The 144,179-nt window shown below is 37.4% G+C and overlaps 7 protein-coding genes, 1 long non-coding RNA gene, 3 other non-coding genes and 1 pseudogene across 12 annotated transcripts; 8 read left to right on the forward strand and 4 right to left on the reverse strand.

Annotated features, from left to right (window-relative positions):
• The first annotated feature begins 12,004 nt into the window (after positions 1-12,004).
• Positions 12,005-12,078, forward strand: TRNAT-AGU (transfer RNA threonine (anticodon AGU)). The gene has a single exon. It is a non-coding gene; the product is annotated as a tRNA-Thr (tRNA).
• Positions 12,079-12,191: 113 nt separating this feature from the next.
• On the forward strand, positions 12,192-12,265 carry TRNAT-AGU (transfer RNA threonine (anticodon AGU)). Its single transcript has one exon. It is a non-coding gene; the product is annotated as a tRNA-Thr (tRNA).
• Positions 12,266-14,756: 2,491 nt separating this feature from the next.
• On the forward strand, positions 14,757-29,907 carry LOC148843266 (uncharacterized). 2 transcript variants are annotated; one of them, XM_088956912.1, is made up of 4 exons: positions 14,757-15,010; positions 17,101-17,280; positions 25,656-26,429; positions 28,554-29,907. In XM_088956912.1, exons 2-4 carry the CDS (start codon positions 17,149-17,151, stop codon positions 29,532-29,534), a joined length of 1,887 nt encoding a protein of 628 aa, XP_088813038.1. In that variant the 5' UTR covers positions 14,757-15,010; positions 17,101-17,148; the 3' UTR covers positions 29,535-29,907. The 2 variants fall into 2 exon arrangements, with proteins under 2 accessions (XP_088813038.1, XP_088813039.1); XM_088956913.1 differs by lacking the exon at positions 17,101-17,280 and having other exon boundaries at positions 14,774-15,010.
• Positions 29,908-30,375: 468 nt separating this feature from the next.
• Positions 30,376-32,640, reverse strand: LOC148843267 (uncharacterized). The gene is made up of 2 exons (XR_016103692.1): positions 31,673-32,640; positions 30,376-31,262 (listed from the first exon to the last, which is right to left on the reverse strand). It is a non-coding gene; the product is annotated as an uncharacterized LOC148843267 (long non-coding RNA).
• Positions 32,641-37,829: 5,189 nt separating this feature from the next.
• On the reverse strand, positions 37,830-39,372 carry LOC148843268 (RTF2 RING-finger protein). The gene has a single exon (XM_088959342.1). It carries the CDS (start codon positions 39,141-39,143, stop codon positions 37,995-37,997), a length of 1,149 nt encoding a protein of 382 aa, XP_088815468.1. The 5' UTR covers positions 39,144-39,372; the 3' UTR covers positions 37,830-37,994.
• A 5,377-nt stretch (positions 39,373-44,749) lies between these two features.
• LOC148843269 (receptor protein kinase-like protein ZAR1) lies at positions 44,750-45,788 on the forward strand (annotated as a pseudogene).
• Positions 45,789-47,212: 1,424 nt separating this feature from the next.
• CLPB4 (casein lytic proteinase B4) lies at positions 47,213-58,731 on the forward strand. Its single transcript, XM_088956694.1, has 10 exons — positions 47,213-47,735; positions 47,902-48,120; positions 48,196-48,433; positions 49,214-49,409; positions 53,736-53,790; positions 53,951-54,101; positions 54,923-55,231; positions 56,240-56,505; positions 56,597-57,526; positions 58,118-58,731. The coding sequence occupies exons 1-10, from the start codon at positions 47,433-47,435 to the stop codon at positions 58,427-58,429; spliced, it is 2,979 nt and encodes a 992-aa protein (XP_088812820.1). The 5' UTR covers positions 47,213-47,432; the 3' UTR covers positions 58,430-58,731.
• Positions 58,732-63,357: 4,626 nt separating this feature from the next.
• LOC148843271 (small ribosomal subunit protein eS12-like) lies at positions 63,358-67,229 on the forward strand. Its single transcript, XM_088956696.1, has 5 exons — positions 63,358-63,409; positions 64,418-64,460; positions 65,373-65,655; positions 66,778-66,843; positions 66,952-67,229. Exons 2-5 carry the CDS (start codon positions 64,453-64,455, stop codon positions 67,009-67,011), a joined length of 417 nt encoding a protein of 138 aa, XP_088812822.1. The 5' UTR covers positions 63,358-63,409; positions 64,418-64,452; the 3' UTR covers positions 67,012-67,229.
• Positions 67,230-77,351: 10,122 nt separating this feature from the next.
• LOC148843272 (uncharacterized) lies at positions 77,352-80,969 on the forward strand. The gene is made up of 3 exons (XM_088956697.1): positions 77,352-78,375; positions 78,867-79,850; positions 80,672-80,969. Exons 1-2 carry the CDS (start codon positions 77,798-77,800, stop codon positions 79,804-79,806), a joined length of 1,518 nt encoding a protein of 505 aa, XP_088812823.1. The 5' UTR covers positions 77,352-77,797; the 3' UTR covers positions 79,807-79,850; positions 80,672-80,969.
• Positions 80,970-83,818: 2,849 nt separating this feature from the next.
• On the reverse strand, positions 83,819-83,890 carry TRNAM-CAU (transfer RNA methionine (anticodon CAU)). The gene has a single exon. It is a non-coding gene; the product is annotated as a tRNA-Met (tRNA).
• Positions 83,891-100,534: 16,644 nt separating this feature from the next.
• On the reverse strand, positions 100,535-107,005 carry LOC148843274 (stromal cell-derived factor 2-like protein). Its single transcript, XM_088956698.1, has 7 exons — positions 106,752-107,005; positions 106,537-106,665; positions 106,295-106,435; positions 106,062-106,202; positions 101,333-101,382; positions 101,105-101,237; positions 100,535-100,994 (listed from the first exon to the last, which is right to left on the reverse strand). Exons 2-7 carry the CDS (start codon positions 106,636-106,638, stop codon positions 100,911-100,913), a joined length of 651 nt encoding a protein of 216 aa, XP_088812824.1. The 5' UTR covers positions 106,639-106,665; positions 106,752-107,005; the 3' UTR covers positions 100,535-100,910.
• A 19,585-nt stretch (positions 107,006-126,590) lies between these two features.
• On the forward strand, positions 126,591-136,145 carry LOC148843275 (NADP-dependent glyceraldehyde-3-phosphate dehydrogenase). The gene is made up of 9 exons (XM_088956891.1): positions 126,591-127,085; positions 127,874-128,067; positions 128,162-128,290; positions 133,808-133,927; positions 134,135-134,271; positions 134,378-134,533; positions 134,648-135,026; positions 135,506-135,622; positions 135,721-136,145. Exons 1-9 carry the CDS (start codon positions 126,941-126,943, stop codon positions 135,832-135,834), a joined length of 1,491 nt encoding a protein of 496 aa, XP_088813017.1. The 5' UTR covers positions 126,591-126,940; the 3' UTR covers positions 135,835-136,145.
• Positions 136,146-144,179: the final 8,034 nt, after the last annotated feature.

Genomic DNA, 144,179 nt, shown 5'->3' on the forward strand with positions numbered 1-144,179 from the left:
TCCGTGGGAGTTGGCGGCCAGCAGACTACATAGGCGCCCTTACCGATCGAGCCTTCCAAGGCTCTTGTGTGAGTTGGCGACCTAAAGTTAGTAGTGCTGCCCCCGAAGGTCGAGCTCCTAGTAGCTTCTTGTAGGAGTGGGTGATCGGCATTATGAGGCTGATGCAGCACAATCATAGCTCGACACCTCACAGGCAAAGCCTACGGGCCACATTACTGCTTAAGACCCGGTCGCCTCTCCGGCACGGGCAAAGTCAAAAAAGAGTAGACTATGAGTCACTCCCAAAGCCTATGGGCCACATTACTGCTTAAGACCCGATCACCTCTCTGGCACGGGTAAAGAAAAAAAAAAGTAGACTACGAGTCACTCCCAAAGCCTACAGGCCGCATTACTGCTTAAGACCCGGTCGCCTCTCCGGCACGGGCAAAGTAAAAAAAGAGTAGACTACGAGTCACTCCCAAAGCCTATGGGCCACATTACTGCTTAAGACCCGATCACCTCTTCGACACGGGTAAAGGAAAAAAAAGTAGACTACGAGTCACTCCCAAAGCCTACGAGCCGCATTACTGCTTAAGACCCGGTCGCCTCTCCGGCACGGGTAAAGTCAAAAAAGAGTAGAATACGAGTCACTCCCAAAGCCTACGTACCACATTACTGCTTAAGACCCAGTCGCCTCTCCGGCACAGGCAAAAGACAAAGTAGAGTAGACTACGAGTCACTCTCAAAGCTTACGAGCCACACTATTGCTAAATATCCAGTCGCTTCCTCAACAGGAGCAAAATCAGCAAAAGTGAACTATAAGTTGCCCCAGATCCTAAGGGCTACACTACTGAACTGGCGGAGATCCCCTCACCTTACTGGCAGCTCACCACATACAAGCAACTCCCGAAGCCTAAGGAATTGGATTAGCACATACCAGCTCATCGACTTACGGGCCAAAAGAAATCTACTTCCTTCGCTGAGTTACACTCAGCTCGGGAGTGGGGGGCAATTGATGAAGGCAGATTTGGCCTTCCAGTGAAATTGTGACACGTGGCACCTCGTGACAACTAGGCAAACACCTAGGCAACAACTCACGAAGTTGGTGACCCAATCGAACACTAGTCTGACTGGCATGGCGTGACCTGCACGCGACATGCGCACGGCCTGGCGTGACCTGCGTGCGGCTTGCACGACCTGTGGGCGGCCTGGCACGGCCTGCGCGGCCTGGCGCGGCCTATGCGACCTAGCCGACCTAGATTAGCCTAGCACATGATTTGACATAGCCGCCCATAAGACGCCCACTGATGAACCACAACGGCTTACCCCACGAGCTCGGTAGCTCACCAAAGAGCCAGGCAACTCGACAGAGCTCACCACAAGCAGCTCGGCATAGCTACCCAGGGCAGCTCGCCACTTGTAGGGTAGCTCCGTACAGGAGTAGTTTGGCATATCGCAGGAAAATCTCCTACCTGGCAACCTGGCCTAGACACCAACCCACCGACTAACACAGGCGCCAACCTGACAACTTGGCCCAGACACTGACCCATTGACTGACGCAGGCGCCGCCCTGACAACTTGGCCCAAGCGCCGACCTGGCCGCCTGACACAAGTGCCAGCCTGACGACCTCAAGGAGTTCACCACCGTACCCCGATTCTGACGGGATGTGACGAGTCTTACCGTTTGGAGGCTTTTCACCCACCTAACCCGCGAGGACTTCGGTATATAAAGACCTCACCCCCCAAAGGGAAGAGGATGGAAAAAATGGAGCTAATCCCTGCTCTCTAACTCTCTCATTTCTCCAATATCATCTTCAAAGCACTCTACAATCAGAGTGCTAACTTAAGCGTCGGAGAGCCCCCACCGGGAAAATACCTCTGGGTCCTCTGATTCAATTCTCGCAGGTCCCTCAGCTCCCACCGCCTACAAAGAGGAGGAAAAGATGGAGTTTTCGCAAGTCCCTCAACTCCTACTTTCTACAAAGGAAAGAAGACCACCTCATGCAGAGGGTAGTCAGGTTGCGCTGCACCAGGGAGCTCCACCATTGTCACAGGTCGCCTAGTAGGGAGCTCACCACCAGGTAGCTGTCCACCAGGGAGTTCGCCACCAGGCAATTTGCCACCAGGTAGCTCTCCACCAGGGAGTTCTCCACCAGGCAGTTCGCCACTAGGGAGTTCGCCACCAGGAAGTTTGCCACCAGGCAGTTCACCACCAGGGAGCTCGCCACCAGGGAGTTCGCTACCAGGCAGTTTGTCACCAAGGAGTTCGCCACCAGGCAGTTCGCCACTAGGGAGCTCGCCACCAGGCAGTTCGCCACTAGGGAGCTCGCCACCAGGGAGCTTGCCACTAGGGAGTTCGCCACCAGGCAGTTCGTCACCAGGCAGTTCGCCACCAGGGAGTTCGCCACCAAGGAGCTCGCCACCAGGCAGTTCGCCACCAGGTAGCTCTCCACCAGGGAGTTCTCCACCAGGCAGTTTGCCACTAGGGAGTTCGCCACCAGGCAATTTGCCACTAGGCAGTTTGCCACCAGGCAGTTCACCACCAGGGAGCTCGCCACCAGGGAGTTCGCTGCCAGGCAGTTCGTCACCAGGGAGTTCACCACCAGGCAGTTTGCCACTAGGGAGCTCGCCACCAGGGAGCTTGCCACTAGGGAGTTCGCCACCAGGCAGTTTGTCACCAGGCAGTTCGCCACCAGGGAGTTCGCCACCAGGGAGCTCGCCACCAGGCAGTTTTCCACCAGGCAGTTCACCACCAGGGAGCTCGCCACCAGGGAGCTTGCCACTAGGGAGTTCGCCACCAGGCAGTTCGTCACCAAGCAGTTCGCCACTAGGGAGTTCGCCACCAGGGAGCTCGCCACCAGGCAGTTCGCTACCAGGTAGTTCGCCACCAAGCAGTTTGTCACCAAGTAGCTCATCACCAAGGCACGTCACCACCGGGTCAAATAACAAGGTACTTAACCAAAAAAATTTATACATCACAAAAAATTGGTGCGTGACCAGAAACGGTTACATCAGTACTGCTTGCTTCTTTGGACCAACACCCTAACTAAGGCAATAAACTAAACTTTTGTGGGGTGTTAGTAAACGAGATCAAATCAGTCCCCACAAGATTGCCCCCCACAATGTCCCATAGCACATCCAGCCATGTATTGAAAACATCTTTTGATGATAATACCAGAAATGATGATGTCATCATCGGGAAATGTTTCCAATACATGGCAGGGATGTGTTATGGGAGGCAATCTTGTGGGGGGGCTGATTTAAATTCTTAGACTCAGTTTGGAAAGAGTACAAATACAAATATGTACAATATAAATATATAAAAAATAACACAATATGTAAGGTTTTGCACGCTCCATATTTGTATTTGTACTTAAGCTCAGTTTGGAAGCAGTGCAAATGTAAATATGTACAGCATAAATACATACAAAATAATACAAAATATAAGGTTTTGCACTCTATATATTTGCATTTGTACACCTTCCAAATTCAGCCTTAGTAAACATATTCTTCTAATTTGCATTTTACACAGTTGACATGCCTCTACGGTTTGGCCCACATGATTGATTGATTAGGGTTTTCATTCTTTAACCTGTGGGTTTTAGGTTTTGATTGATCTGCTCCATGGGGTTATGCTAACCCCTGAATTCTAATTCATTTTCATTTTCATCTTCATTGTTTTTTTTTTTCCTTCACCAGTGTAAAAAGTGACACATTAGTACCTATAAACTAAATTCCAACTTAAATAAATGGGTTTTAGAATTTTAAAATATGTTATCAAAAGTACAATTGATTGAAAGGCCGTGGGTTGGATTGGCTTTGGAAATTGTGTGTTGCTGAGTTGGTCAGGTTGGTTTGGGTGGAAACATTGTTGGGTCAGGTTAGGGGGGAGACAAACCTACACAAAATTCGACCTGTTGGCATCCTTAGGCTCAGTTTATTTACGGTTGCAATTTCATTTGTAGTAGTGTAAATGCAGATTACAGATAGGTTATAGGGGGATTAAGGAGTGGGGACAGTAGGGTCATGTGAGGTTCATTGAACTTACAACAGTGCATGCGCTTACAGAGGTTTGATCCTGTCTTCCATAGTAGAGGGATGCCGAGTAACCATCTCAGCTACTATCAAGGTCCATTGTCCTTCTGACTTGATTTTGTTTTATTGTTTTGCATTGTCAAGAGTTCAAATACAAGGTTTAGAAATACAAAATATAAAAGATGTACTGTACATTTTTGTATTTGTACTCTTTGCAAACTGAACCTAAGAATTAAAATGACATGGTCCTCACCTTACATATAAGAGAATGAAAGTGGGGGGAGGGTTATTTATTTGGTAGTGTGGTAAGAAACAAGATAATGTAGTCCCCACTTTATATGAGACAGACTTAGGGTAGGAGAGAGGTGGTGCAAAATTTGCATCAATTTTCAGGTGTAAAATCTGCACTTCAAATTAATGCAAATGAGACAAAAGGTACAAATCTTTTTATCAATTGCACTATAAAGCATAGATACAAATATATAGATGTAAAATTGAATTAGGTGCAAATTTTATATTCAATTCAGATTTTCATCACAAATAAACACAGTAAAAAAAATTGCACTTACAACCTGAACCCAATCTAAGGCCATGTTTGGGAGTGCTTATGTTAAAAAATAAGTGCTTATTTTAATAAGCACTTATTTGCATTTGGCACCTAACCTTTTCAAGTGCTTATTTTAAAGCACTTTTACAAAAGCAATTATTTCGTATTGGGCATTTGGTAGCCTTTTTCCAATAAACACTTAAGCAATTTTTACTATTTTGTTCTTTATTTTCTTTCAAATTTTATGAAAGCAATTTTATAAAAGTAATTTTATGAAAGCTTTTTTTTTATAAAAGTACTTTTATGAAATTACTTTTATGAAAGCACTTTTACGGAAATACTCTTATAAAAGCAATTTTAAAAAAATGTTTTATAAAAGCACTTTTACAGAAGTACTTCTATAAAATTCAACTAGGGATAGTTTTATAAATGGTATTTTAAAATTCAACTAGTGATAATTTTGAAAGAAAACATTGAATAAGTGCTTATACTGAAAAAAACTGAAAATTTAGGCTTAAAATGTAAACCCTTATTTTTAAAATAAGCATTTTTTTCAGGCTTATTTCAACTCCAATAAGTGCTTAATTGTGTGGTCCTGGCCCAAGTAAGAACTTATTTTTAAGAACTCCCAAACATGGCCTAAGTAACCTCGATCCGCCTTTACCTAATTGTTGCATCTCGCGAGAAATACTCCTATTTTTTAATGAATGTTGTATTTACAATTTTTCAACGGCATACCCAATGGGTTGGATTTGGCATGGGTCAGCTTCCTTAAATGGAGGCATTTGGATCAAACCCATGGAATTGTAAGTTCTCTGTGGTAACATCACTGGACCTTACGCACATCCTTCTCTTCCCATCCTTGAGTGGCCAGACTCAGGCTTATCTTTTGCCAACAAGTCTAATAAAATTTAATACAAAATAATAATAACAACAACATGATCAAAACGGACCCGAACCCAACTAGATACATGGTTTTTAAACCACTGTTGACCCAAATCAGTCCACCATCTCATCATCCCCAAGTGATGCATTCAGTCATACAAGATTGGCAACATAGAACACTTTATAACTTGTCAAAGACAGACAAAAATGTGTAGATGGAGAAAATTGTTATAACTTTAAAGTTATTTTAAAGGTTTAGGGCATTCCCACGAGCAAGTCTCTCTAATGGAGACTGATAGGAGTGTTTCAAACCTTTTACATTTCTTTTCTCTTTTTTTTTTTTTTTATGCTTTCTATCTCTAATCTCTAACCCTTTCCTTCCTCTCCCCTTTTGTCTCCCGCCTCCACCCTCTACCCCTCTCCATCGGTTAGCTTCAATAGTCCTTTGTCGGTAATTGTCAACTTCCACCATCTCTCTCTATTCTATTCATCTTCGTCTTCTTAGAAATTCTATTTTGAGAGTTTAAGACATTCACATCAAAATAAAAACAAAGTGAAGCATAGGCTATTCACAAAGTTTTAAGGTTTTACATCTTATATGGGCTATTCACAAGAACGTCATTTTGGTAGAAGAAGATGAAGAAAACAAGGTGAGAGAGAAAGAGAGAGCCGGTGGTGGAAGTTGACGGTTACCAACGAGAACTACTGAAGTTGACCGGCGTAGAGGGTGGAGGCGGGAAAGGAAGGAGAGGAATCGGGCACGAGAGACGAAAAGCCAAAAAAAGAAAAAAAAAAGAAAACAAATGTAAAAGTTTGAAACACTCTCGTCTTGCTCACTTGCACATAGGAATGGCCTGAATGTGTTGGACTGACTGTTTTGTTATAATTGGCCCCACAGCTTGAACGCTAATCCGAACTCCACACAGACATGGTCACAGCAGTAAACAATTTCACTATGCACTATCATCTTACAGCAGAACAAAGACAATGCATTCACTCCTACCATTTGAATATCAATGTGGAATTTTTTTTGGAGCCACTGATTTTTAAGCACTAATTGAAAAAATATTTTAGGCCGGTACAACACCAATAAACATTTATATACATTTGGGAAATAAGCCCAAATGAGCTTTTTTTAAGAAATAAGCTCGTTTTGACTGTCGTTAAAATTTTGACCTTTTTTAAGTGCTTATTGTGTTTTTAATTTGTTTTGGCCTGCCACATAATTTTCAAAAATCTTATAGTATTTTTGTTTGAAAGAAGTAGTTTTTCACCAAAGATTCATAAGCACTTATTTATCCAATAAATACTCCCAAACGACCACTTAGTAAGCTTTGGGTGCAGGGTGCTAGCATGCTAGCAGAGTAGGGCAAAGGTCTCAAACTCAGAGTTCAACCCAAGCTGAATGGCATGAGGCAATTAAGCACAATATCAAGCAACTACTGGTTTTTTGTGGTGCCTTACAAATAATAAATATTTTGACTCATCCTATGAGCACATGTAGTGGCTGCATAATACTTATAGGGATGAATCACTAGGCTTAAATGTTTTGATGTAGTACTTTTCTGGCTTATACTATAATGAAGTGTTTTGAACCTTGATGACAAAAAAAATGAAAAAGAAAATAATCCCAAAACGATGAGCTATTGACACATTTAGAAGTAGGTTTGACTAAGTCAAAATAGAGCTAAACAAATGGAGGGTGTTTAGCAATACTATTGGTTTTATTTTTCAAAAAAACAAAAAAAAAAAAAGCTGCCACACCATAAAAATCAAAATATTTTTGCGATAGTTATTTTTGTTTTAAAAAGCAAAATCATACATGATGGAAAACACTGATAGCTCAGGTAGCCTAGCCCAAAAGGGGGTAAACTAGATTCTATAAGTTTTTCTTCAAAATCAAATTTTTTTTGAAAAACCCTTATGACCAATTGGACTTCTAGGTACCAACTGAAAGTGATTGCAAGCAAATTATTCAAATGCAAGAGAATGTTGATCAATAATGAGCAACTGCATTGAAGAGATTCAAAACTCTTTGAAATGAACAATGAAATATAGTAGCCTTTGCAAGCTTTTCTCCAAGTACAAAACTTCTTTTAAGCTCGGAATATATTCCCTTAACAATGCTCTCTTGTTAATACTCTTTAAAAACTTTTTCTTCTTTAATACACTTTCACTTCCATGAGATTTTCATCTCAAACTCACATATTTATATCAAGAAACATGCTTAAAGAGAGCATATGATTGCCATAGATCTATTAGGAAGGGATTAATCCTTTTATAGGAAATGTTTAAAACTTGTTTCCAACAAGATTGAAGGCTTACTTGAAAAGGAAAGAGCTGTTAAGCCTTTAAACTGTCAAAAACTTCTTTATTTTTCATAAGGTAGTCAATTGGATCAAACTAGTAGTCAACTATTACACGCAAGAGTAAATCTTTTCTCTCTTGTCATGGATAGTCACGTACCCCTACTCCAGTAATCAACTACTAGTTAGGACCAATGTGACACTAGGCTCGACTATCACAAGTAGTTGATTGCTATTTCATGGGTAGTCAAATATTCAATGACACCAATCTTGGCTGTCATGGGTAATTGACTACCACCTTATAGGAAGTTGACTATAGATCATGATCAACTTTGAAAAACTTAAGTTGGTGATACTTAATGCCTAGAATTTGACTCCTTAAGCTTCCACACTAAGAAATTACACATTTTAGCTTAGACAAAGTCTGGGGAAAGCTAGCCACCTAAAACTAATTTAACGATTAGCCTTTAAGGTTTTTAGAAATGTCGAGGTTTTAGTCTCAGTTAAGCCCAATGTTTTGCATCTTGCATATGATTACATTGAGTCCTAAATAAATAAATAAAACACATGAAAACCACTGGAGCATGATGCTTTTCTTTCTTCTTCTTCCTTTTGGTGTTGTCATTACAACTTCTTCTTCTTGTTTTCTTGGCTTGGGGAGATTTCAGTCCATCAATTTATTTATTTACTCATTTGTGCATTTAAACATTACTACTTTTATTAAATCTCTTGAGTTTAGTTGAGGATACAATAGTTGTAGCAGCACATTTAACTTTTCATATTATTAATACTTTCAATGAATTTGTTATTATCAAAACAAATAAGTTCAACAATCTCCCCTTTTGTTATGCTGGCAAACCATTTATTGAAAAATGGTAACAATTGAAAGCTCATATAAAGAGAGTACAAATTTAAGTTCCCCTTGTCATTAGGATACATGATACATATAAATAAATAGATATAATAAAGAGGGAGTAATAATTCATTAAACATGTTTATAGAATATTATTTTATCATCCCCCTTGTTTCAAGTAAATGATGCAACATCAATTTTCCAATTCTCCCTTGCTTTATGGAGGTGATAATCTTCTTTTGATTAGAAGGTATTTTCCCCTTATTTAAGTTGGAATAAGTCAAAGTTGCTCATCTATTTAAGTAAGCATTGCTTACTAGAACTTGATCTTTTTCCAACACATTCCATCAACATTTTATCATCTCACTTGCATACTAGATGACAAATTTAACAAACATATGCAGTAGATATTTCTAGGAAAAAACTCAAACCATCAACCAATTGATTAAATATTTTTCATATCAATCATATATTCCTCCCCCTTTTGGCATCAACAAAAAAGAAAAAGGAAGCAAGGAAGCAAGCACATGTAGGATTAGCAGAAACATTTAATTTTATAGATCTAAGCATTGGATAAAAAATTATTAAATAGTAAATAAAGTGCATAAATCATCAAAACACATTGATGAGGGCGGATTTGGCCTTCCAATGACATTGTGACCCATGGCATCTTGGAACAACTGGATGACATATGGACACCACCTAAGCGATGACTTAGACTCCCAAATCGTGGTTTCTCTTCGCCCCGACTTGGCAACCTGCCTTCATCGCCAACTTGGAGACCTCAACCACAACTCAGGTCGGCTAGAAACACCTCATCCAGGGCCGACTTGTAGCACCTCATCACTGGTTGAAGTGACCCTCAATGCAAGGAGTGACCTCCCTCAAGGGCATGCCGGCCTGACTGAGGTTACCTCTGGGGATCTCAGACCGGTTAAGTGACCTCCCAAAAATCTTGAATGCAGTGCGTGAAGCCCACACCAAACAATGCCTATATAAATGCATCAACCCCAATGACACAGGGAGGATGGGCGATTAAGTACATTCGAGCTCTCATACTTTCTGATTTTTAGCTTGCAATCTACTACAAGAGTACTAACTTAAGCATCGGAATGACCTCACCGAGTTAGCCACCCTGTGTCCTCTAACACTGTTTCCTTGCAGGTCTCTTCGAAGAGCTACCCAACTCGGCACCCGAGCATCCTCTTAATTCAATCCAGTCAGTTCGATATCCAAACTTTCATCCAGCAAAAAATACTCCAACTCGACCTCTGAGTCATCGGACTCGAGGAAGTAGTCAGAACAACAAGGTGCTGCCAAAAAGCACTTCATCACACATGATTATAAAGAGTTTGGATTTACATAGGTAGAAGTGTAGAACTAAGGAAACATTGATATCCATGAATAAGCTTTCTTAGCCTATAAATTGAGGAGCAAGGTTTAACTGAACGCTTTAGCTATTCAGAGGGCTGTGGAACCAATGATAGGGTTCCACGTGAGTATTTAAATACATGGGGCTCACATTCTTTTACAATAGGCCCATGAATTTTTTACTAGCGTGGAACCTCATCATTGGTTCCACAGCTCGTTGAACAGCTAAAGCATTCAACTAATTCGGATTCTAAATTGAGTATCCAATACAATAGGCACACGTATAAATTAAGGAAACATGGTATTCTAGAAAACTTTTTATAAGTTGATCACTAGAATACTATACCTACCAACTCAATTAATCATACATGGAACATTTTATTGAGCAACAAATTCCGTACCACTTATCTCAAGCTTCTCAGCATTGTCTCGGTTTACATTTACCCGTTCCACGATGGATATAGTTCTTCGTTGGTAGGAAAGTAAGAGTCGTCTTTGTCATCTCCCCATACATAACATTCATTTTCTTTTCTGAGAAGAAATTCTTCTTTGTCAACAACTTCTTCAGGAGGATTGGGATGACCGGAGGAGGATTCTCTGATTAAACAAAGTTCAACTAAGCATACATCAGCTACAATTACACACTTAATTTTTTCTATTGTTAGTATTCTTAATGAGTTTGTTATCATAAACACACATAGTATAAACAAACATCCCCTTAATTATTGATTTCCAATTTTGATAACCCAATTGCCCAATTTGCTCTAATCTGAATTTGACAACATTAGTGAGTTGGAGGTGAAGGATAGGAGTACAATTTGGGATGGCCCAAAAAGAACATTACATTGCTTTGAGCTTAGGCCTTTGTGCTGGGCCATTCAAGATTTGACAAAAGTCCAACCCAAGCCACCCAAGTTGCACTACTAAGTGAATGAGTCTAACAATGCCAAGCAGCTTGCAAGCTTTTGTTGGTTCCCCAAATTTTGGACGGTGATCAATGAGGACCAGTTTTAGTACTATTGGCATTTAGTGGAGCAACATGTCCCATGACCATACAAGTTGGGTGTCAATATTATGTCACATACATGAATCCATTTTTGTCCCAAAACTCCTCATATTCAACATCCTTCTTGAAAATCCAGATTTTATTATCAGCTTTTCATCATTTGCAAAGAGGAAACCTGTACCCATGGAGGGATCATTCAGTTACAGTTCTAGAGGTCATTTGTCTGAAACCAATATTCGCAAGTTCAGCTTTTGGGCTGTTTTAAGAGCCAGAAATGAGTGTGTTAGAACAATTTTCCAAAAATACCATTATGGGTATCCACACCCACAACTTATCTGGCCCTGATTAGTAGGATCTTAGGTCTATAAGTTCTGGATCTGAGCATATCAATAGAGATTAATTAAGACCAAGGTCTAACCTTGGACTTAGGGGTGCAAATTGGGCAGGTTGGGTTTGGTTTATAGTCAATCCTGTCTCGACCCTCAAATTTGGGTTTAAGGCCCAAGTCCAAACTGATTTTTCCAACCCAAACCCAGCCCGCACTGTAATTTGATGCACTTGGATTGGGCTCAGGCCCAGGTTGGTCTCAGATTGGTCAATGAACCCACTCTTATGCATATATATATATATATATAGTTGGGTCGGACTCTGACTACCTAAGAGCTAAACCAGGGCCTGGCCCAAAAAATAAAAAAACCCAACATTTTGGACCCAGCCCAGCCCGTATAAAATTTCGGGCTTGGCCAATTTGGGCTCGGGTTGGGCCCGCCCAAGCTGCACCCCTATTTTGACTCAGAAAGTTGACCGTGTCGATGTTTGAATTGGTTAACATTAATAAATGGGCGTAAAAGTGAAATATTTTCAAACAAAAAAAATTATTTTTTTAGCGAAACGGCACCCCTAATGTTACCTTCTTTAATTATAAATAAAGTCTGTGATGGTCGAACTGGAAACTAACATTCAATTTTGGCTCTTATTTCTAGATTGAATTAATAAAATTACCTAAAATATTAAATAACAAAGCTCTCATAGCTCAGTTGGTTAGAGCACCCGTTTAGTAAGCGGGAGGTCTTGAGTTCGAATCTCAATGAGAGCAGAATATTATTTTTCTTAAATTTTCACAGTTTTTCGCTTCACGTGCCTGCTTGAACTGGAATTCCGGATATGTAAGAGGAAACAGTGGTAGGCCCCACCAATTTAAATAACAAAGCTCTCATAGCTCAGTTGGTTAGAGCACCCGTTTAGTAAGCGGGAGGTCTTGAGTTCGAATCTCAATGAGAGCAAAATATTATTTTTCTTAAATTTTCACAGTTTTTCGCTTCACGTGCCTGCATGAACCGGAATTCCGGATATGTCAGAGGAAACAGTGGTGGGCCCCACCAATTATTCTGGCCGAGTCCTCGATTATCCGGTTCCGGGCCCACCGCTACCTCCCTTATCATCTCTGCAAGAAAAGAAACACCAGAAAGAATCTTGCCTGGTCCAGGTCGTACTGGTGACAAACTGACATCGGCCCCAGTCTCACTGTATACACAGCGCATTTTAGGGACAAACTCAGGTGGAACACGGGGAACAGCGTCACCTACGAGGACCACAAAACCAGTAAAAAAAAAGAGTGACGAGCTGACGACAAATCTCCAGTCAGTCCCTCCTTCTCATTTTCCTATTTTTCCAAGTTTATAATAAAGATAAATTGATCACCCAAATAAATTCAGAGAGAATCTTTGTTGGAGACCGAAATTATCCGGTCCAACGATTTCGAAATAAAATCTCAAAGTAAATTACAGATTACCACTCTGACTTTGGCCTCCTTCAACCCTTAACTCTTATTTGTAACAAAATCAAACCTTTAAATTCTAACACTTTGCTACTTCCATTATCATTCTATTCGTTAAATTAAAAAATAATAATAATCATATAGTCATGTGATCGGTCGACATTTTTAAATTCTCAAGTATCTATTTTTTTTCTTTTTTTTTAATTTGTGGGACTATTTTGCCCTTTCTCTTATACTCGTTTCTTTTTTTTTTTTCTTTTTTCATTCAAAGTGGGTGAAAAGAGATAATGTGCTTTACTATGCCTATTTTCAAGATGTGGGATCTCCCGCCCACCAGAACTCTGCCCATGTTATTCATAGCACATTGTCTCACTGAATTGGGAATATTTCCCCTTGCATAATACTATGTAAAAGGATGGCATATTCTTCATGTGTGGCTGAAGTATTATGTGGGCAAACATGGGCAAGAGATTCGGACTCTATTTTCAAAGGGTGTTTATGGGTTGGTTCGGTTTAGTTGACCAATTGAAATGATTTGGTTGGATTGGAGAATTGGTTACTTGAAACTAGTTGACCATTAATAAGAATTAGTCAACTGAAGTTGTATTGGTGGTTTGGGTCAACTTTTGGTTGAATCAATCAATTTAAAAGATTTAAATTTAAAAAATAGACTTAAATTTAAAATTATAATGATATTATTAGAAAAAATTAAATTTATAATATAAAAATATTTTAAACTAGAAAATATAGAAATTTCTCACTTCCTTTATTGAAAAATTAAATTTTAAATATAAAATACTAATAAATATCTATGATCGAATTAAATTTAAAATATAAAATACTAATAAAAACTGGCCAACTTAGGTTTAATTGTGTTGGTTTGATCGATTTCATTAGTTTGAAGAAAAAGCTTATTATTTTCACCATTTTAAAATAACATCTTCTCACTGTCTAGACCTGTTCATGGACCAGGTCGGGCTTTGTCTCTACATTAATAGAAAATGTTCAGGCCCGAGCCTGACCCGACCATTGGGCCTAGGTCTTGAGTCTGAGCCCAGCTTGACTATAAAACCTGAAGCCCGAGCCCAACTAAAAATTTAGAAAAAAAAAGATTTTTCATTTTTAATTAAATTAAAAGTTATTTTATTTATACTAAAAGACCTCAAAACCTACAAAAATAATGAAAATTCTCATTATTACTTGAAAGAAGAGAAAAAATATATTATATATGCTTGTTTATTATATAAAATATATGTTATTAATATAATACATTATCAAGTCGAGCTCGGACCAGACGTAACCCGAAAAAAATCGGGCCTGATATTTTAAGTCTAAGCCCGAACCCGCGGGCCTGAAATCTTGTCCAAGCCCGGCTTCAATCAGGCCGGGCCCATCGTACTACCCGGCCAATGAATAGGTCTATTGCTCTCTTACCCATTAAATCTTGAAAGGGCGTTTTGGAAAATAAATTTCTTCCGTCAATCCAATTAACGAATAGAGACAAAATGTTAAAATCAATTTGGGGGGTCATTATTCAACATGAAAGATGAGGGGCTAAGCGTCATTCTGCTAGTAGTATAGGCCGGTAATCTGTAAGTTTTATCTAAATAATATTTATTTATTTATTTATCCATATCTGGTGAGAAGGACATGGCCAACGGAATCAGATCTCTCGTCTCCAGGTTGGTCCATCATCCAACGGTTGTGACATAATGATTTATTCGACGGTGGAGATTGATTACTTTTTTTTCTCCACGTGGCTAAACCAGTAGAGAATACCTAGGGCTAGGAGAAGAGGAGGACGGATCCAGCCATCCAGGAGACGAGTGACGACCCGACATAATAAAAATATCTGGGAGAGTGGAAAAATACAAAAAATAAGAATGGTATCCAATCGGGCATTCGACTTTGATTTCTTCTTTTGTCTTGTTTTGCCACGTGGCAACTTTTCTAGCTTGCTGCAGCCCTAGATGGGAGGCTATAACCTCGTCTTCTTCACCCTCGCCAGATTTATGGGCAATAAAAATCCTCAGACCCGGAATCTCGGCGATCGCTTTCTTCTCATTCTTTTCTCTCAATCTCTATCTTTCAGCGCTCATCTCTTCCTCTCTCTCCGTCTGTTGGTTCATAGCTTGAATCGATAATGAAGTTGTTGCTGTTGTTGTTGATGATGATGGTTAACTTTGCTTCTTACAAAACATCTCCAGCAATGGCATCGTACTGACGACCGGACGTCAGATCTCATATCTGGGTATGCCTCTGTTTGCTTGTCTGAAATGATTTGGAGCTCTTACTAAAACCATTTCATTATCGATTCATTAAATGCTCTCTGTTTTACTTTTTTGGCTTTAGTTTTCTTTTTATTTCTTTGTTGGGTTTGACTTTTTGAGGATGAATGCAATATCTCATCTGGTTTTCAGAGTTTGTGTTGTACTATTCTGTGTTTCCAGCCTTATTGTTTCGGGCATTGGATCATAATCTGCAAGATGACGTTGGACCCGGTTTTTGTTATTAATGGTTTTATTTGTTTTAGTTCTAATTTTAGATTTTTGGGCAAGTAAGCAGAAGTTTGACAAGATCATCCTTAGAACTTAATATGTCAAAAAAAAAAAAAACTTGCATATTTAGATCCTGGCATAATCCAGGTTTACACGAAAGGGATCATTTAGTTACTCTAAATTATATGATTTAGGAAGGAATATCAAGGCGCTAAGAAGTTTAAAATCTCCACTGGGTTTCTCCCTGATTGTGATCCCAGAATGATCGCTACGGGTTACTTTGCAAAAGAATGCAGCTGCAAAGAGTTGCAGCCATGCACGATAAATCAGGGAACTGTGCTAAAATTTGAAGTTTACCTATAAAAAAAAAAGATAAATCAGGGAACTGTGGCTAGAGAAAAAAGCCTTTTAAGGAAGCGCAAGGAGATTGCAGCAAGATGCTAATGGCTGCAATCACCGGGAATAGGTATCATGCTGGCTTGGGGACTGCAAATAATTAAATATTAGATATGTTTGTTAATGTAGTAACTGTGTGTTTTGAGCTGTTGGCAGCAAGCACTGAAGTAAGCAATTGCAAGTTACCATAATCATGAACCCCCACTGGCAAATGTACCCAATGGATGTGCTAAGAAGATAAAATTCATTGTCAATTGAAAAGTTGCAATGATTCTTCTATTCATAACTGAAGTGCAGGAAAAAAAAGTAAGTGATGATGGAGGTGGACAAGATGCCAATGTTATCAAGGAAAGAACATGTTCTCCAACATAAGGTTATGGGGCCTGAATAGCTTGGGTCTTCTCCGTGTGTTTTTTGTAAAGTGGGCTCATAAATGGTACAAAAAGAATATTACTTATAAGAAGAGAAGAGGAAGAAAAATTAAAGAAACCAGTGATAATGGAGGCTCTTCATTGTCCTTTGAAGATAGAGAGACCTTTTTTCCCCTCATTTTCCTCAGGGGTTAGAGAAACTACTTGTAAGGATTTTACTTGGGAGTTGAAGAAGTTTCTGCAAGTGCTACCAGGTAAAGGGCTGCAAGGGGTCCTTGGAGATCATTGCATATTCATAACAAAACAAGGATGTTTCTTTTCTTCTTCGCAACATTGCTTATTTTTTAATGGATACCAAGAAACAAACATCATTGCTGATGAGTAGGCTAGATTGGGTTGCAAGATTAAGGATGCATAGCAAGCCATCCTCACCTGTGTATTGTTGAAATAACTGAGCTTTGTTAGGACTTCATAGCAGGCTCTCTTTATATGCAAACCTTGTTGTAGCATTGCCATCTGGAAATTGAACGAGGAAGATCAACAGAAAGCATGGGAGTGAATTTAATGAGGTATGGACTGTAGAGCTTCAGTGCTGAGAATGATGATGATATGGGAAGCCTTTTAATTGGTCTTTCTGTCCTTTTTTCTTTTGGGTTGTGGTGGGGAGAATTTCCTTGTATAGTACAAAATTAGGGTGGAATTACAGCCTAAAATCTATTGATGCATTTTGATAATAAATTAGTGCAATTTAGATAATTGATACTGCACTGTTTTTCTTTTTTCTTTAAAAAAAAATTGTAGCTACACTGCATGAACTTCTCATTTTAATCATTACATATTGAAAATGGCAATTATTTGGACAACCATGGATTTGGACTAAATGCTTACATTATTCTCTGGTGCCAAATAATGTAAAGGCTTGGATGAGAAATCAGTACCAAGTTTTCTTCTCTTCATTTTTTTGTTTAAGTTTTGAAATTCTCCTGTAATTTATTGCATTGATTAGATATGTCCAAACATAAGGTCTGCAGGTATCCATATTCCATAATAACCATGATTTGTGTTGGAGGTTCCAGGAGATATAATGGCTATGAGTTTATCCACTGGTGGTCCAAACAACCTTAATGCCAAGCATGAAAATTGCTAAGGATGCATGCATGTCCAATTCTAGAATTCATCTTCTAAGTATTTCCAAGGAAAGCATGGACCAAATCCGGGCTATAATGATGCGGCATGAAGCATTATTCAAAGAACAGGTTTGGAGTCAATTCCCTTTACATGCACACTGCATGCTTGCTTATAGAAAGAGCTAGAATATTCTATGTTTTTTATTCCTTCTTGTTCCTTTTGTTTTATCTTTCTTTACATTTTTTTTTGGTTGTGTGAGTGGTAAACAATTTTGAATTTTGTCCAATTAAAAGTTGGTGCTGAGTTATTAGGCTCTCATATTGGAGAGAAAATAATTTAGTCATGCTATTGTATTTAGCGTAAAAAGGCTGCAGCAATCCATTTTAAACGTTTTGGTTAATAAATGATTTCAAAGTTTTCTCTTATGATGGTTATCCAATTATAAAATGCAAGAACAAGCAAAGAGAATGAGATGTGTACATGCATATCCCCTGTTTGGCTCTAAAGGTCATATTTATCCCATAAACATACTTATAAATAGTATCAGCTAGTAGCGAAGGCAAGACACTATAGGGGCAACATACTGCACTACAGAATGCAATACCTTGAACATTGACCATCTCAAAGATTAGATTACTCCTAATGACCATCTTTTGTTTGGCTTGTGGAAATACTTGAGCTCTGCAATCTCTGCATGCCTTGAGATTCATACTGGTAGCTCAATATGCTGATCTGAAGGTCACACAAATTGTGGCTGAGTAACTTATCATCCAAAAATGTAGAGGTAGCTTACTCGAAAAATGGATACACACATCTAAAATACACCCCATCAAGAATTCACATGGTTGTCAGCCTTAGGAAAGATTACCTTGGACAAACTTAAGGACGGCAATTTAAGTTGCCAGATGTCATGTGAAAGACAGAGGTGCAGGCACCTTTTCGTCAATTGGCATGTGGTGAAAGATATTGGAACTTTTCTCTATTCATTCTCAAGATGAACTGGAGCTTCTGGTATCCCCTCTTGGTTAATACGGAAACAACCAGAAGTTGCTTTGGGAGCATTTCTGGTTAATAGTCCTAATGAGTCATGCTAGGCATTGAAAGTTGGAACAACCCACCTATTCATCAGAAGTTGCTTTGTAGCAATAATGGATCACCTAATGAATTTATTGTGCTGAGACTTGAGAGAACAGTCTATAAGAGACTTTATAATTTAGCTTTTTTTTTTTACTAACAAAAACTAGACAGGAATTACTGTCCCTGCTAAGAGTAGCTAGAATTTTGGGTATAATAGATTAGAATATAGAAATTGGAGGGAATTGTCAGGCTCAGGTTGTAATTGGGTTGGATGAAGGAGGATAACTCTGTCCTTTGTCTGTATCGTCACTTCTATTAGGAATATGTGGTCTTTGGCATCCGGCATGAATATCTTGTTTAGATGGATACAAAAGTAACTCTATCTAGCAAATTCACTATCCAGGGAAAGAATGCTACAACATTTGCCTTTCTTCGTGGGAGTGGCAGGCTGGTTTCTGCCTAGCTGATTTGTATTTCTTGTATATACTCTTATTGTAAAGTCTCTTTGACCTATGTTGATAAAAAAAAAAAAACTATAGAGTTGCTGTGGGAATGGAAGCAGGGAAAGATCTAGGAAAGAGGAATCAAGATTTTCCATATTCTTCAACCAATGGCAATATCATAACGTTTTGGGTCATAGGAAAAGGGTTATTCATTTATTTTCTAGTTTGTTAGTTTCTTAGGATAAGGATTACTCGTTTTAAGGTTCAATTTATAAATGATATCAAAGAGCTATTAAATTTTGAAAAGTTGAAGATGCAATTATGTCATTTTTCTTTCTTTCTTTCTTTCTGTTTGCATGATTTTGGTGTCAGTAGATAGGTAATTGAGTAATCTAACCAACAAGACCAAGATCTTGTAAAATCTGACATGTTTTGATTTGTGGTCTTTTTACTGGAGGTGTCAACATGATGGGATTTGATTCTTTCCATTTCTTTTGGTCATTGTTGGAATTATTTTTTAGTTGGTTTAGTTGCAGTAAAATTACTAAAGTGTAATTAGAATTATTTTAGGTGTTAAGAGCACTTATATTAGTTACCCCATGGGTTACCTACTAGGTTGCCTTGCGATTAGCCTATAAATAGAATCATCATATTGGAATTGAAGAGATGAATGAATGGAATAGGAGCTTATTTTGAGATTACCTGTGGGCAATGGTCTGATCTTCTTTCTCTCTACTTTCTCTCATTTTCTTCTGGAGGTACATTATTTCTTTTCTATTCTCTATTCAGGTCTGAATATCTTCTTCTTACAATTCAGATCTTTAATTTCCTTCTTCTCACCATGTTCACCCCAATAGGATTTTTCTATTTCCCATCCTATGTATAGGATATTCAAAAATTTTTAATACTTAAAGTAGATTTTCTGAAACCATTCATATTCAAACCCTACTTAAGAAGTGTGTGAACAAACTTTCAAAGAAAAAAAAATCACCAAACAAATTTAAACTCCTTTGATGAAATTCCCATTTTCTGCTTTGGCACATGATAGTGGGCTCATTGGATAGGTAAGTTGTTATGACAGGTATTGCATTATTCTAATCATTTCAAGAAAATGCCTACATGTATAGCCCCTGTACTTTGAGAGTATATACAGAGAAACAATTTCTACATCAATGAAAAATAGCTATCTCCCTTCTAAAAAATTTACACAAACCAAGTTTCATACTCAAATAGGTCTGGTCGTCCACATCTCTAAAAGCTTTCAGCTTTGTGAACAGATGTAGAGAATAAGGCCTGAAGGATTGCTATAGCTCTTCTGTCCACCTTCTCTCTAGTAATTGTTTTTTCTCTAAAATATCCTTAAATTCCTTTCTGACCAGGCGAAGCAGGAAACTGATAATGAATGGTGCTCCCAAGGTTCTCCTTCTCTTGTTTAAGCCTGATGACTTCCCTGGTGGTCTTGGTGCACACTAATTGAAACTTAAAATATTGCAGAAATGTGTCAATAAGATTGAAGAGAATTGACAATGCACAAAAAAGTTATCTGAAGATTCCCAATCATGACTGCACTTGCAGAAAACACATGCCTTAGAGGTAATGCTCAAACCACGTGAGACAATATTGTCCCTTGTTATACATTTATTTGGCATGGCTAAGCACACCATAAAAGGAACCTTCAATGGTACCAGGGGCACAGAAATCTCCTTGGTGGGGAAGGGTTTCCGGTACCGAATTGGTTATATGCCCATAGAATGATCTGACCAAGAATAACCCAGAGTTATTCCACATCTGAACTCTAGTCCTCTCTTTCCAGGTGTAGAGGTCAGACACTGATTTTCTGAAGATCTACCATGTCCTCCACTTCCCTATAATTCCAGTTTATCCCAAAGATGGAAACCAGGCCATTGGTCCAGCCTTCATATTGATCGGCTATATGCATCACTTTTCTTGCTATCATTAAAAAGTGGTGGAAAATTCCATTGATGGCCTTTCATTGCACCATGGAGACCATGCCATTGATCCACCTCTTATTTCATTGATCAGCTATTAATAATAGCTTCTTTTCAAAGCCTTTTCCTTTTAGAACACCAGTTATGTTGCATGGAGACCATGCCATTGATCCACCTCTTCCTTTTAGAGAAGATCTGGGATCAGATCTGTATGTATTTGGAGGAGTACAAGAAAAAAGAGGAAATGGTAGGAAAATATGAGGCTCAAGAAGTTTTAGTAAAAACGGGGGTTCAAAGCAGCAAAAAAGTTGGATGAATTAATCTTGGGAAAGATGTAGAGGGAGGAATTAAAGAGGATTTGGGGACAGATTTGTGCTTTCCTTGAGGAGTATAGGCAAAAAGAGGAATCTTTGGAGGAAAATCAAGGAATTGCGGAAGGGCGGAACATAACAAAAGCAGTCTTAAGTAGATCTGGAACAATAAACAACCGAAGGAAGAAGAAAAGATCAGAGGTGGAAAGGTTGATCTTAGATATAGAAGGAGATTTAGAATTTAGTGGAAGAGGGGAGAGAAGGAAACCCTCCAAGTAGGGGCTTGACTTCAGAAGGGGAAGTCAATTCTCTTATCTCCATGAAAATCATCAGTTGGAATGTGATGGGCGTGGGGAGTGCTAGGAAAAGAAGGCTAATTAAGGACCTCCTTAGAAGAGAAAGGCCGGATATAGTGATGCTATAGGAGACCAAATTAGCTGATATTGATAGAAGATGGGCAAGAAGCATATGGAAATCTAGAGGAATAAGTTGGGTTTCAGCACCTTTTTGGGGGGCTTTGGGAGGCATTGCCACTTTTTGGAGAGAGGATACGGTGGAGGTTTTGGAGGAGCTAATAGGTAATTTTTCAGTGTCGTTAAAATTCAAGATGGTAGAGGATGGATTTACTTGGGCACTAACTAATGTGTATGGACCATGCAACTATAGAGAAAGGAATGATTTTTGGAAAGAACTTTATGGGATTCAAGGGATTTGGGATGGCCCATGGTTCTTGGGGGGGATTTCAATGTAATTCGTTTTACGAATGAATAAAATAACCCCCAACAGGTCATTACAACTAGCATATGGAGATTCAATGATTTCATTAATAATTGTGAGCTGAAGGAACTCCCATTGTTGCAAGCCCTCTATACTTGGTCCAACTTCCAAGAGACATCAACCTGCTCCAAGTTAGATAGGTTCCTTTTCAATGAAAGCTGGGAAAGCAAGTGGGAGGACTTGATAACAAGAGCTCTACCTAGAGTCACATCTGACCATTGCCCCATTGGCCTAGGACAAAAGCTGTTTAGGCAAGGACCCTGTCCCTTTAGGTTTGAAAACATGTGGTTAATTCACCTGGATTTCGTAAAGAAGGTTGAGGAATGGTGGAGAGAAGACCTAAGGGGGATGAAGTGGAAAGGAGTAAGATTTCTTAAAAAACTAAAAAGTTTGAGAGCACATGTGAAGGATTGGAATAGGGAGCATTTTAGAAGAATAGAAGAATTGAAATCCTCTTTGATGACCCAAATAGAGGAATTAGATACGAAGGAATCCCAAAGAATCATAAACTCTCAAGATAGAGATTGGAGATGGAAATTGAAAAGAGAGTTAGATGAAGTCATTTTGAGAGAAGAAATTTCTTGGAGAAAGAAGTCTAGATGCAGGTGGCTTAAGGAAGGAGATGGGAACACTAAATTTTTTCATGAACTAGCCAATGGAAGGAGAAGGAAAAACCTAGTTTCCAAACTGGAAGTGGATGGACTAGTCCTTGATTCCCAAGAGAGGATAGCCAATTGTTTTGTTGGCCATTTCAAATCCATATTAAGGAAGCCCCTAGGTCCTAGTGTGGAGTTGGAAGGTGTGGCCTGGCAGAGGCTTCCAAAAGAGAGTAGAAGCTAGCTAGAAAGGAATTTTGAGGAGGAAGAAATAAGAAAAGTTGTCTTCTCCATGAACAGATCTAAAGCACCAGGGTCGGACGGTTTCACAATGGCTTTCTTTCAAGATTGTTGGGACATAATCAAGGAAGACCTGATTGAGGTCTTCAAGGAATTCGAGGATAATTTATTGATTAGTCGTGGAGTTAATGCTACTTTTTTAGCCTTAATTCCCAAGAAGAAAGAGGCCAAGCATCCAAAGGACTTTTGACCTATTAGTTTGGTGACTAGTGTATACAAGATTGTGGCTAAGGTCTTATCTTTGAGGATTAAAAAAGTGCTTCCTTGTCTTATCAACTAAGCCCAAGGAGCTTTTGTTCAGGGGAGACAAATAGTAGACTGGATCCTAATAGCAAATGAATGTGTGGAGGAGATGAGGAGATCGGGTCGTAAAGGTTATGTTTGTAAACTATATCTTGAAAAGGCTTATGACCTAGTGGATTGGAGATTCTTATTACTCGTGCTAAGGAAGTGTGGGTTTGGGGATAGATGGTGCAAATGGATAAACGGTTTCCTTTCCTCTTGCCATTACTCCATCCTAGTCAATGGGGTAGCTAACGGTTTCTTCCCAGCTAGCAGGGGTCTTAGACAAGGTGACCCCATGTCACCTTTCCTATTCACTTTAGTTGTTGATGCTTTTAGTAGACTTCTCTCAGAAGTGGATAGGGCCGGATCCTTAAGAGGGTGGAGAATAGGTAGAGATAGAGTTTCAGTAACCCATCTTCAATTTGCAAACGACATAATAATCTTTTGTGAAGGTTGTGATTTGATGGAGGTAAGAAATTTGAAGGATTTGATAATTCACTTTAAGAGGGCCTCAAATTTGAAGATAAATTTTGAGAAAAGTTGTGTTGTGGGAATGAATTTGAGTAGAGAGGAGATGGAGTATATAGCAGCCTCGTTAGATTGCACATGGCCTCAATGGCCTCTATCCTACCTAGGACTTCCCTTAGGCACAAATCCAAAGGAAAGTAGGTTCTGGAACCCGGTGGTGGAAAAGTTCAAAAAAAGATTGACAACTTGGAAGAGAAACTATATTTCCCTAGGGGGTAGAGTTACTTTGATTAAAGCAACTCTAGCCAACTTGCCTTTATACTTCCTGTCAGTCTTTAGAATTCCTAAAAGGGAGGCAAAGAGGTTGGAAAAACTGATGAGGGACTTCTTATGGGAACCTGGGGAAGAGAAAAAAGATCACTTCATTAGGTGGGAGGTGGTGAGTAGAAGCAAAAATGAAGGAGGCCTAGGCTTAGGGAATGTGGTGAGTAAGAATGAAGCTCTTTTAGGTAAGTGGCTTTGGAGGTGGCCCTTGGAGAGGGAAATGTTGTGGCATGAAGTAGTGAAGAGTATCCATGGCTGTTCTGAATCAGGTTGGGACGCGGAGGTATCCCGAAGGGTTCGCTCACAACACCTTGGAAGGCTATTTATGGCATTCTCCCAAAGTTCCTCAGATTTGTAAGGTATGATGCCTGTTCTGGAAACTCCATTCTTTTTTGGGAAGATATTTGGGTGAGCACTCAACCCCTAAAAGACTGCTTTCCTTCTCTCTATTCCATCTTCCTCTTTAGAAAGAAACCAATCCCTCCCGGTTTGCCCTTTGGATTTAAACTGGAATTTTGGGTTTCGAAGAGGGTTAAGGGATGAAGAACTTCTTTGTGTTACAGAGCTCTTGTTGCTTCTAGACTCATTGTGCTTGGACCCCCCTAACCTGGATAAAAGGGTTTGGTCTCTAACCTCAGTTGGCTCCTTCACTTGTGCTTCTTTCTTTAAAGCCCTCTGCTCCAACTCCTCCTCTCAGGTGTTCCTTGTTAAAGAGGTCAAGGCCAATTCCTCCTAAAATAGCAGTGTTTTGTTGGGTACTTGGGTAAGATCAATACGGTGGAAAACTTGCAAAAGAAGAAGCCTTACTTGTGTTTGTCCCCAAATTGGTGCTTCTTGTGTAAAGTGAAGGATGAGGACTGTAACCATTTACTGATGTCGTGCTCTTTTGCTGCCAATATTTGGAACTGGGTTGTTGCACTATTTGGGTGCAGGTGGAACCTCCGAAGTAAAGAAGGAAGCTAATATGGAAATGTATCAGAGCCGCTACCTTGTGGACTTTATGGGAGGAGAGAAATGCTAGAATATTTCAAGAAAAGGAAAGAAGTCTTGCTGAAATTAAGGAATGCATAATGACAAGGACAGTCTCGTGGCTAAAATCTTCACACTTGTTGGCAGATTACTCCTTTGATGACTTGAGGAGAAACTGGGCAGCAGTGGCTTGTACAGTCTCCACAAAGAACAAATCGCAAGCTGAATGGGAATCCCCACCGAATGGAGTGGTAAAACTGAATTTTGATGGTAGCTGCCAAGGTAACACGGCCATCTGGAATAGGAGGGATTCTGAGAGACAAAGATAGCAACATGTTGTTTTTATTTTCAGGACCAGTGGGTGTTGGTGATTCTGTAAGGGCAGAGATACTAGCAGCGGTACAAGGTATACAGATGGCCAGTCAACTTGGAGCGAATAATTTGACAGTAGAAGGGGATTCCAAGGTAGTAGTGGGCTGGTTACAAATCCAGAGACAGCTTGTTGGGGCTACCGGGATCTGTTAAGGAAAGTTAAATGGCTGACAAGGAATATCAGTCAGGTTTCAGTGGGTCAGCAGATCAGCAAATGCAATGGCTGATTCTTTGGCCAAGCAAGGGGTGTCAAGGGGAGATCTGTTTTGGGCCACTTTGTAACTGTGTTTTAGGCTTGTGTTTGTTTAGTGTTTATGACCCAGTCCTAGGGGGAGGTAACACCTCGTGCCTCTTCCTAGGCTGAATGTACTACTATTTTTTGAATTAATAAAACCACTCTCATTTATCAAAAAAAAAAAGTCTTTTCCTTTTAGAACACCAGTTATGTTGCATCCATGCCTTGATATTATTATCCACAATGGCTGTTCTAATGATAAGAATGAAGTTTCTAAACAATGTTATTTCTTTTAGTTTATTGTCCAATACTACATAACAATTTGTTATTATGGTGGAATTTTCACCAGATTTCTTATCAGTTGTTCCCTTGTATTTAAAGTAAATTTCTTTTTCAGGTCCAGGCACTGCACCAGCTCTATGAAATCCAGATATCAGCAATGCAAGAATTAAGGAAGAGGATCTATTCCCAGGCACAATCATTGACATTTAGTTCTGAAACTGTCGCAATTAGGGAAGCTCAATTTCATGGTTCAACTGCAGAAGGAAAACCTTCTAGGATATCTTCTGTTTCTGCTCAATCGTATGAAGAAGCATCACATGTTCGGCCCATGCATCCTGTTACAGTGAAAGAATTTATAGGTTCTGGTTCAAAAACATCATTATGGATGAATAATACTGAAAATATATTTTCTAATACTGAGAACAAACCAAGGAGAGTTATTGACCTTGAAAGACCCCCAGAAGAGTATCTGGATGAGTCTGATCTTCAAGTTGAAGTAAATAATTCTGAAATAGTAAATGCTACCACCAGCTTGTCTGAAGGAACGTCAAAAACAGCCCAGGTTTCAGTAGTGGCAAACAACCCATCTGTTCTTCAAGTGAACTCTCCAATTTTGATATCTGGAGATCCAAAACTAGCTCTTGGAATGTTCTCAGAAACAAGATCAGAGAGTCGTCAAGCCTGTAATGAAGCTTTAGAGAGAAAAACTTATGGAGTCAATATTAATGAATGCACAACAGGCTTTCAGCCTCTAGAAAAATCTTCAGAGAACAACATAATTCATGATATTCCATGGAATCACCATACTGGAGTTGGGAATTCTGCTGTCACTGAGGCTGCAAAGCTTTCACATAACCAATATGCTGAAAAACCTTTATCACTGCATCAGGTTATATCTTAATCTCATGGAATATAATTCATGAATGGATTTATTTTGGCATAAATGGATGGAAATTATTTGACATGTTGAATTGATCTTTCTTATTCTTTTATTATGTAATCATAGTTGTTTAAATCTTTTTACAATACAATTCACAATTTGAATCATGAATCTCAAGGTTTTTGATTTGAATGTTATGCCTGAATCCTTTCCCACAAAAATCTTGTGATTATGAATCTTATAATTTGTATAGTTCATACAATTCAAATCAATTCAATCAAGATTTGGTTCTCTACTTTGTCATTTATTTGTTCCTTATAATTTTTTTCAAGAGGATCTTGTTCTAAAGCTCTTTACTAGAAAATGATTATTTAGATTATTTAAGACCTTTTAGATTGCTTATTGAGTTTATTTTCCATTATATGTAGGTTAGGGAGTCATAGTGTGGATTGGTATATCATCTTAGGATTCTAGTGTACAAGACAGGTGGTAAAATCATTTTTTAAGTACATATATGGTAGATATGGCTAAAAAATAGGGTAAAATTACTTTTCTATAAATACTTAAATTTTTAGTATATCTATTCTTAATTTTTTTATTTTGTAAAAACAGAAATAATTTTATGATATGGTATGATTCAACCTTATGATTTTCAGAACATGTTTGCTCTTAATGCTCAGTTTGGAAAGAATACAGATACAAATATGTACAATGCAAATAGATACAAAATACAAGGTTTTTCACTCTACATATTTGTACTCTTTCCAAACTGAGCAGTGGACACTTGTTACGATTCATTTGTCCCGTATTAGTAGTATGGGATGCTAATGTGAGGTATCCCACATCGGTAGTATGGGATGCTGTTGTGGGATATATATGTGCTTGGGTTCCCTCCCTCTAACAGCTAGCTTTTAGGGGTGAGTTCTCCTAAGGCTCATATCAACACTGGCTCATTGTACATGTATTAATTAATATGGATATTCTAGAGACAAGGAACTGCATGGGTTCCATTTCATACAGTTATTCACATTTGAAGTAGCAACCGTGGACTATGTTACCTGGATACGGAAAGGAATACGACTGTATAGATCCCTCATAGGGGGATTGTGATGTTGAAAATCATAATTAGGGGATGAAATGGTTGGAAGAAATGTAGGCCCATTGGATGCGGTTCTTGGCACATGTATACACCTTTAATTTTATATTATTAATAAATATTTTCTTAATACTGATAAAAAATTATAGTATCGAACATGATACAGCACCCTTGTGCAGGTATCCAGTTATCATAGATCATGGATTGTTATGTCCAAATTGGAATTTGCATCAAGTGGATGATCTTGACCATGAACACGCCAAAGTTCCAACTTAATTGAAACAGTAGAAACCAGTTTATATATATATATATATATGTATATATTGATAAGTAAATAGAAAAAAAAAATATTAAAAAAATAAAAGTTACAAATGAGGTGATAAGTCAGCACCCGAGTACCAATCTCTGAATAGTTTATACATTAGATTTAACATTCCTATGTCTTTTGTCCCCCCCCCCCCCCCCTCCCTTCCTAGGAGGATAAGTTTTAGCCTGCAAAGTATCTTTTCACCATCTTGTCCACTTAAATCCATGGACTGAACCCATAAACATTATTATTGGAAGAGTCAAGTTTTTGCTGCTTAAGCAATTTGCACCTTATGGTTCTAACTACCTTTTTTTTTTATAAGTTTTGATTCCAACTACCTTAATAATGGTTATTTCCTTTTTCCAAATATTCTGGATCATGATTCTGTAGACTTTATCAAAATGGTTCATCATCATCATCGTTGTCATCGTCAAAGCCTTGTCCCAGTATGGAGTCGGAAAACTCTATCTCAATGATTATTTAGTGAATTTTATCCAAACTAGAGCTACAAAGTCTCTTTGATGGAGCCTCCAAACGATGGGCTTCAATCCCTATATCTGTGATAGAATTATGGCAAGAGGCAAGACTGATATCTTCCTGCCCTACCATCTCAAAATAGGCATTCCTCTTGTTTAACTTGTATGCTAGAACGCTGTCCTTATTGTAACTTATTAAGCAATCTCTTACTTGAAGCAAGCTGAAAGACATTTCTCTTTGGCACATGTCTCAGAGGTTAACTCCAGATCACAGTTCAGGGTCTGCCGAATGCGAAGAACAATACAAGGGAACATCTGAGCAAGCCAGTGGAAGTAATCCAGATTCAGTCCAGCAATATCAATTTCTAGAAAGTAACAGTGTGATCATAATACCCAATTTAAAATTGCGTGAACAGCACAGAGGTTCAAATGATGAAGGTTCACTTTCAACAGATCCTGTCATTTCCCCTCAAGGATATCATACTCTTAAACCCATGCAGTGTGACTCAATTAAACTTGGCAATTGCATCCAAGGGAACTCTCCTTCAGGATTAAACTCAATTTCAAGAAAACAGAACTCATATTCTTCAGCTTTGAGCTCCCAGACAAATGAAGAGGGTGGGCATGAGAACCCAAACTACTCAGGTCATGGAAGTAGTAGCATAGAGTCCCAAGGTGCAGATTTGTGTAGAGAAATTGATCACAACATTTCCACAATCACGGGAAGCCCTATACATGGTTCTTATTGTGGTGAGCCAGTTCAAGTAAGCCAAGTTACTGCAGAGGGAATTCAATCAGAATTTGAAGAACCTCATCTCATCAAAGATAGTTCTCTTTCTTCTTCTGTTCCAGATACTGAAATCAAGCAGAAGAATCAAAGTGACTGTCCAAATAGAAGCTCTGAAGTTCCAGAAAGCCAGGAGGAACCTGCTGTCGTTAGAGAAAGCAATGAGCACCCCCAGAATGAATCAAATGTGGAAGAAACACGTGAAAGCATTGCAGCAAAGATATTGCTTAGCTTTGCACCCTGCAAATCTTGGGCTGATACCAAGTCTAAGGGTATTAACACCCTAATAGAAGAGTCAAGCAGATCAAGTGAAGATTGTATGAGCAGTGACAAGACACGGAATCTACATGAAAAAAGATGCATTAGCTACAGAAATGGAGGTGTTGTATATGAAACAACGAGATGGACAAAATCACCCCATGGAAGGACCTTGAGAAGACCCCGATAACCACCCAAGAGAGTCTGCTCATCGTGTATAGTTCAGTCTTATTTTTAGTTTAACCTTCATTAGAAGGGTGTAAGGTAACAACCATATAGAGTGAAGAGTAGTCCATTCTCTCTACAATAACCACCATTTGATCATGAAGTCAGCCTTTTGTACAGAGAACTCCTTTTATATTTGAAGTTTAATGGTGAGGAACACGTAGTGGAGGATTATGCTGAGACAACAGAATGTTGTCCAGATCTTGTTTCTACCTCTTCTACGAGGTCAGAAGACTTGGGACCAGATACCAAGCCAATGATGTAAATTCAGAGAATTCGTGATTATAAAAGCTGTTACTGTAGAGTATCTGCTGCAGAAGTTCGTTTCTTGTTGCTAATCCATGGTCTTACCCTAACAACAGTTATCCTGATATTTTTTGAAACCTTACTTGCACTTCCCACTGTTTTCTTGAGTTTTGCTTTGTATAGTTGTATCCTTGGCCACTCAAAGAGGAGCTAATTGATTATGGTTAATATCATCCGATTATAATTAGTTCCATTTTGGCCTATAAATTGATTAGTGGTTAATGCCAAAGACCCGGAAGTATATTAACCTGTATCTCTTGTGCCACTTAACCAATAAACAATTTTAAAATTTAAACAATACGCCATATGTAGTATTTTCATAAAATCAATTAAATATAGCCCTAACTTTTCTTCAGATTTGATAAGTTCGGCATAGAGGTGGAACTCAAAGGTTCGTTATCATCAAAATGATTCTTCAATCTTAATGGGATGAACCCAAAAGGCAATCTTCAAGTACGTCTCTAATCTGCTACTTCAATCTTCAAACAGTCAATATACAAAAAAAGGGGAAGAACCCAAACGACTGCTCTTTAAACTTTCCTTTTTCTCTTCCTACAAATGAAAAGGCTATTTTGGTCTTACATATGGTTCTAACTTCTACTTACAGAACACACCTTACAGCACTCCCTTGCAACCACTCAATGAAACACGGAAACGCCACCCTTTAATTAAGGAGATCCATTTTCTATGGAATCAACATAGGTGGAATATTCCATAGCAACAATATTCCACCTATCCCTTTTGCTTCTCTCTTGATCCCTTTTTTGGTCAAAAAGAGAAATTTCATTAAAACCACAGAAGAAAGAAGCATATAAACCAAATCCAAAACACAGTCACACATACACACCAACAGAAACAACGCATCACCTAAGAAATCTACAGACAAAAACAATCAAAACCAATAAGCTAGCCAACAGTCTTCAAGTAAAGGACGAAACTGCTCAGGCAGATAAGAAAACCAGATTCCTTCCAATGCATGGCCATAGTTTGAGCTGCTCCATTTGTGATCCTTTGCACAAAATTGAACGAACATTTGTGGTGCTTTAATATGTGCATTATATCTTTGAGAATAAACTTATGTTCTTATCTTCTCTATCAAAATTCTGTATCCCTTTACTCAAGGCCAAAATAAGGGATTGATAGTCACTTAGAAAAGCAGTACACCCTCAGACAGTAGAGATGCAAGAATAGCCCCTTCCCTGAAAGCAATTGCTTCATCCAAAACTGGGGGGACAAGGCCACACATGAAGCGTAGTTTGCAGCACCAAAAAGGCCACATGAACTGCTGGTGGAGAGCGAAAAGTCAGATCATTCATTTCATCATTTCCCACCATTGATGTTATTGACAGTCTGAAACAGGTTTCAAATCCTCCTCTCCCAAAATTTCCTGAAAGCAAGATCAATTATATTAGAAGGGTCAGGAGTTCCACAAAAACCAACAGACAATAATAGCATGGTGAATTGTAAGACTCTTGCCATGCTTGTTTAGAGATATGCAATCCATCATGGGTCTCATCCAGTCAACAAAACTATTAGTATTATCCATCCTAATTCCGAAGTTACTTCCAAACCACACAAGTGTAATCACACCCACGACGAATGAGATAACAGACTCCAGCACCTGCAAGCAAGCATTACAAGAAGGGTCCAAGTGTCTTCTAAAGAGATTTTCTTTTGGGCAATACCATAATGGATAACCCTCCACAAGAAAAGCTTTTTTCTTGGGAGCTGTAGGAATGGACCACAATTGCTTCCACTGAAACTTAGACAATAAGACCTGATTATACTCTTCCTTACCTTTTAGAAGAAAGTATGCATCTTCACAGAAACCTGCCTTTGGGATTCGGATTCCAGTAAGGAGAATCCTTCCAATCAAATCTGGCCAAACTAATTTGCAGAATGGAATCAACATAGCAAGGAAGATATAATTAAGGAGATCTATTTTCTATTGTCTACTGCTAGGATCAAAAGTCATCCATGACCTTAACAGCTAGGTATTTGGGCCCAGGTCCCATTATTCTGAACCCACAAACTCGCAGTAACCAAATTCAGTGAAGGAGCTGCTGAACTGTTAGAGAGTTGAGGGTCTCAGCAAGAAAGGAAATTTGGTTTGGAACACCATTCTGGCAGCTGTACTTTGGGCTATTTGGACTGAGAGAAATAACAGAATTTTCCATGGTAAATCTAAAAGTCCAGATGAAATAGTGCAGAAAGCTGTGGGCAAGTTATTGTCTTGGGTGTCAGCGATGGAGGATTTTAAAAATCAGAATTTGTGTTTGTTGTTTTGTTCTCAGTCTTGGATGAGATTGTAACCTGAGGTAGTCCTAGGCAGCCTTTAATGGCCTGGGCTCTATTGTAATGTCTCTTTGAATGAATAAATTACCTTACCTTTTACAAAAAAAAAAAAACTCTCAGTAACCAGGGGTCATCCCACCCTTTAACACATCTCTATTCACCTACCAGTCATCCCACCCTCTAACACATCTCTATTCACCTATTAGCACAGCCCTTTAACACTTCCATCCCCACGAACCAGATTTTCTAACATTATATGAAAGGAAACTACAAGAAGGGAAGTGTTTCACTTTAATTAGCTTGATTCACAAAGAACTGGGCTCAGTGTAGAGCCTCCACACAAGCTTGGTAACGAGAGCAATACTAAAATAATGAGGATCTCTAAAGCCAAGTCTATCTGACCCTTTGTTTTTACTAATTGTTTGCCAATCCACCCAAGCTATTCTTCTCTCATTCTTGCTTGAGCCCCACCAAAATCTTCTCTAGGTGCATTTTAAAAGCCTGCAAATATTCTTGGGCAACAAGAACAGGACATGACATAATTTGGAATGGGTGTGACCACTGCTTCTAATAAAACCTCCTTTCCTGCTTGAGAGATGAGTTCCTTCCAATTGTGTTTTATTCTCAACTATCTCAACAAGATTATTGATCAAAAAACTCTCTCAATGGAAGCATGTTACATGACATACGTATACACGTGTTTGGGATTTTAGAAAGTGGAGTCATATCCCCCTTTTCTACATATGTTTCTGTATTTGAATCTGGGCACCGTAGTTGTGCCAGCAGCAATGATGGCTGGAAGAAGAGAAGTAACACTTAATGCATTGAAATGAGAGTTCAAACAATTGAATGCTTGAAAGTAATCACACCCTGATTTAACAATGACAAATGATGATTGATAGAGTTCTGAGGCAAGTAGTTGTGAGGTATAGTGAAGAATCATTTTGGGGTTAATACAAGAAATCAACCTGAAGGAAATGAAATTAGGGACATTAGGGAAATGGCAAGGCTATTAGAGGTGATATACAACAGGTCGACTCCACATTCAGCCAACAGCATGTCAAATTCATTAAGAAGGAACTCCACGTTCAGCCAAAATCCATGCAACCTTCTGTGACTAGGATTTTTCTTTGAGTTCTTTTTTTTTATCAGAAACAGGAATTTATTTTCATTAAATATTGTTAAATCATTTCATAGGAAGTTGGATCTTATCCAGTAACCCAATCATTTATAAAATCCGTTACAACTCTGCCAAAAAAGATGTTCCCTGTGGACCCCTTGCTTTGATAGGACATCAGCCAACTTGTTTGTCGTTCTCCTCACCCATCTGATAACTAGCTTTGAGTCTCCTTCCACATCCATCTGTTTCATTCTAAGCTATTTGGCTAATTTCAACTCTTGTAAGAGAGATAGGATCTCAGATTTTAACAAGTCCCCATAACCAACCGGTCCTGATTACGTGGCTATCACCACACCTTCACCATTTCTAAAGACACCCCCAGTTCCTGAGGTCCCAGGTTACCCACAGAGCTCCATCAAAATTCAATTTGACATTGTTATATGAGGGGATTTCCATTCCGCCACCACTATGTCTTTCACTATTGTGGACTTTGTCACTGTTCCCCATGGTTTTAGGATATCATCCATTGAAAATGCTTTAAAAGCTTCCAGTGTACTTACCAAATGCACTACTTTCACCTTTATACTTTTTATTGTATCTTCTTTTGTGCTATGCTTTTCCTTGAAAATCCAACCCATTCCTTTCTTCTCATATGGCCCACAACAGAGCTGCTCTTGTTGCCCTCCACATTATTCTTCCTCTCTTTTTTGGTTGTCTCATGAAATCAGGGCTGAATAGGCTGGCCACATCTGGAGGGGGTTCCCACCTGCAATCAAAGAGGGAGCAAAAATGCCTCCAAACACAAATCACAAAAGGACAGGAGAATAGTAAATGGGGGATAGTCTCGCCATTTTCTTTGCAAAGCATACATGAGGTGAAAGGTACTTGTTGGGCCTTCTTCTTTGGAGCACATCACAAGTGTTGATCTTACCATGAGAAACTTCCTAGTAGAAAGCCTTTATTTTAGGTGGAACTAGTGTACTCCAAATCTCTTTCACAGGGTGAATTAACCCCCCAACTCCTTGAGAGGTCAAGGCATTAAAGGAGGCACATGTAAAGTACCCATAGTGGGGCAGTCCAAATACGACTATCAGCTGAATGTGGGTCCAAACATACCGAGTTCAGTAGAGTTAACAACTCAGCCAAAGGGTCACATTCACAACCCCTATTCCTTAAGACCCCTTCTGAAACCAATTCTGCTCTCTCACCATTTCAGGATTTTGGTTTGAATTCAAATTTTTTAACTAGCATGCTTTCAAAAAAAAATTCCATTGGATTTCATGAACAATATATTCTCTAACATCATAAATATCAGAAGACTCTTGCAGGCTCATACCATTTCAACAATGGGACAGCTGTGAATTGTTTCATTTAAATTATCTTTTCTGGTAATAAAGAGAAAAAGCATTAAAATGTTGGGCTTCCTAAATGGGTTATCCTCCAAAACCATAGATAAACGCATGTGGAATGTGGAAATAAAGAGACCACTTTGATCAAAGCCCTGTATTTGCCAACATGAACAACTTCCAGTCTTTTTTTATCAATAACAGAATTTTTTTGATGAGTTATCAATAACAGAATTTCATTAGAAATATTTAATACTTACAAGATAGGGAGAGGTAAATTTTCTTAACTCTACAGACAAAAACTGTTACAATTGAGCCCATAACAACTGGTTCCTCCCCACCCCTTGTTTTGCTGACATCAGCAAGACCATTTGCTCCCCTTTTAGCCCACCAACTGAAACACACTTCCATATCTTGTGTCATCCACTTGAATCTCTTTTTTCCGTTATTGAAAGTCCAGAAACCCTTTTAACCCAACATGATCAGCTTCCATTCCTGCCTCGCCTTTCAGAAATCAAATCATTAAAATCAGTAAAAACTTGACCACCAAATCTTGCATGGGTTCAAAAATTATTCTAAGTTTTTACTTGATTCAAAAATCATAATTTTGAGGGTTCCTAAATCTGTAAACCATTGTCACTCTAAGGATCAATGCTTTAAAACCACAAGGTGCAAGAAAAAAACAATGACCATTTTTTTTATTCAAAAAAATTGAAAAAAAATGCAAAAAAAAGCTCAAAAATAAATTAAGAAAATGTTAAAAATATTATTAATTAACTTTAATTTTAAACTAAATGTTTTAAAAATCCTATAAACTCAATTAAAATATACAAACATAACATATAAAACATATTCAAAGTGAAAATGCAAAAATAAAATAAAAAATAGCATACAGAACATATTCAAGCATCTCTAACTTTTAATTTCTTTATTTCTTTCCCAATTGCATTATTTCAAATAGATAGTCAAGCATCTTTCGTTCCTGATTCTATGAGTTGCCCTTGTACCAAGCCCCTCGAAGCAAGCCCAAACAACTCCATGTTAAGGTCTTAAATTCTTAATCCCTACAAAAAAAATGATTTTATAATTCTATAAATGAATAAACAACATTAGCAAATAGGAATTAAGAATATAAGACCTTAACATTGACTTGTTTGGGTTTGCCTCAAGGGGCTTGGTCGTCTGCCCCTAGCCCGACCACTAGGCTTAAAAAATAGAAAAAAAAGGCACAAATTTTGAAAAGGTGCACACCTGAGCTGAAGCGCAAGGTGCACTAAGCGCACCAGGCACACCAGGCGCACCAGGCACACCAGGCACATGCCATTTGAAAGTGTTGCACCTGGGGCCTAAACGAGGCGCATACCTTAAAATGTGCCTCGCCTAAGCACCTAGGCGTGCGTTTTAAATCACTGCTATGGATCCCATTGTCACTCTGCTTTGCTGTATCTTTTATTGATAAAATATGTTGAACTTGATTGAGAAATAAGAGAATTGGTTCATGTTAAAAGAAAACGCAGTGATGTTTTCTCCGGTGTGTAAGTAGGTTAGGATAGAAGACTTGGCAGGCCTGTTGTCCTCGTGGTCATCTCAGGAACTTATTAGTAGGGACAAGATCCTTTGGAGAATGATCTCTCTGACTTTGTGCTTGTCCGTTTGGCTGGAACATTGAAATATCTTTGAAGGGTTTATAGTATCAATGGAAGTAGATCATCCAGGAAAATGGTTTTGTAGAAAGGGATATACTTCCAATAAAAGCTAAAAAATGATACACCAGTAAAACTAAGTCAATGGATCTCAAGTAACTACTTTTTTTAGGGAAGTTCTCCCTCCTTTGAAAATAAATTATTTACTTATAAAAAATGTAAATAAATAACCAGATTCTTTTGGAGTGGGAATGGCATGTTCCTAGCTCCTTTTTTTGGAGTGACCAGGACGGCACTCCACAGGAACGAGAAACTAGAACATGCTATTCCCACGATGTCATTGTTAAGTAACGAACATGTGTATAGGTTCCCCATGTGTTGAGTGGGGTTACAATCGTAATTTCGTAACTTTTTAGCCATAAGGTAGCCCTAGTCAATCTTAGTGGGGTTCTTCTTCCTACCGCCGACGCATTCTCAAGCCTTTGAAGAGCTTCAACCAGGCTGCAATCGTTCGATCGGTCGCATTTTTCAACCGGTTTTCTTGCAAATTGGAAGACATCATTTCTGTGTGGTCCTTTTTTATTACTTTTATGAGGGCTTGTTAAGTATGGATTTGAAAAACTAATCTTAAGATTAATAGCGTATCCAAAAACCAGAAATTCCATTTCTGTTCTGGAACAGAAATTTCTCAAGAACAGGAATAGGCAGGAACAATGCCAAATGGGGCCTAAGATGCCAACTTATTGCACCCTTGGAAAGAATGATAAATGGAGGAAAAATAAGACCAAAGGAAAATAAGCCCTCATCAATTGTATATTTGACAGCAACCTCCACCTTGACGTTGTTTACGAGATAAGGAAATTTACAACTGCAAATATGATAGTTTTAAGGCATGGGAAAGTTAAATTTAACCTAATTGGACTAACATTAGTTTCAATCATCAAGAGAAAATGAATGCAACCCATGGACAAGGATGTACATTAGCGGATTCCATGTGTCAAGGTTACATTAAGAATTGTCTAACAGGAATAGATGAGCATCAATATAGATTAAGACAGTAGAAGTCACTTGAAGCCTTGCTAAGCTTATGAATAAGGTCAAAGAAAAAGAAGATCAGCTAGGATATTGCACACACTTGTGGAGTAGGGTCAAAGAAACTTGTGGAACAAAGAAAAGGTCTGAGACATCATTCCCTGGGGTGGTTCTCTTCTTATATTTGAACGGTCTCTTTTCTTGTATGGAGTATGGAGTATCCGTTCATACTATCTGCTCTCTGCTGTTTCTTTTCGCATTTTTTTTTCTTTTTTAGATTTTATGTTTGTGTGTTTTGTGGGCGTGATTATGGAATGGAAAGCTTAATTTATTAGAAATTTTTTGTTCAAACTGCTCCCAGCTCAGATAAATTATATGGCAAAGTTCTGTCTAGGATATCAAAAATCAATTCTTGGTTTCATACCTGTCTAGGATAAATTATATGGCAAATTTTTTTCATTCAAGAATTAACAGTAAAAAAGATTCAGTAAATGTTGAATTCCATCCATGAAAACCCATTGAATAAGATACAAATTATCATTCGATCAAATCCAATATTGTATACAAAAGATGTTGTCAACATTGTACCTATTAGACTGCAAATTACAAGAGAGCCAAATAAGATAAAAGAAAAGATCACCACACAAAGAAGGCATCGCATCACCACCCTTTGGAACCTACGATCAGTTTCTTCCTAGCGGGAGAGATCTGCAAGTATAAGTCTCTTTAAAATCTGATTTCCTCGACGAAGTGAAAATAGATGCATACACTTCCTTGGTAGCATTAGGTGGCGCAATATCAGTTGCTTTGAACTTTTTAACTGAACCATTGGTCGCTCCCTTTGCAGTAACACCTGCATTCACAATTTTCCCATTTCCTTCAAGTTTTACTGAAGCCTTCTCCACATTCCTGTCATCAATAGCATGCTTTGTACCGCTCAACCGCGAAGAATCCAGGCAACCTCCTTCCGACCCATTAACACCCAATTCGCCATTCTTCGCCTTCTTCTCTTTCTTCTCTCTCAACTTCGCCTTCTCCTCTTCCATCCTTTCTCTCAATGCTGTCACTTCCTCTGCAGTCCCATTGATCACAATCTTATCCGACTCGGAGAACTTCCGATGGCAAACAAGACAAGTCGACGACTTGACTTCTTTCAAAGCCTTGGCGCTCAATACATGCCCGCAGCTGCGCAGTGCAAAGAACTTATACTTTCCATTAAACTCGAGACCCGTAATTGGGCACTGAAACCTCGTCATGAAGCTGATACCATCGTCATACTTCACTCCCGGAATCGGAGAAAGTTCAATTGGGACCATATCCTTTAGCCCTTTAATATGCCCAAACTCCTTCGGCAATTTCCTCTCTAGCAAAGCCTCGACAAGCGGCTGCTTATTGAAAACATTCCCAAGTCGATCGACGACGCAAGGATGCTTGAGAGGCTCAAACGAAAGAGCGCAAGTCGTCCACCGCGATAACCTGGTCTCGTTGGGGTCGACCTTATCGGGCTTCTTCGAGGCGTACATCTTGAGATAGCAGTCGCGAGATTCTGCACCGGTTGCGCCGCCATCTCCTCCGCCGCCGCGAAGCCTGGTTAGGAGAGTTAGGGTGGAGAAAGGGAGGATTCTGGAATCGAGGAGGGTGGAGGAGTCAAGGAGGGGCTTGCCCGAGAAGGAAAAGAATAGGGAATCCAGGGTTTCCCGGGGCGCGGTTGGAGAGATGAAGGAAAGCTTGAGATGGTGGAAGGTCTGATTAGGGTTTACGGTCAGGGCATGGCATGGGATTTGGAACTCTGGAGATTGAACGAATACCTGGAATTCGCTCTGGGGTTCCATGGTTTTCACTTTTTGAACGATGAGGGGACTTTTCCGAATTCTGGTGTTGGATTGGATTCTGATCCTAGAAAGAACTCCTCCTCCCTATTTATGCGTTTTCCTGGAGTCCGAAGTTCGTCTTGGATCTGAACTAGGAAGTCGGAACCGAGAAAATACGTGTAGATTTGCCACAGGTATCAGGTCGGTAATTTCTTATCGTTTAAGGTCCGTTTGGTTGCTTGGGTTTGGGATACCAATTGACCTGTTCACTTGCCTCTACATTAACAGAAAATGTTCAGGTCCGAACCCGAGCCCGGCCCGACTATAAAGCCCGAAGCCCGGGCCCAAGCCCGAGACCGACTAAAAATTTGGAAAACAAAAAAAAAAGATCTTTTTAATTCAATTAAAAGTTGTTTTATTTATACTAAAAAACCTCAAAACCTAAAAAAATAATGAAAAGTCTCATTATTACTTAAAAAATAGAAGAAAAATATATTATATATATTTTTTATTATATAAAATATATTTTTATTAATATAATACATTATCAAGTCAAGCTTGGGCTTTTTTGAGAAGGCCCGAGCTTGGCCCGAAAAAAAGTCAGGCTTGATATTTTAGGCCTGATCCCGAGCCCGCGGATCTAAAATCTTGTCCAAGCCCAACTTAGATCGGGTTGGCTCATCGGGCCCGAGCTTGGCCCGAAAAAAAGTCAGGCTTGATATTTTAGGCCTGATCCCGAGCCCGCGGATCTAAAATCTTGTCCAAGCCCAACTTAGATCGGGTTGGCTCATCGGGCTATCCGGCCCATGAACAGGTCTAAATACCAACAGATCTGGTCTAGTGTAGTCTGAACCCGATGTGCTCGGACTAAATGAAGAGGAGATATGGAGCAAGGCTTAACCCGTCCCTTACGCCATGTTTGGTTCACTGTTTTGGGCCTCATTCTTTTAATTCTTGCTCATTATGGGCAGGAAAATTGTCTAAAACTCATCATGACTTTTCAACATTTCTCTTAAACTCACCTTAACTTTTCAAAATGTCTAAAACTCACAATGTTAGTGAGTTTTTATTTTTCAAAACTCACTTTCCGTTAGAGCATCACCAATATTCACTAACAGAAGTTGTCCATGTCAGCATAGATACAATTCTCATGACCAAATTGCCCCCGGCTGGCGAATTAGAGAAAAAGGCTCATTTAGGGTTAGATTTGTTCTCTTGAAATTCTCTCTCTCTCTCTCTCTAGTCTCCAGATGCCGCACCGACCATCTCGCTCAGATCTTCAAGACTATGAATACCATTTGTCCTAATACTATGATAACATGAACAAGGGGAATGACAACTTTGTTTCAAACGAATGCTAGAAATAACATCACAATCCCTAGACAAATTATGTAGAAAGATGTAAAATTACCAGATAGGTGGCTAATAGCCAATGCCGAGCCTCCCAGACCCGTGGAATCCACTGAATTAGCTTTGACATTCAGTGAGCAAGACGGATCTATAGAGTTATGGTTTAGAAGAGCCTTAGCTTCATCAAGACCTTCATATACAGAACTATTAGAAGTGGGATCTTCTTATTCTAGAAGGTCGGTGGATCTAACAAAATCACCCCCCCTCCAGGTATAATATATGCCACATATGAAACACCAATAGTTGATGCATCATCATCGGCTTATCACACAACCCATAATCAAGTCTCCTCTATAAAGTCCTATGAACCAACAAAGGCAGACTTTGAAATTAAACTTTTAAGAGTTGAGGAAAAATTCCAAATAGATATAGACCTTATTAGGCTCAACTTTAATTCCCAACCAATAAGAAAGAAATGGTTTTTTGAAATTTTCTCTAAATTTGAGAGAGATCATACTAGAGAACTCTGGTGCATAGACATGATAGAAGCTAAGGAAAATATTCCTTTTTGGAATCGGTTTATACAACAAAATCAATTTAAAAATATAAAACCCCCAGAAGAAGAATTAGAGTTATGTGTAACAAATAAACTTTCAAAAGTATGGAAAACCGCTTCTACAGGTAAAATTGTAGAATCAGTACATCCTCCTTTTGAAGCAATAAAAATAGGGAAAGAAGAGCTTATCGCCTGTCAATAAAAAAATCTTCTATAATAAAAGAAGTCGAAAAGGTGATACCAAAACACTATTCCTAAATAATATAACAAAACAATTATACAAATATATACCTGAATGTCTTAGGCAAACAAACAAATCGAATTGAAGCCCTGTTGAGCTCCTTAGAAGTCTCCAATCAAAGAACAACAATAATTAAAAAGGAAAAGCCTATGGGAATGGTGTGAGAACCTCGAGATATGAGGATCAAATGAGCTATGTTAGACTTGTCCAAAATGAGCTACAAAGACATAGCAAATAAAATGATTTTGTTCCAGAACACCAAATGGGAAAAAGGATAATCTTTAAAAACATCTAATAAAAACCTGAAGGAAGAATAAGAAAAATCTAACACTCATTCTATAGATTTAATAAGCAAAGAATCAGAGATAGAAACAAAATCTGATACACCGTCAATGAAGCTAAATAAACTTTCATATAAAAGTAAAAAAGCCTTATTACCCCAGGCATACCCTAGTAGACTTACTCTTTGAAGAACCTATAAGACCTCATGTAAGTTATGATGGAAATACATTTTATGAGTGAAATTTAGATAGGAAAATTGAGTACCAAATTCATGAAATAATCCATCACATGACAATATATGCCAGTGCTAGCAAGTTGGTTGGAAATGAAGAAAAAATAATTACCACTATAATGACTGAATGCTTTACAAGGAAACTTAAAGGATGGTGGAACAATTACCTTTCCCAAGCCGAAAGAGATTATATTGTAAATTTGGTAAAAAGAGATGAAGATGGAGAAATAGTCTTAAGTCAAGGCCAACCAATTCAAATGCAGTCACCACTTTAGTGTAAAGGATAAGTGAACAACTTATAAATCTTAAGTGTAAAACATTATATGATTTTAGATGGTATAATGATGTATTTCTGTCCAAAGTACATAGGCTAACTAATTCAAGTGAGCCCTATTGGAAAGAACAATTTATTTCAGGCCTTTCCTTATCATTCACTGAAAAAGTCAAGAACCACCTCAGAAGTCTAGGTGGAGGGAGAATCCAATATATCCATTATGCTTGGGTATTTACTCCAGATAGTAAAACACATAGGATTGGACTTATGCAATGACTTATGCCTAAAAAGGTAGATCAAAAGAGAAAAGACTAACTCCAAAAAAGAATTAGGAGGTTTTTGCTACCAGTTTGGGGTAGGTCCTGAACTCACGAGTACTAAACCAACACATACAAGGAGAAAATCCAAATTTCACAAAAGAAAACCTAAGAGGAAAGAAAGAAAATCGAAATCCTCTAATTTAGGGTTAGATTTATTCTACCCCTAACTAGCAAATTAGAGAAAAAGGCTCATTTAGGGTCAGAATTTTTCTCCCAAAACTCTCTCCCTCTCTCTCTCTCTCTCACTCTCTCCCCTCCCTCCGCTCGAGTCTCTAGATGTTGCACCAACCATCTCACTCAGATCTTCCAACCGCTCGGGTCTTTAGATGTTGCACCGGTCATCTCTCTCTCTCTTCGTTCAGGTCTCCAGATGCCGCACTGACCCATCTTGCTCAGATCTTCTAGTCATTCATAGTCTCTCTCTCTCTCTCTCTCTCTCTCTTCACTCAAATCTCCAAGGTAGATGTTGCACCACACTCTCTTGTTTAGATCTATAGTAGATGGGTGCTGCACCGCCCTCTCTTTGCTCAGGTCTTCAAGATGTCACACCCCCCTCCCTCACTTAGATCTATAGTAGGTGGGCGTCACACTGCCCTCTCTTCACTTAGATCTCCTAGACGTCACATCACCCTCTCTTGCTCAGATATATAGTATGTGGGCACCACACCACCATGACCCTCTCTTTCTCTATCGCTTAGATCTACTATTTGAAAGTCATTGCCGCACCACCACTATCCCTCTCTCACTCACTTATATTTCTGGTTTGAAGATTTGGTGGAATGAATACAATGATCAGAAATTTCAGAGATTTCTAGTGTTTTAAAATATGTGCAATATATTGTAAACTTTTGCAACTTGAATTTCGAAGTAAATCTCCATTGAGGGCTTTACGAATTTATGTACAAATGTTTTTGTAAATTTTTATCTAATTGTTTGAAATATTTTTTGAAAAATTATTGCAATATTCCTTGGATGCAATGTCTAATTTTTGTTTGATTTTGCTAAAATTTTTTATAATTTATTATTTTGTCTACAATTTATTATTTTTTCTAATATATATTTTAAAATGAGCATTTCTTTTTTTCTGAAATTTCTACTTTTTTAGTTGATATATATATATATCAATTTTTAAAATTTTATCACTCTATGTGTTTTTGTAATTGATTGTTTTGAAAAATGTATCATTTTCTTGTTTTTTTTTGCATTTTTAGTGTTTTGTTATAATTCCCAATGTTTTTTATAATTTCTATTTTTTTACATTTTTCTATTTTCTACAATTTATAAATTAATTGTATTTTTTAGTTATTTATTTTCAATTTATGTGTTTTTCTATATTTTTTTGTGATTTTTCTACAATTTTTATTTTTTGATTTTTGTTTTTAAATTTCTATAATTTCTATAATTTAAAAATAATTTTTTATTTTGTTTGTAATTTCTATAATTTTTTATATATATTTTTGTAATTTTTGTGTTTTTATGTATTTTATATTTGAAAACTTTTTTTTTTGAACTTTTTCCTTTTTTCATGTCTTTTTAGTTAAAATATTAAAATATATGTATATGTTTTATATTTTTCTATGAAGGGTAAAATGATAATATATTAACACCTGTTAGTTTGTTTAACGTCAAGTTAGTGACATGGTGAGTTTTAGACATTTTGAAAAGTTATGGTGAGTTTAAGAGATGCTGAAAAATCATGGTGAGTTTTAGACAATTTCCCTTCTAGGTAAGAATGAGCAAGAATGAATAGCATTAGAGTGTTTAGTTACAAAATTCTTGCCACGGGCCACATTCTTTTTAGAATGAAAAATCAGCCCATAGCACAAAAATTGAAGTAACTTGCAGCATGAAAAATAATCATACCCCATCTTGCTCCTTTTCATTCTTTGAGGAAAATATGCCTACAAAACTACTTCCATAGATGTTTACTAGTGCACTACCGTAGTACTTTTATGAAAGCAAATTTATAAAAGTACGTTTACATAAATGCACTTTTATGAAAGCACTATTATAAAAGAACTTTTATAAAAGTACTATTGCAAAAACATTTTTATAAAAATACTTTTATAAAAACATTTTTATAAAAGTACTTTTATATAAGTATTTTTACAAAAGCACTTTTATAAAAGTACTTTTATAAAAGCATTTTCTCAAAAGTATTTTTACAAAAGTGTTTGATTTGTGACAACATTTTTTCATTCTGCCTTTTTTTTATCCATTCTTGTTCATTTTAGAATTTCATCTTGGGCAAGAATAATAATTGAATCAAAGCTTCTATAAGTTCTTTTTGGGTTAAATACAAAAACTTCCCCTAAAATTTCTAACAATCATAAAAACCTCCCTTACAGTTTAACTTTAACAAAAACCTCCCTTCTATTTAAAAAAACCGATAAAAACCTCCCATCCGTCGGTGATCAAGACGAAAAACGTTAAACTAACGTTAAACTGATTATAAATTTTTTTTTCAAAATACCAATTTTACCCCTCTAACTACGACGCATGGCACAACACGAGTTCTCTCTCTACGGCGGCGATCCCTTCGTTTCTAGTTCTAGTCGGTTCAATCATTTCTCTAGCGAGATCCCAACATCATTTGGGAGATTGCCAATGACGGTGAGCTTCAATCTCAGGCATAACAACCTCACCGGAGAAATCCCTCAGAGAACTTTTGCAAATCAAGGCCCGTCCGCATTCCTCCACAATCCCTGCTTGTGCGGATTTCCTCTCTGGAAACCTGGCAGCGGGAATCACCAAAAGAACACCTCAGTGAACCAGAATCAGACAGTGGTATTTGATACCAATCCAAAAAATAGGATTGAAAACAAGTTTACCAATCTTAATTGTGGTGTCATATGCCGCCGGAGTCGCAGTAGTCGGTTTACTCATCGTCTATGTATATTGTAAAAGAAAGATTCAAAAAGTTGGTAAAGGAAAGTTGGGCGGTGGAGGTGAAGGAAAAAATGGTCTTCTTGCTCTTGTTGGAATGCATTCCTGAGCAATGACAATTTGGAGCTGGAGTCCGATGAGAAGGCAGGAAGTAATAAAGGAGGAGAAGGTGGTCTGGTTGCGATCAATAAAGGGTTCACGTCCGAACTGAATGAGCTTCTGAGATTGTTGGCTTATGTTTTGGGTAAGAGCAGATTGGGGATTGTATACAAGGTGATGTTGGGTAATGGAGTTTCGGCGGCGGTGAGGAGATTAGGTGAAGGTGGAGGGCATGAGTATAAAGAATTTGCAGCGGAAATACAGGCGATCGGACGGGATAAGCACCCCAATATTGTGAGATTAAGGGCTTATTATTGTACTTCTGATGAAAAGCTTCTCATCTCTGATTTCATCTCTAATGGCAATTTGGCTTCGACTCTTCGCGGTGAGTTCTTCTTCAACTTCTTTTCATATTCAGTTTTTTGAGTTTCAGACTCTCTCGAGTCTGGATCTGCTGCACTTGTCGTACAATTGCGTTTAATTTGTGACAGGTGTTTCATCACACGTGTAATGGGACATGTTTAGTCATTAAATGCAAGTGCAACAGATTCTCACACGTATAATATTATTGTTTGTGAACATACGTCCAAGGTCCTACCATACGAGAATGAACGACGAGCACTTCGTACAAGAGAATATGGCCACTGGATATAGAACGTGGTCAGTATTGAGATGGTTGATCAATCTCCTTGGTGGTGATTGATCTCTTCTGATGACGGGAAGAAATAGGGTATTTACAGATTAAAGAGGTGGGGATTGTTGTTTGTTGTGGCTCACATTTGGGATGGATCTACCTGGTTGAATAGATTGAAGAGATGGGGTCGTTGTGGCCCTACGATCTTTTAATGTTGTCTCATTTATTTGATCGTTTCTTGAGTTTTCGGTTCTGCAGTCCTCAATTTACTCATTCCATGTAGGGCCCCTATCGTCCTCCTGATAACAAATTCACTGGTAACTGCGCAATCGGCTTGTCTTCTTAGATCCCGAAAAAATCCCAACATGCTCAAAGCTCAAGTCCAGACGTGAGCCCCATTGCTTTCGCCACCACCACCTCCACTCCACCCCCACCACTAGCTGATGATTCCCCAATAGCGATTCATCCGCTGCTGTTCAGCAGGGTGAGTGATGTTGCTGTTGTCGTAGCTTAATCACCTGAAACGGAATCTAAGTCGCCGCTGCTGAAATCTCCCCTGGACTGTGCCCGATTGGCCGATTCTACACCCGAACGAACTGTCAAACCACTTATTCAACTCCGAGAATCAGTGTCCGAACATAGCGATCCGACAGAAAGAGTTGTCTTTTATTTCACTGAAGCTCTTTACAGCCCGGTTTCTTTAAAAATTGGGAGAACTGCACCAACGTTTGAGGCTTCGCCGGAGGATTTCACACTCCCAATTTTTGGCCTTCACCTCCACCGCCCAACTTTCCTTTACTAGTGCAACTGCTACTTTTTGAATCTTTTCTTTTATGAGCAAACCGACTATTGCGACTCTGGCGGCATATGACACCAAGTGATGCTGGGATCTCGCCGGAGAAATGATTGAGCCGATTGGAAATAGAAACCAAGGGATCACTACTGCAGAGAGAGAACTCGTGTTGTGTCATGCGTCACAGGTAGAGGGGTAAAATAGATATTTTAAAAGGAATTCATCAGTTTAGTGTTTTTTGTCTTGATCATTGACAGAAGGAAGGTTTTTATCATTTTTTCTGAAAATAGTAGGGAGGTTTTTGCTAAAGTTAAATTATAGAAGAGGTTTTTATGATTGTCATAAACTTCAGGGGGAGGTTTTTGTATTTTACCCTTTTTTGGGTAGAAATTCTCAGCATTCAATCAAAGCTTCAACCCCTTCGAAACAGACCCTTATTGTATTTTCTTTTAATGGATGACGATAGTATCATAGTTCCATTTTCGTCTTTAATAGGCCAGCCGATTGGAAATAGAAACCATTGTCTTGATCATTGACGATAGTATCATAGTTCCATTTTCATAGTAGAAGAACCCTAAAGCCTGCAAACCCACCGGAGAATCCCAAGTTCCGCTCTTCTCAGAGGCCCAATTCGTCGAACGAAATGTCTGCCAGAACGGCCAGGCTTGCAAGGTCCGCCTACGGTGCTGTGAAGTCAGGGAAGAGCCGTTGCTTCTCCTCTCTCCACCACCGTCGGCCCTTACCATCTAACCCCACTGAACTCTCCCGTGCGGTAATCGCCTCGAATGGTATCTCATTTCTCGATTCTTCTTCTGCACCAGCCGGAATTGCAGATGGAGTTGCTGACAAGATATTACTGCCGAAGTCTGTCAACCACATCAATAGAAGTTTCAGCCGCCAATACCAGACTTCCTCCCCCTCGTACACCAGCGGGAGCTCCTCACAGGTTTGTTATTTTTTCTGCAATAATTTTAACGGGTTCTGTAATGGGTATTGGGGTTGTCGATTCAGTGATGTAGGGTTTGTTTTGTAAAGGGTGAAATTTGATCGATTGTTTTTAAATACCTGAGTAGAAATTTGAATGCGGCCGCTGTTTGTTTATTTTCTAATAGATTAATCAGTCGGAATACACTGAGATGGCATGGGAGGGAATTGTTGGGGCTGTCGATGCTGCAAGGATTAGCAAGCAACAAGTAGTGGAATCTGAACATTTAATGAAAGCTCTTCTGGAGCAAAGGGATGGTCTGGCACGGAGGATTTTCACAAAGGCTGGCGTTGACAATACATCAGTTCTACAGGCTACAGATGACTTTATCAACCAACAACCTAAGGTGTCCATCTCTACTTAATTTTAAATGAGAGATTCGGAGAGGATTTCTGATGACTTTAAGGGATTTCATGAGCAGGTTGCAGGTGACACTAGCGGGCCTATACTGGGTTCTCATCTTAAGACTCTGTTGGACAAGGCAAAAATGTATAAGAAAGAATTTGGTGACGATTTCCTGTCCGTGGAGCACTTGGTGCTAGCATTCCTTTCGGACAGAAGGTTTGGACAACAGTTATTCAAGAATCTCCAGCTTGGTGAGAAGGTACTGAAGGATGCTGTTCAAGCTGTTCGTGGAAATCAACGAGTAACTGATCAAAGTATTGACTCTCTTGTTTGAATTTTCTGCTTGAAAAGCTTCTTTTTACACCAACAAGCGTAGTGCATTATCCTCAAATATGCAGTTCTGGTAAAATAGCATCAGATTTGAGAGTTTTTCAAAGATGGAATTCTGGTAGCATCTAGTTGTTTTCATTTACAATGGAGCAATTATCTTACCTGCCTCTTTTCGTGAACGGTGGTGATGTCATCCACTGCTCTACCTGAAGGTGGACTATACAATCCTGATTTTCATGTTTTTCCTTTTTCCTAAAACGGTGTGGGTGTGAAATTGCACTCTGGAGAGTATCTAATATCTTATCTCAAGTTGCTTATACAACTATATATGGCTATTGTATTTAGGTGATGTGAGGTGGAACCATTTTACTGATTGAGTTAAAGATTTCTATTATTTTGGTATTATATGGAAGGCCCCCTTCTAGATTAAAGATGTGAAAAGATAAATGCCCTGTTCCCTGGAGCTTAAAGTCTTAATCCATAAATACTTAAGTCAATTTCCTTGGGGGTATGCCTACATAGATATCTCAATTTTGATGATCTTAAATTCAATGAACTGTTTCCTGTAGTCTTTTGCTCCTAGTTTATCTTCTTTTTCTTTTTGGTCCTAGGGTTGGGCTTTTATTTCTTTTGCAGTTTTCCAATATTGTATTTCTTGGATGTTTTTTAATTGTTTTGTTGTATACATATATTGTAAGGTTCTCTTGGGTTCTGCTTTAGTAGTTTATCAGAGTCACATGCATATTTTTTCTCTCGTTCTGTAGATCCTGAAGGAAAATACGAGGCGTTAGAAAAATATGGGAACGACTTGACCGAACTCGCTAGGCGTGGTAAACTTGATCCAGTTATTGGTCGGGATGACGAGATTCGACGTTGTATCCAGATATTATCTAGGAGGACCAAAAATAATCCTGTCATCATTGGTGAGCCTGGTGTTGGAAAAACTGCAATTGCTGAAGGGTAAGCTTTTTTAGAGTAAAGTTTGTTTTTTCCGTTTCATTTAGTGCCCATAATATCCATTAATATGTACTTCGGAAAATTTTTTGATGTGTTCCATTTTATCTAATGCTAAAAATCTATTCTTACCCAGTTGATTGAAAATTTAAACTTATATCAATCACCAACAAATTGAATAAATTTGTACAACATATTCTTCTAAGGATTTTTTACCATTTCCTCTAAAAAATGGCCATTAATCCATGTTAGTCCCAACTATCACTTCCTGTAAAATTGTATAATGAGATTGATGCTTCTTTTTGTTTGGAAACTTTGTGGAGCTTATGGACATATCAACCACAAGGCCATGTAAAATGATAGCAAGTGGGAAAAGAAAAGATGAAAAGCTTCAGTAGGACAGCCAGTGCAAAATGTTGATTTGTTAGGATTAGTCTTCAGAAGCTATCAATTGGTGAGGGAAAAGCAAAAGCTGAGAAGTTAATAGGAGCTTTAATATTTAAGGTAAAAGGCTTAAACCTCCCTTGAGGTTTCTCCTAAATACTGAAACATTCCCTGTTTTTTTAAATTGGACTTAGACCTCCCTCATTGAGTGATGTCACTAGACAAATACTTCCCCTCCGTTAACACTCCATCCAGATCTGTTTGTACATCACATTATGTGCTAGTTAATTTTTTTTTTCAAAACCCAATTTTGCCCGTCTATATATTCTTTCTTCGTCCCCCTGGAGCATAATTCAGGAGTAATATATCCTCGAGTTCCTCTTGCATCTTCCATGACTTGCATATTTGCTAGCGGTGGTGCTACTTTGTCATGAACAAAATAGTTAGCGGATCCTTCAATTTCAAATTCTAATATTTAGATTTGGAGTGCTAGCGGCTTGAACGCATTGAGTATATAGAAAGAAAGTTGATCATCAGGAACCTTGTCATGGTTCCAAAACCGTGGTTTGATACAGAGATGCTGGTAGATTCATACGTGACATCAAGCAAACCATCTTTACACTCATAGAAGGTGTTGTAAACTTGTAACTGATCCAAACTTAGCCAGATGGACTACAGCACATTCTACCTATGCTAATTGCACAAATCTTGAATCTCAGGCCCATTACTGAACCTGAACCTAAGATTGGCAATGGTGGAACTAGAAGATTTTGAATGATAACATTGGCCACCTGATATCATATTACATTAATTCTTTTGTTTGTTTCTCAGGAAATGGACTGATTGGTGGAGCATGGGGCAAGGAAAGGTCAGAGGTCCCTAAACTTACTTTTGATATAAAAACCTAAAAAAACCAAAATAAATAAATACTTGAATTAGAATTATAGTTGGAGGATATGATGGTAGTAAAGATGTAAAAACAATCAATTATAAAAAAAAAAGATGTAAAAACAATCAAAGAAGATAACATGACACTATTTCATGAAATAAGCCATGATTAAATCAGGAGGTTCTGATTTCTGAACAATGGACTAACAGGCTTGGTTTAAAGCAACAGAGGCCATGTCAAAGTTTATAATTAAAAAATGTGTATTTGATTCTAATCTCTCAAAACATCATGGAAGTGCTAGTTGAGATAGATGATCTTCTTCGTAAGCCTTATCTTTCTTTGTTCTGTCCCATATTTTTCTTTGATTACAATTCGGTGGTTTTCTTTAAAAATTTAAAGAACAAAGAAGGGAAAAAAGGTTATTTTATTGAATCTGTTAAATATGACGATATATCTTGTTGATAGGGGAAGTCTAAGTCCAATCAGAAAGCATAGGGGTGGTATAAGTATTTATCTTAAACCTTAGGGTAGGTTTAAGTCTTTTACCCTAATATTTACTATAAACAACAAATTTTGAATTTATTTTAAATATTCATTTCAAAATTTACTAAGTGTCAGATTGAGAATTGCTACATGTAGTTAAAATTTATTCTATAAAAGATGGCAAAATTTCAGATAAACCATGTTGAATTTTAAGGCCTAAAGCAATGTGAGACATAACTGACTCGTTCTGCCTCAATGGGATCAATACTAAGCATAGAATAACTTCTGAACAATACTTAAAAAGTTAACTACAGAATTATACTGCTGTTTTTGTAGAATTAGCAACATCCAATCATAGAATCACTATAATAGTCACTACTGCAGGTGCCAGATGGCTCTACTGGTAAAGTCAGTGGATTTTGTTCCTACTTCTTCCTACCCAAAGTTTTCCTACCAGAAAAATAAAAAAAAAAAGCTCCTGAACCATGAAAAGTAAGATATGAAGTTGATGGTTTTTTTTGTGAGAAAGTACACACAAAATGTGAAAATCAGAGCATGTACAACAATATACAAAATGTCTACTAGAAACCTTGTCCTTCAAACAAGGAACTTAGGTGGGCATAGGGCCATGCTTACATAACTGAGTCCTCCTACACCATATTTTGCTAAATTGTTTCTGCCGAGTACATTTATCTGGACACCCAAATTTATTTTACCTTAAGAGGACACAAACTCTTATTTGATTGTTGTGGTGGGTTAAATTCCTAAAAACCTTAGCCACACCCACTTCTCCATCTGATGGTGTTAGCAGAATATCCTTCAACAGCCAAGGATGAAGCACAATATATTAGCAATCCAATCCAACCCGTGAGGAGGATCAATACCCTAGCCTTTATAGAATTGATATTAGGACTTCTGAAGATCCATAATATGAATCTGTATTTGTTAAAATCCCTTCTATCCTGGTGGGCCCAGGATTACCAAGGGAGCTCCTATTTGAAGTTCATTACCAGAAAATCCTTTTAATTCCTTTGGAGATCAGTGCCTGAGAACTTGGAGAAGTGCCTTCATTCTAGATCTTGAAAGCAGGAGATGGTGGGATATATTGCCCAGATATGGCAAGGACATGGCGTCAGATATAACATTTACACTAAAAATTAAAGCATCTGACATTATACAGCACCCTCCTGAGGGTGGGTGACTGAAGGAAAATAATGATAGGGTTTCCAAGTGAAGTGGTGAAGGGCCAAATGGTGTTGTGATCCATGACTGCAATAGCTCTTTCGTTTGCTGCAAAATGTGGTTGATGTTCACTTAGCTGCCCGTTTCATGCTTATATGTGGGCACTCAAGGAGCTATTATTCATGTTAAAAAGGCTGGGAGTGAATCACATTATTGAAAGTGACAAATGGAGTCTCATTGAAGGTCTTATCAACAGGAAGCACCAATTGAATTTAATTTTGTGATGGACATTATGGTTTTGATTAATCAGTTACAGATTAACATTAAGCTTTGCTTTGTTAAGTTAGTCGGGAATGCTGCTGCTCATGAAGCAGCTCAAAAAGGTTTTGTTGAATTGGTGAACCCATTGCTTTCCCCAATTTCTTGGCTTCTGGGTTGTATTCAGAAAGATCTTGGGCCTTTTGATATTTGTTAGTTTTAGGTTGGTGTGTTGTGTTGTAGGTTTGGTTTGCTGTAGTGTTTCGTATTGTTTGGTTCTTTAATGAATTTAATTTTACCCAAAAAAAAAACACTACAGAGCATCCTTATACAGGCATTTAGGTATCATGGGATTTGATATACCATAGACCTGAATAATGTTTCCTAAACCATATAGAAGTATAGTACAAATTTGCTTTTTCATCGAAATTGGGGCCACTGCTTGGTGTAATGGTAAAACCTCTTGCTGACAAGTATGAGAATGTGGGTTCAAATCTGAGAGTGGCTTCTTTGTGCAAAAAATTGTCAAAGGTTAGGTTCATATCAGGTCTACCTCTCTCAAGACCCCAGATAGCTGGGATCAACAATGGGTGATTTTTTTTTTTTTAATTTTTTATTGTCTTCATCAAAATGCAGTATGGACCCATATTTAATTCATCAATATAAGAATAAAGTGAGCATGCGAATAAGAACAAAATAAGTCTGCATAAGTAAAAGAACGTACACATCTAATCAATTGATTCTCTAACTGGTATTAGCTTCTTAAAGTAAAAAAAAGACATGCTAGACCATGCAATTGCAAAGGCATTTACAATGACACGCTAAAAGATATGCTAAACCTGAGATAAATTATCATTATATGTTCTTGTGTACCCAAGTTCTTGGCATGACCAACTAAGTAATTTGTATCAATCCAGTTTCCTGAGTTCTGGCTTGATAAAATATGTGTCGAATAGATGTTGTGGACCAATTCCTGAGTTCTGGCTTCCATAAGAATTTGGTTATTTCAAATGGCAATGCTCTTACCTGGAAAATTGCCTTGATAAATATGTGTCGAATAGATGTTGTGGACCTATTTCTGATGCTTCCTTTCTTACCTGACATATATAGTCTTAAACATTTTGTTTGTCTTGCAGATTAGCTCAAAGGATTGTTCGGGGGGATGTTCCTGAACCTCTACTGAATCGGAAGGTTGTGCGCTTTTCACTTTAGTTGTTGGGTCACTTTAAGTACATTTAATTTTTTCTGTTAGTTGTTTTCTCTAAGTGCAATTTTGTTTTCCAGAAAAGGAAATTCTTTTGGTAGATTGATTTATTTTGGTAGTTGTTTGCTCATTTCTTGTGCTCTGCAGTTGATCTCACTTGATATGGGCTCACTTATTGCTGGTGCTAAATTCCGTGGAGACTTTGAAGAAAGGTTAAAAGCAGTTTTGAAGGAAGTCACTGCTTCCAATGGGCAGATCATTTTATTTATTGATGAGATCCACACTGTTGTTGGTGCAGGTTTGTGTTCTGTAACTTTAAAAGTTTTATAAAGCACCTATTAGTCATAGTGGGCGAGCTGTTTTTATAGAATTAGAAAATTTCATTTTTTATAATTGGTATGTTTCTTGAAGATTTCTTATAAATAAATTGTCTTTTTGTAGATATTGGTATGTTTTTCTCAACAAGTTTTCCTGATTTTTTTTCACATTGATTCTTCTGTTTTCAGCTTTAGAATTTTAATAAGAAAGCTTGTGTTGTAATGCTTTAGTATAATGTCTATTCCTACATAAAATGAACAAATGGAAAAAATATCCCAATTGTCTCTGTGCCTGAAACTACTCCAATCTTGAATTGCTTTTATTAATTATTGTTTTATAGACAATGTATTTTTTGAACTTCTAAGAGAATGCAGAGTAATTATTCATTCGATAAATCTCAAATCCTTTTTAATTCATCAAGCTCTTTTCTTGTTGCTCATGTTGTTTCCTGGGTAAAAAGGACTCTTCTGTTTACTAGTAGAAAATTCTGCTTTTGTCAAGAATAATCTGCATTATCTAAGGTGTAACTCCTGGCCTAAAAGTATATGAGATCCAGTAGCAAGGCTAGTGTTCATATTTTTCTTTTTCTTTATTCTTCTTTTGAGCTTGTGATGATAGTCAACAAATGTGTAGAGGCTGAAGAAGCAGCAATTAGAGTATGTTTGAATTAGCATATAATTTGTTCTCCTCTTCATTGTGTTAATTTAGCCGAATGTGAGCTTGTTGTCTTATGTTTTATTTTATTTTTCTCCATTTGTTAGTATTTGTTGATCATGGTGGTTTTCTTTCTGATTGTTATAGGGGCCACAAGTGGGGCGATGGATGCTGGCAATTTATTGAAACCGATGCTTGGTCGAGGTGAGCTCCGATGTATAGGAGCAACAACATTGAATGAGTACCGAAAATACATTGAAAAGGATCCTGCTCTGGAGCGTAGATTCCAGCAGGTGTTCTGCGGTCAGCCATCTGTAGAAGACACAATTTCCATTCTTCGTGGATTACGTGAACGTTACGAGCTACACCACGGTGTCAAAATATCAGATAGTGCCCTTGTTTCAGCAGCAGTTCTTTCGGATCGGTACATTACTGAGCGTTTTTTACCTGACAAAGGTAAATAGTGGTGCTATAAGTATGGTTGGTAATTTTCTGGTTGGAAGAGTGATTCAAAGATGTGTGTCCCTCATCAAATACCAAAAACATGGTCCATGTGTCAAATGCATGGACAATGAAGGTCCAATAGGATCTATCAAAAAAAATTGAAGGTCCAATAGGCATTGGAGAATGGGGATTCCACAAGGATAGAGATGTTTTCTGTTCTGCAGGTCTTAAGCTGGGCAAGAGGTTGACCATGAGAAGCCTAGTGGTGGAAGGATACTTCAAAACTGTGTTAGGTTGGTTAAAGAATGACTGCCAAGGTACTTGACAATATAAACATGCTTTAAGGGAAATCACACAATTAACAAGGTAAATGGTTGTTTCAGTAAATTGGATGCCACAGTCAGCAAACTGCTTGGTTGATTCACTTGCTCGATAAGGGGTCAATAGGGAATATATGTTTTGGGGAATTACCAATGAAAGCTGAATGTGAAAAAAAAAGCCATAGCAAAATATGGAGGGAAGGGTTAAGTAGAATAATGGCCTAAAAATCCGCTTTCAATTTTGTAAATATTCCTTTTCGCAAGAAATAAAATTCAATGTTATCAATAAAAAATGAATTTAATTGTCCAACTTTTGGACAATTGATGTTAAATCGTCTGAATACATTTGGCATAACATTACAATATCATTACCATATATTGGATTTGTTAAAACATGTTCTTTCCTTTAGGCTGTGCTTAGTTTCTGAGAAAATTGTTGAAATTTGGATTATTACTGTATGCATTGGCCTTACACTCTTAATTGGTATTTGTCCACACAATGTGTGGGTCGATTGTTCACCTAAACATAATACAACTATACAAGAAAAAAAATGTCTTTCATGGATAACAGAGTATCTTGCTCGATTGGTATTCTTTATGGAATGGTCAATCTTATGGATTTAATATTTTATGAATTTGACATGATTCTCTACAGCCATTTGTGGTGTAAATCAGAATTCAACTATTTTTTTTCCTGCAGCCATTGATCTCATTGATGAAGCAGCTGCAAAACTTAAAATGGAGATCACTTCGAAGCCCACTGAATTGGATGAAGTAGACAGGTCTGTGCTAAAGTTAGAGATGGAGAAGCTATCCCTGAAAAATGATACTGATAAAGCCTCCAAAGAACGGTTAAGCAAGCTGGAACATGATTTAGACTCCCTCAAACAGAAACAGAAAGAACTCACAGAACAATGGGAACATGAGAAGTCACTTATGACTCGTATACGATCAATTAAAGAGGAGGTAGGGCTTCTCATTAGTTTGATATGGAACTTTTCAGTAATATCTTCATAGAATTTTTCACCTGATGTATCTCTTGTAAATTGTATTGTAGATTGATAGAGTTAACCTTGAGATGGAGGCTGCTGAGAGGGAGTATGATTTGAACCGTGCTGCTGAACTAAAGTATGGAACCTTGATGTCTCTTCAGCGCCAGTTGGAAGAGGCTGAGAAGAACCTCTCTGACTTTCAGAAGTCTGGTAATTCCATGCTTAGGGAAGAGGTCTCTGACCTTGATATTGCTGAAATTGTGAGCAAGTGGACTGGCATCCCATTGTCAAACCTGCAGCAGTCAGAGAGGGACAAGCTAGTCTTGCTAGAAGGGGTTCTTCACAAGAGGGTTGTTGGTCAAGATATTGCTGTCAAATCGGTGGCTGATGCAATCCGACGTTCAAGAGCTGGACTATCAGACCCAAACAGGCCTATAGCAAGCTTCATGTTCATGGGCCCAACTGGGGTTGGTAAGACGGAGCTTGCAAAGGCCCTTGCAGGATACCTTTTCAACACAGAGAATGCACTTGTAAGGATTGACATGAGTGAATACATGGAGAAACATGCAGTTGCACGCTTGGTAGGTGCTCCACCTGGCTATGTTGGTTATGAAGAAGGTGGGCAGCTGACTGAAGTGGTTCGTAGAAGGCCATATTCTGTTGTCCTGTTTGATGAGATTGAGAAGGCACATCAAGATGTTTTTAATATTCTATTACAGCTATTGGATGATGGAAGGATAACTGATTCACAGGGCAGGACAGTTAGTTTTACAAACTGTGTTGTGATAATGACTTCAAACCTTGGATCCCATTATATCCTTGAAACACTTAGAAACACAAAGGATACCAAGGATGCAGTGTATGATATGATGAAAAGGCAGGTTGTAGAGTTGGCAAGACAGACTTTTCGTCCTGAGTTCATGAACCGGATTGATGAGTATATTGTTTTCCAGCCACTGGACTCAAAGGAGATTGGTAGGATTGTGGAGATACAGGTAATTTCTTCAAGCCTGATTGTTTGCTGTTGATATTTTCCCCAAAGTGGTCAATATGATTTCAGAATGCCCAAAGAAAATCCCCACGAGGATTGTTATGCTATTCCTTAAGATGATATACCTACAATTTTGAGGTCTTTGAGCTGTGGTGTAACCCTCTGATCCACATTTAGGAGTCAACTAAGCTTGGCCCCAGTTTGACTGGACATTCAAAGCTGAACCTACTTGGAACCCGGGTCATAATAAACTTGGGCCTATTTTCTCCAAACCAATGACCAGTAAAAGCTTGAGTTTGGCCTTGTTGCCCAATTCATTCCTATGGTCGTCATGAAATTGCATGCCTCTGTTTTTTACTCTTTTAGAGAAATCTCAGCTGATTCTTTTCTCTGAATTCATTGATATAAGGGCTTATTTACATTTTTTTTCCAGCAATTGACTTAGTTTGTAGTATTGATTGTTCTTTCACCAATTCATACAAAATCCTTGATCCGAGAAAATTCACCTGGGAACTTCATTTATTTATTTGCCATTTAATGCTTTTCTAATACTTCCAGAGATATTTTCTCATGTATGTTTTCCCCCTCCTTTCAGCTTAATCGTCTGAAAGACAGGCTTAAACAAAGGAAGATTGATCTCCATTACACACGTGAAGCTGTTGATCTCCTAGGTACCCTCGGCTTTGATCCAAATTATGGAGCAAGGCCAGTTAAGAGGGTAATACAACAGATGGTTGAGAATGAAATTGCAATGGGGGTCTTGCGAGGAAACTTTAAAGAAGACGACTCTGTTGTTGTTGATGCTGATATGTCTCCGTCAGCAAAGGATCTTCCTCCTCATAGCAGATTGGTTATCAAGAAATTGGAAACCAATTCTCCTATGGATGCTATGGTCGTCAATGACTGATGCTGTGTATTCAAATGCTCTGCAAGATTAAAATGAGATGTTTCCATTTCATGTGTCCAAACTGGCTGTGGATACCGGCTACTTCAACTTACTGGGGGTCTTCCTTTATTTTTATTTTCTTTTTCCCTTTATCTGTTTTTCACTTCTCATGATGCTCAATCAGGCTTTAGATGCCAAGTTTTAATGGGTTGTCAACTAAAAGGGAATTATACATGTGACTTCCAGAAAAATGTAGCCTTAAAGATTCAGGAAAAGAAATTCTCTGAAAAAGGAAACCAGTTGTGGAATGGTATTGACAAATACATTCTGTTGTTGGTTTCACCTTGTGCAATTCTAGGTTGTAGCTTGGTTGCGACCAGGTGGTTTTGCCTGTTGCCATATCCAGCACCTTGTACTGTTATCTTTTATGCTCTAATGAATAACACCTAATGCATTTGAAGTGAAATTTCGAAAGGCACGAAAGAAAAATCAGTGCTGAGTATCAGGAAATAAACCATGAAATAGGGGCAAGTTGGAAGTTTAGTAAAGCATGAAATTGGAGATCTTTGCTGATGGAACTACTAGACATTAAGGCGAAAGGCACGAAAGAAAAATCAGTGCTGAGTATCAGGAAATAAACCATGAAATAGGGGCAAGTTGGAAGTTTAGTAAAGCATGAAATTGGAGATCTTTGCTGATGGAACTACTAGACATTAAGGCTATGTTTGGTTTGAAGGAAAAAGTATGGAAAGGAATGGAAAGAGGTAAGGAAACCTATACAAGATTTGTAAAGGTTTCCTTATATTTCCCTTCCTTTCCCTACTTTTTCCTTCAAACCAAACATAGCCTAAAGAGATTAACAAAGGACTTATTGAATTGCATTGCCGATCTATATGCCTTTAATAATGTAACTGTTTAACGAAGGTAAGTGACTATAACATGTATCTCCTAATAATTCAAGTGTTTATCCCTTCTTCCACCTCACTTCTCTCTCTTCTATTTCTTGTTTAGAAGGGCAAAATAGAATTTTTAAAAATTTAAATGAATTGTTTCATTGATAGAGGTACGTTTAAGTCTAGTGGGATCAGCCCAGTTAGTATATTTAAATATATTTGAAAAACTTATGGTTTGTTTAAGTCAATTTATAAAAATTTAAAGTATGCTTGATCCTTTTACCCCATGTTGGGCTTTGCTTAATTATTTTACACCATCCATTCCAATAATAGCCACGTTGGTTAAATGCATACTTGCAGTTCGCAAAGAAGGAATATCGTGCTAATGATAGCAAATCAAGAATGCTACATTGCAGGTGACAAAGTTGCAGAATATTAATGCAAAATCAATATCACAGCTGCAATAAAGACTATGGGGATGTTTGGAAGCGTGGCCGTTTTTCAAAAAAACGGTGCCACATAGGTGATTCCACAAATGCTCACATACATGATTGTTTGGTTCAAGTGTTTTTTGAAAAAATGCTGAAAACAGGCATGCCTCAAATTGAGACCCAATCGTTGTATAAAATGTCAAATTTGGTGTTTCATGCTTCGGTAAACCGTTGCACCCAATAGTTGACTGATTGGTGATTACGTATATCTTATGTGGTGTTTACCTGTCAACACATACATGAAAAACGATGATTAAAATCACCTTACTAAACAATATAGTGTTGCTCACTGCCTGTGTGGCAGAAACACACCCAAACATATCAAGATGTTTTTTTTTTTTTTTTTTTTGTGAAAAATGGGTCTAACAAGCATGGGCATTTTTTTTGAAAATCGGTTCCAAAAAACGCTCACACTTCCAAACACCATCTGTGCTCATGTAATCACTTTGCTGTCCAACCCAACATTGCAAAGTTTTGCTAAGGTGAGGCCTGATGCAATTGTAACATCGCAACATTGCGAATCCCCAACATTGTACCACTTGCGATGCTTAAGCAATCCCACAAGAAAGATCACTCCACGTGACAATGGATGAGCTTCTAGAAGGGGCTGTCATGCATACTCAGAGGAGCGGGAATTCCCAAACTTAGGAAATTTGCATGAACACGTGGTGAGACCCCAAGTCGCTTGACTATTTTAGGTCTATTAGACTAAGGCCCCTTTGACTTGTGAGAATAAGGGTATGGAATTGGAATCAGAATGGGCTATTCCGATTCTAATTATTTGGTTGGATGGAATCAAAATCTCATTCTCATTCCTGTGGAATGTCATTCCCCCATTTGAGAGAATGGCCATTCCCTCCTCCTATGAGAATGAAATCCCATTCCCACTGATTTCAATTTCCATTTTCATTCATATTTGAACCAAACTGATTATGGGAATGGATCATTCTGATTCCAATTTTAATGCAAATTGCAAAGTAAAGGGATCCTAACTACCTTTTTAAAAGTGGGGAAGTTTCTCTCCTTCCTTGTTTCGTCTTAGAACCCGCTATTCTTTTCTATAAATAGGAGAGGCTCGAGGTCCTCCATATGAGATCATCCATTGAGTCCCTGTGAGGACCCCTAGTACATCAGCCATCAACCTCCTACAATCTCCCTCTCTCTCCTTTGTCTTTTCCTTTGCCCTGACCTTCTGTCATTTACCGTCTTTCAGATAGACCCCAACTGTTGCCTTACCTTTAAGATAGATGGGCTTTCTTATTAGGACAAATCGGGTTGCCCATTTTGAGGACTTTTAACTGCATTAGGCTTAGACTGTGCTTGAATTCATTCAAAGTTTTTGACATGTTCAACCCAATTTATACGTTGTAATTAGACCTGGCAAAAAGTTGATCCAACCCGCGAACATGACCCAACCCAACCCCAAAAAATAGGGTTAGGGTATCATATTTAGCTACCCGAATGTAAAAATGACCCGACCCAAAAAAAGGGTTCGATTGGGATGGGTCATGGGTCAACCCACTGATCCAATTGTCAAATCTAATTGGGATTATTTATGCATTGTTAGAAGTTTCTACTCTTTAATTTTTTCTATTTAGTCTTTACTTTTTATTGTTTACCCATTAAATTGTTAAATGTTTAATCTTTTTATTTTATATTTGGAATTTTAAGGTTAATTCTTTTAATTTTGACATTTTTCATGTAATTTTTTTTAATTTTATTTATTTTTAAAATGACCCGAATTGACCCATGAATCAACCTTAACTCGAACATTTAGGATCAACCCTAACCCTAACCCAACCTTAAATCAACCGGAAATACCTTGACCCAACCCGAACCTGACCCACCCAACCCAATTGCCAGGTCTAGTCGTAACCGTAATTCACATGTTAGTAATATCGAAATTAACTCCGTGTCATATGTGGATAGCATCATACGAGTTTCATGACTTAAAAGCCTTTGGCATCATTAAAAGAAAAAAAAAAACAAATGATTGATATATCGATATTTAGGATGAGTTTGTCCGCTTTCCAACTTGCAATAGAAAGGGCAATAATTTCTGATCCCAGGAATATGAACCAAATCCCTCCCCAGTATTGTTATTGTAAGGCATATGAATTTAAGTATTTATGTGTTAAATTAAATAATGTTTTAGATTGTGTAAAGGGTAATTAATAGTTTGCATTTTCTACAATGTTTCAATCAAGCAATTAGACCCCGTTGGGTTCACAGGAATAGAGGTTTGGAATCGGAATCGGAATCAGAATGGACTATTTCGGTTCCGATTGTTTGGTTGGGCGGAATTGGAATCCCATTCCTATTCTTGTTGGAATGGTTCCCTATATTGAAGGAATGGTCATTCTCTCCCCCTCCTTTGAGAATGAAATCTCATTTATGCTGATTTTAATTTCTATTTCCATTCCTTTATGAGCCAAACAAATTATGGGAATTGATCATTCTAATTCTGATTTTGAAAGATTTTGATTCCAATTCCAATTATGAACCAAACAGACCCTGAACTTTTAGTGTTTGTTGATGCTATTTTACCTCTAAATTGACTTGGGAATAGAATATATAAAAACCTTCTTAAATTAGGGGTGATCATGAGCCGGGTTGGACTAGGCTCGAACTAAGCTTTGGACTTGTGATAAGGGCAGTAGCTTGGGCTAAGACCCAGCCTAGACCAGCCTGAGTTCCAAGCCTAAAAACATAGGATTGGGGCCAGGCCTATGTATTTTATGTATAAACACTAAATGAATATAAAATTTATTTTATATATTATAATATAAATTTTAGGTATCATATTATAATATACATATATGCACACACACATATATATATATATAACATCAGTTATGTAAATCCATCCCCATTAAGTCTAAAATTAACAAAAAAAATCATGTGTCACATGGTGGGAGGACACAACAACCAGAAGAATGCATTGCGAAGGGTGGAAGAGAGGGATGAGTGTTAAGGATTGTCCTGTGACAGCGACAATAGGTTTTGGGTGGTTAGCATGTATGACATTGAGAGCCAGCACGTTCCTAGAGAACGCATTCTTTGAGAGCGTCAATTTATCATTCCCAAAGAACGTGTGACAATAGCACCCATTCTTTGGGTACTGTTCTCACGTAGGAATGAATCATTTCTTTTGTACTTTTTGCTAAATACGTTTCTGTTCCACGAAAATGTCAAGAATAATAAAAACGCTCTCACAGAATGTTGCCAAACAAGGCCTAACCAACCTCATTATCTCAATAACCAGTAAACATCAAATGCTTGGTGAGCATTCATCATTTAGTTCCACTTCCGTCATCAGTTCCACTTTGGTTTCAGGCAAGTTGAAGCGGTAACCAGGTTCCCTACTGAATTTCAAAATCTCACGAGTGAGAGCAATTAGTCAATTGTCAGAAATTTTGGGATACTTTAAGATAAGATATAGACAGTAAGGGTAGAATTATAGAATTAGCTAAAGCAGAGGGGCAGTTTAAAAAGTTTGCAATTTTTGTTTGGATTTAGGGTTTTATCAAACAGGTTATAAAAGCGCGTTTTGCGAGGGAATACAGGTCTTCCGAGGGCGGCAACGGGCTTACAGGGTCTGCGACTTCATCACTCAGGTGAGTACTCATCGCAACTCGCAACCATTACTTACATCACGATCGTTCTACATTCGATTTCTCAACGATCTATGATCACTTCTTCATGAACATTAAGCATTTTCTACTTAAACCCAGTTAGTGTTTGAAGACTTTGGGCTTCTGTAATCTGTTTTCTCTCCTTCTATAGTCTAGGTAGCTGTATGTAGCTACTTTTTCTCGGTTATTTCGCTGGTAATTTTGGTTTTAGCATGGTGTATTTTGTTCTATTGTTTTACCTTTTTATGTGTGAATGTGACTTCGTTAGCTGAAATGTAATTGGGTTGGTATTTTATTTTATACAAGCATTTGACGCTGAGTAAAATTTGGGTCCGGTTGGGAAAGAAGGTTGATGAGTGGTACATCAATCCGAATTTTAGGGCCTTTTGTCTTGATTGCATTTTGAGACTACAATTCAGGGTTTAGATTGATTGAGTTGGGTAATTACTGTTAGTTTGTACTTTAATGGTACACTATAGGGTGTTATATGGTGCATTTACTTGAAGGTTAATTGCTGATTGATATTCTCTAAATGCGATCTTCCTTTATTGTTGTTAAAAAGATTGTGCCATGAATATTGGCTGTTAGCCTGCCCTGTAAGAACTCGTTCTTGTTAGGAAACGCCTAATTCATTGTTTGCACAAATCACAGGTGTCTGAATCAGTTATGTGGTCATTATCTGAATCTGGTTCTGGAACTGGGCTCATACTGCGTTATTATTATGTTATAAGTTACTCGTTCTAGCTTTACCCTATTATCTGATTTAATATCGGCTTGCTCTTTTGAAGTATAATTTTCAACTTCTAAATTGTTGAATGATGGAAGTTTCTTGCCAATTGTGCCAATATAAAAGAAAGGCGTTTCCTTCATTATGATTCGCTAGTGGTTATGATGTCTTTTTCCAATACATGACATATTGATATATTTTTCTTGGTTTTCTCAAGTTATTCCTCTAATCTGATTTTTTGCACCTCATTATTTGGACATCAGGAAGGAGAATTTGCATCTGAACCGCAACCACAAAAATGTCAGGGTAAGTACCTTTTGTTTTTTTTCCTTGTTTACATTTGATGGAAGAGAGTAATTTATGTTTCTACTTTTATTGGATAACATCCATTGCTAAAAATATGTTGTGGGCTACTGAAAGCATCCGAAGTCCTAACCTTGTTATGTTTCAACTCAACTAGTTTAGATTTGGATTATGTATACGACCCCATCATATGCCATTTATATGAATTCTCGTTTTTGGTTGCCTCAAATTTAGTTTCACATTTGGATTTTTTAATTTACTTAAAGTTAAGAATATGCATTTCTCTTAATAGCTTCTAAGATAGTGTTATTGTTTCTTTTGCACTGTTAGGGAAGTGGTACTGTGGTAGTTTAATTCATTCATGTTTTGTAAATTGTATATCACACATATAATTAAGTGGTATGTATAACTTTCCAATGCAAGCTATCAAGAAGATCAAGTTTTGTCTGTTCAACAACAATTACCAAAGGGATTCTGGGTGATATCGGTCTTCCATTTTTTATTTTATTTTATTTTCCAAGGCAGTAGTCTATATCCTGAAGTTTTTAATGCTGCTAATGCCTTCAGCAAGATGAAGCACCTGATTTTGATGTATTTGTAAACCGGAATATATAAGTGTCTTTTACTTTAAAAATTAAGAAATTTAAGAAGGGAAGTTTTGATGTAATTCTATATCTATGGTATCAATTATTACATCTGCAACGTTTATTTAATTAATACCTATCACTTGGTTGAGATTTGCATTACTTAAATGTTGATTGCAAAAGTATGACCAAGACCACTATCTTGTAGCTGCTATATTTCATTAATAGTGCTTTGGATACTTGTAAAAGTTCATATTGTATGGGCTCTACCTTTTCTCTTTCATGTTCTTTACTAATTTGCATGTCTCACTTGCCTTTGCTGTTTCTGCAGAGAAGAGGGTGCTGTTGCAGCTGATGCCCCAGCTCTAGGACAGCCAATGGACATCATGACAGCCTTGCAGCTTGTGCTGAAGAAATCCATGGCACATGGTGGCCTTACTCGAGGTCTCCATGAAGGTGCTAAGGTGATTGAAAAGCACGCTGCACAACTCTGTGTATTGGCAGAGGATTGTAATCAACCAGACTATATTAAACTTGTTAAAGCTCTTTGTGCTGATCACAATGTGAGCTTGATATCGGTGCCAAGTGCTAAAACTCTTGGAGAGTGGGCTGGTGTAAGTAAAAAAAGAACTATTACTGTTTAATGTTTCTCCAAATTTGTATTTTTCATGCTTCAGGATAGCTGTCTGGATAGTTTCAAGCTCTTATGTTAATTTGTAATTTGGTTTCTGGTGGTTAATAAACTTTGTTATTGGTATTTACATTTGATTGCCTGTCTAAATCCAAATCGTTAGAATTAAATGAAGAAAAAACGCATTTTGCATTAACTCTTCTTTTGGGTTTCTTCCATTGGAAGTATCAAGTATATTGTACCAAGGAACATGATGCATGCTGTATGTTGGTGTGCTCAATTAAATCTCCTTTGTAAACAGTAATGAAGATTGGATAGTAGGTCTGAAGGGTCTACTCATGGCTTTAACTTTATGATCATCTCCTAGTTGGAACTATCTGCTTGTGGCAGCAGGACTTTTGTGCACCACGTATCCTGATGATTATCTCTAGTATCTTTAGTGAACACTGACAGGAGCTTGCATGTGTTGCCATGCTTATAACACGGCAATACAGCCACGTTAAAAGTAGGGGTGCTCACGGTTTAGTTAACCGAACCATGGGGTATTTTCTTGAACCGAGCTGGTAGTACCAGTTTTTGGAAAACCATTTACTGGAACCAAACTGAAACCAGTCGGTTAACTGGTTGACCGGTTTGGTTAACCATCGGCTCGGTTTGTTGGTTTGTTGGTTTTTTAGTTTTTACAATATATATTATAAAAATATATAATTATATAATAAAAATATTAATATATATATATATAATATTATATTTTAAATAATAAATAATATATTATGAATATATATATATATATATATAATGCATATCTATTAATTTATAATATATAAAATACATAGAAATGTGTACCGGTCAGTTCAGTTAACCGCCAGTTTTTTATATTGGTTAAACGAAACTGAACCAGTGCCTTGGTTTTTTAAAAACATAGAACCGAAACTGAACCAACTGGTTTGGTTAACTGATTTTTTGGTTCGGTTTTGGTTGGTTTTTTTGGTTTGATTTTTTGGTTTTTTGCTCACCCCTAGTTAAAAGCATGGAGTGTAAGATTGATTTTCATGCAATTTTTTTTTTTTGCAAAATTTTGACATTTACTTGATTCCCTATGCAGTTGTGTAAAATTGATTCAGAGGGAAAGGCAAGGAAAGTGGTGGGTTGCTCCTGTGTTGTTGTTAAGGTAAGAAAAGGACAGTAAAATAATAAAATGATCTCGTACCATTCTTCCTCTTTTTCTGTGAAGTATGTTCTAGCTGATCGGATCATTGGTTTCTCTATTTTCTCGCAGGATTATGGGGAGGAATCTGAGGGTCTTCATATTGTCCAGGAGTATGTGAAGTCTCACTGAGTAATTGAAGTTGCAATAGGACTGCTCATTTGGTGTTAATCTGTAGGCACATGTCATTTTATTCTTTTCTAGCTTAAATGAGCCCCATGTTCTGGGGGTTTTGAGTTCTGTTTGATTGTTACTTAATATTAGAACAAAAGAAGTGAATATTGCAGTACACAACCTCCATGAGGAACTAGGTTATGGTTTTCTTGAATCAGTGACAGTGATTCTTTGTCTCTCTTTGTCCTATTCAAAGAAGGTGAAATGGGGTTAGGGTATAATGGTAAATGATTCTAATGCTCTTTTGAAATTCTATTCACCCAGTGCGTGGGTGGGTCTAAGCAATTAAGCATGTTGCACTCCATCTGATAAAATACTGCAACTAGGTTCATAGGATATAATCTCAAGGTTTTACCTGTTACACATTGAATTGAACCCTCTCAATCACAGAAGTGTCTTATTCAAGAATCAAAATTTTTGTATCCTCTCTCTCTATTTGTAACAAAAGGGGTAATCCTTTTAATCTTAGGTTGCTCCATCTTCTGTTTCGTTTTTAATCTTATCAACTCAGTGTTGAGATCGCATTATCTGTTTCTGTGACTGTCATCTTGTTCCCAGCCGGCAGGTTTGTCTCCGTTAGCACCGAATAACAATCAATGATCAAGGAATCAATTCCACAATTAGCTTCAAGCCTTCAACGAATTAACCGAAATCATCATCATCGTCATCCATGCTAGACAGGGTGCAAATCGGGCATGGGCTGAGTTTAACGGTTTAAGGTCAACTCAGGTCAAATCCTAAGAATTTTTGCCTGAGCCTAGGGACTCGGGACTCAGGTCCATAATTTTATGTGTATTTGTGGATGGTTGGACTTAGTTTTGGTTGGTTCTGGCCTCAGGTAATCTTAAGAGTTAAGACCAGGTGTGGGGTCAGTTGAAAATAAAAAAGAATATACGAAAGTTTTGGCCTAAGCTTAAGGGAAAATTCCCATGGGCCTAGTGACATTTTGGCCTCCAAACTTTAAAAGGCGAGAATTCAATACCCAAACCCTCGAGGAGGTATTAATAATTTACCCTTATTTATTTTAATTATATCTGAACCCTAGCCAAGTGGGCCTTTTTATTAATCCAATACAACATGCCAATTCACTTGATGTGGAGTTGGTCATAAGATACCTCTCGTATTGAGAAGTATGCGCCTATGATAAGGGTTATAACTTGGGCCTGACCCGACCAAGCCCCTGATTTCGTGTGTGTGTATATGTGCTATACTGAATACAAAACCTAAAAGCCTGAACCTGGAATTTTGGGCCGGGCTGGGCTGGACCGAACATGATCACCCCTACTAGTGCTATTCGGCTCAATGTACATCTTACATCCCGTCAGGAACCCACCAAGCACCTGGCCTTTATGGGGCTAAAGCCGCATCACCACATACTGGGATATCAAGGGAAGGGACCTTCCTGGAATGTGGGCAAGCCCCCAAGCACAATTTCCATCAATTTTCATTTATTTATTTTGTCCGACCTAAAAAAACATAATGAAGTATTTTTCTTAGTTGTAGCAAATGATTTGAGATGGGAACCTTCCTTCAACAAGTCTGGCGCAGACATGGGCCTTCAAAAAAAAAAAACAGAAGATAAACCTGAAATATTCGGATCAAGGTTTTGAATGTCGATATGTTCGATATATTGATAAAAGTGTATTGAGCAATATCGGTACCTTTTTTTTTTTAATTTTTTCAAAATTGATTCAGAGGGGTGGGCGGTTTAAGGTTTCTCCACCCCTTGAACCAGTCAGAACCCCGATACACCCTCTGTAGGGGTGTATCAGGGTGCTTCTGGTATGATACATATCAGCCAGTACGGGCTGATACATATCGATTTTTTAAACTTTGATTCGGATACTCAGACCCCCGTCCATCTTGATAGGGGTTGATATAAATCGAGCTAAGTTCAATCTTAAATCGTTTGAGCTTGGCTCGACAGAAAAGTATAAGGCTCGAGTTTGTGCTGGTATTTTCAATTCAACATTGATCTGGTCAGTTGAACTGTTCCAACTGTCATATGATCTTGATTGTGGGTCCAGTTCTTCTAAAATTTGGGCTTTGATAAAAATTATTAGCCTGGTCAAAAGCCATTTGACCTGGGCGATTGGTTTGTGCTCAGTTTGATTTGAGCTAGAAATATTAGCTTGAGTCCAGCTTGACTCAAAAGCTAATATGTCTGAACTCAGTTTGATTCGGTTCGAGCTCAACAGTGAGTCGAACGTACTCACTCTCAAATTTAAGCGCTAAATCAACACTTGTCCTGCTTGTTTATATCATTTAAAAAAACCACAAAAATACATCAAAGTTGCATGCTCTGATCAAATTAGGAAGAATAACTTGCTTATTTAACATTTAAAATCAGATTAGATTAGGCTCACAAGCTTCATGGCCCAAACTTCATTCTATTTGAGCTCCCTATGATTAACAGTTGAGGCGCTATATGTTAGACTTGAGCTTGGTTGTAGCTTGATTTGGATCAAGCCAACGAGTTCTTTTTATGAGATGAGATTGAATGGCTCACAAACAGATTGATTTGGATCCACCTCTACATGTTGAACATCACAAGTACCAATAGTTTGGTACTACTGGTGTTCCAAGCATAAATAAATGCCATCGTATCAACACTAAATAGGCATTTTGAGTTTAATGGTCAATTTCCATTTGATTGGAGACTGTTTTTAATTAAAACACTGAAAATCCCTGTTGGGAGGTGTTTCAAGAATTACCCTGGAAAGCAGAGTTTCAACATCCTGACTGATGTTGATGTAGTACTGAGATGAAAAACACAGGCTTTTCATCACACAGGATTCAAGTACAAACAGTAGTGTTTGTGTTTCAAGTATAAATGGTGTTTTAAACTTTTTACTCAAAACCACAGGTTGAAACACCAATCTTACCAAACACAACCTTAATCAAGATTTTTCTCCCTCTACTTGAAACTTTGAAAGTGCAATACTACATGTGCTAACCCTATAGAACAATTATAGTGGTGTTTGAAACCAATGCCGTTTCCTAAGAGGGGTTTTTTCAGAAAACAATGCTGCATAAGCATGCTATTTTCTCAGATTTTCTATTTGGTAGCTGGTATCATTGCTATTGCTGCCACATAGGCATTTTTAATGCTATGTCAGCATACTATTGCTAGTAATAGTAGAAAAAACCGGAAAAAACGAAAAAGGGGTTGTCTCAGATGACTTTTCCGATTTCCAAAACATGGTCTGAAAAAACATTTTTTCAAAAAACGATTAACCAAATAACAGGCGTTTTCTCAAAAAACGAATTTCTGACCTAGCACCGTTTTCTGAAAAAACCGCATTGACGCCAAACACCTACTATACAGGGAGGAGTATCTTGGTGCTGTTAGGCTTCAATCACCACGTGAATAGCTGATGTGACAAATCCAATCTGTCCATCTGAGGTAACATGCCATAAATTAGGCACACGGACGATTCATTCTCATGCAAAAGGATCGCTTTTGAACATTTAAAAGTTCCTCAAAGCAGAACAATGGAGGATGGCCTGAAAGGACTCTTGATTGGAGAGGTGAAATCAAATGAAGATGTGGAACCCTTTAATCCTCTAAACCTGGCTGCCAACCCAACTGCATTCAATGCCATTGCATCTAACAAATGGGAGGCCTCACAATACATCTGTGTGGGTATGAATGAAGAACCCAACTCTGTGAACGTACCCATTGCATCTTTGTTCCATGGAGAATGTGAGTCTCCTCATTCTCATTCTCCACCCATTTTCAATTTCTGTAACTACCCTCTGCCTTGAAAGGACTCTACATTTATTGCTCATTATAGTCTTATAAATGGGTGTTCTTGAATTTGGCTTGATGTTGAGTAAGTCTGGGCAGGACATGTGCCAAGGGTAAGGGGGGTATTTTGGTCATTGGGTGATGGATGGACTTTGTATTTTGACCAAAATACCCTTCATTGGATACCAACAGAATTAACTTTTTCTCATTACTCGTGTGTTTGTATTCTGATGCCTGATGGATGTGTAAGTTGATAGAGATCTGCATTGTATTCACTGCACAGAACTGGTGCAGGAATAAAATTTAGAACCATCAATGTGACAAAGTGGTGTGTCTGGACTCTTTGGTAGGATTCCGTGGATTGTTGGTTATTGGTCTTATCTAGGCCTCCTGTGTACCAATTGAATGAATGAGCCATCTGTGTGTGAACTCTCAACTCTGCTTGTGATCAATAAGATCCGATTTGACCCCACCACCCAAACAAATATCTTGCTTACTCAGTTGATTGGGTAATCTCTAGGGGTCCCTCCAACAAAATACAACAATTTCTGAAGAGGGTTGGTGGTTCTCTTCTCGTAACAAACAAACAGTCCTGATGACTCCAGCTTTGTCTATAAAGGAGCTCACCTCCTCTCATCCTCCTATTTTTAAATACTACTACTGAAATCTGCACCAACTCTTGAGGGCCTGGATTTGACATATAATTCCTTTTCACATTTATCAATTTCTCTCCTTATCTCTCTCACACTCTCTCTCTACTGTATCCATACAACTACTTCAAAGCAGAAAAAGAAAGTCTCAGTAACTGGTAGTTGCTTGTATGAAAATGATGAAGCTAAGGCATGCCAAAATTTTCTTAGTTCCTATTCCAGAAAAGGGGAACTCTTTCTATTTTATTTTGACAGGTTGTTATTGGCAGATCTTTATATTGGTTAGCGTCATCAGCGCCTCAAATTGAGCAACCCCAAGACAAACCATCAATATACTGTGGCCCATCAGGAGGCAAAGATCTCCAATTTTGTAATTGTTGCAATTTTTTGAATGAGTTTATAATGGGTTGGTAAACAAAATGTGCATTTAAATAGAAAAGTGTTGGGTTTTATTAAATGGATTTTAAGTTAACCAAAGGAACATTCTTCCCAACAACTAACTGGATGTCATAAAGTAATTGACAGGAAAATCTAATTTCTTACTTAATACATGTTAATAAAATCTATAAATAATCAAATCTAAGTGGGTGCCCATTCAATTATCAGATCTGAAATTCAATTGGCTCCACCAATTCAACATCATCTATGCAAAATAATTTAATTCAACTTGAAGTCCTTTTTTCTATTTTGCTTATGTCCCCTTGTATCTTCTGGGTTCTCATCAAATCTCATCTCTCCGAGTAAAGATCATCACCGTTGATTACTAGAGACAGAGGCAAAATATTTAAAGAAAACCCTTTACATATTTTCCCTAAGTACAGTGGTGAAAGGTAGTGAATGAGTGAACAACTTGAATAAAACTGTTTATGTGGGGGGATCCATGGCATAGACTGCAGAGTATGTTGCAGAGTTGGGAATTTAGGAATATTGGCCATGGACTACTCATAAATCTCATCACATGTATAGTGTAGGAAGTGAAAAAACAATTCAACATCAACATTTATGCTGATCAAGACATTGATGGGCAACTTGATTTCCATGGCGCAGATGATCCTAACTACACTTGATTAAACCGATTACAAGTGGATCAAAACAAGATATTGGGAAAAATGTTTCTCTCTTATTTTCTGTCAAACAAGATACCGGGTCGGATCGTCCGATCTGGAAATCGTTCAGGCAATTGGTTCTGTTTTATCCTAAACCCATTCCTAGGCCAAAAATTGTTGAATTGCTCAGTGATCCGCTGACGTAGACAATTGAATTATTGACCCCTTTGACCTATCCAACGGGTTTTGATTGTTTTTTATTTTAATTATTTTTTAAGTTGGAATGATCCTTTTGTTTGAACAAAATAGTTGAACCATCAACCCAGAAACCAGTGACAAGAATGGTTCTGATTCCGGGTAGGTTTTTAAAACTATAAACCAAACACAGCCTAAATGAATTTGTAGCAACAAAGGTAAATTTACTATTCAAAATATAGTTGGTGGAGGGCACCTCCTACTTGGCTTAAAAGAAAGAGGCAATAAGTCAAGATGAGTGGCAGAATTCTTGACCCCACAAAATTAAACTAGTTGATGATTCCAGTTTAAATTTGAAATAATGTTTCACAAAGTACAAAGTACATTGTGGAATTGTCAATTGGCAATAGTAAAATGTTACCTGGCAATATCATTAGGCCAAAAATAATTGCAACCTGTTGACTAGGTGAGAGCTCTATACTCAGTACTTAACCTCATGAGAGATCAGTCTCTTATGAAGCTGGTCCATTTAAGGACCACTGCAGATTAAAAAAAGACAGAAAAAAGGAAGTTAATCTGTCCCATGGACAATCTAATTTATCAATCATGGGGGTTCTGTTGCTTCAGTGAATGAAGGTGGTCTCAAAAAACTAAACCTTACTCGAGTAAATGTCTTCATATGGGTCTCTGGGGCTGGAGAAGTTGCAGATCAGTATGGGCACAGGCCCACTAGTTGATAGATTCCACCTTAGACTTCCCTGATGCTAAGCTTGGTTCTTAGCCCCTTAATTTGGTAATCATGAATTTAAGATAGGGTTTCTTTCTTAATAGGTCTACTTTTGGGCCTTTAAGTCTAAGATAGTAGTTGACAAGTCATCTGCGCTTGCTTTAAAACTTGTGGGCCCAGTCTGATACATGGGATACACAGAAGTGGTTGGGGTGGGGACCTCGTAGCTCTCATGTGAGGGCACCCTCTTCGTAGCACTGCCTCAAGCTAAGTTTTCTAGTTGAGTCTGCAAGCATCTAAGGGATTTTTTCAATGGAATAGCACCTTCATTTGTATCCCAAATACAAAAAATACCATATGGGGTCAAAAAGAAAAGAAATTCCATATAAAGGGTTTTGCATCGAATATATTTTTATTTGCACTCTTCCTAAACTGGAAGAAGTACAAATATAAATATGTACAATGCAAATACATACACAGTATAAAGTTTTGCATTCTACATATTTGTATTTGTACTCCTTCCAAACTGATCCTTAAAGACCCTGTTTTTTGCAATGCAATTTCATTGGGATTTGCACAGTAAAAAAAATTGTTTAGGTTTTATTTCACTTCAGGTTTAATTTTAATTTTATTTCATTTATACTGTAACCAAACAGAACAAACATAAATCAAAATTTGCATTCAACTCATTTGCACTCCCATATTTTTATACCATTGCAAATAAAATAATCCTTAATATAAACAATTCAGGAACGTTTCCTAATTATGGACTCAAGAGATACACCACATGCCACATGCTTCTTCCTCAATCTGCTACTCATTGGGTATATAGGTTTCATATATAGCCCTGAAATATATCCAAAAATTAAGTCATTTTTGTTTTAGGTTTTTAATTGAAAAAAATTACTAATCTCAACTGTCACCAGAGAGCAGCTCCCATTCAAAGTGGAGTGAGGGAGACTAAAGGGGAGATTAGGTGAGCAAACATGTGGCCAATTCAGAAAGCTGCATGAGAACTCCAATAGGAGGGAAGAGCAAAATGTTCTCCATGTGTGTAATGGGAGGGCCAATTTTGGAACACCTCTCTTAGGGTCAAAAGCACGAGCCTACCGTAATAATTGATGGAGCAAAGAGCCCATACCTTTGCTATCCATGTTATTATTATTATTTTTTGCTTAGTAAAAGCTTATTTTTATCAATATGCTCAGTATCTGCTTACTGTCACTTTTCTTTAATAATATTTCTTTACAAACATGCAGGATACAGCAGACTAAGTCATCTGCCAACCATCCACCATTTTTAAACAATCTTTTAGTGTTGGTATGATGCATCGTTTAGTGACTAAACACCCATTTGGGTTGGCTTCTGGCATTCCGAGCTGGCCTTACACGGGAACGCTAGAAGTTATATTTGGTAAAAATTTGGGAAGTTAATATGGACTTTCCCAACAATTCAATTAACTATGAAGCTTTTTGTGAACACTGTGCTCAACTACAACAATTCAATTAACTCATACACCCAATGCAGAAGCTCTCCCAAATAGGGTCGGCCGCATGAATCCTGTTTTGCCATTCCCTTCTGTTCAGTGCCATATATATATATATATATTTGCAGCATTCAGATTTATTTTAGCTGTTATAAAAAATCACTTAATTAGGGCTTTTTGTCATCCATTATACTCTTCTTTGTTATGTGTACTTTTTCTATATATTCTATCTCTATCTCTCCGTGTTACTAGACACCTGCTTTTAGTATTTTTACAGTATAAGTATCAGATGATTATCTTATGTTATTAGTCAGCATTGCTGTAGTTATCAAATATTTTTATTTTAAATGAAATAATTGAAGCTGTTTGAGTCGGTTGTCATGAAACAGATCAATCTATTCTTGTATCATTAGGGCAAAGATAAGATAGTTTTTATGAATGCCGAAGTTAAGATAGTTTAGTATAAGCAGATATATACAAATAATATAACCAAAGAGATAATATGATGAGTGCCATGATCAATATTAAAGTCCAACTCAGGTATCCAATTTGAAGAATTTAAACAACATTAAGGTCTGAAAAATCCCTCAATTTGAACTTGTAACTGCTGGTCCCAAATGCGGATAGAAGAGGATGGCATCGGACTAGTAGTTGGTATAAGACTTTTGTCAAGTTTTTATGACAATGGATTCTGATTTGTCTTTTCATATTCATATTAAACAAAATAATTAAAATAAGATTTATATACTCAACTATATACAGTTGGGATGAAATTGGATCTGCTCCTCACAAAACATGTCTCGTACCAACCTCACACCATGTGAGATTTCAACTGTATGTCAAGAACATTCTCCCATTAATAGAAATTTATAATTACAGATATGTTTCAAATATATAACTAAAAGGTATTGTGAGATCGGTTTAAAATGCATTCTGTGAGAAATAAATCCCAACTCAGTTGGAATAAGGATTGAATGATGATAATGATGACATATTACAATTTGAGGCCTGGGCCTACTCAAATTTCAACAAATGCTCAATCTGAGGCAGTCAACATCTACCATATGAAAATAAAAAAAAAAAAGAAATATGAGAACTTAGGCAGAGTGAACCATCGATTAATTGTGTAGATCTTCTTTATCTACTTCAAGGGTCCAATGAATACGTTTCTGTTGTACCCCTCCAGCATGTTTGCTCAGTGCTCACTCATCGGCTGAAAAAAGAAGACAGGAATTTATAATTTTTTAGTCTGAATTTTCTAACACAAATGAATGATGACCATGGTAGAGTATTCATGACTTGTTCAATGAACATTGAACACAGTACACCTATGGTCACTTGTTGAAGCTCAGTGATTGGATAAGAGAGCATCTTTGGGGGGCATGTTGGTCAATACACCCACATTTATTTTATTACCAAAATATCCCACAGATGCTGCCTCATCCAATCACAGCATTCAAAAATATTATATTTGCTGCCGAAGCACGTGACAAACCGGCATTGCCACGAGAGAAAAGATATATTTGGTTCTTCTCCCAAATCTTCGTATCGAAATTGGATGACGAGAGAGAGAGAGAGAGAGAATCCTAAACATGACAGCATGGGTGAAGGGCCATTCCATTGCTCCATTGCATTGCATCAGTCGGGGCTAATTTCCTCGCTTGCCAACTTTAACCAAAAGAACGGAATTTGAAATGACGACTTTATTCTTACGACATGTGGAATCCATGTTCCGGGCTCCGGTTACAACCGAATCCTCTCTACTCACGTTCCGATGCCGATTTGCGTTCACCGTTTCCGACTCCGAACCGGCTGCATTCAGATCGGGGAACATGGATTCCATGTGTCTCTGGCCGCATCAGGGCCCGAACCCGAGGCATTGCTCGGTGGCGAAAATTCGAAGTCAAGATTGGTAAGCCCTTGGGCCTTGCTCTTGCAGCCCATGAAATTCTGTTGTTCGATTATGGGCCCCACGCTGCAACCATGGACTTTTGGCTGTGCGCGCAAAAATCTTGCCACCTCCGCCTTCAGAGAATCCCTAGAAACTTCGAAAAAATCTCTCTCTAGTCTCTACCATAAATGCTGCTACCTGTTTCCTATCTCTGGCTTCTCAGAGTTCTCGTTCCAAGTTTCCTCTGCATTGACACTTGCCTTCGACTCCTGGGCACGCAGGCCCCACACTACCGCTAAGAAATCAATTTGATCAAATCTCAACCCTTGATTCTCATCGGTGAGTGCATCAGATGATCTTTCGTTTAATCGTTTAGCACTCCAGTGGCACCCACGTAATTTAAACGGAAGCGAAGCCGAAACATGGAAACAAACAAAAGTCAGCCTTTCTTGTTTCGAAGTCAGAGTTTATTGAATTCTCCCAAGCTTACTAAACAGTCGTTCCATTAAAGTAATAAACGTAATTAATAAAGCAATAAACCCTTGTTTCCTCGTGCATGAACATACTGAGATCACACGTATCGCGAAGCAATCTATTAGTCTACGACCTTTAGGCAGAGTCTGATACGTCGCAGGGGTCCACTAGCTGGACCCACATGATCTTTGATCAACGAACACATTGAGTGGTCCTGATGAAAAAGACACGTGGAGCAGGGAGTTATTACATGAGAGCAGTACACGCCTACCAGGAAGAAAGCCAGAGTCCTTTAAAAAATGTGAACAACTGAGCTTCATTAGGAAGCTTTTTCCTTCTGTTTCTTCTTCTTCTTCTCTTCTTTGCTCGTTTAATTTATTCCTTTCTCAGCATTTCAGCACTCATCACTATAAATAGAAATCGCAAACAAAATTCTCTCTCTCTCTCTCTCAGTTTTCTATTCTCTCCATCTCTCTGCAATGTAGGCAATCTCCGATAGTTAAGCTTGGAGAAGTGGCCGGAAAATGGCGAAGTATCAAAGGAACGACGTTGGATCTGTGGTTCTAGAGAGGGCCGGAGGAGGGAATTTCCGGCTATGGCCAGCGATTCGGGGAGCTGCATTTCGTCGGAAGCTCTTGGACACGATGATGTGTGGTGTTTCGTGCCACCGGCACGAGATGGATTCTGGCGTTGCATCGCCGCTACAGATGCAGAAGCTGAAGCAGAAACAGAAACCGAAGTCGCCGCAGAAGCCGGAATTGAAGAAGAATGTCGGATCAGGGAGGTTGTCGGAGCTTTTGAACTTGTCGCAGACATCGGAGACGGGATTGGAGGATGAAGCGGAGGTTGAGACGAGGAGGAAGCTTGAGGTTTTCGAGGAGCTTCAAGGAGTTGTCAAAAGGTTGCAGTTTCAGGAGGGATCGCAGCAGAAGGAAGCGGCCATGGATGTTAGAAGGCTAGCGAAGGAAGATACCGAGGCGAGAGCGACGCTCGCTATGCTTGGAGCGATTCCTCCTCTTGTAGGAATGCTTGATTGCAGTGATCTCGATTTTCAGATTGCTTCGCTCTACGCTCTTCTCAATCTAGGGATCGGAAACGATACGTATGATTCACTATGCTTTTCTTTGCGACAAATTCGATTTTCTCTGTTACCAATCTTCGGTTTTTCCAATATTTTATTGTTCAAGTCTGTTTGATTTCCTTCTACTTTTTTCAAGATCTGTCTCTGTTGCGTTTGTTTTACTCTATTCATGCTTCTTCGGATATATATTTTTTCCTCTTCTGAACTTCACTGACAAGTCGCATTCTCTGCTTATCGTTCGTTTGTAACGCTGTTTTTTCCCCTGCAAGCGTTTCTTTTCGTGAATCAGCTCCACTTTTTTAGCACCATTTCTTCAAAATGTTAATTACTTCTTTGTTTTTGTTTAAAATGTGAATCATTCACGTTTCCTACTCGTATTGGCTTTACCACGTTTTTTTTTTCGGACATTTTTTAGCGCCATTTCTCTAAAATGCGCTTTCCCCTGTTTGTACTTCCGCAACCCGTTTCTTTGATCTGAAAGCTCACCCTTTTCTCTCTCTCGACTTATGCAGGAACAAAGCAGCCATTGTCAAGGCAGGAGCTGTTCACAAAATGCTTAAACTCGTTGAGTCTCCGGATGAGGCTCCAAATGTGTCAGTCTCTGAAGCAATTGTCGCGAATTTCCTCGCTTTGAGCGCTCTCGACTCGAATAAACCGATCATTGGTTCCTCTGGCGCAATTCTATTCTTGGTAAAAACCCTTGAAAATGTAGATGAGAGAAGCAGCACGCAAGCCAAACAAGACTGTCTCCGAGCATTGTACAATCTCTCTATCTCCCATTCCAATATTTCCCAGATTCTGGAATCCAACCTCATACCCTATCTCCTGAACATGCTTGGCGATATGGAAGTGAGTGAGAGGATCCTCTCGATTCTCAGCAATGTGGTTTCAACTCCAGAAGGTCGGAAAGCAATCAGCAACTCCCGGGAAGCATTCTCGATTCTGATCGACGTCTTGAATTGGACGGATTCGTCTGGATGCCAGGAGAAGGCATCTTACATTCTAATGGTGATGGCCCACAAGGCTTACGGAGATCGCCAAGCCATGATCGAGGCCGGAATTGTATCTTCCCTGCTCGAATTGACGCTGCTCGGTAGCACATTAGCGCAGAAGAGAGCTTCGAGGATCTTGGAATGTTTGAGAGTAGACAAGGGGAAGCAAGTCTCAGAAGTCTATGGTGGGAATTTGGGTGTGGCGGTGTCCGCCCCAATTTGTGGAACCTCCTCATCTTCAGCTGCACCGAATCAGCATTTGAAAGGTCTGGTGGAAGAAGAGGATGAGATGATGAGTGAGGAGAAAAAAGCAGTGAAGCAGTTGGTACAGCAGAGCTTGCAGAATAACATGAGAAGAATTGTAAAGAGGGCAAATTTGCCTCAAGATTTAGATTTTGCACCGTCCGAGCACTTCAAGTCTCTTACGCAGTCTTCAACTTCGAAGAGCTTACCATTCTGAGATCTTGGAGTTGCAAAGAGATCTGGAGAGGCAAAGAATCTAAAGTTAGTCTTTCTTGTTCTTCTTCCTTTTCTTCCTCTACTTTGATTACAGACATGTCTTATCAAAACAACCCTTGTTTATTGAAAATTACAGAAGTTTGTCTTATTAAAAACCTTGTCAAATTCGAATTATTATCCTAAAAGAACTCCATCTATTTTGTTTAAATCTAAAACAGAATTTGGTATTTGCATAGAAAATTCTTCAAAGAAATAAGGATGTCTTGGTCATTTTTGTTGCAATTAGAGCCAAGCATCCACAATTCAACGTGCATTGGTCTCGATTTTGTAATTTGGAAACCATACTTGCCAAAATTTCAGTAACATGGGGGGGGGGGCGGTATTGAATATAAATTTACTAAACTGGAAGGGTTGATTTGGTAATTGCAACTAACCAATAGCGATCTCCCTCAAACATAGGGGTCATTTTCGTCAAGTTAGTACACCATTGTCGTGTTTTGTTATGTACTAATTTAAAATGGGCCCTATATATGCTAAAATATGTTGGAAGGGGTGTCGGTCATTTTCTTCTGTATAGAAATGGGGACTCGTCACTGTTTCTCATCTGAGAATCTTTCCATGACTGTTTCTCTCACTCCCCATTACTGGGTATTAGGCGTGTGACTATGAGGGTTCCATGCGGAATCTTTGGAGTTTTGCAGTTTAACTGGATTTATTATTATTATTAAGAGGAAAACGTTCATAGATCTTGGTTCTTGGATTGTTAACCCCATGTGGCTCTACCCTACATCTAGTTTAATTATTTTGCTTTAATTAATGCATTGACCTTGTTATCAATTCTTATCCTTACTTTTTAACTGTTGCAGAATGCAGAGAGGGGAAGTAGGAACGATTATCCAAGTGAAGAGGTTAGAGAGAAGATAAGTTGATATCTTCTTCTGTGTCATCATAAACCATGTGCAATTTCCTGTTCCCCAGGTATATATTATATGAAGTTCATTGTCCACTTATTGTCAGTCCTGCATCGTCTTACAAATTTAAAAGTTTCTCGTGGTTTTCTTCCTCTGTTGTTATTGAGTTTACTGTTCTTATTATTTAACCTTTTGTAAAGCATAAATATTATGTGGGATCTGTTTGCCCCATAAGCAATTTTGTTTCATTTTCCATGCATGACCTTATATGTAAATGTAAAAGACTAAGGGTGCTTTAACTTGACAAGTGAGACAAGCACTGAAAAAAACAAAGGGAAAAGGAACTCTAGTCTAGGCAGAAGTGAATTATAACATGTGGACCCTTGCTCCCCGGTTTACAGTTTTGAAATGCTGAACTGACACTGATGGTAGGGGTAATTTTAGGGGTTGAACTTCACCAAAAGATAAAAATCTAGGACTGTAACGGTTTTGCTTTTAGGAAAGGGAAGTTCTGCTGGTACTGTGGTTTATCATTTATGGAAGTGGGGGAGGAGAAGATAGAGGTACATGAGATGGGGTGCTGTAAATGTCGGTGGGCCATCATCAATAATGCTTCTGGGCTGGAGCCTTTGATCCTTTGAAAATGAAAGCACAATAGCGTTGCTACTTGCTAGATGAAGCTTTTTTCCTTTTTTTTTTATAGTGCCCGAATAGGTGGTCTGATTATGTAGAAACTACAAAATTACGAAGTATCCTATGCGACCAAAGTCTATTCTGGTTACTGATTAGTATGGGCACCGCAAGGAGTGCAAAACTGATTTATTTCCTTCTTTGTGCAAGCAAAGTTCATGGTCAAATCAGATGTGATTCGTTGATACTTTTTCTTGTCGTGAGTTAAGGAGTCGATGATGAGGTATTTTGATTTATCAAATGACTTGAGCAGGCTTCTCAGTCGTTCGTGCATCAATAACTATATAGCATGGACAAGAGGTGGTCTGGTGGTGTCAGCGGTTTTCAAGTAGTGAAAAGTGGTCCAGTTGGAAATGGAATCGGTTTCAGATATTCTATTTCTGTTGTTTATGTTTGCTGGGTGTGGGTGAGACCGTGAGGGATAGAATGAAGGAGACGAATTCCATCAATTATATAGATTTGAAATCCTTAGGGAGGTGTCATTAGTGGGGGTGGTCATTTTGCAATCCTCTTTCCGCTTAATGCGGCAATGGGACCCTCCTGGTCCAAAGACTAAATAGGCCTCACTGAAGATCCCACTTCCTTTTTGATTTGTGAGTCTCATTGGAGCTTAATCTGTTTTTATATTAGACTTTGAATGGAAAACTAAAGTATTGAAAACTGATAACAGGATTATTTACAGAATGATTTGACAGTCTGTGGGTGTGCCATGCTTTTGTAAAAGCATACCTGACAGCATCCCCATAGGTTGGACAGAAATTTCATTTTTGGATAGAAGAATAGACACTTGGATAGGAAGTAACCAATGTGGAAGTAACTAATAAGTAATAAGTAACACAGTGATGCATAATAGAGGATAAATTATCTCAGCCAGGCAATAACCCTCTTATACGCCTATATTTAACCATGTGGATATGATGAATAATAGATGATAAATTAATGAAAAAATTTAAAAGGGTAAGTTACCTTTTACACAATGTTTTAAAAATCGGCTCGAATCCGAGCCACTTTGGCCACTGGTTTTTGGGTCAGTTGTTCGACCATTTGGTCCAAATGAATGATTTTTACAATTAAAAAAATATTAAATTAAAAAAATGGCCAAAAATCATTGTACAGGTTGAATGGAATGATGGTTTGGTTCCACGGTTCAGGGTTGTCGATCAAGTCAATGGTTTTTGGCCAAAGGTGAAACAGAATCAGTTGCCTTGAAAATTATGCTTTTATCTTGAGATAAAAAATATTATTTCATAAAAATTCTTTTAGTAATAGAATATTAATTTTGACTGTGAAATATATATTTTCAAATTATGAAAATACCCTCAATTTGAAACACTAAATGCAGTTTTGTTTTTTTTTTTTTTAATTTTTATTTTATTTTAATTTTTTAAAATCCTATACTTTTCAATATGGTGAGCATTTTTCTATTACAAACACCGAGGACATGTAAGTAGAGGGGTGGGAGTGGGATAACTATAATACTATAATCACTCTAAACATATGAGTATATATAAAAAGGGTAAATGAAAGTGTAAAGTAATTTACCCAAGAATTAAAGAATAAGTAAATAAATTGGTGAATGGGTGAGGGGAGAATGAATAGAAGAACATCACGGTTCATAGATTGATGATGTTGGTGACTTGTCTCACCCTGAGGCCTCAACGCGTATGGCTAGTTGGCTACACCCGGTACATCCCACGAAGACAAATTGGGTTCTGAAGGGGTTGGGCCCTTTAATAATTCCTGGCCAAACAAACAAAAAAGGGGTCTCTATAGCATTGCGTAACCAAATGCATCTAATGTCTCCTCCCCATCAGGTATCGTCTGTAGAATGTTGATTATCTTCTCATTACATGTACGGTTTTTCTGTTTGTGGATTATATCTAATTCTCTATAACCAGCCAACCAACCATTCCTGAGACAGGAATCCTAGAGATGAAACTACAGTTTGATACTTTGATATGAGTGGTAGGTATCCAAAAGGGTATTAGAATTTAGAAATGCAAGTTTAAAATATGCATATATGCACCTACTAAATGCATGTATATAGACATGAATCATTTTGAAATTGATTCAAAAAAGAGTCCAGCTTGATGTGAGCCCCATCGCTTAGAACCGTAGTCCAATTGAGAAGAAGCATGTATTTGTTAATTGGTCCCACTCCCACCAAAGGAATATATAAGATCAACAAGGAAAGTGTTGAATTGGGGAGTGGGGGCTTCTCCACTGTCTCGAGTAGGGAGTTCGGCTGTTGGTTACGTTTACGTTTGCGTAAATGCTAGTTCATCGGTTCATCCTTCATCAAACTATAGGGCCATAGGCACTCGATTTGGGCCCCGTTTGGAAGGGTTTAGTTATTTTTTGTTTTATTTTTTAAAATATTATAAAAAACACCGCGGAAACCTTTACTCTGTGTATCAGAGCCAGGTTTCGATCCTGGGACCTGTGGGTTATGGGCCCACCACGCTTCCGCTGCGCCACTCTGATTGTTGAAACCATTTCTATTTTCATTCTATATAAACCTTCTAGACCAACTTAGTGCAGCAGCCTGTTCCACACAAAAAACCTCTCCTCCTTTCTTTCCTCTTCTCTTTTCCTCTCTCTTATGCACAGCTACATCCAAGAAGGATCTAAAACAACAACAGATGCCCTCTTCTTGAAGATTGCGATCCTTTTCAATTGTGTCCCCATCATAAGTTCCTTTATCAAATTCTCTAAGTGTAGAATTTCCTCTGTAGAGTAGAAAAGATGAAAAAGTGAGATTTGTTTTCCTAATGGGAGAGTTTGTAAACAACCAAAATAACTTCCAAAATAAAGTTAATTGAGGAGAAACCCAAAAGCACGATTGGAGAAGGTGATATTCTGAAAACTACCTCTAAATCCACAGGAAGAAATAGGATTTTGAGGTCCTCATTAGACCCCCAATTAGACAAAAGCATGGTGGCACTGGCAAAAGAACCACCTATCCAACCCAGAAAAAAAACCCCAAATCGGCTTTTCCATAATCTCTATGACTTCTATCATGCAACGTCACAGAACAAGAAAAAGCTGCCCTTTCTCCTTTGTCCTTATATTCTTCAATTTCTTTCCCATTTTCAACAACAAGAAACTCGCAAAAGACAAGCTTAATGATCAAAAGAGAGACATGAAGAATAAAGACGAATGGATTTAGTAAGAACAAACGTCTTTATTTCCTTTGCCTTTTTACCTTCCCATGTTTCATTCGCCGGTATGTACAAGAATAGTTCTATTTCTACTTTCAATTACTACTACATATAAAAGATTCAAAACCCAATCGTAGATAAGACCCATAAACAAAGAAGCCTAACATAACAAACAAAGGCCCAAGGTCTCACTCTCTTTTTTTTTTTTTTTTGTTTTCTATCTTTTTTCTTTTTAGATTTTAGTTCTTCTTCATCAGTTTCAGCACTGTAAAATTGCCTTAGATTTATAGGGAAAGAGAGCGTAGAAAGCGAGAATTCAAGCTCGTGGTTAAAGGAGAGTTGGATGGAAATGGGACAAAGAGAGAGAGAGAGCATGAAGTAGAGATCCTTTTGATTAAAGCAAGAAGGGGAGTTGGATGGAAACAAAGAAGACAAACAAGAGCTTTAATGCCCTCTGCTAGTATTTCTACAATGAATTCAAACTCTAAAGGAGTAACAAATGTCTTTTTTTTTGTACTTACAAAAGTCTATTGATTCGGAAAGAGCACATTTTTGTAGTCTTTGACCAAATTTGGGAGTGATTAAAAATAAGTGCTTATTCCAATAAGAACTTAATTTGTGCCGGGACCACATCAATAAGCACTTATTTATGTTTGAGAATTTGAGCCTAAATTTTAGGTTTATTTTTAAGTGCTTATATCCTTTCTGGCCTATCTTGGTCTTGGCCCACCACATCATTTTTAAAATACCTATATTTTCCTTATTTAAAATATGTATTTTTTCACCAAATAAACACTTATTTTTCAAATAAGCATTTCTAAACTTAGCCTTAGTCAAATTGACTTGGGATAAAAATCAATCACATGGTATTTTTTTCTTCTTTCAAAACGGGTACTATGTTGTGCCCAATACATTGAAATTAGTGTACCCAATTCATCATCTAAATCTTGTCTCGGGATCAGCTACATGAATTTTATTTCACCATTGTGTTCTGTTAAGTGCCATATCCATCTATAAATCATGGGTCATTAATGATATAATAATTATTTACTACTTCGAAGCATGTCATTTTTGGTCTTGGCTCTTCTACACCTTCAACTTGAAACATATTAAAATTTTCAACAAATTTGTAGATGATTTACACATGATCAAACCATCTTACTGTATTTTTCTCATTTTATCACCTTGTCGGAACTGATGAGTCAAATTGACCTCTAATGACACCACAACACGTGGCAATGTGAGGAACGCTTGACAGCACCACATTGCGACATGTGGCTACGTGAGTGACGCTTAACAACATCTCAGAGGCTACTAGTACCTGAATGACCTGACCTGAGGTATCCTTGTTGGATTTTAATCTCATAAGAGATTAAATCCAGTGTGTTTGATTGGTCAATTACATGAGAAATTGCACCTACACATTTGGTTGAAAAATCTGTTTTTCTCTTACAAAAAAAAAAAAACCCAATTTTGAACTAGTCCCACATTGGATAATTACAAGGTTTGTTTTCAGTATTTCAATAGGAACTGATTTACACTCCTTAGAATTAGTAGAGGAGAGTATGGGGATTCGATACCGCGCAATGCGCATGCACGCGTGTGCGCGCGTGTGTGTGGCGCAATGGGCAACTCTATTTTTGGTGCATTGATGATCGTTGATCACCGTTGATGAGATCAACGGTCACGATTCGATCGGGTGTAATCAAGAGGCACAATTCAAAGTTAACAGTCACCAACTGTTAACAACTTTTTAAGTAGTCACAATTTCAATGTGCCTTCTCTAAACCAGCACTTACCTTTTCCTCATACCTCTTCACAAATTATTTAAGGAGCATGAATCAGACTCCAAAACATACAATTTCGAAACTCACTATCTCTATATCTCTCAATCTAGTTTGCTACAGTCTCACAGAAGGTTTCTTTGGAGACTCTTCAACTTTGCTGGTTGCAGATTCTCGCCTAAGGCTCTGTCGTATCCTGTGAACGAATTTTCCTGTAACCCAACAGCTAACTCAGTAAAACTGAGTGTGAGTAAATAACGTTCTAAAGGCAGTATCTTCAGACGTGCCTCAGAGCTTCTCCTCCTAAGTTACAGTGACCCCATCTTCCCCAACAATTCTAATGACAGTCAAGCTGCAAAGAGCTTGAATTTGGCTGCACATCCAAGGTTGTACATCCAACCTGGCCTACCTTCGACATCATGGGCATGCAACCGATCTGCACCATGCACAACCACAGATTGCCACTTGGCGGTGCAGTTACCCCACTTCCCCATTTTGTGAGGAAGTGGGCTCCAAGCACTTTTGGATGTGCCACTTTAACCGCATGGATGTGCCCCTCTAAGGTTTACTAGATTGCTGGCCCGTCACTCCACGTTAATTGAGGCATGAGCTCTATATATAAAGGTAAACATTATAACACGAAGACTTAAGCGTTAATTCCCACCTTGCCCATATATTGACTTAAGCGTTAGAGTTCGTAGCATACCTACTCAGGCCCTTTGACTGTTGTCTTTCTCAACAGATTTTCACCCTTTGGAGGCCATACCTGAGTTCGAGGAAACTAGTCACAACAGGAATCTTTTGCTTTTTTTGATAAAAACTAGCAATATAAAGTTCACTAAAATAAGCATATCCACCCAGGTGGATTTTGGACAAATAATTCAGACTCTTTTAAATCTCTCTTATCTATGCGCCACAGCATTACAAAAACTATTTACATGATTAAAAGAAATTACTAAGTCTTTAATTAGTAATTTAATATCCATGCATAGAAAGTTTGCATCTGAGCCCAAGTCCAAATATCTTATCTTCAGAGCCTGCACCAGAATTTGACAATTAGATTCTACATCTATATTTTCCTCCTTGTACATACTCAAAACCTCTAGATTGTTGAGGATCGCCATCATTTCGGCCTGGATGGGAGACGAAGCTATTGATTTACCGAAAACTGGAGCTATTACTGATCCTACACCATTCCTTAGAACTGTACCAAAACCTGAATTTCCAGGACTCAAAAAACTCCCAACCACATTCATCTTGAGTTTTCATGTTTTTGGTGCTTCCCAAAAAGAAGATGACATCTCACTCAAACTTTGATGTTGAGGAGAAGAATCTTGCAATCCTACTTGGAAAATCATCACTCTCTCCCTTCACATCCTGTAAGAAATAGTAAGGGTAACTCTAGGAATCGGGTTAGCATTCTCAAAAACTTTGCTATTCCTAGCCTTCCAGATATTTCAAAGTAAAAGAAAAGAGAAAGAAAACAGTTCATCTTTTCTATCTCTATCTTTTAAGCACAAGTCCAACCAAGATGAGAGCAAATGGTTGAAAGAACTAAACGATCCCCCTCCTAAACCCAGAGAATTCATATGAGAACCAAACCAAGTTGCTCTGGCATGTTCACAATCAAATAAATAATGTATAATGGTTTCTATTTGATGTTCACAAATTGGACAGATGCTATCAATCGAAAGTTTTCTCTCATTGCTAGAGCATTCTGAGAACATTTCCAAATAAAGTTCTTTATTTTTGGGTCAATTTTTTTCTTTTCAGATTTCAGCCCACTGCTTTTTCTCCATATTTACTACACTGACAGGGTTTGAGATCCCAATGGTTGGCTTACTATTCTATGATATTAAGGCATAATACCCTATTTTAAATGTGTAAAATCCTTTTGGATGAAAGGTTCATTTCAGTTTGTCATCCCAGTTTCCCCTTGCTAAATTTACACTCAAAATGTTTTTAGCAATTTCCTCCCCAAAATTTTCTTCCACTAATCTTGTATTCCATTTTCTACCATCTTCCACCATGAGATCCTTAACCCAAGTCAACTTTGGGTTATTTTCCTAAGCCCCATTATTCTAAAAGACTTAATCTGATTTAACCAAGGGTCATCCCATATTCTAACTTTTGTACCAGAATTTACAGCCCAACAAGCTCCTTTCTGGAGGACCTCTCTTGCTGCCACCATACTTTGCCATCCTTAACCCAAAGCCAGGTTAAAGTTATAAGGATCCCTAAACCCAACCCTCTGGCACATTTAGTTGTATGCCCTAAAACCATTATTAGTGACAATGTAAAAGGGCAATCTTGTATCGGTTATACTTTACTTTAATACAAATTTGACAATTTATATTCAAGTCCTTTAACTTATAATTACATGAATAGCATGGTATTTTTTTAAGGTGGTATATTCTTAAATGTGTTAAGAATTTAAGATATGCCCATCATTGGTATCAGATCCTAAGATAGTTTCCTAAACATTTATAAGGGCTTTGATAATTAATCTGGATATACTAACACATATTATGCTTTCCTTATGGGGTAATGAATATCAAGTCACTTGTGTAGAGACACTAAAGCAAATGTGTGGGTGTTTGTTAGAGAACAAGTTCAACGAACTTGACCCATTAGTAGAACAATTACATAGAATATATTATTAGAAACTATTTTTATCATCATAGTCATGTAGATGATCCTTAAACCTGAGACATCATGGATATTGTGTATGAGATGCTATAGTTTGATTGTGTAGAGACTAATATTCTAACCAAGGGATTTAAGTGAGATTTACAGAGATGAGAGAGATCTAAGAGGGTAAACAGTGTTGTAGCGGTGGTGATGATGAAAACGGTGAACTTCCGTTACTTCTTCTTCTTCTTCTTTGGAAAACGGTGCAGAAACTACTAACAATGAACATGGCGTGCCGACATTGCTTCCTCCTCCTCATCCTTCTTCTTCTTCTTCTTCTTCTTCTTCTTTCTTAGCTTTAACCAACCGTCCTTCTCAAAGTCTAATGCTCCTCCTCTGATAATAATGTGTATATATATATATGTATACGGTTTATTTTAACCTATATTGCAATCTGAAGATCAGAGTGTAAATGTTTATATTATTTTAAATCTTATTGATTTGACCCATTGAAATCGGATGGTTGAACCATTGACCCAGAGATCGGAGGCTAAAGCGGTTCGATTTTTGGATCAGTTTTTAAAACATTGGGTCTCAATATGCCTGGTGGGGTTTCTACACCAGCAGACCATGGCCTTCTAATTGTAGCAGTGTTTGGTTGTAAGTAAAATGAATGAAAAAATGGATTATTTCTTTGGAAAGCAAACCATAATCCTGATTTTTGTTGTGTGACTTGTGTCACTTTGAAAAAACAAAATTCGTAGTCATAAAATATATAACCATTTCAAGAAATGATATTTAAGAGGGCAAATCTCTATTTGGAAAAGTACTTAACGGAGAATTGGGAGTAATGTCATTAGCATTAAAAAAATATGATTCTTTGGAGCAGTTTTATGACCAAGCATAGCCTAATTAAACATTGCAAAATAGTAATTTTCAGAAAACCATTTCTTTCTTTTTATTTCATTTTAATCTTAACAATGATCATCTGTGAGACAGAAAACCTGAAGACAAAATCCTATCTAGTGTTATAGGATCATGCAAGCCTATGTCCACCAACTTTAGTAAAGGGTCATTGTGAAACATTTTGAAAATGATTCAACTGTGGGATCCATGTAGTTTTTTTTTCTCCTTTTCTTTTAACCCGAAGCTTTACTCCCATCGAGGGGCAGCCACAGATAATTTTAGGATCCATGTAGTTATTCACTTATGTGTGGTCTCCATTGAGGAGCTTATAAAAAAGAAAAAAAAAAGTTTAATTGGGTATGGGGCTCTCACTGTCAAAGTCTTTGTCACCATTACCCTTGCTTTTAAAGACATCTGATCATGTTTTCACACCCAGCGTTGGAGGTAGGGTTAAAAGTGTTAATATTGCACAGAATACCAAAAAAGCAATTTTAAGAAACACATCGAAATATGTTTTGAAAATGTGTAAATAAAATGAAAAACTAAAACACATATGAATATGTTGGGAAACTGAATAAATGATAAAAATACATAAATGTTTCCAACTCCTTAGTTCATATCATTACATCAACTCATGCTATCTTTGGCCCATTTCTAGCTCCTCTTTAAGTCCTCAACTTGGACCAAATGGCTTATAAGTATAGGGGGTGTTTGTCAATATGCATGATTTTGTTTTTAAAAATTAAGTAGAAATAGCTGTCACATGAGAAATAAATATATTGTTGTTTTTGCTTTTGTCGAAGTGATATTTATTGGTCAATATTGTTCTTGCTCATGTAATTATTTTTGTTTTAAAGAACAAATCAAACACATTGACCAACACCCCCTTAATCTTTCAACCGTGCTTTCTTGTTCAAACAAGAGGACTCTTTCAAACATGTATCTAGCCTCCACCAAGAAAAGGGATAAATATATTTTAATTCAAAATAAAAATATATGTAGAATTAGGGCTCTAATCCGGTCAGATTCAGATCAGACCCAGACACAGCTAAATCTTATCCCATCATTAAAACCTCAAATCCCAATTCTATCAGATCTAGGGTTTTTTAAGATTAATTTAGATTTAATCTGAACCATTTTACCTTCAAAACAAACGAAAGTTAAAAAAAAATATTAAATAATCTCTTTTTGTGTGTATGTGCTTATATGCATAAAAAATTAATCCCCTTAATTACATTTAAAATTTTAAATCCTAATTGGATTATGTAGGGTTCAATCCACTTTCTATCCAATTAAATGAAAGCAACTTTAAGGATTCCGATCATGTAAACGGGTGATCTGTCTGAAATAATCAGATCTTGGTGCTGGGTTCTCATACTTTATTAACATCCCTATATAGAATAGTGTGGAGCCCCTTCAATTCTAGAATCATGTTGTTTTCTAACCAAACTTAGAAAGTTAGAGGTCCATTTATCTTTATGGTATTAGGGGTCTCGAATCGGAATTGAAATGGCCCATTGTGATTCCAATTATTAGGTCTGGTGGAATTAAAATTCCATTCTTATGTTGGAATTACATTATTCCATTTTAAGAAATGGTCATTCATCCCCCTTAAAATTTCATTTGAGTTCATTCCAATTAAGGGTCCATTTGGTTTGCGGTCAGAATCAGAATGAAAGTCCTTTGGAATCGGGATTAGAATGGTCTATTCACAAAGTCCTTTTTATTCAAACGAGAATGGAAATGGGAATTGGAATTAGAATCAGTAGATTTCATTCTCTAAGGAGGGGCAAGGAATGGCCATTCCCTCAAGTGGGGTCCATCAAGAATAAAAATGGGATTCCGATTTGCCCAACCAAATGGTTGGAATCAGAATAGCCATTCTGATTTTGATTCCAAACCACTATTCCACGAACCAAACGGGCCCAAGTTTCCAATTCTCATGTCTGAACCAAATAAACAAATAGAGGATTCTTATTTTGATTCAAAGAGATTTCAATTCTGAAATCAAATGGACCCTTATTTGATTTTGATTACAAAACAAATCTGATTCCCTTTTAATTTACCACCTCAAACAAAACACCTCACGGTGAAGTCTTCACTAACCACATTATCTTGTATATGTTCATGGATTTTACTGTCAGAACACTTGAAAGAGCAGTAAGTCTTGAACTCTTGATTCTATTTTGACTAGTGGTTGTGGAATCAGACTCCAAGGATACCTCTGACACTAAACAGCATCTCTCTCTCTCCTGTCCACAGATTGGACCATCCGCTTTTCAGGGTCTCTACGTATTCCATCACCCAATTAATAATTGGTACTGAGCTTTAAATGCCTAGACTGGTGTTGAGAAATGAGAACTGAAACTCAGAGAGATCAAAGATCCTTGACTTTCAATGACAAGACTGAATGGGAGGTATTTCGTGGAAGTGAGTGAAACATTGGATTTTAACCAGCTTACGTCTAAACATTGCACATGGTGTAGCAGAAATTCAGGTTGTTATGACCCGACCCTTATATAACCAGACCCGTGCCCTCCGGATCCGCCGAATGATTAGGAATAATGCCTAATAGAGAACGTGGATATGGAGTAACAACTGTTGCATAATGGTAAAATCTGAATTGAATTGCTTTCTCCCTTGATATAAATTTCAAGATCCATATACTTCATTGTTTATGCTATCCCTAATTGGTTTAGGAGTTGCATTTGATTCATAATGTCTTGAAATTATGAATATGAGTTGGCTTAGGTCCATATCCAAACCCTACAAATCAAGGCTGGGTATACAGGATATTCGTAAAAGGGTTGTGCCTCGGGCTCCATCTCCCAAAGCCCTCACAAAAGCACTTGAGATTTATTATTCATACAGTTGTGTATCATTTGTTAAGTAAATTAATTAATAGCAAGTGAACACCCTACCGTTCCATACACATAGGGCTCATATGTCAAATGTATGGGGTCGGGGATGGAAATAGACCCATTCATGGGCCAAGTAGTCCAACAAGTCGGCCTGGCCCGACCTATTATTTTTTGGGCTTGAACAAAATTTTAAGTTTGCGGGCTCGGGTTTAGGCTTTAAATACTAGGCCTAACCATTTTTTCGGGTCATGCTCAGGCTTTCTCAAATAAGTTTGGCCTAGGTTTGAGCCCGGCCCGATACTATTATATATAATAAAAATATATGTATACTTACTTATTAAATTATTATCAAATATTAATTTACTATTTAGAAAATATGAATTAGTTTATTAATTTATTAAATTATTATTAAATTACTATAATATTAGTTTATTAAAACACACCAAAAATAGGACATTTTATGTGTAGATCGGGCTTCAAGCTTTATATAAGGGTTGGGTTCGAGCTCAAGATCTAGGCCTGACGGTTGGGTCGGATTTGGACCCGGTCCTAGACATTTTCTATTGATAAAGAGGCAAGCTTGGCCTGAAAGTAGCTCAACCCAGCCTATGAATAGGTCTAATGGAGAATGAAGTCCCTGCCCCATCTCGATCCCAATTATATATATTAAATATTATTCATGTTAAATATATATGTGGTATTATTTATATTATATATCAAAATATATTTATATTTTAAAATTTCCCTGTAACAAGAAACTTGTCTCCAATGGGGTTCAACGATCAAGTTTTACCACCAGCGATGAGGATCAGGGTCAGGGCAAGGATTTATTTTAAAATCGACATCATGATCGAGGGAATATATATATGATCCTTGTCCGATTGCCAATATTCTTAGTGCGAGCTGCATATTAGGGCTCTCACAAAGGGAGGGCATTATAGCTGATCAAGGCATTACAACAATATCTATTGTTCTTCGAATCCTCAACATTGCAGGAATGCAAATGAAGCTCACTTGCCATGACAGGGGCTCAGGGAGATTGGGGATGCCAAGTGACCTTCTCAAGTTCTGGTTATTGGCCTTCATTTAAGGTTAACATTACCAAAACACCCTCAAACATGAATAAACACAAATACCCTAAGTAAAAGCATAATTCTATTACAAGGGTAGAATGAGTCAATATTTTTCAATTTAGAGGGGTGAAGTCTAATCATTCTACTTGAAGTAACTCTTATATGTGATATATGAGATTATGCACAATTCTTACCAATTTATGTTGTTCAACTCAAAACATTTCAGGTAAAAATAACAATGGTATCAAACACAACCCAATGATGATCGATTTAGGCTATATTTGGTTTGAAGGAAAAAATAGGAAAAAGAAAGGAAAGAAAAAAATATATATACAAGGTTTATAAAAGTTTCTTATCTTTTTTTTTCCTTTTTCTACTTTTTCTTTCAAACCAAACATAACATTAGTGAACAACTTGATTGAATCTCAAGCTTTTTATGGTAATGCGCATCCAACCTCGCATGAATTTAGGATAAATATACAGAAGATATTCTTAATGTACATGAAATTTATGTTCTCAGAGTTTTTGCTTTGAAGAGATCGGAACTTGCTTTGACGTTTTCATCCTGCACCCACATATTGGACCTCCATGTCCGGAGCTCCGTACCGACGCTCCGTTATTATATTTGTCCTATCTAAGATATTCCCTAGAGCCCAGGGGCCCTTTCCTGCACCCACATATTGGACCTCCATGTCCGGAGCTCCGTACCCGACGCTTCGTTATTATATTTGTCCTATATAGGATAATCCCTACTCCCTAGTAGCACCACATTCCCAAATATTATCTATAATCTATGAATGGCATCGGGTCGTACTATTTTTGTGCGGGTACTAAGTACGCTCCACCCACTGCCCAATACGGATCCACTTAACATAGTAAGATTCATACTCGAAATTGACCCGGAGTGAATTTCAAAAGTGGACAAGAGTCCGGATCCTCGACAGGTACGTGTATGTTTGGGTCGTGATGTATTGAGTGAGCTGTAACTCTCCTCTTGATCTACGTGTGGACAAATCTGTCAGTTTCAGCGTCATCAACCACATATCTATGTACTTATATATGGACCCCATATTTCACATCATATAATTCATGATCTCATCGAATTGGAGATCCTGCCCTTCCCAGAGCGCTCTGAGACCGGATCTGCTCTTCACACTTGGCGCTTTACTCGCACATCTTATCATGTATTGGGAACATTTCCCGCATTTATAAATTATTATTGATGGGAGATGTTCTCAATGCATGGTGGATGTACATGTGACGCGTCCATTTGTGAGGAGCATATTCCGTCACCTCACAGCATGTCTTGGTTCTACGGTGGCAATATTTTCAATATTTTTGTATTTGTATTTAGTAGGAAAAATTCCGACTAGTATCCTGTAATTTGAGTTTTAGTGTCACTTTGACCCCGAAGTTTAAAATGCGACAATTCAGTAATTGAGGCTAGAGGTGTAAATCATGCCATGTTACCTGTGGCCCAGCATGAATTTGGATCGGTTTGATATAGTCTGACATGATGGTCTACAGGTTGTGCTAGGCGTAGAACGATCATGCAGATTGTGATGGGCTTGGGGTTTTAGGTCCACAGGCCGGGCCGACATGGTACGACCAAGTGGGTTATGCCGTTCGTGGCTCGTGGCATGACACATTTATATTATATATATGTAATATTATATAAATTATGATTATATAATAATATATAGTATATAATATATTAATAAAATAAATAATTTTTAAAAATTGTATTATACTAATTTGTTTAATTATTGTATATATAATCAATTGTATACATCAAAATTCATATAAAATTAAAATTTTAAGTTTTTTTATAATTTTTTAAATAAATGGCTTTGGCCTGGTCCATGGCTCGGCCCATGGGCCAACCCTACTCGTGGCACAGCACGGGCCTGCACGGGCCTAGGCCATGGGCCGTGCTGGGCCAACCCCCCAAGTTATCCCAGGGGAGGGCGACATGGCCTACAGGCTAGCATGGCACAACACTAAAGTGGCACTAGGCCCAAAGTACGAGGTACTAATTGGAAAATTTCCCTATTTATTATTTGGAGATGTTTCTAGGGGTGCAACTTGGGCGAGCCCAACTCGAGCCCGAACTGGCTCAACCTGGAATTTTACACAAGCTAGGCTTGGATTTTCGGTCCTTGGGATGGGCTCGGGCCCAAGAAGTCAGGCTTTTTTATTTTTCAAACCGGGCTCAGGCCTAGCCCTTATGTAGCTTGAACCCAGCCCATGCCCAGCCGAATTATATACATTTTTACATATATATGTGTATATATATAAATATTGCATACATATTTACATACATATATAAATATATGCATATATTTGCATAAATACATTTATATATGTATAATTTTAGACAAGGTGGGTTTGGCTTGGGTTGGAAAAATAGGGCTTGACCTTGGGCTCGGGCCTGGGCTGGACATAAACCCGGCCCTAGATGGGGAGTGAGAGTGAGGAGTGCTATGTGAGTAGATTCCAATTCATCCATTTGGCATATTCAAGGCAAGATACTACCAACAAATGGGGAGATGTTTCCAATACATGGTAGGATGTGACTATGAAGTAGGTGACTCGGTGTGAGGAGCGTTATGTGAATAGTAAGTCCAAATTCATCCAATTGATAAATTCAAGGCAAGACAATACCACCAAACGAGGAGATATTTCCAATACACAATGGGATGTGACTTTGAAGTCAGTGTGAGGAGCGCTGTGAGGAGTAGATCAATTCATCTCATTGGTAGAATACTACCAACAAATGGGTAGCATACACAAACAGACCAAACTGGAGACACAACTGTTTGGTGACTGAATGGCAGTTATATTGGTTTAACTGCTCAGTTTGTCCAAATGATGTAAAAATTAAGGTGGGAAAATCTATGATGTGAAAAAAAATATGATATGGGACCCACCCATGAATTTTGATAAATAACACATAATTGACTATCACGTTTGTGATTTCAATTGACTGGTTAAAAGTTTTTCAGATATCATATCTTTTCCATATCATATCATACTTAAACCCAAAAAGAAAATATCCGATACATATGATACCGAAAATGATTTGATCAATCAATACCTCGTGAATTTCAATTTGCTTATCTTTTTGTGATACCGGTTGATTACTTATAATTTTTCCCAGCATCATAGGGCATCATAGTCAAACTAAATAACAATGGTTCTAGATTATCTTTTAAAACTACTTCACAATAAAAAAATTGAGGGTATAAAACATACTAACACATAACACATTTAAATTAAGGTGAATTTAACCAAGTCAGCATTTCTAAGAACAGGGCAACCGAAAACCCTTTTTAGCTGCCATCCGGTTCAAATCTAACAATATTGAACAACTTGGGGTGTTTTGGACCGTGGTCACAAAAAAGTTTGGTGTTCATTGGGCGAATGGGCCCCACTGTGATGTATCTAAAATGGTAGGTTTTAAAGTTCATCGCACATCGTGATATTCTATAATTTTGTAAAAAAATATACCAAATCAATGACTAATCAAATGTGCGGTGTGTTCTGTAATACAAGATTTTAATGCATTTCAATATCTATCATATTTTGTGTTTAGGAATGGCAACGGGGCGGGTTTGGGGTGGGGACTACATTCCCCTTCTCCGACTTTGACCCCCAAATCACCCCCCATCCCCGTCCTCCATCCCTGATGAGAAAGGAATCTCTTCTCCATCCCTGACTTCGATGGGGATGAATCCCCCGTCGGAGACTCGAATTCCCGAAACTAAGAGAGAGAGAGAGAGAGGACCGTTGGGACCTGGGAGAGTTTATGTCGATGATGACTAATGAGAGAGAGTCTGAAGGGTGACAGCGACAGTGACGATGATAGCGACGACGAAGATGGAGTCTCTTCCTCAGTTGTCTGGCCTCTCCTCTGTTAGATGTCCGATGGGCAAGTGGGTAGTGGCAATAGTCAATGACAGCGGTTGGCAGTTGGCGAATCAGCGATGAAGATGAAGCTAGGGTTTATTGGTTTTGTGGTTTAGTCGCCTCTCTTGAATCTTCTTTGTTGAAGACAAAAGAATGAAGACTGGTAAATGGTTTAGTGAAGGGTTAAGGGTTTTCCAACTTTTCAAGTTTTCTTGATTTCTTCAAATTATGTTTTAGACTTTTAGTTTTTACTGTTTTATAAATAAATTAATAATTATCATACTTATATAATATATAATATTATATTATATAATATAATATCATATATAATATTAATCGGGGATGGGTCGGGGCGGGGATTGCATTCCCCATCCCCGATCGGGGATTCATGGGTAGCCCCATCCTTGACCCCGGCCCCGCCAGGGAGCCTGGGTACCCATTGGAGACGGGGAAAATTGCCACCCCTATTTGTGTTCCAAAGCCAAATTTCACTGGTTATAGAACACGCCAGGAGCCCAGGATTGTGAAAGGTTATAAGGTCATGAACCGGATATCCCTTTTTCATTCGGTTTAGCTTGAAATCCTAAATTCCTGAATCATTAAAAGCATGTCGGCCCAACTAGTAGGATAAAACACAATCATGGAATTCAATTTTCACAATCCCCTATCAATTGCGGACCGCCCTAATCTTGGAGCCCATTAAACTTATAAAACTTAATTTGGAAAGAGTATAAATATAAATATCTACAGTACGGATACAAACAAAACAATATAAAAATATAAGGCTTTGCACTCTATATATTTGCATTTGCACTCCTTCCATACTGTCATTAAGGCAATGTTTGGTTTGAAGGAATTGTAAAGGTTTCCCTACCTTTCCCTTCCTTTCCCTACCTTTTTCCTTTAAACCAAACACAGCCTAAGGCTTAATTTGGAAAAAGTACAAATACAAATATGTACAATGCAAAATCTTGTATTTTGTATTATTTTACATGTATTTGTACTAGTCTCTCAGTTTGGAAGGAGTACACATGCAAATATGTAGAGTACAAAATCATGTATTTTGTATTATTTTACATTTATTTGTACTGTATATATTTATATTTGTACTCCTTCCAAACTGAGACTAAGGCTCAATCTGGCTCCTTCCAAACTGAGACTAAAGCTCAATCTGAAAAGAATACAAATACAAATATGTACAGTGTAAATACAAGGTTTAAATGGCTAGTAAGTTATAACTGGGTCTTATCCAGTAAGACCTACTAAATATAATAGGGTGGGTTTTGAATCTGTTAGAGACTTCATGCAACCATGTCTGCCTGTTTTCTTATTAATTCAGGTTCGGGTCTATCTTGACCCAGACTTGATCCTACCCATTAACATGGCCGCAACCACAACGAAGAAACTGGATGAGTTAATGGTGTCACATTGAAATTTGAGTTGGATTGGATCCATGCAACTGAAACCTGAGTTGGGTTGAAATATCAACCTGTGCCCAAACCTAATTTGGCCGTTTTATATTTAATTTTGAGTTGAGTTAGGGTTTAAGATTTGGTCTACCTGACCCAATCCTAACCCAATATGTCCTTATTTTCTTCTTTTTTTTTTTAATGTTGATGATGCACCCATATCCTCCATAGGGGTCATTTGGGAGGGCTTCAGTGTTGATAGAACCATTTCCGATAATTGATTTTTTGATTACCAAAACCTAGATTCACCAGAAAATTGATTTCTAGGATACTAAAAACAGCTTCACCAGAAAATTGATTTCTCGGCTCATGTAAGCCTATTTTTGGCTTTCCGGATTTTTCACCAAACATGACTGAACTACTTATGCTTGGTTGAGTCTTTAGTGATCAGTGTCAAATTAGCCGTAAAAGGACTCAAGTCTTTATCTTTTTCAGTTCTTTTAATTTTCTTCTAATATTCCTCACCAGGGCAAATCTAAATTAACCAGAATTGTGCTTGAGTTGTGCAGTTGGTTCCTTTCCTTTGGTTGGGTTAGCTTGGTTCTAACATCTATGCACTAGCTTGGGCTTGGTCAGGCCCTCATACACTTGAAGGTAGGCTTTAGTTGGCCATAAGCCTAATCTAATCCACCCGAGGTCTAATCCAAAGCCCAACGACCAAGAAAGGCATCTGGCATTCTCTTTATTTTATGCCATGGCTGCTGGCGTTTCATCAAACCCACTACCCTCCCAATGCTCGAGGATTTATTGGAGAGGGTAGAGGAGAGGTCTATGGTCACCTTGAATAACGCTCAAACAAATGATGGTGGATTTTCTTCACAGGCTGATCTTTTTAGAAGAATAAAATAATTGAATCACACATTGGATTATATGCAGGACCAAAATTTGATATTTCCTTTATTGGTACAAGTAAAAGATCTGTCCTGAGCAGATTTGAATAGTTTTGGGTAAAACAAATGAGGAGATTTTGTTGGGAACTTGGATGAAATTCCATGATAAAGAACCGTCATCAAAAGAGGTAAAAGGCAGGATGTGTGCAGTGTTAATGTGCAGATCTATAGACGACTTTTTGTAAGCTGGCCCAACCCTACATCTACCATATCTCTGTAACCCAAGCAAGGGATTCCAGTTCCCAGACAACAGATTTTGGTGGAAATTGGAACCATCGAGAGTCCCAATGCTTAGGATCATTCCGAGATTTTGTGGGTCTGGATTTCAGATACTTTGGGTTCCCATTGGATTTTGAAACCAGAACGCCCCCTTTGTAAATCTACACGAGTAATAGGATTTGGACTTCATTAAAGGCTACAGATGAAACTAAACTAGAGATACAGTGGTATATGAATGCCCTAGCATCAATTAATAATAAGATTTCTCGGTTTTGGAATTCAAAACAAACCCATCACAGTGATCACACTCATCTCAACTATAACAGTCACATTAGCAAGTTATATTCTAGTCAGAAGAATTGTGTGGATATGTCGCATTTGCTGAGGCTCTACTAATCAAAGTGCATCATCAGTCCCCTGGAGAATGAAAACTGGGGTTCGTGATTACAAATCATTGAATGGACTCACCTCACAATCATGGACGTCATCTTCAGACAAATATCCTTCTACACTCAGGACGGGCACATGACTGATACCAGCACCAACAAGCAAAAACCAACACCTACATTTGCTCTATTACATGAAATCAGGTAGCTCAGTTCTATTTGCTTTCATTAACTGGAAGGTATACCCCTTCTGCTGCCAACCACACGTTATCAGGACGCTTTTCTCGCACACCACAAACCTGCACATGGTTTCCAAAGCATTGCACCAATGTAAGACAATATCATCTACCAAAAAGAGCATGTAAAATTTGCATCACCGTGAAATTTGAGATGCAGATTCCCTCTTTACCTCCTGCTGACCCCCGGCTATCCGACTGTATTTCTTATCGTGACTATGTAGGTAACCTCCAGTGTCTACGTGTTGAAGTCTGATTCTTTGATCTTGTTTCCAAGTTTTTCCACTCCCCTCAATAATCTCAAGCCTAAAAGGAAAATGCCAAGAAAAAGGAAATAGCAATCACCCATATCAACAGGATAGATGATGTAGGTATCATCAAACAATGACTATAGCTCTTACCTCCAGAAATCACCAGTATCAGATTCACCTTCTCCTCCAAAGCAGCTCACCTACACATTGCTTATTGTAAGTTAAAACATCCAAAGTAAAAATCCAGTAAGGACTAATGTGGATACCACTGTACTTAACTCGGTAGTGGTTTGATTAAAAACAAAATAGTAGATTCACCCCAATGGTCATATTGCAGTAAAATGTCCAACAACAGCCAAGAACAATTTAAACAAATTAAAATTAGTGAAGCTAAAAGAAAACTAAATGCATATTTCAAAGAAATTAAATGGAAAATGGATAATAGCATAAGGTGGATTGAATTGGTAAAGGTGGATTTGATGGATCTGAGTTGTGATTTGTAAAAGGTGCATCTGAGAGAAGGTGGCCTTGAAGAATTTGGCCAGATATTAGTTTTTTCATTTTTTTTTTTTGATCAATTGCCAGATATTAGTATTAGAAAAGATAACTAGCATAAAATACTAAAGCTAAGAAAATAGGGTTTTTTATAGCAGTTCTTTTTCTTTATAAATAAAAGAAAACTTGAAAGAAAATGTCAGGTGATACCTCGCAATGCTAGCAAATAAGTGCAGCAAAGCAGCCATGGAAGCCCAATTGGTAATATGTGCCTATTGCATGATTCAAATCACACGCCACGATTTTTTGAAACCTCTCCCATGGAATACCACGCCACTCCATCTCTCAAGGGGGAAGTGCTTGGCCTAAGGTGCCAAATTTTCTATAGTTCTTATGTTAAAAAAAAACACAAAATTAGAAGAATGCAGTATCCAGTGTCAGAATTTGTATCGTATCATGTTCAGCTGGCAAGGTCTCTGGGTGATTATGGCGGAAACCAATTTGAAGAATTTCAGTTACATTAGGCTGAGGTTTGGACTCAGGCCCATTCAAATTTAGTAAATGCTCAACCCAACCCTAGTTGCACAAATAGTCAACTTCATTGCAAAGACCGCACCATCAAATAAAGCATGCTGAAGCCATTTTAAACAGGCTTTTAATTAAAAAAAGTCATTACCGAATGTTGATCCCAGCAATCTGGGGTCTTGGGAGAGGTAGACTGGATACCATCCTAACCTTTGGAATCTTTTGCACAAAGTGGCCCCTCTCAGACCCAAACCTGTGTTGTCATACTTGCCAGACCAAGATTTTATCAATGCTCAGAGAATCAGACCAGACATTCAACCAGAACGGGGAGAGCAGGTCAGAAGTTCAACCACAGTCAAACCAGAGGTTGAACCGAGATGTCATGACATATACATGTATATACCACAGGATATATAAATATTATAAAAAATATATTATACAAGTAATGTTATACTTGAATGTGATGGACAGATTTTGATTTCCTTAATTTTTGAAGTAATTGATCAAAGTCCAAACCTCCCAACTCATTTTCTTTGAAATATATGTTCATCAATGCAATGTGTACATTAAAGATTTCATAAATGAACACAAATAAATTGGGTGGTTTTAAGAAACTGGGACCGGTTCACTGGTTTTCTGGTTAAACCAGCTGGTCAGCTGGTTTTGGGCAGTTTTCTACCTATTCCGGTTTCTAGGGTATGACCGAGCTGGATATAGAGCTGGGTCACAGTTCAACTGGTGTGACTGGCCAGTCTGGTCCGGTTTCCTAAACACTGGATTTTACCATTATACCAAGCAATTGCCCTCATAAAAAGGTTTTTAATTGGGAAATAAAATACAAATTCCTTGGATACAGTTCAAAAAATGTATTGCTAACTGCTTCAAAAACCCTTTTTGTCTCTATTTAGATATTAAAGCATGTCCTTTCAAATGGTAAATTCACTTATAAATTAAATTAACAATTCAGAGCCAAAGTTGGACTTCAATAAGTTTCCACTTACAACAGAAAAAAGAGTTGGGAGCTAAACATCTTAATGTCAATATTTTATTTTTAATTTTTGAAAAAAATAAAGAACCGTTTTTCTAATATTTAGGAAACTGAAAAGAAAATACCAAAAAGCATGCCAAAAAATCTGTCTGATGGCATGGATAGATTCCAAAAAGAACAAAACTTTAATGCCTAACACCTCTTCAAACACCTGGTTACTTTTAACCATCAACCCAACAATGAAAAAGCAAAGCCATCCAATAAAATACATTGCAAACTGAGTTGTAAATGCAACTTAAAATCAATATCTGCTCTTAGCCATGGCAACCTATTTCTATATGGACTATAGAGGAAAAGAAACTTTGAATTAACCAATGGAGTTGATTCTTAAAAACACATCATCAGAAAAACAAGGAATGAGGTGGTTTGAAATAGTGGAGGAAAGGTCCTACTGATCTAGAAGAGTAAGTGCTCAACTAGACCTTACCCCTTTTTGAACCAGACAAAGAGGGGGCAGGTCCAGTTGAGTTATTACCTTTTCATGTTTACAAGTTGATCCAATTACAATAGGGATGAACCCAATCCATAATCATCATCATTATCCAAGCCTTATCTCAACTATATGGAGTCAGCTACATTGCCATTCCATTCTGTTTAATGCCATATCCATTATTAAATAATGAGTGCTTATATCATTTCTTACAACTTTGACCCATGTCCTTTTGGTCTACCCCTAGCCCTTCTAGCCCCTTCAACTTGCAACAGATCACTCCTTATGGGTGATGTCAATGGTCTGTTTTTTTATCAGTTTGCTGACATTCTTCTATGCACACAACCAAACCATCTTAGTGTACTTTTCTTTCATTTTATCACCTATTGGAGCTACTCCTAGGTTCTTTCAAATTACTTCTGATCCCATCCTGTATAGTTTTTCCACTAATCCACTAAGCATACACATTTATGTCATACTCATTTTTTGGACATGTTTCCTGACTACCCAACACATAGTTCTATACAGCATATCTGTCCTTTTGATTCTTTTATAGATCTTTCCTTTTAATCTAAAAAGTATTCACCTATAACGTAAGACTCCAGATGCAACCCCTCCATTTTATCCATCCTACACTAATCCATACTATGAACCATAAAAGAAAATACCTATTGAACCAATCATAGGAATACCAATTAAAGTTCTTATTCCACATTTGTGGTTATGTAAGAGGCATAAACAATAAAAGATAATTATGAAATAAGATGATATCCTTCTAAATAGGATAAGAGAATTCCTACTATAACAGTATTACCATTCTCTTTCTTTCTCTCAATCAAAGAAATAATTGGAAAATAAAACAGCAAGTATGAAAATGAGTCATAAGCCCCAGTAGAATTTGGTATAAAACAAGAAATCCCCATGATTCAATCTATAGAAACCTGATTAGAGAATATAAATCTGGCCCTAGGACACCTAGACACCTGATTACAAAAGCAAAGGCTTTGGCAGTTAATATGAAGTGCTCATTCAATGGACTCTTAGGTCTGCAAATAACCTGGCTGTCTCTCAGGCAAGGGCAGGAGTTACAAGAAACACATCTAGCTTGGGGGCCCCAGGCCTGTAATAAAGGTGAAATAAAGCATATAGCGTATAAAATGTAGGTCAGCCATAGGTTGTTTCTTGTACTTCCCTCATCTCTGCTTTACAGTGATGAATCTTTCATATTATAATTTATAATTAATGAATCCTCAAGCATTATTACTGATCAAAAAACAGAGGAACACTTCTTTGATCATGCAATATAGCTCCAAAACCTGAACAAGCATAACCTTCTAATCACGAACTAACTTGGGAACCTACATAAACAAATTAAGTGGAAAGAAACTAAATATATCAGGGTAAGAAATAATCCACTAAGTCTGATATGTGCCTTTGCACCATTCAAGAGATGGTGCATCTCTTGAATCATCTGAATTTATGATTTGGTACTTGATAGGCCAAATGTAGGTGAGGATAGTATGACCAATCCACCATCAAATTAATGTCATTGAGCTCATTATAGGTTATATGACAGACTAGTGTCATTTGGACTGATTATGGTGATTGGTAGTAAATATAATCCGTTAATGATAATGGAAATCTAGTTCATCATATACTAAGGAAAAGAAAAATCAATATACAAACCTAAAAAAGACCAGCAACCCAGAAAGTAAAAGAAAAACAAAATGGGTGACTAGGCCGAGACATACAGCATATGCATATCATTATAACATAACCATACAAATAATGGAAAAATAATAATATGAGAAGGTAATAGCTTATAAAAGAGAAAAATAAAAGGATTAACTTCATACAACAGTGCAATACTGAATATAGAAAAGAGTAAATAAGTGCGTGTATGTGTATGTTTTATCAGTATAGTTTCATTTTTCAACCCAACTTCTTTTACTTAATATACAAAATGGAGTGTTGTATATTATCATGATAAGGAATGAAGCCAAGTGCACAATTCAGGAATTCTTTCCAATCAAGATGAATCATTTTATGTCAACAATTATTCTACAAAATGCAACTTTGAGAATTGTTAAATTCACACCCCTTGCTCAGCAAGCAATAAGCATTAATTGGTATGAAACCATTTTACTTAAAACCCAAGTCATTATTTATATTACAAGCATTGGAACACATTATAGCCTTGTTTTCTAAATTCCGATCAGCTCATAGATGTAAGCAACAATGCACACATGTTTTAAAAGTGTTAAGACGTTTCACTAAATCGAGAAAAAAAAAGGGAAACAGAGATTGTTCAATAACTTCAAACATCTGCAAATAAAAAGACAAGCTGACAAGCAACATTAGAAAGGTGCTAATCAACCAACCTCCAAGTTGCCCGAAATTGGGGATGCATGCAAGTGGCTGTGCAACCATCTTCGAGTCCTCATATGCTGTAGTCGGATAAGAGTTCCACTCTTAATTTTATCACCTTGTTTAGCAGATGAGTCTGGAGCAGGCTTAACAATCTGCATGGAAATCGAAATTTAAAATTACCCCCTTCTCCTCTTAATGGATCAAATGAAAATAAAATAAAACACACACAAAAAAAAAGAAGTACCCAGTAGCTGTTTGAGTCATCGACATTAGGGAAACCAGTAACCGACTGCTGCCCACTGCCCGAACCGTAAGGCACTTCATGTGAATGCAACCGGAATTTCGTCCTCTCGTGCATCAATTTAAGAACTGTCCCATAAGTAACCTGGCAGAAACCAACAAAGATGAAGCTTCGAGATGAGATCCCTTTCGAATTCAATCAATTCGGAGAAAGCAAAAATAGAGCCTTTTTACAGGGAGAAGTACCTCAACGCCTTCGGAGGCGGCCGAAGCGGGAGTGGGAGAGCCCTGCTCGAAATCAAGACCCAGGAATAGAAAGAGAGCGAGCGCGAAGAAACCAATCGCCATTAAGAAGAGGAGGGCGATGAACCAGGTCTGCTGCCAAAACGGAAAATCAGATTTAGAAGGCCCTGATTCTCTGTATACAATTCGAGTCGGTCCCGAAACAAGGGTTTGCGGACCTGGAGTAGCAGAAGAAGAAGAAGAGGAGGAGGGTTTCCTTCGGAAGAGGTTCTGCGGCCCTGAGGGAGCCACGGTTCGATCCGTACTGTCCAGAGCGGAGCTCCGGAGGCGATCCCGATCTCGGCGTCCGCAGTCTCAGAAGGCGAAGTGCTTTCTATGTGGATCTTCGTCTCTTGGAGCAAATGTGCGCTGTTCTTTTCTTTCGATTCCTTCAGTGTTATTATTTGGCCATTTGGGTCGTTATTTGGCTTTTTGTCTGTTTTCAGTCCAATTCTTCGGTCCGAACTTCGGAACAGAGCGAGAGTTCGATTGCTGATTCGAGGATGCCACGTTTGGAAGACGGTCTGAGCTAATGAAATTGTTACAGGTGGAATGGAGGTTACGCGGGACATTTTCATTGGTTGGAACTCGGTTGGGAACTTATGCCAGGTAGGTCCTTTCCTGATCTACCACTGTTCGATTTCTCCTTATTTGACTTAAATGCCCCCAATCTATTACACAAAGACCATCAATTTTGTTCTTTGCTTCTTTCCCGCGTGCCCGTTTGGGAGGGTTTCATAACAGAGGCTTCTAGCATTCCTAAATGGGCCCCACCTGATTTATCATAAAAAAGCCCCCACATGAAATCGGGGCCCCGCCCCGAATGGAGAATAAGGTGAGAACAGGGTTGCATATAATGCTTCACATCCGTCTTGAACCCAATGGTGAATTATTAAAATATTTTTAGGTTTAATATTAATTTTTTAAATTTTCTTAAATTTCCATTAAATTTCAAAAAACTTAGGATTCCATAACCCATTTCTAAAATACCCTAGAATCCCAATAATTTAATATTTAAATACCCATTTAATATAAATGGTCAAACCCAAGCGGCTTCTTTGTTGTAGCTCCTCCGAAATGTAAAAATCGTCCATTATTAGGACCTTAGGTTGCAATTCAAGTTGGCCCGATAGCATTTTACATTGCTTCCTGATTACTGATTAAGGCTTCAACAATTTCAAATCAGCCCCCTATAACGTCCCACAGCACATTCCTGTTGTGTATTAGAAATATTTTCCAATGATAATATCCGGATAAGGGCTGATAAGAGCAATTTTTGAATCAACTATCAATAAGAATAATACTTTTGATATAAACTATCCATCTTCTTCCTCCTACAAACTATCCATCAGCGCTGCCGTCCGCCACCGCTTCCAGCAACCTTGGCAATGTCTCTGCTCACCTCCACCTTCGGTAATGCAGCTGCACTCCTGGGGTCTCCTTCCAATCAATGCGGGCATTGAGAAGGTTTCTAAAATCATCATCAAGATTATTAATAGAAATTGCATCCCTAAACTACACCAGTGCCATGTCTGCTGCTATTAATTTTCTCTTCCTGTGTTTCTGCTGAGATCCCTCCAGGCCATGGCTACCCATTCACTAGAAGATATATTGGCGTATTCGAAGCCACAACAAGAGAGGAAATCGAGGCCTCGGCCAGAGCAGGCGCTCAAATGTCCAAGATGTGATTCGAGTAAAACCAAGTTCTGTTACTACAACTACAGCCTCTCACAACCGAGGTACTTATGCAAGGCATGTAGGAGGTATTGGACCAAAGGAGGATCACTGAGAAACGTTCCAGTAGTCGGAGGTTGCAGAAAGAACAAGCGATCTTCTTCCTCAAAGAAGAAACAGGACTCATCTCTCATCGCTACTAACTTCAATCAGCGTTGCTAGAGGTAGAGGTGAGTGGAGGCATTGCCAGAGGTTGCTGGAAGCAGTGGCAGGCAGTGGCGCTGATGAATGGTTTATAGGAGGAAGAAGATGAATATTATTTTTATCCTTATTTGATATATTTTTTAAAAAACTAACATATTTATTAAAAATATTATTTTTATTGATATTTGGGCTCAAAATTGCCCTTATCAACTATAATCCCGTTTTTATACAGTCCAAGAAAAATATTTATTTGATAAACAGTTTAACTAAACAAGATCTCAAACTCTATTGAGAGAAATGCCAATATAGCACTAAGCTAGTGCTGTTTTTCAATAAAACAAACACCATCTAGGTTTTTCAATAAAACAAGAGAAGAACAAGAAAGAACAAAAGCTACATTAGAACAGTAACAGATCGACAATGGTTGGTTAACCAATTTCACTATTTTATTTTAACAAGTGAAAAGTACTCGTGCAAATGATTTTGGTGAGAGTAGATGGTGGAAAACCACCATGTATTCCAGCTTATGAATCTTTTGATCTCCCTACTGCATTACTGCATTTAACATACCAAAACTAACTCCTTAACCAACCATAAAATGTGGACCTTGGGGCTTGGGCCAATGCCCCAACCCAATGTTAAAGCCTGAATTGACAGGCCCCAACTCATTTGAGCTAAATGCAACCCATGTCTAAGTGGGCTGAGCGAGTTTCAAGGCCTCCTTATTCATTGTTTGCAATTTTACCTTTTTCCTTTATTAGGAAAAATGTATGATACTGGAAAGACATTATGCCATAAGGAACTTGACTAGATGCCGGAAAGACATGATATCAAAAGGGATTGACCAATCAATCCCCCTCACCCAATGAATTTTGATAAAAAAACCACTTGATTGATTATCGCTTTTATGATGCCTGTTGATTGGTAATAAGTTTTTTTGGTATAATAGTCAAGCCCTATGATTTATATAGTCCATGTCAAAAATAGAGTGAAAGAAGAAACAATACATACAAATACCATAAAATGATACACATTCACATACAATGTATGTGCATGAGTTTGTAGCTTGGTTATGTTGGGCTGGATTTGAAGTCAATCAATCTAAGACCACCATAACTGAAATATTAATAAATTCAAAATGGTTGCCTTTTCTTGAATAGAAGATGCAAGGATTTGAGACTATTAATTTTTTGTCAACATTTGGATGGTTGATCAAGAAAATTAGATGACACTCGAAGGGCATTTGTGTCTTTTTCAAATGCCACTTAACGGTTGATTAATAGCTGATTAATGGCTGGTACTAGATTGATACATTTTGAAAGTTTGGGTACTGAATTATCGCATTTTAAAGTTTGGGGACCAAAATGTCACTAGGCCCAAAGTACATGGTATTAATCGGGAATTGCCCCCAAAAACACATTGATTTGGTCAGCAAATTGTTGACTCGAACAATCCAACTATCAAATTGTGATCCAGACAATGGTTCATAGGCTGAGAGCTGATTTTTATATTATAAATATTTTATTATGTTAGTTATGACATCATTGGTGGACTCATTCGAACAAGACAATTGAACCGTCAACTCAAAACTTGGAGGCAAAAGCAATTCCGTTTTCTAGTCAATTTTTAAAGTACTAGTGGAGAAGCCCGTGCGATGCACATATGAAAATGAATGAAAAAATAACTAAATTATTTAATGCAAATCAAGTATGATAAAGAAAATACAATTTGGGATGAAAATATCGACTTGACCCCAAGTTGGGAAGAACTTGGATTTAGGCCTTTAGAAAGTGGTTCAGTTGATGTTTGGCAATCTATGATTATTTCTTTGCTATTATTTTTTCATTTGTTTGTATGTGTGTTATATACTATCATTCCTGCCCTTTCTTGTATTGTCTTTAATTTTCACTTTTCACTACTTCATCACAAAATATAAAGCAGGTTGTGTTGTATTAGCATGACACAATTTTGCGGGTTGTCTATGCTTTAACAGGTAGTGCCATGTTGACACATGGTCCTAGGTGGGTCGTGCTCTACCTGGCCTGAAACTCTTCAAAGGTTAGGCTTACAACACAATCCCAAGCGGGCTCAGCCATAGGCCGAGGTGTGAGAGGCATGATTTTTTATTGAAAATTTTGAAAATTTAATGAAAAGTTAAATAAATTAACAAAATAGACAAGAACTTGGAAAAAAATCTTCAAAATTTATTATATATGAATTTTGATGTATACAATATGAAATTAAAAAAATTACAATATAATTTTATATAACCCAATCCCAATACAACTCGGGGGTATGGGCTAGCCCAATTGCTACAGTGATCGAGCTGTTTTGGGTATAACCCACTTTATAGTTTCACATTTATGAGAGATCAAACATTGGAATAGCAAAAAGTGATGAAAGTAAAAATGAAAGGATGCAACTTAGGTTGATAGTCAGTATGTTAATGGTTAGTATTCATTTTTATCAGAAAAAACTGTGTACAACCCATTTAATGATAGGTTAAATAAATATTGGAATAACAAAAAGTATAGAGGGTAAAAAGGGATCATGGTTCGATCCGATCCAAAGTTTGATCCCATTTTATCGGATTCAGATATCTTCATTAGGGATTTTCATATCAGTTTGGATAATCGGATCTGATTAAAAATAAAATCGGATTTAGATCATCCCTATCCGACTCAAAAGGATCCAATATGTTATTTATATTATATTTTTATAAATTTTTATATTATTTATTTATTTATAAAATACATGTATATATAATGAAAATAGTTGAAAAATACTTTCCCTTTTTTTTTGTTTTTTTGTTTAAATTGTTACATTTTCTGTTTTAGTAATTTACTATTTAATAAAATTAAATATGATTGGATGTCTTTTAACAAAATACAATTGCTACAATGATCGAGCTGTATTGGGTATAACCCACTTTATAGTTTCACATTTATGAGAGATCAAACATTGGAATAGCAAAAAATGATGAAGGTAAAAATGAAAGGATGCAACTTTGGTTGATAGTCAGTATGTTAATGGTTAGTATTCATTTTATCGGAAAAAACTTTGTTTCATAGTGTACATCCCATTTAATGATAGGTTAAATAAATATTGGAATAACAAAAAATATAGAGGGTGAAAGGGATCATGATTCGATCCGATCCAAAGTTTGATCCTATTTTATCAGATTCGGATATCTTCATTATGGATTATCATATCAATCTAGATAATTGGATCTTATTAAAAACCCAATCGGATTTAGATCATCGCTATCCGACTCAAAAGGATCCGATATGTTATGTATATTATATTTTTATAAATTTTTATATTATTTATTTTTTTATAAAAAGCATGTATATATAATGAAAATAGTTGAAAAATACTTTCATTTTTATTGGTTTTTTTGTTTAAATTGTTACATTTTCTATTTTAGTAATTTATCATTTAAATAATTAAATATGATTGGTTCAAATTTGAATATCGAACATCCTTATCAAATTCAAATCTAAATCAATATTTATGAGATCCTATTAGATTACATTGAACCTATAATTTATCATATAGGATTTGGATATACCTTGATCTGAATCTGATCTAATCCATTTGCTTCTCTATAAAAAGGGAAAGTGTAACTAGGATTTTTTATGAAAGATTGTTACCATCCTCATTTTTATTATAGATTATAGAAATACATAATGGTTATAGAGAAATTAGGATATAATGGCTAAGGATGGACAATAATGAAAATATAAAATACTAAATATAACATTATAAAATACAATTGGAATAACAATGACAAAAAGGGGCAATAATAAGGTGATAATATTGAAACCCTAGGGCGCTTTCTCCTTTAACGAAACCCTAGGGTGCCCCCAAAGGAATTTGGGGGCAGCTTCTTTCAAGCTTGAAGGGAGCCGCCCATCTAGGCTCTCCTCCTCTTTCATCCTTTTGGGTTTTTTCTTTCTTCCTCTCACCCCCTCTCTATTTTGAGAGAATTTTCCTCTCGAGTTTCTCAAGGTTTTGTTCTCTTTCTCTACCTGTGGTTCTCCAGCAGATGATGGTGAGATCCGTTCGTTGTTTTCCGTCAATGGCAGCTGTTTGGAATCTACTTGCAGATTTGCTCGCGTTGTGGATTGGAGATGTGCTTTTCTACTTCTGTTGGTGATGTTTATTCACCGTTATTTGACTGTAGAAGTTCTTTATGTGTCTCCTTCATCCAATTCTTATTTTTTTCTCTTGAGAAATTGTTCCTTGGTTTTTCTTAGTGGCCTTTTCAACATCTTTTGTATCAATTTCTTGATTGAATGAAATATGACGCCTATGGGCAATTTCAAAAAAGGGGGGGGGATATAGAAATCGATATATAATTGGAATAATAATGACTAAAGAGGGGTAATAAAGGAAATAGATAATTGGATTACACATCTATCATTCTCATTTTTATATATGATAATAGAAATAAATAAAAATATTCTATCTTTATTCCTCACTTGAATTGGTGTGTCATAAAAAGGGGCAATAGTGGAAATAGAAAAAATCAGGGTCTTTTGATATATAACAATTATAGAGAAATTAGGATACAATGGATAAGGAGGGACAATAATGGAAATACAAAATTCTATATAATATTATAAAATACAATTGGAATAACAATGACTAAAGGGGCAATAATAGAAATAGATATGTAATTGGAATGATAATGACTAAAGAGAGGTGATAATGGAAATAGATAATTGGATTACCCATCTAACATTCTCATTTTTATATATGATAACATAAATAAATAAAAATATCCTATCCTTATTCCTCACTTGAATTGGTATGTCATAAAAAGGGGCTATAGTGGAAATAGAAAAATTAGGGTCTTTCAATGATAACCATTCTCATTTTTATAAATGGTACAAATTACTACAACCAGCTATAGAACTTATAGACCGAATCAAACATGACAACATATTTAAAACTTTTCTAGCCAATTTTTAAAAGTTTTTAAATATTTAAAACTCTTTAAATGGCAACATATCAAACATGTCATATATTTAACAAATCATTTAAAGAATTAATGAGACAAGGTTCAACTAAGTTTGTAAATGGGGAATTTCAAATCGAATTAGTGCATATTCAAATTCCATTGGAAGAAGAAGAAGAAGAATTTCATTGTATAAATGATTATATATTATATTAATGTATATAATATATCCAGTTCAATTTCGTTTAAATAATTGAATATCCAGTTCAATTTAAATTCGAAATTATTGTACAAGAAGAATAAGAAGAAAAGAACTTCATTGAATAAATGATTATATATTATATTAATGTATATAATATATGCATATAAATAAATAAACAATTTGGATATCGGATCAAATCATTTAATATTTGAATTCAATCTAATTAAATAATTGGTCTGAAAATGATATTCAAAATTGACCATTAATACTAATAAATTATTCAAATTTGATTTGATCACGTTGAATCTCGAATTCTAATTTAAAGTTTTAAATACCATTTAATACCTAGGTTCAACTATGATATTGAAAAAACTTTAACCAACCAACTAATATCATAAAAGTGTAAATTGATAACCAATCAAGTGGCATTTATCAAAATTCATACCAGGATTTTGATTGATGAAAGATCTTCTACAGTGTGAGAAAGACATGATACCAGAAGGGCTTTGACCAATCAACCCCCCCCTGAATTTGATAACCACCTAGGTGGCTACTACTTTTATGATGTGGGTCAAATGGTTACAAGGTTTTTTTTTTCTTTTTTCTTTTTCCCAAATCATATTTTTCTAGCATCATAAAATAACTCTTGAATTAAAACAATGTTGGTTATAATTACTCTTTTACCCTACCCCATGCTAACGTGTCATGCACACAAAGCTTCAAAACAGTTCAATCCTTGGTGAGGATACAGATTGGGAGGTTTAGGAAGCTGAGAAGGGTCTAGAATTTATAAAACCTTTACCAAAATCACCTCATTACTATCTCTATCCTTGAATCTCTTGTCACTGTCCCAATACTACCCATAGAGCTTGGCTGAAAATGCAATATCACCTTAACCACCCCTTCCCAGGGCAAATAAGAATTAGCTGAACACAATGAAAGGTTCTAGAACCAATGATAGGGTTTTTATAGTTCAATCCATCCCAGAAGTCTGAACCCCACCGTACAAGTGGGATGAATCCTCACCGTGGATTAATGTTAAATCTATGGCCATATGAAACCCACACCTTTTACAGGGAGACCCACACCTTCGCGTTCAATTAAGCCCAACTATCCACTAGGGCTCCAAGAAATTTGGACCGGCTGTCTTTAGTGCTGACAAGTTAAGGTTCATGTTCTTGGTTTCTAATTGTACACACCGGTTGAGAAAGAAATTAGATACAAACAAAAGCAACTCATCTTTATCGACTGGTCAACTTCGTGCCACTGCCACAGTGCCACCCACCGGCCCTCTGTTAAGTACTTAAGTTTCTGTTTGGTTGTAATGGAGACATAAATAATGTTTGGTTTGAAGGAAAAAGATAAAAAAAAAAAAAGAAGGGAAAGATAAAAAAATCTATACAAGATTTATAAAAATTTTTGTCTTTCCCTTTTTTTTTTTTTTTGTTCTTTTTCCTTTAATCCAAACACAGAGAGATGGCTTCACCCGGGACTATCCTTGTTGTGTATTCATTTTGTACACATCACAAAGTTAAATCCAAATAACATATGTCATATATGGTAAGCATTTTATATCAATGTTTTAAAATGTAATTCAGAAGTAAAATCATTTTAGCTACCGGTTTTGGGTTAGTGGTTTGATCATATGGTTCTAATGGATAATTCATTTCAATTTAAAAAAAAATAATAAAAAAATGGCCAAAACTATTGTCAAGGTTGAAGGGTTAATAATTTGATTGTTTGGGTCAATGAATCACTGACCAAACCAATAATTTTGGCCAAAAATAGGTTATGTGTAAAAGGGAACTGGATGCTTGAATGGTTTCTGGCCTGAATGGTCCAACCATGTAGATCGACAGACCACAGTTCAAAAACCATGCTTTATACACAAATTCTGATGGCACATTCATACTTTTACACTAATTACAGAGCACACCCCACACACATACGCGTCTCATTATATGAGATGTTTCCAATGCACACAGTTCTCTCATGTTGAGAAATTAGAGCAGGCACCTTGGGATGTTCGGTTTATTTCTTTTGACATTGCTGGGAGATCCTTCCCTCATTTGATTTAATAAGTTCTTCTGTGTCAAAAAAAATTAAAAAAAAAATGGAATCTACCATCCAATGCAGCAATGCTGTCCTAAAATTGTTACTCTTGTAGTCTTATTTCAAACAAGTTGTTTGCATCAGCCAGGATTCAGGAGTGTTGGTCTGTGCTTGTGGTGCAACAAATGATTATTAATTTTGATTATTAATAATCTTGCCCTAATTATAATTGAGTTGGGAACTTGGGACGGGTTTTGGTTGGTTAGGCCGGGTTAGGTTGGGTTGAGGCCAGTCCTAACACAATTCAAGTCGTCAAACTCCCAACTGATTGACCCGGCATTGACCCAGCTTTTTAGAAGCTTTTGCTTTCAAATATAATTTGTTGATGGACACATATATATTAATATATAAATTTATAAATATATGTGTATATATATACACATATGAAGGCATATTGAATTTGGGTTAGTTTTAAGATGGTAAGGTACAAGGCCTCAACCCTAATTCAATCAGAAGTTAAGTTGGATTGATAATTTTTAACTCTAACTCAAACTTCAACACAACCCAACTTAGACCAGTTGAGTTCAAACTAACTTAATCCATTTCACATTAAGGTTTTAATAATTTCTAGGTCTGTCATAAATCATATTAATTTGACTTGATTCCATACATTTATTAAATAGGGTCAGCATTGGATCTACCCAGACCAGCACGACCCATGGACAGCACTACAAGTGATCGTCCATAATAGAATGCCACAGTGGGATATGAAAATAAGATGAGAAAGAAGGAAGATGTGTGGTGTCCTCTTAGCTCCATTTTGTCACCCAGCATCACGATCCCAACGCTCTGTAATGTGGTTGACAGTAAACTGATTAAGTATTATGTGCTGCTTGCTGTTATCAATTGTCCCAACCTACCCACCAATTTTGAGTCATTCGGTAGAACTGTGGAAGGTGAATCATTCCTCCCTTTCATCCAACCCCAGCATCCATGACTTATTGGGTACTTTTTCCCGTTTCAGTCACCAAACTATTGTTAGTAAACAAAACGACACGGCCCGACTTTGGACCAGTTCAGTACGATGGTACATGGGTCTTGTACGATCAAGCGGGCCATGTTAGAGTTAGAGTTTTAGGTTCACGGGCCAGGTCAGCATGGCATAATCGAGTGAGCCGTCTTGTTCATGGCCCGTGTGTTGGCACAGCTCATATATATTATTTATATATGTTATATATATATAATATTATATAAATTATAATTAAATAATACTATAGTATATAATATATTAATAAAATAAATAATTATTTTTTTGTTATACTAATTTATTTAATTATTGTATATATATGCAAGTGTATACATCAAAATTCATATAAAATTAAATAATGTTTTTTTTAATTTTTTTAAATAAATAATTTTGACCCGGTCCACAACACAGTACGGGCCCGCACGAGCTTGGGCTATAGACTATGCCAGACCAATCCCATAAGTTATCCCAAGAGAGGGCGACATGACCCTACAACTGGTACCCAAATGATCATAGTTTAACAGAAATTTAATGAACTGAGTTCCAAGAATCGGAGCCACAGAAACGATTCAAGAAATGAGAAGGGCAGAAAAATGGTAAAAAATATTTAGAATTGGAGAACAAATTGAATCGAGAGATAAAGAATAATCTAGTGCCGCTAATGCGGGGCATATGTATGCAACCTTACTCCTATACATACAGATAGGGGGTGCTTTCAAGATTTAAACTCTGATCACCCTGGTTGCAATGGAGAAACCCAATCGTCGCAATTGAATTGAGGTATGATGAAAGAAATGAAGAAGCTGAAAACATTCACAATTCCATAGATGGCCGTTGTCCCAGAAAACGGCTAGCTCCACATGGGTGCCACATTAGAAAAAAATGGTACGTGAAGAAGCACAGGCTAGTTTGGGACTGTTATTCCCGAAAACAATCATGCCTTATAATTTGGAAAAGTATGATCTGAGAAAACGTTGAAATTGATGTTTTCTCGTTTTCAGAACTGTTACTGTCAACGGTACTATGATTGACACCAATGTGGCATCATGTGAACTATTGAATATGTGGATCATTGCTAAAAAAGGGGCCAAACAAAAAGGAGCCATTGGATAATGCGGATCAATCATATGTTACAGCATTGATGCCAAATAAATTCAATTACTATGTCAGTATTTTTTTTTTTTTTTTGGGGGGGGGGGGTTGGTTCATTTTTTTGGCCTGCATATTTCTATGGGGCACAGGTTACTTAGATGACGGCTGAAATAGCTGAATTCTATGACTGACTTATTTTTGAAAGTATAGTAATAAGTAATCAACCAAATTTCAGCTTCCTGAATGAATTATTAAATAGAAAACAAAATAATAAGTCATTTGGTTCAGCCACTTCAACTGTGGAATGCATCTAATCTGCAATTGCCATTCCATTGCCCCTTTCAGTCCCCACATAATCCTATCCACACATACATTGGATAGGAACTTGCATAAGAAATCATGAAGAAGCTCCTCAACAACCTAAAGTCGTTGGGATAACTCTCTTGGATCTATTTGAGCCATACATTGTGTTCTCCCCTCTCCCTTTTTTTTCTTTCTGTTTTTAGTTTCTTTCTATGTGTGGTGTAAGATGATTGAGCATACAAAGTGGACATATTAAGTTAAATTTAAGACCTAATCAATGTGATTCATCATCATCCTAAATGCATCCTATCCGTCCAACCATAAACATGGCCCACCATGTGAGCAATTTTGGACCACCCCATCGGCCGGCAGTTGGATGTAGCACAACTCAGTCATGAAAAGTCACCTTTGTGATGGTTAAACTGCCAAAAGGGACAGAAGAAACCAAAGAAAATGAAATGAATGGAATGGTTGTTACAAGAAGTAGCTGAAATGAGAAACTCAGTGTAGTTTTGAGGCCACGCTTCATTCTTTCCACAGCCCCCCCGGCTTGTGGTTCTCCTTTCAACTTAAAACAAAGGCAAAAGCTGTGGTTCTCTTTGCACAAAAAGGAAAGCTTGAGGTATAAGTATAACCAGCTTAACAATTTTTACAAAATTTTACATCATTTCAAAATTTTCGTTTTAAGAACAAATTTGGCAATTTTCTTTTTAATAGAAATTTTATAAAATTTATTTATTTAAATATCACTTTAAAAGAAAATGGATAAGGTATAGCAACAAAAATATAAAATTAAATTATATAGTGTATGTAGAAAAAATAATCAATATATTTACTTTGCATAAACAAGCATTAATAAAAGACTAATCTGGAGGTCTAGCTAGCTCCCAAGACTCAATATATGGTATGGTAGCTAATTTTTCATCCACTTCATGACCACCGCATGTTCACTGGATAAGGACCCAGTTCAATAGGCCCACAATGGATATCAAATTTGAATAATAATCAATTTGTCTGGATCTGAAGTGATCTGTTGCAAATTGAAGGGGTTAGAGGGACTAAGGATAAGACGATATCGACCAAAATAGTTAAGTATTCATAATTTAACAATGTATATAACACTAAATAGAATGAAATGGTGAAACATGATTCATATAGCCGATCCATAGAGTCGGGATAAGGATTGAATGATGATGATTCAACTTGAAACACGATCATTTACAAGTGTATATACTTGCATGCTTGCATGCCAAACTTTAATTATAAAGAAGTCATGGTTAAAAGTCATTGGAACATTATATAGAACTCTCTCTCTCTCTCTCTCTGAGATAAAAAGCAAAACTTTTAGGAGTTGAGAATATCAATAATGGTAATCTAAATATGTAATGGGACACAAGTCCTATATATAGCCCCTATATCATCTGATTTTATTTATTGTTTTAAAGCTCGATAAGCTTTGGAGAATAATGTAAAGCTTTGATTGAGATGATGTGTAATTCATGGTTGGAAGTGACCTGTTAAGCCTTCTTTTAGTTGCAAGTTGAGACCCAACCACTGAAGCAGATTGCAACTACAAGTCATGTTGGCCCTACACCACTCCAGTTTTTAGATTGTTTTCAGATCTCTGATGCTTCATATTAGAAAGCTCTGAAGATAATGTGTAAGTCTTGGAGTTACAAATCATCATCATTAAATTGATTAAACTCCCAGAAATTTTTGAGGATAATGCAAAGTATTGATTAGAACCCATCCAAGAGTTCTGTTGTTGAAGACCTTTAGGAACTGAGACACATTATTTGTAATCAAAATTACAATCATTTATCAAACACATACACACATTTTATCACCCATCTCCAAATAGAAAAAAAGGAGAAAGAAATAAGAGAAAATAATATGAAAATGAATATAAAAAAAGTCATGTTTCGTTTTCCATCTCCACTAACACAGTCTTTCTGATTTATTTTAAGTGGTTCTGAAATCCCGCATGCTTATTCATCCCATAAATGAGAAATATATAATTTGTCAAGTATTTATAATAAAAAATATATGTTTCTAATGTATAAAGGTTATACTTGAAAGAAGTTAAACAATGATGATAAATCACAAAATATGCTATTGCAAAGTGAATTAAAAAATTATATGAACTGCCTTTTTCTTTGCTTTAGCTCAAGCAAAGCTTTCTCTCTCCAGGCTAAAGTACAATGCTTGTAGATTAACCAGGAATATTAAGAAAATACTTGGTTAATGAAAAACATATAATATTCTTCTGAAAAGTGTTCTTTTCAGACAATGCCTGATGTTAAATTTGGCTAGGTATGCAACTTGGGTGGGCTCAACCTAAGCCCGGATTGACCAAACTCAAAATTTTATATGGGCTAGCTTGGATGTTCGATACATCCATATATAGATGTATATTTATATATAGGCATACATATTTGTACTAGCGGTTCAACCGTCCGGATCGAATGGTTCGGATGGTTTGAATATTAGGGCAAATGTTTATTCGAGATTTTTCCTAATATGCAAACCTCATAAGAGATGTCGGTTGAGAGCAGAAAGTGAACTGTTGTGTGAGATAGTAAAAAAGAAAGAAGAAGAAGGAAGGAGAGAAGGAGGGAAGAAGAAGGAAGAGGATGAGGATGATTGAATGTTCACCGGTGACAAAGAGGCAGCGGCAACAAATACAAATCTGAGATCTGAGTTCGTGTCTTCTTCTTCTTCTTCTAACTGGATCACAGATTTGAGATCTGGGAAGATATGAGTTTGTGTCTTCTTCTTCTTGGATCTCAGATCTGAGATCTGAGAAGATCTGAGTTCGTGTCTTCTTCTTCTTCTTCTTTGTGCTAGATTCCATATCTGAATTCGTGTCTGATCTCAAATCTGAAACATCGAGTTCTCTCTGTAACTTTATATTGCGAACCACTGACCAGGTCGAACGAGTCAACGATTCTACTGCCTGGGTCAGCGATTTTCTAACAAAGTCAATGGGTTTTGACCCAATAACGGGTTAGGGGTAAAACAGAACCGATTGTCTGAACGGTTTCCGGTCTGAATGTCCGGGTCAATGAATGGATTCATTGACCAACCCGAATGCATTATTACAATCCGGGTTGAACTCTAGGTGGGAGATCTCGGCCCGGGCTTGGGCCTTAAACCCAAATCTTGAGGTTGGGCCTGGATTGACCATAAACCCAGCCTAACCTACATGACAGGCACCCCTAAATCTGACTTATTAATTAGGTGTTTGGCACGAAAGTGTTTCATAAGCGTTCCATGTGCCACAATCACCTTAGTGTTTCAAGATCATCAAGACAATTCAAGAATATCGCCAATTTAACAATTCAACAAACCCTTCTTTCCCAAATCCTGGAGCTAATCATTGTAAAACGCAATTTTCTTATCATTCTATTTATTTGCTGATGTGGTATGATGACACATCAGCAAAAACGGAATGCTTATAAAACACTCCAGTGCCAAACATTTACTTAATTTGACTCACTGTATTTGAAGTGATTGGGTGGGGATCTGCTATCAAAACAATGCTCCCAACTCTGTCCCAATAGGCTATTACAACAGCAAGTCCTATTGCCTCCACCTAATTTTGTCAAGGGATATTTATTGTTCAGTCCACCCCATAAAACTTTAGTACAACTTGTACAGTTAGAGAGTAACAATGGGGAAGAATCAAAATTCAAGGGAGTAGTAAATCATAGGTGGAATCTTCCTATTCCTTTCACCCTTTTTTCTTGGAATTAATGTCATCCTATTACATATGTACCCCACCAAAAGATGCAAAAGTACATGTAATTTCAGCATAAAATATATGAAAAGGAATATTTTATAATTATTATTCATAAATAATATTTTTAAGAAAATTGTCTAAAATTCACCATGACTTCTAAAATTTATCATAACTTTTCAAGTCATCATGTCAACGATTTTATGTTTTCCAAAACTCACCATTCATTAAAGCATCATTAGTGTTCATTGACAGAAATTGTTCATATCAGTATAAATTCAGTATTTATGACTAAATTGCCCCTAAATGGCTGATCAGCCTTATTAAATGTATTCTTATGTCAACTTATTTTTTATTCAATACACTTTGTTCTAAGTGGCATCTGATAAAAGTGGACGTTGGGTCCTAAAGAGCCATGTTTTCTCTTCTTGACCATAGAGTTTTTCTTGATCTCTATTCTTATTGCATATGAAATTAAAAGGGATAATTGGATAAAGTGACAGTTGTGTTGTATAAGTAGATATGGAGCGTCAGATGAGTTTGATTTGAATCAAAAGCATTCTTTTTTTTTTATTATTTGAAGCTCTTTTTTTACTTAAATATGTAAAATGGACAGACTTTTTTTTAGATTGAAATATTTGAAATATATTTTTGTTGTTTCTTTTTTACTAAAGTTTTGTTTTATTTTCCATTTATAACAAAAGAAGGGGTAAAATAATAGTCTACCAATATCTGTTACTCTATTTAGCGTCAACTTACTGACATGGGTACGGTGAGTTTTAGACAATTTCCCATATTTTTATTAATTTAAAACAGCTCACTTTAGATACTACAAAGCATATTAATTGAAGAAAATATAGAATACAAAAAGCATATTAATTGGAGACAAATTTGATAGAGTCCACTAAATAGATTTTACCCTCTTATGCCTCTACCATGCATCATGCTAGTAGCTACATGATGGCCCAAAGAGGGTCGAGTTTACAAAAAAAAGTTAGAAAAAGGGAGAGATAATGGGATCCATGTAGAAATATTATGAGTGCCAACTAGATCGGATTTGGTCCGATATGAGTCCATTACAGATGAACCTGGTTCAATCCAATCCAATGAATACTTTGGACTATTCTGATTCAATGTCTGAACCATCCAATTTGTTCAAATTGATTTTAGTTTAGATTGATTTTAATCAAAATCTGGTCCCTTGACACCTATATTCATATCTTTTTTTTAATGGACCGGATATTGGTTCAATCTAATCCAAACCAATATAAATCCATTATGGATGGACCAGGACCAATCCAATCCAATCCAATAAAATTTTGGACCATTAGTTTGAACTGGTCCTATTTAATATATCTTTTTTTATTGGCATGTCCAATCCATCCAATCCAAATTGATGATTTTGATTTGGACAGGGTTCAACCCAATACCGGTCCATTCACACCTTTACATAGAATGAAACCAAATTTATTGATTTCACTAGTTAAAAAGTTGTTTCTAATTCAGGGAACATTTTGCTTTTTGGAATTGGTAAGATTTTAAACTCAATGCCCATTCGAAAAAAAAAAAGGTTTTTTTTGTTGATTTGGGATGATTTTAATATTAGAACTAACTAAAACAGAAAATTGTTCATACTACTTAGAATTTTCTAAAGTTGATTATTCTGAAAATAATGCTGAAGTTGTGATTAAAAGTCATTCAATTTGTACAATGACACATACATTCAGTCAATCGTTCATTCTATTGGTAGAGTCCCAAAAACTTGATATTGCAACCTCATGGCTGATGCGAATTAAACAATGGCTGCTAGGGTTTGTGTTGAATTGGATTTGTTGAAGGAACAGCCCTCTAGGGTTTGGATCAGCATTGGAAATGAGGAATTTTGGAAAAGAATCATATATGAATATTCTTCTTTTTGTTTCAAGCATGGGCACAAGGAGTTATAAGCAAAAGGCAAAAAAGAAAGTAAAATGTCATGTTGTTGATCTCAAGCCTTCAGTTGTAGGGGTGTCAATGGACCTCTTTTGGGTTAGACTCCATCCAAATCAAAATCAATTTGGATGGATTTGACGGACCAATAAGACATATTGAATTTGGATGGACTGGTTGGATCAATTAGACATATGGGATTGGACCTGGTCTGTTCATAATGAATTTATATTGGATTGAGCCATTATCTGGTCCATTGATAGAAAATACGAACACAGGTGTCAATGGACCAAGTTTGAGTTGAAACTGATTTAAATTAATAGAAATTTGAATAGATTGGACAGTCTGGACATTAAACTGGACTCGTCCAAAATATTCATTGGAATGAATTGGACCAGGGCCATTTGTAATGGACTCACATTGGACTGGATCGGATTGGACCAAATCCAGCTCAATTCACACCCCTATTCAGTACGATGTTGAACCTCAAGCAAGTAAAGCGAAAGCCCCCGTGATGAAGTAGGTTTATCAAAAAACTGGTAAGGAGGTTTCCTCGAGTGTTAATTATATTATAATCCTTTCATAAACCTACAGCTTTTGTTGCAACTACAGATGTTGAAATTAACGCTCAACAACATCTGAGCCATCACATGATATTCTAGCTTCCCCTCTGGATAGAACAAGTAGTGTTTGACAAAATGCTGATATAGATACAAAGGAGCATGATAATCAAGCAGAGGAAATTAAGTAATCATAAACAGGATGACACTAAAACGCAAAGGTGATGGAACAAACACTTGAAGGTAACAACACCCAACCAGTTTTTTTCTTTTTTCTCTAGAGTCTAAGAACGCTCCAGTGGGAAAAAAAAAATGATTGCAGGAGGTATCAAAAAAGTGTGGTGATGAAAGGCAAAATCTCAGGCCTTATGGTAAATCAATGGTGCTGATCAGATGACCAAGAAATTGGTTTGTTATTTATTTATTTATTTTTTATTTCGAGCTTTGACTCCCATTTTAAGTATTTGATGATCAATCAAAACTTTGTTATATTCCTTTAGACAAGAATTGAGACAATACCTAATGGTGGGTACTTATCCTTTGAGCATGGAACAAGTGGTGAAGGCTCTAGGCTGCAACTTCTGTAATTGCTTTGGCTGTATGTCATCTGTTCTTATCTATTGGTTAGAAGTCATCTCATCATTCCATTATCAAGAACTTGAAAAGGATATGAAATGATCATTTTCATGCTTAGCTCAAGTCCAAAACTAAATTACATTTTTTCTAAACAAGTCTGAAATATTGGCAAATATATTGTTTTAATAAAATATATCGTTGTGCTTATTAGGATCTTATACCCACTATTAGATAGGTCTAACCCAAGAGAATGTTCACACCCAAAATCACCATTAGTCAATGATATTGGTTCTCTTATTTATGCACTATTTTCTTTAAGCTCTTTGATATTTGTAATAAAAACCAGATTTCATTATCCGAATATCTGAAGTTAAAAATATATACATTAGACTGTATAATCAGGTACCAAGATAAATTGGGCTTCTTGCTTAAAAAAAAAAAAGAAAAAGAAAAAAAGAACATGAATTGGACTTAGTTAATTCTCATTGGGGGACCAATACTTTGGTCAAATCTAAGGGTATTGTTCATATATGATAAAGTTTTATGGTAAAATAGTAACCTAAATGCCTATGCTTCATCATTCTGCTATTAAGTATGCCAGAGTGCATCTCTCTGAAACCACTTCATTTTATTTTAGATCTCATCACAAACTAATAAAATAAAGTCAAATCTAAAACAAGAGTAACTTAGAATTTACATTTCAGTATATTTGCACTCATTTCCATAATTTTACTTTTGGAAGGAGTAGAAATACAATTATATACTTTGCAAATACATAGAAAATAATATAAAATACAAGGCTTTATACTCTACAAATTTGTATTTGTATTCCTTTCAAATTGAGCCTTCCGCTGCATTTGGAAATGATGCAAATAAGTGTGAATTTAAATATGTAGAGTGTAAAACAGTTCATATAAATAGTAAAATTGGGTTAGTTTTGCACCGACAAATTTATCTTCTTACCAAACATACTTTTAGCTGTAATGGATGCAAAATGAATTCTAATAAAATATACGCTTTTTTTATCAAAAGCCTACTTAAATGCAAATTTATTTCTTTTTTTGTTAACGTACTTTTACATCTTATTATCAATGTAAATATGCATTGATCTGCCATTTATCAATGCATAAATGTAATATTGCCAAACACATGCAAAAGTAAAATAGAATGCAAAATTACCCTGAACCAGGATTTACACTCCATTTGCATCATTTCTAAAAGCAACCTTCAGTGCAAATATGACTCAAAAATTACAATCACCATGTTTTACTTTTCATTAAAGATGTCTTATTTTTCATTGGTTTACATCTCAAAAAAAGCAATCCGAAACGATGTTTGCTGGACAAATCAGGAATTTCTTTCTTTTTAGCATTTTTTTCCAAATTAGAAAGTTTAAGCTTCAACTACAAATAACTTGCTTATGGGGTCTAGAAGCTGACTTGACCAGCATTGGCAATGAATAAGTGTCCAGGGTCCAATCTAGGATAGCCACGTCATACATCCATGTGGCTAAAACAGGAGAGATTACCTAAACAAAAGTGTAGTAGAATGTCACATGTGGGCACAAATTTCCCACCTCTAACTGGAATATACCTAACACCACCATGCACGCAGGTATCAACCACCTCGCTTCATTCAACACAACTGCACAAGGTTCCTGGTTAATACGTGACATGAGGTAGGTGGTACCCCCGGTGGTACTAGAGGCTCTCATTGCTTCGCGGAGAAAACGAGAGTGATGCAGAGTGGCAGTTTTGGTAAATAAGTGGCCATCCCAGTGGCAAAATGGGGAATTCGAGAGGCGCTTGCTTGGCAGTCTTCTTAACCAGTAACCACCTAACTGGGAGCCTGTCCCGAATCATCGGAGAAGCGTGGCTCAGTTTCTGCCTATAAATAACTCACCAACTCGACCAAGCTCCCCCCAGCTTCAGCAGCTCTCTGAAGGAGGAAGAAGGGTTGAAGTCCGAATCCCTCTTCGAATCTCTGCTCTGCTTTTCTTCGTTCGCTTTCTTCTTCTTTCTCGATTTTGTTGCGAGAAGCGTTGGAAATGGCGGGGACTGGAGTGTTCGCAGAGATCTTAGACGGTGATGTTTACAAGTACTACTCGGAGGGAGAATGGAAGGAGTCTTCTTCTGGGAAGTCCGTGGCTATCATCAATCCTACCACCAGGAAGACGCAGTACAAGGTCCAAGGTGATTAGTTTCATCAGCTTTTGAGGCTCTTATATTTTCTTTGGTTGGATTCAATTGGACTTGAAGTTAATGTCCGGCGAGTCTGAAATGTTTTTTCCTCTTTTCGCTTACCTTGTCAGTTAGAACTCGTTTAAAGGTTTTAGTTGGTTTCACTTGAAACGATCGAAAGTTTCTGGTTCTTCTTTCGATGGGAAAGCTCAGATTGAGGTTAATTTTCTTTGTTCGTATTTTTCATTTAGAAACATATGGTCAGAGTGGTTTATTAACATTTCCTAGTTGAAACTACTAATCTGTTATCGGTGTTAAATGTTAATATCTGATTTGTCTTTCTTCTCTGGGAGAAGAATCTCTGGTTTTGTTTTTCTGAGATTTGTTAGGGAGAGTCGATTTATTAGCAGCTTTTCTGATAAATTTTGAGTTCTTAAACGAGTCCCGTTAGATTTCCAATTCTATGACTGCTATCGACTAGGGTCTGCACTCTACACTGTTTTCCCGAGAAATGTGGCCATTTTCATGGAGTTGGTAAATTTAGGGAAAAGAAAAGCTTCATGTCTTCATGCAAGGCGCTTCAAGAGAGAGGGAATCGAATATTGGTACATGCCAGCCGGACTTTTTTTTCTGATGCAGAAAGATTTGGTCCGGACTAACAGGCAGATCCAGGTTCACCCTTAACAACCCGTACCATTCGGGTTACCTCTAACAGTGCCGAGTTAACTCGCTCTGAAGTCTGAACTAATAAGTCGCTGTCTTGCCCGAGTTTCTGACCAACTCACTCTGCCCTCCAACAGCTTGTACTCAGGCCGAGGTCAACAAGATCATGGAAACGGCGAAAGCCGCCCAGAAGGTGTGGGCCAAGACTCCGCTGTGGAAGAGAGCAGAGCTGCTTCACAAGGCCGCAGCAATCCTGAAGGAGCACAAGGGCCCCATTGCCGAGTGCCTCGTCAAGGAGATCGCAAAGCCGGCGAAGGACGCTGTCACTGAGGTAATTAACCAATCTAGATCTGGGGATTTGTAAGCTTTGAGATACAGCTAGTGATTGAGCTCACATGGCATTATTTGTTGTATGGCTGATAAAGGTTGTGAGGTCTGGAGATTTGGTGTCTTACACAGCAGAAGAAGGTGTGAGAATTCTGGGGGAGGGGAAGTTCCTTGTGTCTGATAGCTTTCCTGGGAATGAGAGGACCAAATACTGCCTCACTTCTAAGGTAATAATTTCTTGCTCCCTTTTCTTCCTTTTTGCTTAATTGATGGGTGGTTCATACCATGTCGACATGTTTGAACTTTGGATTTGGAAGTGGATAAAGGCTCACACAGATGAGTGGCCAGTACTGGCCATTGACCATGAACGAGTGAACCGTTTGTCCTTATCCGTTAAACCTCTAAAAGGTTCATTCAGTTTTGGTGGAAAACCATAAAACCAATTTCTGGTGCAGAATGCATCTGTCCCTACGCCCTACCTTGGCCCCAGATGATGAATGCCCCCCACAAAAATTAATAAATACCATAAATTACAGATTGTCACCCTATAATTTGGGGATAGTGACACTTCGCCCCTGAACTTTTATTTACAACAAATATCCCTGAACTACCAGATTCCAACATTTTGTCCCCTATGAGTTATATTAAAAAATATTATTATTTGACTGTTATCTGCCTGTCAAATATTTTTAAATTTCCTACTGTTTCTTTAATTTATGGGACTATTTTTTTCCTTTACCTTAGATATTTGTATAAACCTTTTACTTTATATATATATATATATATATATATTCTTCTTTCTCATTTAGATGGGCAAAAAAAAGATAGCATGCTTTTCCTTGCCCACTTTTATCATTTTAATAAAATGTTGTACTTTTAGTCATATAAATCTCAAAAGGGCATTTTAGACTTTTTAATAAATTAACTGTTTTTTTTACGCCAATCCAGTTATGAAGTGCTATAAAGTGTCACTATCCCAAAATACAAGACGGTAGGTAATTAGTATTTTACCCTTATTAAAGGAATCCGCATCTCCTATCGAGGGACACTACAGCGCTGTACATTGGGAATAAAAATGCAATTTCTCATTTAATTTTATTTTGGGTTTTACTTTTTTCTTTGTTATGCTTTATGTCTTAATTTACTTTATTTGTACTGTAATTAAATAAATTAAACTCAAATTTAAAACAAAAATAGGTTAAAACTTACATTCAAATCATTTGCACTCCCTTATAGTTTCATTCTAACAAATATCTCCCCTGAACTTTTGAGAAATTCGACAAAAACCTCCTTTTTGTCATATTCCAAGACTGAAAATGTTAAATTGATGCACCATTTTTTTCTAAATATCCATTTTACCCTTTTATAAATTATTTTACATACAAAATTACTGAAATAACCTTATTTTAACTTGACAAAAACATTAAAAGATGACGGTTAAAGGAGGTTTTTGTCAAGTTAAAACATGGTCATTTCAGTAATTTATAAAAGGGTAAAATGGGTATTTAGAAAAAAATGGTGCATTAATCTAATGTTTTCCGTTTGGAAAGGTGATGAAAGGGAGACTTTTGTTGAATTTCTCAAAAGTTCAGGAGAAGTGTTTATTAAAATAAAACTATAAGGGAGGTTTTTATTATTATTGAAAACTTGAGGGGAGGTTTTTGCATTTTACCCTAAATATTAGACAGAGGAGATGTATTTTACCCTAATAGTTTGTATTTTACTCTACAAAGTTGGGATCACTACCCACATGACACTATGGTCATAGCGCCACATGGAACATCTCCCCAAAGTTTTTAAAAGCAAATTGGTCAGGGTTCGGTTCTTGGGTTGAATTGTCTACCGTTCGAATTGAACAGATGGCCTATTCTAACAAAAAATAAAAAAAATAAAAAACGGTTAAAACCGTTGAATGGTTCAAACAGTTTGATTGCTTAAGTCGGTGATTTGCTTATCAAATCAATGTTTTTTGGCAAAATAACAGTTATAATGTAAAATGGAACCGGTCACCCTGCTTTTTCTGATCCAAACCATCCAATCCGATCCGGTTTTAAAAACCATGCATCTCCCTCATGAATGACAACAAACAAGTACAAGAAATGTTCTCAATGAACAGCTCTAGTGACTTGTTGGTAGGGTGTGGGTAGCAGATCCGAGCACCCATAGTACTGATTACCTATTTTATCTTTCCACGTACGTAAACCAGATTCAACGTACTTCTTAACCAGATGTTCCCGACGGTATATAAGATGGCTAGAATGGGGGATTAACGCAAATATTTTGCTCCTTGCGATGGACCCATCCAAATGTCGGTCCACTCATTTGGACAGTTTGGTCTATCACCTTTGTCGAGTGATATAAAAATGTAAATACTAATAGAGAAATCAGTGTTTTGGTCCGAAAATGGACCATGGGGTGTGATGAATCAAATTTTTTGTGAAGTATTAATTTTTTTTGCTAAGTACCTCGTCGTTTGGTCTGCTTCCAAGTGGCCGATGATTTAAAGATCGAAGTGGAGAATTTTGCTAAGTGAGAACCTGGATGCTGAGCTGACCAGGCTAAGCTAAGAGTGGGCTAGGTGAAGAGCTGACCAGGTTGAGCTGGGGGCAGATTAGGTGTCGAGCTGACTGGCAGGCCGAGCTGCATATCATGTGTCGAGCTGACAAGAGGGCCAAGCTGCATATTATGTGTTGAGCTTACCAGAGGGTCGAGCTGCACATTATGTGCTGAGCTGACCAGAGGACCGAGCTGCACATTATGTGTTGAGCTAACCAGAGGGCCAAGCTGGATTAATTGTTGAGCTTCATAGTTCTTTGGAGACATGTAAGGAATCGCTGTCAGGGGACTCGGGGTGCCTAACCCGGCGATATCGCTCCGATGCTTAAGTCAGTACTCTCATAGTAGACTGTGAGCTAAAAATCATAAAGTATGAGAACTAGAATATGCTTACTTGCCCCCCCCCCCTATGCCATTGGGGTTGGTGCCTTCATATAGGCATTGTTTGGTGTGGGCTTCACGCACCGCATCCGAGATTTTCGAGAAGTCGCCTAAGTGGTCCGAAATTCCCGGAGGCAACCGCCATGCACGTTGACCACCCTTTGGAACGTTTGTTACGTGGGCCAACTTCCAAGGATCGTGAGAGTGTTGGGATATGCATGCCGAATTTGTCAGCGAGCACATCTCGCAAGTCGCCAGGTCGGCGCCTGTGCCAGGCCGCCAGTTGGGACACCATCACCTTGGCTAAGGCAAGTTGTTGCCTAAATGGTTTCGAGTGCCATCTAGTTGTTCCAAGATGCCATATGTCACAATATCATTGGAGGGCTAAATCCACCCTCATCAGGGTGCTAATGCCAATTCTCTAGATGTCAAGTTGGTCACAACTCACAAGGCCTTGATTGAGAGTAGGATCTCCTGCCAACAAAGTACATTCCAACAACCTACATATCTTACCATGAGACTAGATGTGTATAGTGTGAGATCTTGTTGGTAGAGTGTTAAGAATCATGGTTTTCAAAATTGAACCGGACTGAATGGTCGGACCAAAAAAACTGGGAACCAGTTAGGTGACCGTTGATTTTGGTCACAAACCGTTGACCCAGGTTGTTAATTGTTCGAATCATTTGAATGGTTTTGACCGTTTTTTATTTATTTTATTTTTTTAATTTTTTATTTTTATCAGAATAGGCCAACCATTTGATTCAAACAATCAGACCGTTTGATTTAATAACCAGACCCCTGACCGGTTCAGTCTCCGGATCGATTTTAAAAACCATGGTTGAAATTTATTTTTTCGCAGGAGATACTCATTGAATTAGGCACGGGACCGCAAAAAGGTAGGCTCTTCATGTTGTACGCCAATGGGTATAATCCACTGCATCTATGGTGCTAAAGCCACATCACCACACCACGGACACTGAACACCACAAAAAATAAATTAAAAAAAAAACATGATGCTAATAGATTAAGAGGACAAATTTGTACTCTTTCCAAACTGAGCCTAACCATATTGACGCTTATATCAGGCCTAAGACCAATTTTAGATCTAATAACGTATTTGGTCTTTTAGATCTTGTCTAGGCCTAAAACTAATTTTAGATCATCAAAGGTTAAGCCCAACCCAGAAGGACCTGAAAAATACGCTTTGGCATTTTGTACAATAGGGATGACAATTTTTTCCATCTCCGGTGGGAATGGGGATTGAGGTCCCCGCCCAGACTTCGATTATGTGTATATATATTTCAAACAAAAATTGTTATCTAAAAAAGTTTGGAGATTCGGGGAATTATTTCCATCGGGAATCGGGGATGAAGGATAAATTTTATCCCCGACAAAGATCGGGGACGAGGATAGGGTTAATTTCATAATCGGGATCGAGGACGGGAATATGATCCCCACCCCGTTGCCATTCCTACTGTACAGGCTAGGGGTGTCAATTGAACTGGATTTGGTCCAATGTGACTCCATTATAAATGGACCAGGTCCAATTCAATCCAACAAATGCTTTGGACCAATTTGGATTGGTCCAATTCAATGTCTGGACCATCCAATCTGTTCAAATTCATTTTGGTTTAAATTGGTTTCAACCCAAATCTGGTCCATTGACACATATATTCTTATCTTATATCAATGGACCTGATATTGGCTTAATCCAACCCAATCCAATATAAATTTGTTAAGGACGGACCAGGTCCAATCCAATCTAATAAATATTTTGAACTGGATTGGTCCAATCCAATATGTCTTGTTGGTCTGTCCAATCCCTCCAAATTGATTACCGGTCCATTGACGCCCTTATGTACAGCCCAGGCCTAGGCCGGCTTACCATAACTGGTTCGTCATATCTGATATCTGATATCCGGCTTACCTTGATGTCAAAGCAGAAGGTTGGCTTTGTTGATGGTTTTCATGGATTTAACTGCCGAGTTAATTGGTGCAACCATTGAGCTTGGGTCAATCTACCAGACTACCAGTCCAATGGGTTGGAGTAGTGAACGGACCCAACCACAGGCAGAACACTGCTTTTAAACACATCGTGAAAATGGTTCAAAGTAATGCATATAACACTCAACGAAAATAATTGGGTTACTGATTTTATGAAGTATCTCTTCATTGTAATTAATTGTGTACAAGTACCTCTTTATCCTTTTCTCTTATGATGTTGAGGTTTTGTTTCATAATCCTAGCAGTCTATTGAGCAGTGTTAAATGGACTATCCTAAATGGATGAAGTAGTGTCCATATCAAACGTACACTACATATTCTTGAGGACATGCTTCTACGTAGAGTTGTTTCCCATGTCCATATCTTTTTCATCTTGTTGAGTCAGATTCCTGAACAAATGTTGGATTTCAACTCCTGTGTCCATGTAAACACAGATCCTTCGTTTTTATTTATCCTATTTATTTTTCTCCAATATGCCATAATGTCTTTCTGATATTCTGACGGAATATAACTCACAATAAGATTCATTTCTTTGTTGTGGTCTGTTACAGTTCCTATTTGGTGTTATCTAATTATAATTCCTGGTTTTCTTTCATTACCATGTTTCTTAAACTGTTTTGCTTTATCTTTACGTAATTTTGGTAAGACTTATTTCCTCAAATTCAAGGACTTTTCATCCAACAAGAATTTTAAAAGCAAACTGTAACGAGAACTCTCAAAAATCAAAGTGGAAGTCTTCTTTATTTATTTCTTGTCCATACTTCTGGAATGGGTTAAGAATTTCAATTGTGCATTTAACTGCAGATTCCACTTGGGGTTGTATTAGCAATCCCACCTTTCAACTATCCTGTTAACTTGGCAGTCTCAAAAATTGCTCCTGCCCTGATTGCTGGAAACTCTCTGGTTCTCAAGCCTCCAACTCAGGTATTCCACTAAAAATTCCATTTACTCTAATAATGAGGTTGTCTACTTGTCTAGGTAGTACATGCACATATTTCAAATTCCCCTTCTAAAATGGCTACAACTCTTTAACCGTGTTTCAAGGTTCTCCCATGGTGAAAATTCTTTGTCATTTGCTAGTTATTCTAGATTAATTTGTTTCCATATGCTCACTTTATGCATGCTCTGCAGGGTGCTGTTGCGGCTCTCCATATGGTTCATTGTTTTCACTTGGCAGGCTTCCCCAAAGGTCTTATCAGTTGTGTTACTGGAAAAGGTTCTGAGATTGGTGACTTTCTCACAATGCATCCTGGGGTGAATTGTATAAGGTTATATTTCTTACCTTGAGGCCTTCAATACTCCATAAGTTGGTGCTTACTTCTTTTCTGAAATATACTCAGTTTATCTTGCCTCACAAGCATGTTTGGTGTGTAGCTTCACTGGTGGAGACACTGGAATAGCAATATCAAAGAAAGCGGGCATGGTCCCTCTTCAGATGGAACTGGGGGGAAAAGATGCATGCATTGTGCTTGAAGATGCTGATTTGGATTTAGTTGCATCAAACATCATAAAAGGAGGCTTCTCTTACAGGTATGAGGGATTCAGAGAACCTCTAAACTTGTCATTTGAATGGTTTAGCTTTTCATCTTAGCAAATGCATTTGACAAATACATCTGGAATGCCTTCTATTTTCTTTTGTTACAGTGGCCAAAGATGCACAGCTGTCAAGGTTGTCTTGGTGATGGAGTCAGTAGCTGATGCTCTTGTCAACAAAGTCAAAGCAAGAGTAGCAAAACTGACTGTTGGAGCACCAGAGGATGACTGTGATATTACACCAGTTGTCTCAGAATCATCTGCGAACTTCATTGAAGGGTTGGTAATGGATGCCAAGCAGAAAGGAGCAACATTTTGCCAAGAGTACAGGAGAGAAGGAAATCTCATCTGGCCCCTCTTGTTAGATAATGTCCGACCTGATATGAGGATTGCATGGGAGGAACCATTTGGTCCTGTTTTGCCAGTCATAAGGATAAACTCTGTCGAGGAAGGAATTCACCATTGCAATGCTAGCAATTTTGGATTGCAGGTAAAGATTTGATCTTCCTTTCCTCCCCTATTTTCAGAATAGTCCCCTTCAGCTTGAAGGAAACATTGAATCACTGTTTTCTCCCAACTTAACCTTTCCTTCTAGGAAATTGTCCAATATCCTTGAAACCAAATGAAGGCTATCATATTAACTCTGGATCTAGCCCCCTATTGAAATCAGGGTTGCAAAGGGTTGGGTTTCATAGAAATTAGCATGATTGAATCATTGAATGTGCGGTTAATTAGGATTGTATTTTGGTCTCAAATACATTTATTGGCACTTCACTATGGTCTGCTTGATGCAAAGTGGTGTTAAAGCATTTGTTATCTAACGACTTGTCAAAATAAGAGAGATTATTATTGCAATCTGATACTAGTTACCATCAATATTTGATAGTAAATGTAACTTTTTTTTCTTTTTGTAACTGTAATTGGTCCTATTACAATTAGAATTTCATCTTATACATGATTTGAACTCAGGGTTGTGTCTTCACAAGAGATATCAATAAGGCAGTTTTGATTAGTGATGCAATGGAGACGGGAACAGTTCAAATCAATTCAGCCCCAGCTCGTGGGCCAGATCATTTTCCTTTCCAGGTATACATGGGCTCTCTGAAACTAATTCAACATTAAAATTTTCGGTGACTATACTCTTCATATGGAGATTCACTGGATTAATTGTTGTTTATTTGCAGGGTCTAAGAGATAGTGGAATTGGGTCACAAGGAGTCACAAACAGTATTAACTTGATGACCAAGGTCAAGAGCACAGTCATCAATCTTCCATCCCCTTCATACACCATGGGTTAATAGGTTTTATTAGAGATCACCACTTCTATTGTAGTTAAGTCCTTGATGGGCATCCTTTTCATTGTTTTTTCTTTCTCCTTTTTCTTGTCTTGATATTAAGAGGATTAATGGAGAACCGCGTGGCTGCCTGGTTAGAATCATGGAGTAGCTAGTAGTTCTGATAATCTATATGTACGAGAAATGATTTTTCCAACTTTCTCATCTCAGGCCAAACTTCTAGTTTTGGAAGTTTTGAGCAGTCTAAGATGTATCTGTTCTACTGCATAAGGAGAATATAATATGGAATGATGAATATAAACTATTTTAATTGATCTGTGGTTTATATCATTTGATTTGCAGTTTGATTTGATAACTACTAGCTAGATTTTTTCTAGCAAAGCAGATTGGTGTAATTCAAGGTGTACGTAGTAATGATGGAGGAACCATTACCAATTTATGGATCAGCTTGGGTAACCATATCTAACTGTCTTTTTATAGGTTTGGAGATATAGAGGAGTCTTTATCAGATAGCATAGCCACGTCGCCTTATCATAATAATCATGGACATCTCTTATCATATAATAACAACCAGAGTTTGGAATAAACCCAGTAGTGAAGATTACGATTACTTGGGTGTTCTATTTACACTGTAAAGGGGAGTTTTACATGTACAGGAATCTCGACTGTTACAAGAGATAAAGAGTTTACAAGGATAAGATATATCAAATAGATGATGGAATTATGATAAGAGCTATCCATGATTATGATACGATATATCATCATGAAGTTGGATTTGCTAGTTCGACACTCTATCATCAGTCTGGGTTAACTTTGGTTGTTGGGTCTATCTGGGCTGGGCACGTTCTAGGTAGTTTACCTATTCATGCCCATGCTTTGAGTTTTAGTTAAAATAAATTAAGATGTAATTATTAATTTACCCGTTCCCACGGTAACGTGGCATTTTCAGAAATTCTCTCAACAGTATAGTGCCCAACAGCTAAAGTTTTTACACCTGGTGTTTGTGAACATGTCCGGTTGTCAAAGGTAGTCCATTCATCAATTTGGAGCTTTCAACTCCTCATTGCTTATGACCTTAGAACCTTATATAATTTTATTCCAAAGGTCTAGATATTGTCACCTTAGACTTCCAAAGCAAGATTAAACAATTTTTAAGTCCAGGAATGCCTAAGAATCATACCTAGAGTCAACTAAGTTTAGTCTTGACTAGGGCTGTCAATGGGTTGGTTCGGATCCACCCAAACCGGTTGGGTTAGTTCTGGTTCTAAAAACCAGAACTGATGGATTGGTTTGGTTCATGATATATTGTCCCCATTCTTATCGGTTCAAAACCAATTCCACCCAATCCCAAACCATTCAGACCCAACCAACTATATATAATTAAATGAATAAGTAAATTTATATTTAATATATATAATATGTTAAATTATATACAATTTAATATATATATATATATATATATAACTTAATATATTAAATAAATTAATATTATGTATAATACTTTTAGTAGGTTTATTATAGTCGGTCCATTGGGTTAGACCCGATTGTCCCAACAATCGATCGGTTCGATTCTATGTCTAAAATTACATACCTTATTGGGTCCGATTCGGTTCTGGGTCCTTCGCATTTCTTGTTGAACCAATTTCGATTCCACTTGGACTCAACCCGTTGAAAGCCCAACTCTTGACTAAGCTCATAGTGTGCATCCCAAGCTCATGATTTACATCAAGTCCTAGCCATAACATGACACAATGTAGACTTCTTAGACTTACAGCTTCCTCCCTCTAACATTTATTAATTATTTTACCTTAATAGAAGTAGTTGTAAAGACCGCCACCTACATCGATTTTAAAACTGGCACGGCGGTCTATAATAATATGCTCGATGGATTTTACAATTAACTGGATTTAAACTGGTCTAATGTTACAATGGATCGGTATAGGACAAATGCAGGGAGGAATGTTACAACCGACCAACCCGGATCGATCCAACCCGAGTTGGCTGGGTTTTCTTCAATACCGGTCGGTTTTAGGTTGTAAAAAATTATAAATCGATGGTTTAGGTCGGTTTCGGTTTTCATGTGTGAGAACCAAAACGAACCCGAACCAAACCGACTTAGTAGTTAGTAGTTAGTTCCTAGTTAGTATTTACAACCTACTTAGTTCCTACTTAACTAAGTTATTTCTATCCTAGTTACAACATAACTTAATTTCTAGTCTTCTAGTTAGGAATGACATTAATGGCAAGTATTGTAAGACAACTAGACAAGGAATTTTTTTGGAAAAGTTTAAAGGAAAGAATCAAAGGATCCTAATTTCTATAGTATTTTGCACCAAATAAGCAACTAATTACAATTATAATTAGGTGTCATTTTTTACTTAGATTAGAAAGTTTCTTGAAATATACAAATTTCAGTCTTCTTTCTCTAATACAGTTTGACTTTCTATTTTCTTGATAACTTCTATTCTAACTTAGTCCGCCCCCCTTAGCTCTTCAACTCAAGCACAATCTCTAATACAATTTGACTCTCAAGCATGGTTGAACTTAGAGCCGAAGCCGACCCAATCCGACTCAAATCGACCAGGTCGGTTTTGCTTAACATAGAGTCAATTTCAGTTTCAATTTTAGGTAACCCGACCAGGTCGGAAGAATTGGAAAAATCTCAGTAAACTGACCCAACCCGACTCGTGAACAACCCTAGTGAAGAGAACCCTTTCTATTCAACAAGACAAAAGGTTCTCTACAAAGAAAACCCATTGCTGAAGTTGGGAAGGAAATTTAGGGTTAGAGTTACAAGAATGTAGCAAACTTTCTTCGTTTGTGCTTGAGAAGGGAAAAATTTCTGGGCGATATCCAATCCAACACCGAACCTTGTTTGCTCGAACAGGAGAAGAGAAGGTAACGTTCTAACCCTTTTTCTTTTAATCATTTTCATGATCAGCGGCAGTGAACAGTGAAAACCAGCTGACCATCCACCTTTTCTTTCTTCCTCCTCTATCGTTATCTCCAGTTCCGCTCTTTCTTTCTTTCTTTTTCTCAACGAATCCCCCATTTCCCTTCATCTTCTTCTTTGGGACAGTGATGAACTGGATTTTTTTCAGCTACAATCAATTGTAATTAGATTTTAAGTGGTACTAATGCATAGATTTCTAGCACAATGAATTTATAAGAATTTAAATTTTGATTTGTAGCTTGTTTTGCCTTTCATTGTCATTTATCTTGTTTAATAATCAATGCTCATTTGTGGATTTGTTGCTATTTTTCAAGTTTGGTAAAAAAAAAAAAAGTGTTGTGATTTGTGACATGTCTCTGCTCTGGTCCAGGAACAAGTAATTGATATGTCTAGTCGTTGATTTCACAAATGGCTGATTTCAACAGCCATTTCACAAATGATTGGAGTTTTTTTATTTCATAAATGATTTCAACAGCCATTTCACAAGTAATTGATATGTCTAGTAATTGACAGGTCTAGTGCAATAGTGTTTTGGAGTTATAGTGGCTATTTCACAAAGATCATTTATATTGTAATATGTTTTTTTGTATATTACTGATTCACTGTAAATAATATAGTGATACTTTTGATTAGTTCTTGATACATCTTCTTTTTACAACTGAGGGATCCCCTCCCTTCTCATTGTCATACTATTAATACAATACTTTTTTCTAATTTATCAAAAAAAAAAAAAAAACTGAATAAAACCTTGATTGATCTTGCTACTCATATAGAATGTCATGTCCAACATCCTTGCTTGTTTATTAGGGGTGAACAAAAAAATCCGAAAAACAGAATGACCGAAACTGAACCGAAAACTCAATTAATCGAACCGGTTGGTTTGGTTTCAGTTAACCTTTAAAAAACCAGCGATTAAATGAATGGACTGGTATATGTATACTAATATATATTATATTATATATAATATATTTTATATTTTTTAAAATCAATAGCCTTTCTCTTTCTGTCATTTTCACTTTTCACCTTTTCGGTGACTCAGCTAGTCAGCTTTTCATGATTTCCTATTTTCTTCTTGTAGTCTTGTAGATGTAGAGCGACATGTATCCGCCACGATGCGCATCTCCATGCAAAAATGCAAATACCCCTTTCTAAATTCTAATCTTCCTCTCTTCAAATCAAATTAAATGCCCTTCCCTTTCTCTCTCACTCTTAGTTCTCAACCTCTCATCTCTCTAGTCTTCTTCTTTTCCAAACTGATTGACGGCCTGGGAGTCTCCAACAGATGACCTTTGAGTTCTTTGTCTCTCATCTCTCAGTTCTCTCTCTCAGAGTAAACATCTTTTCCTTTCTCTCTCACTCTCAGTTCTTAATTTCTCATCTCTCTAGTCTTCTTCTTCCCTAGATCGACCGATGACTTCTAGGCTCTTATCGACGGCCTCTGAGTTCTCAAGTTCTCATCTCTCAATTCTCTCTCTCTCATCTCTCTTCTTCTTCCCGAATGGAAAAAATCTCAGATCAACCAATGGTCTTTCTATTTTTTATTTTAAGTGCATAAAAAACCAAAAAATTAAACCGTATTTAATCGGTCCACCGGTTAACCAGTAGCATCAGTTTAGTTTTAGTTTGAATACTCAAAAAATCAATTAGATCGGTTCGGTTCAAAAAATAACTCTATCGTTTCCTCACTTCACAGATAATATACAATACTGCAAAGGTCTCGTACTGCCATTTATGAACCAACCCACTACCACCTAAAAATCTCCTACTAGTCTATCATGATTTGGTTCATATTCTTATGTATAGAAAAATGTTTATGGACTAAGCCAATTTTGTCGTATTCAGACTAGATAGATAGGTCATGGGTTGAATAGTCCAACCATCTGGTTAACAGTTCAACTAGTTCGTTGAATTACTGACAGTTCAGGTGGGACCATTCCATTCTACAGGGACTACAAACTGGTAATAAGTATAAAGCTTAATCAAACAACAATACTCACCAATCAGGTGAACGTGCTGTCAATAATTCAACGATGATGAGTATTGTTGTAATCCTAACCCTAGATTTAGTTCCCAATTTCTGCACGAATAATGATTGTTCGTCTGCAATTTTTCTTGCTCATAAAAAAATAGTTTGTCATCTTCTCCAAAAAATTTCTACAAGAGTTTCTTGGCAGAGAACCTTTTATCTTGTCGAACAGGAGGGTTCTTCGCATGGGAGAAAGAATATTTTTCCTCCCTACATTTTGTCCTATTGTAATATTAAACCGTTTTAAATCCGGTCCATTGTAAAATCCATCAAGCATATTACTATAGACCGCCGCACTAGTTTTTAAAATCGATGTAGGCGCGGTCTTTAGAAGACCGCCCCCTCAGATATCACCCTAGTGGCAGTTATTAAGACCACCAACTCTAAACCGCTAGCACAAACCGTTTTTCTTGTAGTGTCGATGAGAAGCAAGGTATTTTGAGATCGGTTAAGTTTTAAGAAAAATGGTAAGAAAAAGAAAATAAAGAAAACTTATTAGGGTATTTTAGTAATTTAACACTTTCGTTATCTAACTTAACGACCTAGAGGTTATTTGTTACAACATAAAAGTTAAGGGGGGTCTTTGGAATTTACCATTTTACTTAAGTTAATTAAATATATAACGTGTATGAACGGAAGACGCTCCTGAAGGGCTTTCATGTTGTTACTTGTTAAAGAAAAAAAGGAAAAAAAATAAAAGGACAAAATTTAGAGTGGGCCTCTTAGGGCAGGCAATGGGTCAATTCTACGTGATAGATGTGACAGATTCAGACTAATTGCGGTTCTAGTTCTATAATTTTGTTCCAATTAAAATTGGGTCGGATATGGTTTTTCTTGTTCCAAATCAATTATTTTGTTAATAATATAAGAGGTTTCTTAGTATTTTTTGTATTTTATGTATAAAATTATAAATTTGAGACGTACTATGCGACCATTTTGATTAAAAACACTTGATTTGTTAATGTATAAATAATTTATTATTATATTTATTAAAATTGTATTATAGATTATTCATTTATTTAAATAAAGATAAATTTCTTAAACTATCCTTATGGTTTAGTTAATTGACTAAGTGTACCCTTATTATTTAAAAATTGACTGAGGCTAATCCTATTGCTTCTTTTGACAATAGATTAACTCTAACCTTATTATTAACTTCCGTTAATAATATTACCGCTCCCTTCTCCCCTTCCCTTCCTCTGACCGACACAGTAACCGATCTAACACCTTTGACATGACCCGTCCTTCGCTTCCTATTCGCCATTGCCTACTCCGGTACTTTAATGGTGAATCCTTCCAACCTAAGATAAAGCCAGAAGAAGAAGCCATTAAAGCATCTTTTAAGCTTTCAGTCTTCCGTACTTTAATGGCGACTTGTTTGTTGCTATGACGATAGCAGCAATCGTAAGGAGCTCAGATCTGTCCATTTCATTCGAGGAGGCTCTTACTGGTCCTCGGTTTTGCTCACGTCAGCCCCCACCTAATTCCGTTGTTTATTTAGCATTTCTTTAATCGAGTGTATCTCTGTTCTTTGGATATGGTGGAATTCGTTTCGTCAGCTTCTCATTTGCAGCTTTCGCTGCCTTATTATCTGGTTCTAAAAACCCTTTAAAGACAAAACCCCACCTTACACCCTTCAATCCAATCCGAAATTAAAAATTAAAAAAAAAAGGAAAAAAATTCCGCAAAACCAATCCATCAAGCTATTGAGCAATCAAGCAAGCTCTGTAAGCCCACTGTTTTTTATACTTCTTAGTCTCTTACTCTATTCATACTTTCCACTTCTCGCTTCTCATTCAATGAAATTTTGGATTTGTAAAGAAGGGCTTGAAAATGGCGATTTTGGAAGCATCAATGACTGCAATGGTTGATAATTCTGAGGAGAATCAGGAGAACTCAGAACCATTGATTCCTGGTTACCGGACAAGATCGCCGAACATTGTCTTTTACATCTGCCCTACCCTTATCAGACGCTGGTTCATTCTGTTTCTTCATCTTGGAACAGAGCCATCACGAACCCCAACTTTCTGCTTTCCGAGAAAACCCTCTCGCTCTCTTTGCTTTACATCTTCGTCTTCGCCTTTCACAAACCGACGGGCAAGATCCAATGGCAAGCCCTGGACCCATGATCGGGTCGTTGGTTTGTCTTACATTCCATGCCCTGCGTCAAACCTGTGTGCCCTCCTGGCTTCGCCTGCGCATCGCTGTCACGACAGGGTGCGCTTTACGTGTTCGGCGGGATGCGCTTCGACACAGAGACATCGCTGCAAACGTTGATGACCTACAGGCCAGTGCCGAAGGCTAAAATGCGTGTGGGGTTGGCGAGGTACGCTAACGAGAGTTGTAAAGGTAAAATGGTCATTTTACATTTTTCCGTTCACGTTTAACGATCCCGATAATGTTTAGACAATTGTCATAAACAATAATAAGGATAGCCTAGTCAAATTTCAAACAATAAGGGTACGTTTAGTCAATTAACTAAACCACAAGCGTAGTTTAAGAAATTTACCCTTTAAATAATTGTGGCTGTGAATACCGATTATTTAATTGGGATTGTTCTAGCTACGATTTTGAATTTTTCCCGCCTAATAACAAAGGGTGATCATGGGCTAGGTCGGGCTTTGCGCTTATGATAAGGGCTATAACTTAGACCCAGGCCCGGCCCAGCCTAGGGTTCCTGGCCTTAAACATAAGCCTTAGCCCAAGTCTACACGGGCCCGGGCTGGATCAGGCCTGATTTTGAGCCAATGTCACTCATATATATAAAATATTACATATCTTTAATATTTTATATTAAATGACATAACATTGCATATAAACTTATTTTATACATTATATAATATAAAAATATTATATATAATATAAAGTATATATGCCATTTTATAATATTTATATATAAGATATATGATATAATGTAAAATAATATGTATGCATTATACACAAAACGTATAAATTTAAATATATGCGAGCCGGGTTGGGACTGGGTGCGTCGGACTTGAAGTATTAAGCCCAGCCTTAAAATTTGTGGGTATATGATATAATGTAAAATAATATGTATACATTATATACAAAACGTATAAATTTAAATATATGCGAGCTGGGTTGGGACTGGGCGGGTCGGACTTAAAGTATTAAGCCCAGCCTTAAAATTTGCGGGCCTAACGTGGGCCCGAGCCCAAATTGAGCCTGAACACAAAACAAGGCCCAAGCCCAGAATTTCCAGGCCGGGCTGAAATGATACCCCTACCAATAACTGTGACGGGTCGGGTCAGTCTCGAACCAGACCTCACCCGATGAGATCCTATTGGTTCACTACAAAAATTGGGGTTTATAAATGTTATCTCTAAAGAGATGAAAAGATAAGATTAA

Source organism: Nelumbo lutea, chromosome 8 (genome assembly GCF_056320005.1).
Source record: "Nelumbo lutea isolate HS-2025 chromosome 8, American lotus-T2T, whole genome shotgun sequence".
NCBI classification, from domain to species: domain Eukaryota; kingdom Viridiplantae; phylum Streptophyta; class Magnoliopsida; order Proteales; family Nelumbonaceae; genus Nelumbo; species Nelumbo lutea.

Bases quoted from the DNA above. Each gene is read 5' to 3' on its own strand.
- LOC148843266 (XM_088956912.1), top strand. From the start codon at position 17,149: ATGCCAAGCATGAAAATTGCTAAGGATGCATGCATGTCCAATTCTAGA. The intron at 17,281-25,655 runs GTTTGGAGTCAA...TTTCTTTTTCAG, and splicing joins AAGCATTATTCAAAGAACAG to GTCCAGGCACTGCACCAGCT. The intron at 26,430-28,553 runs GTTATATCTTAA...CACATGTCTCAG, and splicing joins AACCTTTATCACTGCATCAG to AGGTTAACTCCAGATCACAG.
- LOC148843268 (XM_088959342.1), bottom strand. From the start codon at position 39,143: ATGGAACCCCAGAGCGAATTCCAGGTATTCGTTCAATCTCCAGAGTTC.
- CLPB4 (XM_088956694.1), top strand. From the start codon at position 47,433: ATGTCTGCCAGAACGGCCAGGCTTGCAAGGTCCGCCTACGGTGCTGTG. The intron at 48,121-48,195 runs GTGTCCATCTCT...TTTCATGAGCAG, and splicing joins TTATCAACCAACAACCTAAG to GTTGCAGGTGACACTAGCGG. The intron at 54,102-54,922 runs GTTTGTGTTCTG...TGATTGTTATAG, and splicing joins CCACACTGTTGTTGGTGCAG to GGGCCACAAGTGGGGCGATG.
- LOC148843271 (XM_088956696.1), top strand. The intron at 65,656-66,777 runs GTAAGTAAAAAA...TTCCCTATGCAG, and splicing joins CTCTTGGAGAGTGGGCTGGT to TTGTGTAAAATTGATTCAGA. The intron at 66,844-66,951 runs GTAAGAAAAGGA...ATTTTCTCGCAG, and splicing joins GCTCCTGTGTTGTTGTTAAG to GATTATGGGGAGGAATCTGA.
- LOC148843272 (XM_088956697.1), top strand. From the start codon at position 77,798: ATGGCGAAGTATCAAAGGAACGACGTTGGATCTGTGGTTCTAGAGAGG. The intron at 78,376-78,866 runs GTATGATTCACT...CGACTTATGCAG, and splicing joins CTAGGGATCGGAAACGATAC to GAACAAAGCAGCCATTGTCA.
- LOC148843274 (XM_088956698.1), bottom strand. From the start codon at position 106,638: ATGGCGATTGGTTTCTTCGCGCTCGCTCTCTTTCTATTCCTGGGTCTT. The intron at 106,436-106,536 runs GTACTTCTCCCT...GGTTTCTGCCAG, and splicing joins CCGCCTCCGAAGGCGTTGAG to GTTACTTATGGGACAGTTCT. The intron at 100,995-101,104 runs GTAAAGAGGGAA...AACCATGTGCAG, and splicing joins TAGCCGGGGGTCAGCAGGAG to GTTTGTGGTGTGCGAGAAAA.
- LOC148843275 (XM_088956891.1), top strand. From the start codon at position 126,941: ATGGCGGGGACTGGAGTGTTCGCAGAGATCTTAGACGGTGATGTTTAC. The intron at 135,027-135,505 runs GTAAAGATTTGA...ATTTGAACTCAG, and splicing joins CTAGCAATTTTGGATTGCAG to GGTTGTGTCTTCACAAGAGA. The intron at 135,623-135,720 runs GTATACATGGGC...GTTTATTTGCAG, and splicing joins CAGATCATTTTCCTTTCCAG to GGTCTAAGAGATAGTGGAAT.